This window comes from Maylandia zebra, linkage group LG23, assembly GCF_041146795.1.
Source record: "Maylandia zebra isolate NMK-2024a linkage group LG23, Mzebra_GT3a, whole genome shotgun sequence".
Lineage (NCBI taxonomy): Eukaryota > Metazoa > Chordata > Actinopteri > Cichliformes > Cichlidae > Maylandia > Maylandia zebra.
Genome location: NC_135188.1, coordinates 48038101 through 48140839, shown reverse-complemented (window position 1 = coordinate 48140839; position 102739 = coordinate 48038101). Strand labels below are relative to the sequence as shown.

The 102739-nt window shown below is 45.5% G+C and overlaps 8 protein-coding genes and 2 long non-coding RNA genes across 24 annotated transcripts; 6 read left to right on the top strand and 4 right to left on the bottom strand.

Annotated features, from left to right (window-relative positions):
• Positions 1–4610: 4610 nt before the first annotated feature.
• On the top strand, positions 4611–5208 carry LOC143414955 (uncharacterized). Its single transcript, XR_013095567.1, has 3 exons — positions 4611–4738; positions 4825–4935; positions 5134–5208. It is a non-coding gene; the product is annotated as an uncharacterized LOC143414955 (long non-coding RNA).
• A 15618-nt stretch (positions 5209–20826) lies between these two features.
• atp1b1b (ATPase Na+/K+ transporting subunit beta 1b) lies at positions 20827–27710 on the top strand. Its single transcript, XM_004564103.6, has 6 exons — positions 20827–21032; positions 22880–23008; positions 24365–24520; positions 25800–25984; positions 26124–26207; positions 26297–27710. Exons 1-6 carry the CDS (start codon positions 20939–20941, stop codon positions 26555–26557), a joined length of 909 nt encoding a protein of 302 aa, XP_004564160.1. The 5' UTR covers positions 20827–20938; the 3' UTR covers positions 26558–27710.
• A 2644-nt stretch (positions 27711–30354) lies between these two features.
• Positions 30355–40747, top strand: LOC101473073 (cyclic nucleotide-gated channel alpha-3). Of its 5 annotated transcripts, none has more exons than XM_076879910.1 (9): positions 30355–30559; positions 31315–31398; positions 31656–31895; positions 34717–34803; positions 35391–35447; positions 36251–36445; positions 37993–38094; positions 38174–38280; positions 38375–40747. In XM_076879910.1, the coding sequence occupies exons 4-9, from the start codon at positions 34730–34732 to the stop codon at positions 39727–39729; spliced, it is 1890 nt and encodes a 629-aa protein (XP_076736025.1). In that variant the 5' UTR covers positions 30355–30559; positions 31315–31398; positions 31656–31895; positions 34717–34729; the 3' UTR covers positions 39730–40747. The 5 variants fall into 5 exon arrangements, with proteins under 5 accessions (XP_076736025.1, XP_024654551.2, XP_076736024.1 ...); XM_024798783.2 differs by lacking the exon at positions 30355–30559 and adding an exon at positions 31008–31197 and having other exon boundaries at positions 34721–34803; XM_076879909.1 differs by lacking the exon at positions 30355–30559 and adding an exon at positions 31009–31127.
• Positions 40748–42265: 1518 nt separating this feature from the next.
• On the bottom strand, positions 42266–54541 carry LOC101472780 (ubiquitin-protein ligase E3A). Of its 2 annotated transcripts, none has more exons than XM_004564101.5 (11): positions 54234–54541; positions 53586–53630; positions 52568–52872; positions 51239–52488; positions 50944–51088; positions 50005–50210; positions 49679–49843; positions 48559–48714; positions 48404–48477; positions 45869–46012; positions 42266–45289 (listed from the first exon to the last, which is right to left on the bottom strand). In XM_004564101.5, the coding sequence occupies exons 1-11, from the start codon at positions 54308–54310 to the stop codon at positions 45169–45171; spliced, it is 2688 nt and encodes an 895-aa protein (XP_004564158.1). In that variant the 5' UTR covers positions 54311–54541; the 3' UTR covers positions 42266–45168. The 2 variants fall into 2 exon arrangements, with proteins under 2 accessions (XP_004564158.1, XP_076736017.1); XM_076879902.1 differs by having other exon boundaries at positions 54286–54541.
• A 5728-nt stretch (positions 54542–60269) lies between these two features.
• ddx4 (DEAD (Asp-Glu-Ala-Asp) box polypeptide 4) lies at positions 60270–68459 on the top strand. 5 transcript variants are annotated; one of them, XM_004564098.5, is made up of 23 exons: positions 60270–60396; positions 61014–61044; positions 61133–61184; positions 61301–61348; positions 61429–61482; positions 62629–62649; positions 62728–62787; positions 63042–63086; positions 63167–63196; positions 63279–63323; positions 63654–63689; positions 63765–63800; positions 63887–63928; positions 64012–64154; positions 65842–65994; positions 66070–66224; positions 66315–66444; positions 66524–66690; positions 66804–66949; positions 67051–67150; positions 67486–67756; positions 67851–67958; positions 68032–68459. In XM_004564098.5, the coding sequence occupies exons 2-23, from the start codon at positions 61024–61026 to the stop codon at positions 68116–68118; spliced, it is 1950 nt and encodes a 649-aa protein (XP_004564155.1). In that variant the 5' UTR covers positions 60270–60396; positions 61014–61023; the 3' UTR covers positions 68119–68459. The 5 variants fall into 5 exon arrangements, with proteins under 5 accessions (XP_004564155.1, XP_076736022.1, XP_076736018.1 ...); XM_076879903.1 differs by having other exon boundaries at positions 60271–60396; positions 62728–62793; positions 68032–68458; XM_076879905.1 differs by lacking the exon at positions 60270–60396 and adding an exon at positions 60466–60533 and having other exon boundaries at positions 62728–62793.
• Positions 68460–70951: 2492 nt separating this feature from the next.
• LOC143414916 (uncharacterized) lies at positions 70952–73135 on the bottom strand. The gene is made up of 3 exons (XR_013095521.1): positions 72992–73135; positions 71703–71726; positions 70952–71222 (listed from the first exon to the last, which is right to left on the bottom strand). It is a non-coding gene; the product is annotated as an uncharacterized LOC143414916 (long non-coding RNA).
• A 32-nt stretch (positions 73136–73167) lies between these two features.
• LOC101484281 (uncharacterized) lies at positions 73168–77254 on the top strand. Of its 3 annotated transcripts, none has more exons than XR_013095520.1 (11): positions 73168–73317; positions 73401–73444; positions 73530–73605; positions 73949–74021; positions 74199–74300; positions 75052–75549; positions 75787–75889; positions 75974–76041; positions 76235–76391; positions 76527–76629; positions 76732–76836. XR_013095520.1 is itself a non-coding variant. In XM_012922703.3 (11 exons), the coding sequence occupies exons 1-11, from the start codon at positions 73294–73296 to the stop codon at positions 76832–76834; spliced, it is 1332 nt and encodes a 443-aa protein (XP_012778157.3). In that variant the 5' UTR covers positions 73168–73293; the 3' UTR covers positions 76835–77254. The 3 variants fall into 3 exon arrangements, 2 of the variants coding, with proteins under 2 accessions (XP_012778157.3, XP_076736026.1); XM_012922703.3 differs by having other exon boundaries at positions 75974–76035; positions 76235–76378; positions 76732–77254; XM_076879911.1 differs by having other exon boundaries at positions 76235–76378; positions 76732–77254.
• A 547-nt stretch (positions 77255–77801) lies between these two features.
• On the bottom strand, positions 77802–89819 carry ankrd10a (ankyrin repeat domain 10a). 3 transcript variants are annotated; one of them, XM_012922712.5, is made up of 6 exons: positions 89361–89819; positions 85833–85985; positions 85166–85257; positions 78996–79222; positions 78860–78922; positions 77802–78762 (listed from the first exon to the last, which is right to left on the bottom strand). In XM_012922712.5, the coding sequence occupies exons 1-6, from the start codon at positions 89439–89441 to the stop codon at positions 78446–78448; spliced, it is 933 nt and encodes a 310-aa protein (XP_012778166.2). In that variant the 5' UTR covers positions 89442–89819; the 3' UTR covers positions 77802–78445. The 3 variants fall into 3 exon arrangements, with proteins under 3 accessions (XP_012778166.2, XP_076736038.1, XP_076736039.1); XM_076879923.1 differs by lacking the exon at positions 89361–89819 and adding an exon at positions 86832–87029; XM_076879924.1 differs by lacking the exon at positions 89361–89819 and adding an exon at positions 86127–86637.
• Positions 87115–100040, top strand: hsf2bp (heat shock transcription factor 2 binding protein). 2 transcript variants are annotated; one of them, XM_012922716.4, is made up of 10 exons: positions 87115–87248; positions 87404–87474; positions 88251–88386; positions 91205–91302; positions 91484–91633; positions 92272–92416; positions 92537–92654; positions 98956–99059; positions 99249–99448; positions 99859–100040. In XM_012922716.4, exons 2-10 carry the CDS (start codon positions 87430–87432, stop codon positions 99886–99888), a joined length of 1026 nt encoding a protein of 341 aa, XP_012778170.2. In that variant the 5' UTR covers positions 87115–87248; positions 87404–87429; the 3' UTR covers positions 99889–100040. The 2 variants fall into 2 exon arrangements, with proteins under 2 accessions (XP_012778170.2, XP_076736040.1); XM_076879925.1 differs by having other exon boundaries at positions 87120–87248; positions 87407–87474.
• A 282-nt stretch (positions 100041–100322) lies between these two features.
• On the bottom strand, positions 100323–102281 carry cryaa (crystallin, alpha A). The gene is made up of 3 exons (XM_024798552.2): positions 101945–102281; positions 101604–101726; positions 100323–101012 (listed from the first exon to the last, which is right to left on the bottom strand). The coding sequence occupies exons 1-3, from the start codon at positions 102140–102142 to the stop codon at positions 100803–100805; spliced, it is 531 nt and encodes a 176-aa protein (XP_024654320.2). The 5' UTR covers positions 102143–102281; the 3' UTR covers positions 100323–100802.
• Positions 102282–102739: the final 458 nt, after the last annotated feature.

Sequence of the window (102739 nt, the reverse complement as noted above, 5' to 3'; positions counted from 1 at the left end):
CTCACAAAGAGCACGCGCATTTTTAGCGGTCCGGAGCTGTAGGAGAAACACAAGTTAACTCAGAGACACAGACTGATGCGACACAACCAGTAAGTAGCTGTACAGCGCACACTGTAGTGTGTAGCACACAGGAGTATTGGCTTATTACGTACACGTTGGTAAGCTGTCTTGTTGCAGCTGACGAACTGAAACAAACGAGCGTGCTGTGTGTGCAACAGCGCGACAAACATTACCTGTCCTTTTATTAACTGCACAAGTAGTGCTGGTCACAGCTGCTGGCTACCTGGCTTTCAATTCAATTCACTTTTATTTATATAGCGCCAAATCACAACAAAAGTCGCCTCAAGGCGCTTCATTGGTACAGAGAAAAACCCAACAATCATATGAGCCCCTATGAGCAGCACTTTGGCGACAGTGGGAAGGAAAAACTCCCTTTTAACAGGAAGAAACCTCCGGCAGAACCAGGCTCAGGGAGGGGCGGGGCCATCTGCTGTGATTGGCAGGGCCGTGCAGAGAGGTTTAAAGGGGCGGGTGCTCAAAGTTAAAAAGGGGCACATTGAACCAGGCTGAATAACAACAACACACATTCATCAAGAATCTAATATGGGAAGGGCAGGGCTGTGCTGATCTGAGACTGTAGACATTAAAAAGTCCACAGGAGAGATGGTAGCTGATTAAACAAGTGTCATGAGATAATAACAAAATGCAAAGATTGGTGACAGCGCTTAGGCTCTGCCTGTGAATCACTCTTTGCTTCTCTTCTTCCTTCCTTCCATCATTTCATATATCACTCTCCACTTGCTATGTGAGAACAAGGCACAACTTGCTATTGCAATAAACTATAATCTAATTATCCACACCTAACAACTCTTGCACTTAATCTAAAATAAAATGATGACAGAAAAATGTTATAGCCCTGCCTTTAGTAGCCTCACACAGCTCCTGCTGTTTCCTCCTCATGTCCTTACCAGGCATGTCTGCACAATGTTATATCATGAGTAATATATTTTTTTAAAATCCATCTAAATAAAATACACACATGCACGCACACACAGTGACATGTTAGACCTTCTTCAGAATACTGTATATACTATGGGCATCATGGTGCTGATCCAGAATCCTTACATTATTATTTATTACTAGAGCTACAATAATAAAGCAATGAGGAGGGGGAAGTAATAAATATGAAATAATGTATTTATGATGATTCCATTTGTTTCACTATCCACTCTGTGCAGGGCAAAGCTTATTACATTTTTAAACTGTAGAGATACAATCATTTTACTGCTGTAAAATCCAACTTTTGTCTTATTTAAAATATAAATCTAATATAATCTGCTTCTTAATGTATGTTCTTTAAAATACAGCGTGTGTTTTTAATATATTATAATTATAATAATGCATAATTATGTGGACATGCATATTAGATCGTTTTTAGTGAAATATAATCCCTCCAGAAAGGCAGGAAAAGCCCGGAAACTTACTTTAAAACTAAATATGTTCCCTGAAACGGTGACAGAGCTACAGACCCATGACAACTATATGCTAAAGCATATAGTTAGGGCTGGAGCAGGTGACCCTGAATCCTCCCTTAGTTATGCTGCAATAGACGTAGGCTGCCGGGGGATTCCCATGATGCTCTGGGAGTTTCTACTTCACTCACTATGTGTTAACAGACCTCTCTGCATTGAATCATATCTGTTATTAACCTCTGTCTCTCTTCCACAGCATGTCTTTATCCTGTCTTCCTTCTCTCACCCCAACCAATCACCAGGCACGTGCAGAGAGGGGGGCTAGAGGGGCTTGAGCACCCGCCCCTTTCCTGATGGGTGCCCAAAGTGCCCTTTTGTTGAGGCAACTTTAAAAAAAAAAAAAATTATTTATTTTTTAATGTGTGTGTGCGGAGTCCTGTCTGTGCCCCTCAACAATAATATTTAACTATTAATCACAGTTTTGCTAAATAAAAGGATCTGGCTTGCATCAGTCACATGATCACATTTAACCAATGATCGCCCTTGACGGCAAAACGTGCTGGTTACGAGCCGAGAACGAGCTCACAAAGAGCACGCGCATTTTTAGCGGTCCGGAGCTGTAGGAGAAACACAAGTTAACTCAGAGACACAGACTGATGCGACACAACCAGTAAGTAGGTGTACAGCGCACACTGTAGTGTGTAGCACCCAGGAGTATTCGCTTATTACGTACACGTTGGTAAGCTGTCTTGTTGCAGCTGACGAACTGAAACAAACGAGCGTGCTGTGTGTGCAACAGCGCGACAAACATTACCTGTCCTTTTATTAACTGCACAAGTAGTGCTGGTCACAGCTGCTGGCTACCTGGCTTTCAATTCAATTCACTTTTATTTATATAGCGCCAAATCACAACAAAAGTCGCCTCAAGGCGCTTCATTGGTACAGAGAAAAACCCAACAATCATATGAGCCCCTATGAGCAGCACTTTGGCGACAGTGGGAAGGAAAAACTCCCTTTTAACAGGAAGAAACCTCCGGCAGAACCAGGCTCAGGGAGGGGCGGGGCCATCTGCTGTGATTGGTTGGGGTGAGAGAAGGAAGACAGGATAAAGACATGCTGTGGAAGAGAGACAGAGGTTAATAACAGATATGATTCAATGCAGAGAGGTCTGTTAACACATAGTGAGTGAAGTAGAAACTCCCAGAGCATCATGGGAATCCCCCGGCAGCCTACGTCTATTGCAGCATAACTAAGGGAGGATTCAGGGTCACCTGCTCCAGCCCTAACTATATGCTTTAGCATATAGTTGTCATGGGTCTGTAGCTCTGTCACCGTTTCAGGGAACATATTTAGTTTTAAAGTAAGTTTCCGGGCTTTTCCTGCCTTTCTGGAGGGATTATATTTCACTAAAAACGATCTAATATGCATGTCCACATAATTATGCATTATTATAATTATAATATATTAAAAACACACGCTGTATTTTAAAGAACATACATTAAGAAGCAGATTATATTAGATTTATATTTTAAATAAGACAAAAGTTGGATTTTACAGCAGTAAAATGATTGTATCTCTACAGTTTAAACATGTAATAAGCTTTGCCCTGCACAGAGTGGATAGTGAAACAAATGGAATCATCATAAATACATTATTTCATATTTATTACTTCCCCCTCCTCATTGCTTTATTATTGTAGCTCTAGTAATGAATAATAATGTAAGGATTCTGGATCAGCACCATGATGCCCATAGTATATACAGTATTCTGAAGAAGGTCTAACATGTCACTGTGTGTGCGTGCATGTGTGTATTTTATTTAGATGGATTTTAAAAAAATATATTACTCATGATATAACATTGTGCAGACATGCCTGGTAAGGACATGAGGAGGAAACAGCAGGAGCTGTGTGAGGCTACTAAAGGCAGGGCTATAACATTTTTCTGTCATCATTTTATTTTAGATTAAGTGCAAGAGTTGTTAGGTGTGGATAATTAGATTATAGTTTATTGCAATAGCAAGTTGTGCCTTGTTCTCAGATAGACAGCAAGTGGAGAGTGATATATGAAATGATGGAAGGAAGGAAGAAGAGAAGCAAAGAGTGATTCACAGGCAGAGCCTAAGCGCTGTCACCAATCTTTGCACTTTGTTATTATCTCATGACACTTGTTTAATCAGCTACCATCTCTCCTGTGGACTTTTTAATGTCTACAGTCTCAGATCAGCACAGCCCTGCCCTTCCCATATTAGATTCTTGATGAATGTGTGTTGTTGTTATTCAGCCTGGTTCAATGTGCCCCTTTTTAACTTTGAGCACCCGCCCCTTTAAACCTCTCTGCACGGCCCTGGTTAGTGTGTAGTTAGTGTGTAGTCAGTGTGTAGTCAGTGTGTAGTTAGTGTGTAGTCAGTGTGTAGTGAGTGTGTAGTTAGTGTGTAGTGTAGTCAGTAGTGTTGTGTGTGTCAGAACAATGAGGCGACTGCTGAGTGTTACAGGTGTTACAGCAGTGACACATCTGCTGCTGTCAGGCCTGCAGGTATCAGGCTGTTGTTCTCCTTCATCTCATAGTGGACACAAATTATTTTTGGAGCGACACAAATAATTTGTGTGGCATCAGATTAGATGCAGAACAGCTGATTGTTCTGTAAATAGTTTGAAATCTTTATTTAAAAACACCTTGGCTGCATTTTTAGGTAAACAGCTGCAAAACTTTGTTGTTTGCATAACTCAGTTACTTTTTTGAAGAAGTAACTATATAATTAATTACCCAACATTGGTCATTATTTACTGTATTTGCAGACAGAGTTACAGACTCTCTCCCAGACCACAGACTCATCATACAGTCAGAGCTTTATTAAAAAATAAAGAAAGTTGTGTTTTCAAAATTGGAGTTGAAGTTATTTTTCCTTCCAACAGTGTTAACATGCTGCAGGTCAGGAACAAGATTCTTTTAAATTTTCATTGTAAGTGGGATAAAGCAGTTAATTAGAAGTCGTCTAACATAAATGCTGTAATTTGATTATTTTAATAAACATGTGACTTGTGTGTGTTTTAGGGGTGAATGGTAAATAATTTCGATGAACAAACCTTTCTTGTTTAAACGTGTGTGGTCTCTGTTTACTTGTGACTTGTGTACTCAGTGCTTCTCTGATGAGAGGTGAAACGTCTTCAAGCAACTCAAAGAAGTCCAGACGCTTTTCTTTGCAAGCTCCTTTGACTACGATGACCTGGATGCCTGAGAACCTTCACAGACATACTCAGTGCTGAGGTGAGGGGACGGTCTCCTTGTGGCATCATCTCCTTGAAGCCCACCTCATGGCCTGTCTCTGACGTCCTCTGTTATATGTGTCACAGAACACCACACTGAAGTTGTCCTGTGGTACGTGCCCCAAGCATGTGTCAGACACATACTACACACTACTGACTGCTGCAGCAGGGTCCATGCTCACAGATGATGCTGATCAGGTACCTGACTGTCAGCACCTGGTGTCACAGGATACTGTTTCATGGTGTAATCAACCTGCCACTGATTGTCCACAAATAGCTCTTCTAATTTATATATTAATGCTTGAAAACGAAACTGCTATAAAATGTTTTGCTGCTAAAAAGCGTGTTTAGGAACCTGCATTTCTTCCTGATGCTCATCTTCCTGTCTACACACAGAGCTCAGAGACGAGGCCGATTCTGAAGACTTGATTGGTCAGTGGATGGTGAATCCATTCCTGCATTTGTTGATCTGTCACAGCAGAAGGTTAGCAAAAGTCACATGTTAGAAGACAGCCAATTAAAAAGCTGGGTGACTTGTGTGTTTATTCTTCAGTGCTTAGAGCAAAACTTCAAAAACTTCAATACTTCTCAGCCGGACTGAAATACACACACACACACACACACATTCATGCCTACATGATGTTTTAGAGTACAGTGAGGAAGCGTTTTACATACAAGCATGGGTGCAAAAACATAGGAAGTGCATTTTGGTTCTACACAAGCATTTATATGAAGCTCCTGGTACTGAAAACTGCGCTGTGGTCGGATTAAACCAGCCTGCAGCACCTCGGCAGCAGCTGTACAGGTGTAACATGCAGAGCCTGCTGATCACCACTAGGTGGCAGAAACACTGCGGACTAGATCACTTTGAAGGCACACATGCACGCACACATGCACACACACATGCACACAAGCAGCCCCTGCTTATCTGATGAACTGTCGGTAATAAAGTGCACCTGAAAGCATCATCATCTACTATTGGACTGGTTGCTCGAGTCACACCTGGAAACTGAGATTGTGGAAACATTGTGGCCTTTGATTGTGTTACACAATCAGTCCACAGGCTCTGTTGTAGACCTTGAAATGAAGAAGCCTTCAGCTTTTATGATGAGTGAAGGTTGCAGACGGAGGAGACTCGAGTGCTGATAGGTCTCTGTGAATCCCTCCCTGACAGCTGATACTGGACTGTGTCTCTAGTATTTGGTGCAGAGAGCTGTCACAATTCAATAAAGAAATATTTTACCCACTGTTATCAAGAAGCAGTCATACACTGCACTGATGAACAGTTGTGTAAATGGGAGGTTTCTGAGCCTCTGGATTCTTGACATTCCCCTGTGAGAGTTCAGCTCTATCTGATGGGACCAAAACCCTGGTTAACCAGCACAAACTGAGAGGTGTGGGTGCTGAGTATGGACTCTTCAGATGTTCACTTTAGACTGAACCAGTTTGACATGAGCAGTTTTGGTTCTTCTCCAGGGAAGCTCTGCTAAACAACCCTGACAATGTCACTGTGATGTTAGCAGCTCAGCTCTGCTTCAGACCACAACACACAGTCTGTGTGGACGTGACAACAGAAAGACTTGGCCGGTGTGAGCTGCATGATGAGAGCTGTAGCATCGTGGAGGATGTCTGAATCACAGTGCTTGCAGTTTAATTAAAGCGATGTCTCAGGAGAGACAAATGGTCCTGGTGCGTTTGATGAGACGGCGCCTCTGGCAGCCAGCGTGACTGAAGGAACAAGCCTGCAAACACAGCGCCGGGTACACAGCAGCTGAAACACTGTCAGCACTTTTTCCTCTGGGCAGAGAGAGCAGAGAACAGGAGAGCAGATAGCAAAGTGAAATGAGGACAGGTTCATCGTTTAATCCCTTCTCCCGCAGAAGGATGTGAGGCTCGGCCGGGCGCGACTCTACTTTTCCATCGCCGGTGACATCTGGAGGGCACATCCTCTTTCTTGAACGCCCACTGCAATGTGATATTGTGTCTCTTACCTGCCTTAGCACTGTGTGTGCTCCATCTGTACACGGAAATGTTTTGTTGCTACTAACAACACTGCTGATGCTGGTAAAAAATGGCCCGTGTGTGTCTTTACTACAGTGATTACACTGATAGTACACACTGTACTCAGACTTAATGCCACAGCAGATGATGAATTTCACTCCACTGCGTTGTGCTCTGTGCTCTCTCTCAGTTGTGCGTCTGCTCGCACACAAACAACACTGCGTTTGGCAGAGAATCGACCTATCAGACGCTCTCCTGTGATCTGCAAAGAATGTCGTGTCACAGAGCTGAGACGATCTAAAGTTGAAGGTGATGGAAGGACACTTGACTTGCTGCAGTCTTTATTTCCTGTTTCACTGCTCAGGTGATCTGAGGGGGCGGGGTTTACTGCAGCTCCACTTCTGGTAAGACCGGCAGGGAAAAGTGGCTCGTGGCTGATGTTCCACGGTACGTCTAACCTCCAGAGGTCAGTGCAACCTACATGGAAAGTGCTGAGCCAAGAGGAGTTGAGCCAGTCAGCAGACGGTGCAGGTGTAGCAGCTCTGTGTGTGCGTGATGTAACAAGGAGGTAGTAGTAAGAAGGGGCCGGACAGAGAGAGACAGGAAGAGGAAGACAGGAAGAGATGCAATGTCCTGCAGGCCCAAGGTGACTCCTGTGCAGCACGGGTTACTATGAGGAAACACCACCTCAGTCAGAGGGCGTGCTCACACTACGCTTTATTTAGCTGTGAGAAAACACTGCAGAGCACCAAATCAGATTAATCCCATGCTCACACAGTGGGAATGAGCGGAGTTACAGACAGGCCGGGAAGGTCAGAAATCCACCAAGGATGTCATTACCTTTGGATTCAAGGGCAAAGTTAGCACAGTTTAGCATAAAGACCAAGGAGACTGAGCGGGTCCAAAGTTCAAAAGTGAACCTAAAGAAGTTTGCTGATTAACACGCTGTGATTAAGTGTACGCGGAGCCTTTGTGGTGTTTCTGAATTCTGGACACACACAGAGCCCAGCAGCCTCGCACAGCTGGGCTAAGCAGACACTCACTGGCTTGATGCACATTCATGACTTCCACTTCTGACTGAGCAGACAGAAACAAATAATAGAAGAAGAAGAATCCTTTAATTGTCCCACAAGGGGAAATTTGGTTGTAACAGCAGCCAGAAAGACACATATACAACAAACAGGACACAGGACAGAAACATACACAACCTTTCTTACATATTTACATCAAGGACAGTGGCTACTATATACAGAGAGTACTGTACAGTTATTCAATTACATAGAAATAGCTACAGATAAGAGGCAAAGCAGGTTGTAGTGCGAATCGAATCGAATGGGACTATTTGCATTCACTCAAAAACACACTTTGCATTTCTCATGTCTCCCATGAATAACAGAGCTGTGGGCAGCTAAAGGAAAGAGTCCAGAGGCGCCGATGTGATGCTTTAGCACTGAACGGAGGATCGCCTGCTGTGATGTGGATGCAGCTGCGTGTCCTGTCACTGACAGGTGTTACAAACCGAAGCAACACAAGTTGCTCAGATAACACACAGCTGTGATGACACATTTGTGTAGGCCTGCAGTCTCACTTACTGTTAGCGCTGCAGAGAGCTGCTGAACCGCCTGCTGTAGTTTTCCTTTTAAATGCAATGGCACAGACTTATGCATGAGCAGGCGGCCACAGCTGGGGTCACTGACTCGCTAACCAGAGCAGTCTGCTGGAAAGCAGTAACACAACCTGCCAAACACAGTTCTCACTGCGAGGTGAAGCACGAGCAGTGAAAATGACAAATAAAAGCATCAATAAAAAGCTGAGCAGTAAAGGCTCTTTATGAGCTTCACTCAGTGGAAGCACAGACTAAACTTTAAACTCCTGCCTCTCCAACAGACCTCTGATATATATGCTCTGTGCATTTTGCTCATTTCAAGCTGGTAGGTCCAAACTTGGAGGCAGACAGTCCTGTGTCTGTTTCTGCTGTGTCGTATCACTCAGTGTCACGCTGCCTCTCGAGCACAGGCTCGAGGCTGAAGGTTGCTGCAGTGTGATGGAGAAATCTGCACACAGTATGAAGACTGTTATGTATGTGTGGTGCATGTGTAGACTAACGCAAACATCTCCGTCGGTCGCACTCTGCAAGGTTTTGCAGAGACGGCTGACCCTCTGATGTGTGTCAGTATTCTGCCGACTGCTGCAGCACATTGTTGTGTTGGCGTGCTGTAACTAACGGGTCGTCCAGCCTCATGTTGCGTATTTGTTTACAGCCTAGCAGTGTGCTGTGGACTGCACGTGTTCCACATGCTGATGGATGCTCTAACTGAAGACAGCATCCAGTTGCATTATGGGAGATGATAAATTCGTGCTTTTTGACCTCACGCCAGGTAACAGACGTTATGACATCGCAGCCTCTGCGACGTCTTTTATTGGTTTCTATTTAAATCCCTAAATAGCATCTTGTCCTCATGCAGCACAGCCTATTAAAGTCCCACAATCATTATCGGACCTGAACAGGACAGCATGTAAGTGGCTGCTGCTTCCTGCTCTAGTGCAAACGCAGCCAAGATGTCTGCACTGGAGCAAACTGCACCTGAACACTACAGAGCATTTAAGGCATTGATCAGTGCTCATGACAAACTGGATATTAACGATCAAGAAAGAGACCCCCCAGCCCAGTGTTCCTTCAGTGGGCTGGTGTCAGTCATGTTTATGAGGTTGGAAAGCTGCAGTCAGCTGAGGCTGAAGACGTCACCTGATGATGACGAAACGTTTCTCCCACTGAAAACGTCCTGATGAACAGAATCAGCCTTCTGGGATTTAAAGCCGACGTAGTAAATTATACTGATATCGATCCATCGTTTAGAGATGAACATTGAAGCAGGAGAGTGTTTGAACCCTTGTGCAGCAATGAGTGCAGCAGCGTTTCAGTCCTGCACCTTACAGGGAGGACGTCAGAGCATCCGCTGATGGGCGGAGCTCCGCTGGATCATTAACTTTACTGTTCTATCGAATTTTGCATTTTCCTCCTTTTGTTTGTGTAAAATAATTCTGAATTCGTTTCTCTGAAGGCTGCAGTAAAAAGACCGAACCACTGTGCCCGTCTAAGGCTTCTGAGCGTCCCGCGGGTGAAGGGCAGGCCGCAGCCAGATTGTCCACCTCTAAAAACACTCTTTGTTGACACTATGTGCGACTGAGTTGTGATCCGTGACAGTGAGTTTGTTGTCGTCACAATAGAAACTGATGACGTCTGCGTCGCCTCTGATTCATGTTGCAGTCCTCTGTTGGTCAAACAGATCCAGCGCATGCTACATTTCATCATCGCTGTTGGAGTTTATAAAGTGGATAAAAACCACGTCCCGTTCTTGGGACTTGACTTTGACAGGATCACACTGCTATGGAAGGAAATCCTCGCAACCTGTTCTTCCCTGAGCTAAATAGCAGTGAGTCGGTAAAATGAGTAAACTGGTGCCAGAGTGATTTACAGCATAATCTTCATTATCAAGCCGCCGGGCAGTCTGTTAATGGTTGTGTGTTTTATATGACTGCAGCTCGGAGCAGGGTGTGCTGTGTTAGTTCACCTTTCTCTTCAAGGGCATTATGGCTTCACTCGCTGCTTCCTTGTTTGGCCGGATATTCTGTGCCTTTCAGCAGGTGTTAATCTGAGGCCGCAGCGCTCACAGGTGGAGCCTTTACCTGTGTGCGAGGAAACGAGCAATGAGCTTAGGACACGTGAGCGCGCTCAGCCCTCTCGCTTCTTTATGCGTCGGCCCACACGTGCAGCTCTCGGTCCTCAGTCACACATTACCATTTATAGGCTGTTTGTCAGTTAGTTATGGCGGTGTGGCCACAGGAAGAAAGTTAGCAGAGTGGAGAGTTTAATAAGCTCTCTGATTCTGAACTTTAACGGAGATCTGAAAAGTCTGCACATTTTTTACTCTAATGCACTTTAAGAAGTTCTGTTTCGTTGAGAACAACTTATTTTTCAGCACGTCTCAGCCTGTCGAGGGAACAAACATTAGAAGGTGGAGATAAAACCTGACAAACACTATCAGGATGCTTCCTGCAGGAGCTCCTGTCTGTGCTAATCCACAGTTAGGGGACATTAGACCAGATCGCATGCATGCAGATTTTCCAAAATGCTGCAGCGTTCCTTGAAAACCAGCACTGAGCTGAGGTTAAGCATAACTTCTGTATGTGCCTGCTTAACGCTGAATTGTTCCCAGCTCAAAGAGCTACAGTCTAATTCTGGACATCAGGTTATCTATTCGGCTCAAATATTAACCAGCTCATGAATTATTGGAAGGAATGAGAGCTAAACTTTGTACTGGGGTAAGCAGCAACTAAATATTGTGAGACGTAGATTAATTTGTAACCAGTTCAAAGTTTCGCAAGAGTGTATGTTTCACCACGGCGTCTAAAGAGTGGTTGGGAAGGGACAGAGGGGAACGCAATCAAAGTTTAATGGAGAGGGTGTTTGTTACACAGCAGCTCCTTTATGGGCAGCACTAACTGACTTCTTGATGGCAGTGTTTGCATACGCAGTCGTTGCTCCACATCTCATTTGTTTCCAAGTATCCTTAAAATAGTGAACCGAAGGAACCAGTGAAACGTAAGCAGCCATATCCAATTCCCACCTCCGCTATGTCGTGACATCATTTCCTGGTTTGAAGGGATTGGGTATCAAAGTCGCACAAAGTAAAACATTGACTCGACTCCACTCAGAGAGCACAGTGCTGTTACTGAGAGGCTCACACGTTTGGAGCAGTCCAGTACTGCTTCATCAGTCCAGTCAAAATACTTTTTTACGCTGTTTTGATGGATAAGGCACAAACAGACCTGTTTTAATCACAACATGTGAGATAAACAGAACAATATCTGATGCAGTGTCCTTAACAAAGAGCCCAGTGCCTAAATAAAACGTGTGTTTGTAGGGAGGCATCGTCTGTGCTACAGTGTACATTGATGACATATTTCAGCCAAGGCTGCTTACAGCCTAACTGAAAGTCACATAAGTGTGTTTCTGAACAAACTGAGCATGTCGAAGCTCCAAACATGATCGACTTGCAGGGGTGGGATGAAAGTGAAGGTTAGTTTCTCAGCACTTGTGAAAAGCAGCCTCTTAAAAGTGACAGAGCAGCCTAAAACCCTGGTTTCCCCCGTGCTAACAGAGTCACAGGTGTCTCTATTCTAAGACCGCACAGCAGGTTGGCCCTGCTCCTGCTCCTGCTCCTGCTCCTGCTCCTGCTCCTGCCCCTGCTCCTGCTCCTGCTCCTGCTCCTGCCCCTGCTCCTGCTCCTGCTCCTGCTCCTGCCCCTGCCCCTGCTCCTGCTCCTGCTCCTGCTCCTGCTCCTGCCCCTGCCCCTGCTCCTGCCCCTGCTCCTGCTCCTGCTCCTGCCCCTGCTCCTGCTCCTGCTCCTGCTCCTGCTCCTGCCCCTGCTCCTGCTCCTGCTCCTGCCCCTGCCCCTGCTCCTGCTCCTGCTCCTGCTCCTGCTCCTGCCCCTGCCCCTGCTCCTGCTCCTGCTCCTGCTCCTGCCCCTGCCCCTGCCCCTGCTCCTGCTCCTGCTCCTGCCCCTGCTCCTGCCCCTGCCCCTGCTCCTGCTCCTGCTCCTGCTCCTGCTCCTGCTCCTGCCCCTGCTCCTGCTCCTGCTCCTGCTCCTGCCCCTGCTCCTGCCCCTGCCCCTGCTCCTGCTCCTGCTCCTGCCCCTGCTCCTGCTCCTGCTCCTGCTCCTGCCCCTGCCCCTGCTCCTGCCCCTGCTCCTGCCCCTGCTCCTGCTCCTGCTCCTGCTCCTGCCCCTGCCCCTGCTCCTGCTCCTGCTCCTGCCCCTGCTCCTGCCCCTGCCCCTGCTCCTGCTCCTGCTCCTGCTCCTGCCCCTGCTCCTGCCCCTGCCCCTGCCCCTGCCCCTGCCCCTGCTCCTGCCGGGCTCAGACTGGGTCCTATGACAAGCAGAAGCAGCAGCAGCTTCACCCCCAGCCTGAGGTGTCCTTCATGCGTCCTGTGAGCGTGTGCATGAATGTTAGACAAAGTCCTTAAGTAGAGAATCGTAGCAATCCAACATCGAGCCAAGAGAGATTTCTGATGTGCAGATTTCTGATGTGCAGATTTCTGATGTGCGTTCCAAACCAGACCTTGCAGATGGTTTAACAGAGACAGGACACTTCCAAACACAAACAGGTGTAAAGCACACGAGCGTGGGCATCTGGTTTCACCGTGGTTACTGATGTGTTTACCAACAGAAAAAATCAAATACTGCACACATTATGTTTTTATTTATTGTGTACTCTGTGTGCGACGAGCCAACATGCAGTATGACCACACGGGTGCTTGTTAACCTGCCACCAGGGATCGTTTCACCAGCAGCATCTCAGCTTCAGCCTCTCTCAGTGAAAAGCATCAGAGTTGCAGGTTTTACTGAACCTCACACACAAACGTGCCACATACACAGCAGTGCTTTGTAGTCCTACACTTTCATTATTCCCACCATCTCGTATCCCTTTCCTGTTATTCCAGTGTTATATAGCTTCGGCTAAACCAGCAGTTTCACATTCCCAGGAAGCAGCACTCGGTGCACTGACATTTGCATGGGAATGTTCTCAGAAGTGCAGAACTGGGTTTATGGATGGTGAGAGCATAGCTGCTGAGGATGAACAAGTGAGACCTAACTGCAGGTTCTTTTTACAACGCTCCACCACACATTAACCCAGAGGACGTTTAAACTTTCCACTATGATCCTCTGTCAATTATTGACCTCTGAACCATAACTGTGTGGCCTTGGGTGGTGACTAACAAAAGGACTTCAGACATGGCAAAGTTAAGGAGAAGCACAGCGAGGTTTACCATCACATCTCACCCCGCTGCACACGCAGCCAGTGACACTCACACATACACATCCAGATTACTTCCACTTCCTGTTACAGGGAAAAGCATCTAATGTGTAGATTTAGCATCAAATCACAGCAACAATCAGTGCTTTGTGTTGTAGGATACAGACCCTACAATGACACAGAGAAACCCATCAATCAGACGAGTCCCTCTGAGCATGCACTTGGCGACAGTGGAAAGGAAAAACCTCCAGCAGAGCCGGGCTGAGGGAGGGGCGGCCATCTGCGTAAAAGGATGCGAGAAACACCGTCCCTTTAAGTGGTTGGAAACTAAAAAGTAATCACACTGATATTGCAGCTGTAGGTCAGGAGGTAGAGCAGGTAGAACATCTGTTAATCAGAAGGTTGGTGGTTTGATCGCTCGCCGCTCCGATCTGTGTGCAAACGTGTCCGTAAGCAACAAACTAAACCCCAAGTTGTTCCACAAAAAGCACGTAGGCACAGAGAAAGTGCTTGTGTGAAAGAGGCATGTTGCACCAACCCTCCGATGCAGCGTGGTCACTGGAGCGGACGGCTGCTACAACGTACATATCTCTTTAAGAACCGTGAGGGAACTGTTGTTGTGATTTGGTGCTATGCTAATAAAAGCGCACTGAATAAAATGCTCAGTAGGACAGTAAGAACTAGCTTCCATCATATTTCATCAAGAATCTTTGCTACTGTGCTACACTTGCCTTTAACGTGAAATGCATTCAGTGATCGTGCTGCAGTATCTACCATATAAACTGACCGTCTTACTCAACTAAGCCAAAGAAGTTTAAATAAGTCACTGTGAGCTTTATAAAAACAAATTCTACGTTTGTGTGACATTCTGTTCAAAGGAGGACAAAAGCTATGAAAAGGAGTTGATACTGTTAGACTGAGAATGAGTCAACTCCAGGATATTAGACAGCGAAGAGAAAAACACAGGAGGGCTATTATCTGACTCCCTGCAGTCCATCAAGTCCTGTACTTAAACCTTTGTCATTTCAAACCCACATCAGCTTCATATGAAAATGCAAAACAATGATGTCCTTTTTCAGATATAATTTAGCCAAACCAGAACAGCTGCTCATCGACAGAACAATAGCCTTTGTTCTGTTCTGCTGTCTGAACACAATACCCTTTCAGCGGCAGGCTCTGGTGTAGTTATCGAAGGTGTGTGAGGTTGTGACACGACTTCTTTAAGCAAGTATAGATATTAGATTAAATCAGATTAACTGAGATACAAGGATTCTCAGATGAGTGTTGTACTGCAACTTACAAGGTAGAACACAATAGTGCAGCACTGTCAGGGACTTCCATGCTCCAGTTAACTGAAAACACTGTGAGTAAATCCAGTTCCATACGGTGAATGAAAGTAAAGAGAGAAAGGAACATTCCTGTCAGTGTTTGGCCTGTAAACAGCAGCATAGTGCGATCAAGGTCAGGAGCTCTGCCTATGGACAGTGATGGCCTGAAACACCGTTAGTGCGCTCGTTAGTATCTGCTCTGCATCAGCGTACGGCAGAAATGAAAGACCGAGGCGCCGGGAGACAGCTCAGCAGTTCAGTTTTACTTATACAGCGCCAAACAAGTCGCCGCAAGGCGAGGCGAGGCTGCCATATCGCGCCATCGGCCCCTCTGACCACCACCAGTAATGTGCTTGTATTTCCTGTCTTACTGATGAGGTGCATAGTAACTATACTTGCCTTATACACTCACAGATAATGTAGTCCTCCCACAAGCCCCCGAGGAGAGCCACACAAGAGAGGACAGAAAGGGCCCAGGCAAGGTTCAACTTTATATGTTGTTGCTGCGAGGCACCAGCGCTAACCCCTGCAGCACCACCCTGTCCTGAAACACGGTTACTTCCTGCCGTGTTCCTCAGAACAGGACACATTATGCCGATGAAGGTGCCACTGCAAACAGGGAACGCTGCCGCTGTGATTGACAGGGTCTGTGAGGAACATCGTCCTGAGCGCAGAGCGACGCTCTGTGTAGCAGCAAAGTGTTCACGTTGTGCTGCAGCTAATCTCCGTTGGCTGCAAGGAGGCCTTTGCTCCCTCGGGGAGCCTTGACCCTTGACCCTCACACCAGTTTGCCAGCTGTCCTGCATATTTTCAACCTCTGCTCTCATCCAAATATATTCATACCTTTAACAGGCGCCATGGTAACATGTGGTATTGATCTCATGTTGTGGGTATTTCTGTGTTGCCACAGCATAGATTTGGTTTTATTTTGGAGGTGGTTGGTGTGCTGTTGTCTGTGGTCTGGTCAGTCACACATCAGCACCCTTTGGTTCCGTGCTTGCAGTTTGGTTTGTTTGTGAAGTTACTGTGACCTCTGACCTTTTGGGACCAGAGCCTCACAGATGTTTTGTAAAATATTCTTTCTTATTTGGGGGTAAATAAAGCCCACACTGCCTGCAGCTCGGCCCCTCACAGAGACTAGAACAAACATATTCCCACTGCTTCTGAAGCTGACTAATTATTATTTTGTATCCTGGTGGTAAGATCCACTTTCAGACACAAATGAAGCTAAAACAAGAAGCTGTTGCTTTTAGAAGTATCTGTCTGCCCAGGACGTCTGCAGCTCCGGCAGCATTTAACTGCTAATTATTGAGAAGGAGACCGACTTCTGCCTCGTCACACTCTACCTCAGTCAGTCCCACTCCTTTCATTTGCTTATGAAACACGAAGAAGGCAGGAGTAGAAAACACAGACAGCAGTAATCCACAGCGCTGACTCAACGAGTCAGTAATGAACCTCTCTGAGCATGTCAGGCAAAGCAACAGGTCATATTTGGCCTCATATCCGACATTCACTGCCTTAATCTTCTCGTGTATGTAGGAAGCCTTCATGCGTCATTACTGTTTGGATGTGCTGAGCAGTCGCAGGTAACTACAACTACGTTATAAGCATGACAGACAGCAGACAGGATCATGTGTGAGGCTTTCAGGTGAATCCTACAAAATCACGCCTGACAACGACGGTGTCTGTTTGTCCTCCGTTAGGCTTCACGATGAACAACAATCACCAACACATTTTCTTGGTTTTTACTTTGTCATTTAAAACTTTAGCCTCAGCAAATAAGCTGAGGACATGCTCATAATTTGCTCGACAGTGATGCTCATTTCCTGTGTTTATGCGGTGGAGCTGGTGTGTGAGTGAGGCTGAAATCAGAGAAGCCGGGCTTGGCGGTTTTCTAATGATGGAGCGACCACGCCTAGATGTCAGCTTGTGTACACAGTAAACATGTGGTGTAGTAGTCGGAAGGGTGGAATCAAGGTGAAGCGAGTCTTTCTGACTCGAGCCCACACTGGTCCCGTTTCTGTGATATGTATGAAAGCACCATAAGACGTGAGGCACCTGCTACATGTCAAACCTACACATGTGAACTCGTTTCCATGATCAGACTAAGAGGTTCGGGTCAGGGTTCAGATGAAGCACGTAAAGCAGGATTCAGGAGGACCTGATGTCATGATAGCACGCTGCACAAATACCAGCTTCAAGCCCAACGACATTTCCACCTCCTCCTTTGTTTGGACTCTTGTGTTCGTTGCTGCTTTCTGTTAATCTGAGGGGATGTGGACGTGTCGGCTTTCTTTTAGATTGTTCTGACTTCTTCCTGCTTAGCTCTCAGCTGTCATAAAGACGTTCGCTGTGCTCACTCTTAAACAGCCAGCAACACGTCGCACCAAAGTCTCGACCGCAGTCATACTGAGACGAACCAGGTAACGTTTGTTTGGCTTCCGCCACCACTCAAGTCCACACATGAATGAATAGGCCTGCACGGGACGTGACTGGGTGTGTCTCTCGTGCACCTTGTGGTGCCCGGCTTACTGTGCCCAGTGTGAACATCACATGTGCCTTCAGCTCATGGTCACCCAAAATCACCAAAGGCTTTTACAGTGGTGCAAAAAGGTATAACCACAAAAAGCAGTTTAAATGATGATTTATTGATAAAGGGAGAAAAGCTCAGCAAATGATGAATGAACTGTTGGAAGGCTGATATCAGCAGATATTGACACTTGAGAGCCATAATTCACAAATGGGGAAAACTTGGAACAGTGGTGAACCTTCCCAGGATTGGCCGACCTACCAAAATGACTCCAAGAGCACATCAATCACTCACCCAGGAGGTCAAGAAAAAGCCCAGAACAGCATCTAAAGAAGTGCAGGTTCACATGTAAAGGTCAGAGGTCATGATTGAACAATAAGAAAGAGACTGGGCAAAAATAACCTCAAGGAGAAACCACTGCTGACCAAAGGGCTTTTCTCACATTCTAGATGATCCCCAAAACAAGAATATTCTGTGAGGTGACGACACAGAGGCTCATCAGCCTGACTCAGCCCCCACCTCCCTCCCCCACTGGCACCAGAGCCCCACAGGCTGCGTTCTCAGCCCCTACTTTACACCCTGAACACACATGACTGTACACCAACCCATGCAACCAACATCATCGCCAAGCCCATAGCTCCACCGTGGTCGGGCTCATCTGTGATGGAGATGAAACAGAGCAGAGGTGGAGAACTTGTCCCACTGGACCTGAAGTTGAACGTTCTTAAAACAAGAGACCTCATGACGGACTTCAGGAGGCACAGACAGCTCCACTCCCCTCTTTTTATAAGTGGAAAAGGCTGGAATCTGTCTCCACCTTCAGGTTTCTGGGCACCCAGATCTCCATCAATCTCACCTGGACCCACAACACCGTCCTGGGAAAGAGGGCACAGCAGTTACTGCACTTCCTCTGTGTCCTGAGGAAGAACAACCTTTACCGGCAGCAGCTGCTGGCTTTCTACCGCTCCTCAGTGGAGAGCGGCTCTCCTTCTGCCCGGGTGTTTGGTATGCAGGCGCCACTGCTGAGAACAGGAAGGCTGCACAGAGGGTAATTTGCCATCCCTGGAGGCCATCGCCAGATCCTCCATTCTCAGAAAAACCAGGACCATCCGAGCTGACCCCTTGATCCGCTGCCCTCTGGTTGCCCTCTCAGATCAGTTAGGTCCCACACCTCCAGACTCACTGACAGCTTCTTCCCCTGGACCATTCGGACTGCCAACAAACACTCCACAACCCCACCCACCTCACCAGTGTGAGCCACGGTCTGAGTAACCCTCATCACACAGACTCTGTACCCAGGCCAAGTCCTTTTGCACATGCAAGCTTTTAGTAGCTTTTCCCTTACAAATAGAACCTGGCTGGTGCAGCACATTGGTAACATCTCCTCCTGATGGCTCCCTGCACATCTGCTAAATGTTTCATACAATTATGACATACAAATCTGGGACCGAGATGTCCTCATAGCAGCATCAAAGATCTGTTGTTCTATAACGTTACAGTGTCCGTGCAGTCTGTGACTCCACATCAATCTGATAATCACTGCACAGAAAAAACGTCGAGCTTTAGACACACGAGACTGATTAAAAGCAAATATTTTTCTTCTTGTCTTGTGACAGGATGCACTGAAGCAACTCTTTCACTAGCTAGCATCATGCACTGTCACCAAGTGCACACTAATTGTTGGTGTTTCTCTGTATTATTGTAGAGTCTTTTATAAATACACAAGGTAATGACTGATAATTAAAATTGAAGTCCTACTTTTTAGGACTGGCTCATATTGTTTATACATATTTGTCAGCGAGCATCACCAGTTCCTGCCAGGTTACAGCTGATTGAGCAGATTTTAAAAACAAATCTAATATAAGGAGGAGTCCAGCAAGACTGTGGCTTTATCATCTCTTAAGGAAAATAGGCTAAATGATGAAAGAGTTAGATAGCAACGACTTCTTTCTCCACTCCTCTTAAGATAAATATCACGCTCAGCATTGGCAGGCATTCAGATTTCTTTGCTCCAGTGGACTCAGACCAAAGCTCTCCTCTTCCCATATTTCCTTGATCCATTGATCGTGGCTTTTTATTAGTTTGTATTATTGTTTCAGAGGTGGTTGAACTCTGAACTCTGATTACTTTGGGTTTTCTACATCAAAGTTTAGGCTTAAAGCCAGAGTTTGTTAAAGCCCTGATCATCTCTGTACGCGGTGGTTAGCATTGATTAACCATGAGGAGGTTTTGTTGTCCAAAGCAGGCTTACCTCCCCATCAGCCCTCCATAAACATCAGTGTGTGGGCAGGGTGATAGTGTCGGGACAAGGAGAAAGAGTAAGGGACCTGACTTTGAGCAAGAGGTCAGGCAGGTCTTTCCATCATGATAGTGTCACAGAGCCGGACAGTGTTGGTGGCTCAGTATGACTCATCTTGTCCTTGAGGTGATATTTAAAGGTCAAAACCAGCATGTGCACAATCCTGACCAATCATACCTACACACAAATGTTTATATTCAAACAAATGCACATAGCTGAAGAAAGCCAGAGGGCAGCACACTGCTGAGTGATTTCACACACACACAACATAAATGTGCAGAAGGCTGGTGAGCTGATGGTTTCAGGTTCCAACGGACTCGTGTTTTTATTGTTTCCTAACTGAATTCACATCCATGCTGTATTATTCTAAAAGGTCTGAAATGAATGCTTCATACTTTGATCTTAGGTAGAACATCAGCTTACTATGACCCTGGCTCTGAAACGCCCTTGAAGGCAGCCTCAGAGGAGGGACACGGGCTCTAGAAGGCAGGATATGGTATGTACTAAGTTACTAGAGCCTATTATCCCCGAGGTGTGTGTGAGAAGGGGTTCACTGCACACAGCAGCACAGGACACCCACCAAGTTAAAGTGGGAACAGGTCTGAGAGCGAGGCCCACAAGCTTCCCCTGAATGCGCTCTGTTTCACTGGTGAAGGGGATGAAATGACTGTATTGTTTGCACCATAATGACTGTTTAGAGGAGCCGGCGTGTTTGAGAATTGCAGGTTGCTGCACTGTAATCTCGCATTAAGGATGTGACTTGTTCCCATGCAGTGACTTCATGTGAACACGGTGAAATCCTCAGAACATCGCTGAAGTGTTGAGTGTGTGTGTGTGTGTGTGTGTGTGTGTGTGTGTGTGTGTGTGTGTGTGTGTGTGTGTGTGTGTGTGTGTGTGTGTGAGGGAGGGGCTAAGCAGGCTATGGTTTTTGTAGAGTATGTACAGAACTATATGTCCACTTTTTTTAACTTTGAGCCCACTTGCGCCGCTTTCTGTCGGTCTGTCTCACGTCAGAGTTACGCACGCTCGGTGTGCGGCCTTTAATTGGTCAGCGCTGCTCCTCCCTCCTCCTAGGTGAACTGCTGGAGTTTCGGGCGGAGTCAGGGGCGAACGCTTATATTGGGGAGCCTGAGGGAGGACTGCGCTGGGTGCCTCTCGGACAGGCTGGGAATTGGTTACAGCACGCGGAGTGTTCTTCCCCGGGACGACTAAAGGAACTATAGCAACATGCCCTCCGATAAGAAGGACGATGGCGGATGGAAGAAGTTCCTGTGGAATTCGGAGACAGGGGAGCTGCTCGGCCGTACCGGGGGCAGCTGGTGTGAGTATTGGGCAGACTGGGCAAACGCGCGTTCACGGCCGTCTGTGTTTCCAAGCACCTGTTTGAGCCGACTTTCTCTGGGTGTCTGTAACTAACACACGACACACAACTCCCGAGCTGCCGCTGAGCTCGTTCAGTGAAGCAGGCTCGTGATGTTTGTGCTCGTGCTGTCCGTGCAGGGAGCGCGTGCGCGCTGCAGTGCGAAGAGCCGGTGCTGCGCGCGCTGATTGGAGCTTAGAGTCGTCCGCGCTGGCTGATTGTTGTCGGGTAAAACGGTCAAGGTGTCTTTCGGCAGGTGCGAAGCGGGCAGGCAAAGGGTTAAAACTGCATCAGAGTCCAAGGTGAGCCAAGGTGAAGGAGCCAGGCTCAGGTGTCGCTGTAGTCCGAGGAACAATGCGGTCATTAAGTTGCTCGACCTTTCTTCTCCCGTTTCTCGGCAGTGCGCATGTCCTTGCCCCTCGTGTGAATGTCACCGCTTCATCTCTGTGGACTCCCGGTTCAGTCCGGCGTGTGCTCGGTTTGGACCCGAGCTGAGCGGGGACTACGGTTCGCCCTTCTCAGGTCATCGCAAAGTGCAGATGCGTTTCAGTGTGTCATGCGCAGTGCTGCGATAGCGGTACACGTGAGCGTGCACGTGAGCGTGCACGCTTTAATTAAGGAGTTTAAATCGCTAGAATCAGAGTTTTCCTGTGTGTGTGTGTGTGTGTGTGTGGTAACTGAAGTGTGTGTCCTACAGATGTCCTGGCACTGTGAGGGCCGTAGTGCCCGGGGGATGCTGGAGTTTAAGATGCCCTTGCCGGTAACGACTTCCGGTAAAATGTCACATAACTGGTTCAGGTGACCTTGTGACACCGTGAGGACAGGCGCGTGCACCTACACCCTGCAAGCAGCGAGGTGAATCGTGGCTGTGGGGTTTGGATGACTTTGAGCTGCTGGGAATAAACTTCACAGTAGCATAACCGGATTCATTCGGGGTTTGAGTTGCAGTGTGCTGATGAGAAGGCTGAAGTCCTGTGAGGACCGACTTTACAGGATCGTGTTTCTGTGTTACTGATACAGGGATGTAGTTGGGAGTCTTTTGTGAGCCTCATTCCGAGTTCACTCAAACTCCTTAAAAGTGTGTTTTCCACTGTTTCTATAGAAGTGTTGGCATGTCAGGTTTAAAGCACTCATGGCTGGGAAGTGTTTCCCCCTCAGAGTGACGCATGGCTCTGCAGTCATTTTGTCTGCTCTGTGCACACACAGCAGCTCCAGCCACTCATTAATCTAAATGAATCTGGAGACTCTATTATCAGCCGGCTCTGTCAGGTCAAAGGTGCGCTTGAAGCTGAGGTTCTGCTGTCACTCGGCTTAACTGAGTTTTTTATAACGGCTAATTTTCGTGAAGTCTTGTGAAAGTCTCCTTAGGAGACGGAGACAAAGTGTCTAACGCAGTAGCTCTGCTGTTACCACGTGACAGTGAGGCATTCGCGCGCTGTCTTACTGTGACCTACCTCACAGCACTCGTCTGTCCTGCAGGTTTGAGGCTGTTCTTGTTGTGTTGCTTATTCATTATGTGCAGCGTCTCATTCGTTCTACCAACCGTGGAAACCAGTCGCCTGTGCTGACTCAGCTTCTGACCTTTTCCTTTTTGGCGACCTTGTTTCTGTTTCCTCATTAGCGCTGTAGTTTCATTCTGAGTCACAGCTGTACGGTCCATATGATTAGTCTGAAGATCATGTAACATATCATCTGCACCACCTCTAAAATATTGATTCCAGTCAGCAGTAACTAACACCATTTCCTCCATGTTCTCAGCAGTTTTAACTTTCTCTGTGCTGACACACTCTTTCCTTTTCCCCCCACAGTCAAAATTACGCTGTTCTATGTTATATTCTACGGCTGCCTGGCTGGGATCTTCATTGGCACCATCCAAGCAATGCTGCTCACTCTGAGTGAATACAAGCCCACCTGGCAGGACAGAGTTGCACCCCCTGGTAAGAGATGGAAGTCTGCTGATCTTCTTCACAGGATGGCCAGTTAATCTTTATTAGGGGTCACATGATAAACTGGGACTGTTGTGGAGGCAGCAGCAATGAGCTGAACTCGCTGTCTTTATAAAGTGCTGCTGGTAAGAGGAGATGTTACAGTTTGCACAGTAAGAACGCCAACATTTTATCACGATTTAGTCAACATTCCCAAAAACCCTTTGACAAAATTCCCACTTATTATTCCAACATTTCAGGGTTTAACTTTGAATAGAGAGATTGTTATGTTGCTTGTAGTTTAATGACGTCATCTGAAGTTTTTCAGTTGTTTTCTTGATCAGCGAGCGATATCTAGGGCGTCTGAGGTGCAGACGTGAAGCACATTCACATACAGTAACCACAAAGCTGGGCATCACTTGTTTGACTGCTTGTGGCACACATAAAAAGACTTTTCCAAACCTGAAAGTAGCCTTTAAAGCACCTGTGCTCAGTCTGGCCTGCCTGACGTTGTTGTGGAGAAGAACTCGCCGTATAATGGCCCCGCTGCCTCTGCTGTGTACACACCACGGCTCTGTTTCCATGACAGAGGGCCGGCTGTGTGTGAGACTGACAGACTGAAGGCTGGGGGCAGTTGGCGTCTTTGCATCCTCATCTGTCTTCAGCTAAAGTCGTGTAGCGATCGTTAATGTTACACACGAAGCACACACTGCAGTGCGGCCCTGTTTATCTTTAAAGTCACTTATCAGCTTTCATATCCAGTCATCATCGCTTTCATCCGAGTCCCAGTTCAGACTGTATTCGGCCCATCTTAGCACAATGACTGAAAGCCGAGGGAAAAGTGTATCTGTCCCTCGGATGCTGCCGTGAGATCGATGTTGCACTGATTCTGCACGTTGGCAGCAGTGTGTGTTTTCACTGTAACTCTGAATGTCTGGTAGCTTTAAAGGTGGTGCTACTGCCAGGATGCCTGTGAGCTTCTGTGACAGGACTGTCTGTATAACAAGAGTTTATTGTGTTGGTAGATCTGGTGTTGATGATGAGCAGCACTGAAAGTGCCAAACTGCAGTTCCTTCAATGGCCACCTGAGGCTGTAAAAGCAAGTCAGTGCTATAAACATGTACAGTCTGTGCACACAGTCTCATACAGCAGTGGAGGCACCAGGCAGGGCAGCTTTGGCTTCAGTGCCATTAGTCCGGTTAGACAGCTCCACCTGTTGAGCCACTCGTCTCCGCACTCACCTGATCTAAGTATTATGCAAATATGGCGTCTGCCTCCAAAATGATTGGATTTGAAAACCGTACTGGGTGACATCACAATAGTTGTTAATGTTGGCGATAACAAAGGGCTGTGATTGTGCACCTGCAGGCCTCACACACACCCCACGGTCAGATAAAGCTGAGATGGCCTTCAACCCCCGAGCCGTGGAGACCTTCCTGCCTCACACGAAGGCTCTGAGGGAGTTCCTGGACAAGTACGATGAGAGTAAACAGAAAGACCAGATGAAGTTTGAAGACTGTGGAGGTAAGCATCACTTGAACTAGTTTCTACTGGAAAATAACAGAAATGTGATTGCAAACAGGAAGTGCTGTTGTCCGACACATCTGTGCATTACCGCTCCGCTCGGCTGAGCTTGTACGTGATGGTTTGGGATAGAGCTGGGCGATATATCGAGTTTTTAAAAAATATCGATATATTTTTATACGAGATATAAGATGTGACCATATCCTTTATATCGATATAGTCTATGTTACGTTATAATTATACTTGTGGAGCCGCAAGTTTGCCTTTCTTTCGTCCACTTTCGTCTTTACGTTACTCGGCCTCGCCTCTCCTTCACTGAACACAACTCCCCCTCCTCCCCCATCGCTTCACCTGCAGGAAGCGACAAGATGGACACGGCAAATCTCCGTTAACGAGTTACTGCGCATCGCCCCGTGCGTGGGGCTGGACGGCGTCAACGTGTTAGCTAGCTAACCACGCTAACGAGCTAACCACGCTAACGCCATGCAGCCCAGAGGCGCTGCACGGACTAAAATCCTTTCATTTTCTCAAAAGTTGACAGCGCACCTTATGTATGAATTCTGGTTGTGCTTGATGGCCGCGAACCGATTTTATGTGGAACACGGCGCTCAGCAATCTGTCAAAAAATGTTTGAGTACGACTTTGGTAAGCTACGGAGCTGCACCGCTTGATGGATTGTCGGAGGATTACGGCTGAGCCTCGCGGAGTGATACGTACTGTGCTTCAACGTAATAGTACCCTACTGTGTATAAGGACCATAAATGGCACCAAGAGACGTGGTTGCGAAGCGGATTTCAAACTCCAGGCTGTCAGTCACGCAGTAGAACTTGGGAACAGAGCAGCTGTGAAATCTGTCTTTGTTATTGTGCTCAGCGTCTTTTAGTTTACATTTTGACTGCACAATTGTGAGCTCTTTGTTTAGCACAAAAACAACCTTGTTTTCTTTTATTTATGGAGCATTATTATTTAATGAATGCTCATAATTTATTTTTGAGTAAATTTTATGTACATCTGCTCTATGTTAATAAAAGTGCCTGTGTGACATCTGGGACACAGCTTTGACTAAGAACTCTCTTTTTGTTCTTACTTTATGGCTTTAAAATATATATATCGAGATATATATCTTATATCGCCATCCAGCTAAAAAATATTGAGATATGAATTTTGGGTCATATTGCCCAGCCCTAGTTTGGGATCCTTTCCATCACTATGATAGATGCCATGTTGGACCTGGAAGAACCCAACTTTAGGAAACGTAACCCTTTACTTGTTCCTCTAGATCAACCTGCAGACTACAAGAACAGGGGTGACTTGGACAGTGATGTGGGTGTCCGAAAGGCCTGTCGCTTCTCCAGGGCCTTGCTGGGACCCTGCTCTGGCTTGGAGGACACTGAGTTTGGTTTCAAGGAGGGCAAACCCTGTCTGATTGTGAAGCTGAACAGAATTGTCAACTACCGCCCGCGGGTAACTTTAGCCTTCTTTTGTTTACTTGGAGACCAAAGCAGTGCAATGCTTGGTAGAAAATGAAAATGTCACCTTAGTTGTTAAAGCCCAGCAGCGGTCAGCGCTCATACGGTTTGGCTAACTCGTCTTCTTTCTTTAGCCTCCTACCTCTAATGAGAGTATTCCTGAGGAGGCTCAACCCAAGGTGCAGCCCAACGTGATCCCCATTTACTGCACCAGCAAGGTACGCACAGCCCGCACGCAGCATGTAGCATGGCCTCGCTCCCGCTGTCCTCTGACAACGAATTCATGTATGCACGTTCTCTCTTCCAGAAAGAGGAGGACGCTGATAAGATCGGAGAGATTAAGTACTACGGCATCGGTGAAGGGTTCCCCCTGCAGTATTACCCCTATTACGGCAAGAAGCTGCACCCGCAGTACCTGCAGCCGCTGGTGGCGCTGCAGTTCACCAACCTGACCCGGAACACTGACCTCCGCATCGAGTGCAAAGTGTTCGGAGATAACATCGACTACAGCGAGAAGGACCGCTACCAGGGACGCTTTGAGATCAAGATCCAGGTTGAAGAATCATGACCGCCATCAGGCCCATAGCACTCCCCCGCCCCACCCCCCTGTAGTATCAGTCAGTTGTATGAGATGAGAGGGGCAAGGCTGTAGCTATTAGCTCGTGTTGGCTGAGTGAAGGGGAAACGCTGTTAGGGACTGTTGTGTAATCTGCTTTCATCACTTGCTTCTGTATTTCTGTCTTAGCCTTAGAATCAAATTTAGGGGAACGTAGCAATAGGGCCAATGATAATATTTAGTGTGCTGTAAATGATACCTCTAAACAAGCCATGGGACACTTCCACGGAGTCTGTGTGCGCGGCATATATCGCTGCCTGTGTGGTTTTAGCAGCTAGTTCTTTGGAGTGTACAGATCGGGTCCTTCAACCTCATCTTACTGTATGAGCAAGCTTCAGCAGTGCCAGCCATGAGCCTCAGACATGTCCTTAATAATAACATTAATAATAAAATGGTTCCTCGCTGTGATCTATGTAAGGAAAACGCTGCACTCCAGGAAACCTCTCCTCTTTATTTCTTTTACAGCTGATCGTGGGAGACCTCCTTAAATCGTTCAATTGTGTGATTGGGTTTTATTTGTTTCATGCCTTTAACTTTTGATTCTGCCTTGAATGTAGACTCGTGTCCAGTGTGTTAGACCCTGGCCTGTTATAAGGGCGACGGTGCTAACTAAAGGGTTTGTTTTTGTTTTGTTGGCAACTCTCTGAATGTTTGCAACCATGAAACATGTTGGAAGACTTTTATATTTATGCAGTTGTACATTTTATTTCTTTGCAAAATATTGTAATGTATAATGCAATACCAAAGTGATGAGTGTAAGAGAGTCTTTATCAGAAGCAATGCAGTACGCCTTTGTAGGCTGTCAGCGTCTTGCCTTGCGACCTTTAACAGTTAACTCTGAGTTTATGTTCTGGCCGTGAATGTAGGCGAGTGTGTAACGAAGAGCTGACAGGCGGCTAACTTCCACAGGCCTGATGTCCATGCATTTGTCCAAAAACACGGAGTTCACGCAGAGCTCTGTGGCTTAGATGAATGACGATGTTGGCTTTAATATTCTGTAGGATCTCATGTTGATGTAAAACATTCGACCATAAATTTACCTCCAGTCAACTTTTCATCTGTTCATTTAATCAGATAGAAACCAATAAAGTCCGACTGGACCTTCCTCTGGTGTCGTGCTCTTTTTGTCTGTTCTCGTGTCGGCGTCACATTTGCATCATGTGTTTGCCCGCCATCCCCAACGAGGGGCTCAGTCCTTCCTGCCTGGAGTCCACATCCTGCAGCTCAGTATAAAACCCTTTATACTTCGTGTCATGCTCGTAATGCAGTAGAGCGTTTACATACTACAGGGGACAGACTGATAGTTAATGATTAAACAGAGTGAAGGAGAAACACCCAGTGCATCATGGGATGCAGAGCTATTGCAGCTAGCTAAGAGAGGATCCAGGGTCGCCTGGTCCAGCTCGAGCTATAGGCTCTATAAAACAGGAAACTCTGTTATTCACTTCAACTCTGCGTCTAAGTAGACATTCGGCACTGGTGAACTGGGAGCCATCCTGTTTTCAGAGTGCATGTGTGCAGGACCTTTCATGTGCAGTCACATGACAAAAAGACTACAAAGGAAGCTTTAAGCGTGCTTGTGTACATCCAGGCTGAACTTCATGTTTAACTCCTTTTCGAGCTCTTTCAGAGCTTCCAGATGCTCACACAGCTTCATCTCACGCTTCATGGAAACAGGTCTGAAGCTGCTTTCAGTGGAACAAAGTCTTTCTCAACACTGAAAGTAGAGTGTCTGCTAACTCTGTCGGCTCTCCTGTCTGTGTGACAGAGGACAGGGCCCTCCCCCTCTTCCTGTTTGGCCTCAGTGATGAATGAACTGTTGTTGGCTGAGGGCAGGGCACCGTGACTGGACGATTTCTGTTCCTGTTCAGTTATTGAGTGTCCAGTGTTGAGTTTCTGTAATTACAGGAGGAAGCTGCTGTGTGCAGCTAACACAGGGATGTTGTTTCAGGCGCCGGGGGGCAAAGCGCCCTTTACTTGAGGCTTTTTTTGTTTTAATGTGTGTGTGTAAAATTATTCATCACCACTTCTCCTTAATGAAACGATCTGGCTTTCATGCGTCACATGATGACCGTTAACCAGCGATCGCCCGTGACGCCACAGCGCGCTGGCTATGAGCAGGAACGAGCTCGCCAGGGGGACAAGCAGCTTTTGCACTAAAAGCATCACTAAAAGTGATCTGTTATGCATATCTGCATGAATATGGATTATTACAATATTAAAAAACCTCACTGTAATTTAAAGAAAATCTATTAAGAAACAGACTCTATTAGAGATTATTCCAAATATGATGAGATGATGTATATAAGAAAGGCTGATTATACAGCAGCAAAATGATTGTATCTACAGTGTGTGACTGGGTGTGTAAAGCACTGTGCACTGGCCCAAAGAAAATAAAGAAATGATTTTCTCTTTATGTAGAGGATGAGATGATTTTTAACAGGACATGTTTATAACAGCTGCTTCAAACTGAGGTCCTCTTGGCCCCTGGACACGTGTGTCCTGGTTTCACTGTTCATCTTTACATGTTCTCTGCCGCTTGGTTTTCCTTGTTAATCAGCTCACTTTCCTTCTGCATAAATCAACCTGCTCGCCTGTCACCGCATGCAGGTAGATACGATCTGTTTGCATCAGCACACCTGTGTGCCAAACAAAAAGAATCAATCCACAGCAACAAGCAAGGCCCACCAGCCAACACCAGTGAGCAGGTGTCTTACTACAGGAGGGGCATTGATGCATGTGTGGAAAACACCGAAGCACGTTTGGTAAATGCACCGTGCTTTTCTTCTCTATCCGAGCAGCCAAGGGTTCATACACGAGTCACACTCCAATAAAGACATCAGGAGAAACCCAGGGGTTCGTATCGTGCTCACAGTCTAAATAATAAGTAATAATGGTGGGCCTAATGCAGACCTTCCCAAAGTGTGGGGCCCGCCCCTACGGGGCCGCAGAGCCATGGCAGGGGGGGCACGGTATGAAAAGGAAAAAAACAAAGCTTGGACACGGCTAGCAGGGCGCCCACACAAACGCACAGCAGGAGATGAAGCATCGCTGAATATGTTTCCAAACCAACTTCATTCTAAGCCAAAGACTAGAAAGTATTGTGAAGCAAATCTGCCCTTTGGCTTCACCTGCACAGGTGCCGAGGTAGGTCTCCCTGCAGGGTTGGTTTTCCTTCGTCAGGAGCAGCGCTGGGCTCTTCAAATCACGGACTAACAGGATCCCACAGCTGTTTATGTTTTTGAACCCATTTTGCACAGAGAGGCATTTTTGAAAAATGTATTGACAGCATGCTTAGGCTGCTGCCCCCGCGACCGGGCCTCGGATAAAGCGGATGAAGATGGATGGATGGTATTGACAGCAATGTTGAGGAAAAAACAACTACATGTAAAATGACGCCTCTGCCTTTGTAAATGGAGGGACAGTAACTGCGTGTAAAGCTGCAGACAGTCATTTTTCTTGTAAAACAAAGGGGGGGGGGGGGGGGGCAGCAAACAGTTTGGGAACCACTGATGTATTGCTGATTATTTCTGAACACAAGAGGGCAGCAGCGCTCCGTGAGTCCGTGCCTGTGACGCGCTGGTACATAATCAGGAAGATTCACACATAAAAGCATCAACACAGATTCAGTCTGCGCCGACAAATAACTGATGTGTGCAAAGACTTCAGCAGCTACAGGAAACAGAAGACTCAGGACTCGATCAGTGGGATTTTTGTCTGTTAACGCTACAGGAGAACTTGGCTGATTATTTAAAGGAGTGCTCTGGGAACCAGGTTGAACCTGTGTTCTTGGCAGCACAGACTGTGTGTGTTCAGCTGTGCTGATTATTTAGACTATGTTTTCTTGTTTCTGTAAAGCTGGAAGGTCTCGTATGAAGGCACATGATGATGCTGCAGGATGCTCCTCTGGGGACGCAGGTAGAGCTGCCACTGAGGCTGTAATGAATTTAATTGGTGAGTGAGATGAGTGGCTGTCAGCAGCTTGTTAACACATCAGCAGGTCTGGGAATTAGCAGAGAGATGACAGTGAGCCCTGTCTGCTTGTACAAACCAGCTGTTGATAGTTGCACCAGGCCTCACACTTAGTTTCATTTGAGCTGCAGCGCTTTGTTTATTGGTACCCAGCACATCAGTGTGCATATGGCACAGACACGGCCTCTATAGCAGTGTGTCGTGGTGAGCTGTTGGTCGGCCATGAAGCGTTTTCTGCCTGAGCTTTTACAGATTTTGTTCCGCACTAGACACATGAACTCTGATCATCACTTCTTCTTCTTCGTCTGCCAGAAGGCATCAACAGCTTAACTCCAATCTCATTTACAGCTCCTAATCTGAGTGGCTGCAGCTAAGCACACACACACACACACACACGAGCACGTCTTTCAGTGACAGCTGCATCTCCTCATGTGAAGCCACAGACACAGCCACTACCTCACTGATGGAGACCTCAGTCAGATGATGACTGACTGTCCTGTGCAGCCGTCACATCCACTCTGCAGCTGCTCTCACTCGAGCAGCACAGACGGTGAGCGAGCTCGCGGTCCAGCTCAGATTAGAGCAGGCTGCAGGAGGTCCTGCTCCTCCGTCGGCTGCAGGTGGAGTCTGATGTTTTACTTTAGCCGTCCACACAGTAAGAGGATTTACTCAGACTGGAAGGGATAAAAATAAAGAGTAAGTCTTTATTTTGATATGCCTCTACTCTCTACCTGCAGGAAATGCTGTCAAAACATTTGAATGTATGAAGATTACACCAGCACAAGCTACAGTCACAGTGGGATTGGCTTCATAAGCAAACTGTAAGTACACACTGAAGCCTCCGCTGCACTAACACACACTGTTCATGTCACACTGCTGGAGTGACACCTGTTCAAGGCTTTCAGTAAAATGATCAGTGCGAGTTCTGTGAAGTCAGGACTCACAAAGTCCACAAAAACGATGGTTTGTCACAGACGGTGTCGCCAGCTCTTTGTCTGGTGATTCTTGTATGCAGGGAAAACGACTCCTTCATGTCTCCCCTCCCTCCGCCTCCTCCCCCTCCCTCCGTCTTCTGCAGGGAGGTGGTGCGGAGTGCACAAGAAGCAGAAAGTCTCCCACACCACAGGAAAAGCTCATCCACCATAAAGCATGACTCTGGTTTTCTGCAGTGACTTGCATTAGAAGTATGTGAGCAGGTGTCCTCGGCCCGGTTCTTGAAGGAGAAAACAAACCTGAGCGACGTGGGATTTATTCCACGCTCATCTTCAATTCCCTTCACAGGTGGAAGCTGCTCAGCATCATCATCTCTCACATTCAGGTAAGTTTACACAATAAGAAGTGGCTGTGATCGCACAAAGACAACTGCAGAACTGCCCAGAGTTAGAGCTTAAATGTCAGGTTGAAACTCTAATTTTAGCTGCTGTGATCTGGGAGTGAAGGGATTTGAGTCAACGGTGCTAAAGAAGAACCATGCAGAGCCAACGAGGCTAAATAAAGAGAGGAGCTCTTTATCTGCTGCTCCGTAAACTAAACGCAGACTCTGGTCACAACATTGTTGCTGAATCCTCTTCTGATTTCATGTGAATGCAACAGATTTTCTACAGAAAAAAGGATGAAATGAAATATGTAGAAGCCCAGGCTGCAAATGTTTCTGTTTATCAGACCTTTTTGTGTGTCATCAGCCACAGACTTCATCACCATGCTCTCTAATAACTGCAGGCACAGAGTAGCTTCTAGAGCTGAGGTCAGATGTGTTCGGACGTTTCTGCTTCTTAGGTTTGAAATGAAACAATGAAACTACGCCACAGTTTATAATTTCACATTTCAACATTTGGTTCAGTTTTATTTATATACCACTACTTACATAATCGTTATTATTAGTCTGTGAGTCTTTTCCACAGGCTGTCTTTATCTGTCCTGTAAATCACAGCACAGAGAAAACCCCAACAATCGGACAGCTTCCTTTTGAGCAAGCACTTGGTTACAGTGAGAAGAAAAAACATTTTTAACAGGAAATAACATCCAACCATTTGCTTTGACACATTTGGGGCGGTGGATACAGAATAGATAGAAAACATTATTTATAGTTTCCAGACAGAAACAAGTCACATAAAACAGAATATGCTGCTGAACATCCTTGGCAACAGGTACTGGCTATGGATGATTTGTATCACAGCATGCCTCATTTACCCATTCACACACATATCTTCCACTTATTCATCCTCAAACCTCTGTGGTGACTTTGGTGGTGTGATTGGGATCACTGCCCTGCTGTGGGAGTTGTGGTGCATTTATCTCTTTATGCAGTTTGTACTCATTTCTCCCAGAAGTTGATTCTGTTCATCTGGATGTTTTCAGTGGGAGAAACGTTTCGTCATCATCAGGTGACGTCTTCAGTCTCAGCTGACTGCTGAGACTTATAAACAGGACATTTGCATAATGACTGAAACCAGCCCACTGAAGCAACAATGGGCTGGGAGGTCAGCTCCTTCATCATAATTGCGCAAATTCTCATGACCATTGATCAACAATCACTGATCAATAACCATGAGTCCCTAATTTCCCTCGGGATGAATAAAGTATTCTGATTCTGATTCTGATTCACAGAGAGTTGGGGAATGGCTGCAATCACAGCATTGTAAGATGGTGACAGATGTACCCTTAGGCCCCTCCTCCATTCAGAGATGGTCTTTTCCTTTTCACGTAAATGGCCTCCTTGACTCCGCCCTCAAACCAGCGTTCCTCCCTGTCCAGGATGTTACATCAGCATCATTGAAAGAGTGTCCACTGGCCTGTAGGTGTAGATAGACTGCAGAGTCCAGGCCTGACGAGGTGGCTCTGCTGTGTTGGTCCATCCTCTCAGCCAGAGCTTGTTTGGTTTCCTCGATGTATAAATCCTGGCACTCCTCCTGCACTTAACAGCGTACACTATGTTACTCTGTTTGTGTCGGGGACCCGATCCTTGGGCTGGACCAGTTTTTGGCGCAGCGTGTTTTGGGGTTTAAAAGCCACAGAGACCCGGTGTTTAGAGAAAATGTGTCTCAGCTGCTCCGATATAATTTCTGTCTGTTTGACATGTTTAATACACAAGTCCACATTTGTTTTTACAACGCATGATTTAATGTTGAAAGAAGCACATTCAACTGAAGAGTATGAAATACACTTACTGCTAACTGTAACCGCTAACTACTAACTATGTGACTCTTAGAAAGACCCCAAAACCAAGCAATCTCTATGCAATCACCACCACGTCTGTGCTGCAGTCATATCAAACTGCATTTGAAAATCACATAAAATCACATCACACACCTAACTAAGGCCCCATCTTATCTTAATGACCTTGTAGTACCATATCACCCTATTAGAGCACTTGGCTCTCGCTCTGCAGGCCTACTTGTTGTTCCTAGAGTATTTAAAAGTAGAATGGGAGGCAGAGCCTTCAGTTTTCAGGCCCCTCTTCTGTGGAACCAGCTTCCAGTTTGGATTCAGGAGACAGACACTATCTCTACTTTCAAGATTAGGCTTCAAACTTTCCTTTTTGCTAAAGCATATAGTTAGGGCTGGACCAGGTGACCCTGAATCCTCCCTTAGTTATGCTGCAATAGGTGTAGGCTGCTGGGGATTCCCATGATGCACTGGGAGTTTCTTCTTCAGTCACTATGTGTTAATAGGTCTCTCTGCACTGAATCATTAGTTTTTATTGGTTCTGCTGGAGGTTTCTTCCTGTTAAAAGAGAGTTTTTCCTTCCCACTGTTGCCAAAGTGCTGCTCATAGGGGGTCACATGATTGTTGGGGTTTTCTGTGTGTGTGTTATTGTAGGGTCTACCTTACAATATAAAGCGCCTTGAGGTGACTGTTGTTGGGATTTGGCGCTGTGTGAATAAAATGAACTGAATTGAATTCAATCACACTACCAAGCCCAACGAGTGCTGTGAATGTGGGACTTTGGCTTCAAAAAGTACAAAGTTATTTACTTCTATTTAAAGTGCTCATTGTGCTCACACTTTAATTACGACAGCACATGAGCAAAGTGTCCTTTGACCTCAGAGCCTGTATGCAGCTTTGGACCCGGTGAAACAGGCTCAGTGCAGGTCGTGTTTTCCTGTAATCCAGTATGTCACTTGGATTTTTCATTCGAGGTAGTCTTCAAGGATGCACTTTGGAAGAAGCAGCGTCGGCCCTGCGGAGCCCGTCCTCAGCAGACGAGACGGCGCCGTGGGGAACAGGTGAGCTTTCAACCCGAAGCTGCAACAGAACATTATTATACTGAATGGACTCAACATCAATATGCTGTTTTCAAAAGTGATAAAAACACAACTAGCTTCAGTTGTTTGACAATTAGATTTCCACGTACTCAGTCAGACACAGCCAACACAGCAGAGGACGAAGGAATCTGATTCCAGGCTCTGACACAACAAAGCTGAATAAAACGAAGCAGCGTGGAGCAGAGTGTGAAGGAATTAGTGGAGCTGTCCCAGTGAAGAGCACATGCAATACAAAAGAGAAGAGAGCAGGGTGGCACTGCTACCGTCTTTATGTCAGGAAACACAAGTGAAGTGGTTTCCTGTGTTGTGCCACTCATGTACCCACTGTGGACACGCTGACACGTGTTGCATGTATTTACAGATGATCTTGTATTATTCACATGTGTTCAAACCCCAGTTACAGTCTCATAATTAACCTGTGTGTGTGTGCCTTTGTGTGTGATGTGTTTATCTTCTCATGGTTGGTTTCCTGCTGCCCGTTATGACCGCGCTTATTCTTAAATTGTTCCTTGGTCGCAAATCCATGCAATGATTTATCGATCTTGCAGCGATGTTCAACGGGTCCTCGCCGCAAAGAACACAAACAACTGCAACAACAATGACGGGTAAGATGACGTCCTCTCACACGTCTTTATTCTCATCTCACTGATGAGTCAGAGATTCTCCACGTCCGTGTACAGATTCTACAGCTGTCCACAAACCTTTCAGTTCAGGCAGCTGAATCAGTGCTGTGTCAAACCTGTGGTTCAGATGAGGGTCTGATTTGGGGCTGAGCAATCAGTGAGCAGAGGTCTCATCGCTAAACGTATCGTCGCCATCGAAGGCAGCGTAGGATGTTTGTGACAGAGATGTGTGTTATTCTTGAGTTAGACTAGAGGCCGCCCTCAGGTGGAGTGTAAGGGCTGAGTTTAGGACTTTATTTAGAGAGATCAAACAAACTAAATGTGGGACAAAAACTAGAAGTGTGTCAAGAAGCATTTAGCATGTCAATGTGACCTTCTCAGCTCCCTCGTTAATGACATTTACTCTCAATATACTGAGACTGTATTAAAGGAGCTCAGTTGAATTTAATGCTCTTTTATTCTCATGCATTGACTTTTTATACTAGTAGACTTTCAAACCGTTAACTGTCATTCAGGCGTCATTTTGTCTGGTGATCACTGGGGTTAAAGACAGGACGCATCCCTCGACAAGCACATCATTTCTGAGCTTCCGCCAGTTATTAGAAGCTTTTTGGGCTACTGTGTCAACAGTCACCCAAGTGCCACAACTGTTGTTGTGATTTGATGCTATATAAATAAGGTTGAAGAGGATGATTCTGACACAGGAGGAGATAGAAGATGATGAAAATGTCAGGAATACAGAGGATATTAAGAGTACATCCCCTACCTGTTTATGAACATTACAGAAAGAAGGATGACAAAAAGGATGAAAAGAAAGACGACAAAAAGGATGAAAAGAAAGACGACAAAAAGGACGACAAAAAGGACGAAAAGAAGGATGAAAAGAAAGACGACAAAAAGGATGAAAAGAAAGACGACAAAAAGGACGAAAAGAAGGACGAAAAGAAGGACGAAAAGAAGGATGATAAAAAGGAAGAACTGTAAGTACACCATACTTTTTGGGGATGTAACAAACAGGAATATTGTGAATTTCATAATATTACGCCTGAAATAATTAAATCTCTATTAGAGAAAAGGTTGCGTGGATATGAGCAAAGGTTATCCACGTAAGAGTTTGCAGAGTCCACCAATGGTTCAATATACAGTTTACAAAAAAAGAGACTACCGCTCATGATACCATTTTAATCATACTGCTCAAAACTTAATGTTATGTTAAAGGAACATCCAGACAATTTTATCTTTGCTTTTGGGTGTAATTTCAAATCTAGCATTCAAAAAGTTTATCTATTTATTTTATTTTATGTACAGATTTTGAAGAATGGTGCACAAAATGGAAACAGAGGCTGTTTGCCTTCAAAGTAAAGTTTTGTCTTTTAGACCCCATTCCTACAAAACTGCTCAAAGAAGTCCTGCCATTAATTAATGCTTCGATCTTAAATATGATCAACCTATCTCTAATAATCAGCTATGTACCACAGGCCTTCAAGCTGGCTGTAGTTAAACCTTTACTCAAAAAGCATCTCTAGACCCAGCAGTCTTAGCTAATTATAGGCCAATCTCCAACCTTCCTTTCATATCAAACATCCTTGAAAGAGTAGTTGTCAAACAGCTAACAGATCATCTGCAGAGGTTTATTTGAAGAGTTTCAGTCAGGTTTCAGAGCTCATCACAGCACAGAAACAGCTTTAGTGAAGGTTACAAATGATCTTCTTATGGCCTCTGACAGTGGACTCATCTCTGTGCTTGTCCTGCTAGACCTCAGTGCAGCGTTCGATACTGTCGACCATAATATCCTATTAGAGCGATTAGAACATGCTGTAGGTATTACAGGTACTGCGCTGCAGTGGTTTGTATCATATCTATCTAATAGACTCAAGTTTGTGCATGTAAATGGAGAGTCCTCTTCACACACTGAGGTTAATTATGGAGTTCCACAGGGTTCAGTGCTAGGACCAATTCTGTTTACATTATACATGCTTCCCTTAGGCAGCATCATTAGAAGACATAGCATACATTTACACTGCTATGCAGATGACACCCAGCTCTATCTGTCCATGAAGCCAGATAACACACACCAATGAGTTAAACTGCAGGAATGTCTTAAAGACATAAAGACCTGGATGGCTGCTAACTTTCTGCTTCTTAATTCAGATCAAACTGAGGTTATTGTACTCGGCCCTGAAAATCTTAGAAATATGGTCTCTAAGCAGATTCTTCCTCTGGATGGCATTACCTTGGCCTCCAGTAACACTGTGAGGAACCTTGGAGTCATTTTTGACCAGGACATGTCCTTCAACGCACATATTAAACAAATATGTAGGACTGCTTTTTTTGCATGTGCACATTACCTCCTTGAAACCTCCAGAAACTACTCTGCAATCAGTTAGGTAATATACACTTTATCCATGACCAGGCTGCAGATCGGCCGTGACTACTGCCAAAATTAAGCTCACATTGCATTTCTAACTTTTTTTAATTAAAAAAAAAAATACATACTTTTATTAAAAGGGAACTTCTTCTCATTTAGGAAGGAGGTGTGGATCATGGACCCAGCCACGGATATGTATTACTACTGGTTGCTCACAATAGCTGTCCCAGTGTTCTACAATATGATGTTCCTGGTGGCAAGGTTTGAATTCATGTATTTAGTATTTTCTCTTATCGTTGTTAGTGTTCATGGGTCTCAGTCATGGTTTGTTTCCATACAGAGCTTGTTTTAATGAGCTACAGTATCAAAATTCAACACTCTGGCTGGTTTTGGACTATGTGTCAGATGCCCTCTACTGCATGGACATCTTTGTGAGAGCCAGGACAGGTACTGATGGAAACCTAAGATTTTCAGTTTGTCATTATATAAAATCTTCAATACAGTATATGATAATGATTATCGTTTTCTTCTTTGTCAATAGGTTTTCTGGAGCAAGGACTTGTTGTAAAGGATGCAAAGATCCTGAAGGAAAAGTACATGAAGACACCCCAGTTCAAGTTAGACATGTTATCAGTGATTCCTACTGACATTGTTTTCTTCTATATTGGAATCAACAACCCAGAGTGGAGGTTCAACCGGCTGTTTAGGTTAGGCCGTCTCTTTGAGTTCTTCGACCGGACTGAAACGCGAACCAATTTTCCAAACATCTTCCGAATCGCTAATCTTGTACTTTACATCATCATCATCATCCACTGGAATGGGTGCCTGTACTTTGCCATCTCAAAAATACTTGGTTTTGGGTCAGACACATGGGTCTACCCCGGGCCGACAAACCCAGAGTTTTCTCAGCTGTCCAGACAGTACATTTATTCCTTTTACTGGTCCACTCTTACCTTGACCACTATTGGTGAGACACCACCGCCGGTCCGAGACGTTGAATACTTTTTTGTCGTGGTTGACTTTCTTACTGGGGTTTTGATCTTTGCAACAATTGTTGGAAATGTTGGAGCCATGATCTCCAACATGAATGCTGCACGTGTAGAGTTCCAGGCGAAGATTGACTCTATCAAGCAGTACATGCAATTTCGAAAGGTCACTAAAGACTTGGAGGCGAGGGTGGTGAAGTGGTTTGACTACCTGTGGACTGAGGGGAAAACCTGCGATGAAAAGCAAGTGTTAAAAAATCTGCCAGATAAGCTGAAGGCAGAGATAGCCATTAACGTACATCTGGAAACCCTAAGAAAAGTGCGCATCTTTCAAGACTGTGAAGCTGGTTTGCTTATTGAGTTGGTCCTGAAGCTTCAGCCTCAAGTTTTCAGTCCTGGGGATTACATCTGTAAGAAAGGGGATATTGGTAGGGAAATGTATATCATCAAAGAAGGAAAGCTCGCTGTAGTAGCAGATGATGGTGTTACCCAGTTTGTGGTCCTTAGTGATGGAGCTTATTTTGGAGAAATCAGCATCCTTGGGATCAAAGGTAGTAAGGCAGGTAACCGAAGAACAGCTAACATTCGAAGCGTGGGCTATTCTGATCTCTTTGCCCTGTCCAAAGATGATCTCATGGAGGCACTAACAGAGTATCCTGATGCTAAGAATGCTCTGGAGGAGAAAGGAAGGGCCATTCTGATGAAAGACAATCTCATAGATGAGTCGCTTGTCGCTGCTACCGATGCTAAAGACTTGGAGAACAAAGTCGATCAGATTGAAGCCAGTTTCGAAATCATGTCAGCAAAATTTCGAAAGCTGACAAATCAATACGATTCCTCTCAGCGTAAACTCAAGCAGCGCCTCAGTAATTTATCAAACCAGTTCAGAAGCCTCAGAGTAGATGAGTAGAGGTTGGCCATCAGTACTACATAGGGAGTGTCTTCTTTACAGGGACTAGTACACTGCATCCGCTCAGTACTTCCAAAGATGCAAAAATAATAAGACTGCCCTCAAACAATGTTTCCACACATAGACAACAACAACGGGTCGTACCACCATGTGGATCATTATGTCTTTTCTTGTGTTAGTGATAACAATAACAGGCTGCACGCGATGATCAGAAACATGTGGAGGGACAAACCTGGAATAAAAGCAAAGACAAAGCTGCCACCAATCAACAGCAGCAGTCAAGCAGGTTCTAAAGGAGCACTACTTTAGCATCGGTGTGAGCATCCAACCAATACTGGTGGGAAACGTTTTCTTTACTACTCTGCCCAGAATCCCAGAGCGGCTCGTTCAGCAACGACACCATGACCTGGGCTTTGCACATACAGGACCTTCTCCTTTTATTGTGATCAGAATAACTCTTCTGAAGGACGCAATTAGTCAAAAGAATTCTAAAAAGGACCTTTTATGAATATTTTCTACATTCATTTAGAAGAACAGGACCACACCGACAAGTTTCAGTTCTGGTCATTAAAGTGAGAGAGAGAGATTTGAAAGTGCAACCAGATCTGGAGATTTAACAGCTGCTCTTTGTTGCTGCTTCGCCTCTGCGTGTTCTGAGATGACTGACAGTTTTATGCCAGACGCAACCTTGAACGGATTCGTGTCTGCAGCTGGAATCAAACTAGTAACGGTTTTCTTGCTCTTAACTGACCGCCTCATCCTTCAGCACAGCTGCAAACTGCTGTGCTGATATTTTTGACAACAGTTTTTTTCTAAAGCTCAGGCAGTCTTTACCATGATGAACATAGATCAGGAGGTTCCACTGGAACATATCTGCTGAATGGGCCTCTGTACACCTACACAAATATTATAAAAGCATTTCAAAATATGTATCATCAAATTTTTATTTTAAATATAAAGAAATGTGCTTTCTGTAAATAAATTTAAAAATAATAAAGTGACAATAAACTCTTGAAAAGTGGTGTATCCTTTCCCCTGAAACATGCTCTAAAGCCTCAATCCGAGCAGAGACTTCAATTTCACCATGTTAGCAGAAGTAGGGCCATGCAGACTGCAGATGTTGGTACATCTGCCCTAACTTTAAGCCTCAACAACAAACAATAGACACCAAAACTGTTTTTTACAAGTCATTTTCACATCTGAAATTTGAGTCTGTGGGGAATGACTACAGGAACTGCAGTTGTTGGCACTTTCACGCAGGCTTCGGTTTGAAGTCCAGGGTTTATGATTTCCATTTCTGCTTTTACATTCAACATTTGATCAGTTAGGCTCCTGTGAACGATCTTCGTCAGCACGAAGGAACACGAATGTGCACGAGGCAGTGAAAGCTTAGATTCCAGAGCTCTGCAGGTGTCACTGAGGAAGCATCTACTGCAAGCATGAGCAATTTTAGTTTAGTAAGCAAAAAGAGTTTGCACGCTTTATTTCAAAGAAAATAAGTTGTGTTGTTCCAAAATATTAAAGTGCAAAACAAAGAATTATTTCTTTTAATGTCGTATGTATGATTAACAGTGTTGACATTAGTTGACATGGATGCCTCCTGGGTGAGGTGTTCGGGGCAGGAGGCGGCCCCGGGGCAGACCCAGGACACGCTGGAGAGATTATATCTCAGCTGGCCTGGGAACGCCTCGGTGTTCCCCCGGATAAGCTGGAGGAGGTGGCTGTGGAGAGGGAGGCCTGGGCTTCTCTGCTTAGGCTGCTGCCCCCACGACCCGGCCCCGGATAAGCAGAAGAAGATGGATGGATGGACATTAGTCATGTGAGATCTTTAGCTGTCTGCTGATGGATTTCCTCATTCTCTTGAGAATTGTATTCTTTTGTTTTTCCTACTATAAAAAAAATTAACTCATAATAAAGGAACTGAATATGATGAGCTTGCCACAGTTCTTCTGCTGGCTGTGTCATCATCTTCTGGCTCTTCATGTCATCCTGATTCTTCTCTGAACTTTTTGGAGTGAGGAATAAAGTCATACTTACACATGCAGTCTTTTAAATCGATGCCAGTCTATACAAACAACTACAGCTGGCATTTATTTGTAATAATTACAAGAATGTTACTGCTGTCTGCCTGCTTCTTGTTTCCAAACACAGTCCAGCACACAGCGCGAATAAGCTTTCAAAAGAATGCAACAAGCACATTTCTGTGTATAACCCATCATTAGAACCAACCAAAATGACCATTTCATTGACCCACCCAAATTTAAGAATGTCCACCCTTCAACGTCACCCAGAGAGCAGCTCAGGAGGTACAAATATCCTTGGACAAGATCCTTACCCCGAGTCTCCGATCCACGTGAGCAGGCGAACGAGGCATGTCGCATCGAGTGCCACAGGAAACATTACCTAACAGGATCCACGTCCTGCTCATCGAAAGTAAAAAAGATTTTATCCCACACACTTTGCCTTATTGCATCTCTGTGGCGTGATGTTTGGGCCTGCTCTGAAATCGGGACACCAAGAAACCTGTGGAGTCAAATCAGGCTTGTTGGAAAAAAGCAGTCGTCTTTATTTAGCATGTTTCACAACAATGAATACTTTGAGCCTTTCACCTGTTTCTATGTGGGAGAATTTAACTGTTGATTGAACCAATTGAGGAAATCTGCCTCCCGTTCCCAGACAGGTCCACCCCTTAACCTTGAGTCGGCTCACGTGTGCAGCAAGCAGCATCTTCAGCATTCAAACATGGAGGTACGGGTAAGGTTACACAGCTGAAACTACACCTGGCTGTACTGCTTAGCCTTCCACATGAGTGAGCACTACTGCAGTACGTAGAACAATGCACGCACACTGTGCACTGTAGTGACTTCCCAGCACAGTCCAGTGCTGTCCACATTTTTAGGCACTACTAGTACTGTGACTCAGACGAAGGCTAAACTAGTGTTAGGAGTAGCTGATGAGGGAGGAGAAAAAGAAGAGGAGATAAAGACTGGCTCAGGTTGGTGGATGGCAGTGCTGAGCACTGTGCTCTCAGTGGTATGTTGTGGGCATCGTGGCGCTCCACGCGCTCCTCTATAAGGTACGTCAGCCATGCAGCAACGACTTCAGCGTCTCAGGGACAAACCACTGACCCCCCACCTCCAGCCAACCGCCACAAACGTACACGTTTGCTCTGAACGGCTTTACCAGACTGCAGGTACAGTCACATGACACAAGGCAGGGTTATATGACGTTAAGAGCTCTCTGTTCAAAGATGGTTTCTGGCAATAGCCGTGATGCAGTCCACACACTCGGGTCCATGTTCTGTGACCTCTTCCATGCCATCATCTGTTCTCAGACCTTTAACCACAGCGACTGGAGGAGTGAGGTCACGTTACACGCCACAAACGGTCTCTGTACACAGAACGATACCACCCAGTACCTCATAAGGAAGTACGCACGTGGACACCTGAGCCTGCTGCGTGTAGGAGCTGTGAGGTCACACAAAGGAAAGCTTTCAATGACAGCAAGCTTCACGTGCATGTTTATGTCCAGTTTGTCCAAAGGATCACAACCACTCATTTGTAAGTAAGACATCCAGGTAGTTTGCAGGTTTAGCAACTCCTTCGCCCTCTCTCCATGTTCCTACAGACATGGATATAGATGCGGGGGAGCGTATCTCAGTGTCTTCCAACAGCCACAGGCTCGTGTTCCATTTTACAAATGCAACTCGATGACCATCAAGCATTTAAAACAACTGTCTGCTGATGGAGCAGCTATTTTACATGGTACCCTTATTACCATGGTTACATGAGCTGTTGCCAAAGTGGCGTTTTCACTTCCAAGTGAGTGATGTCAGCGATTTGGGCAAAGCGTTGCTGTAAGCCTGCCTCTGTGTGACGGCCGTGCTGCCTGACCCGAGGACGTCTGCCGACTGTGTCAGAGGATGGATATTGCAGACTACACAACAGCAGCGGGATGTTTAAAAAGACAACCGAACTTTGAAGCAGCGAGACGATTCTGTGTCCGAGAACATTACGCAGCCTATTGACCGATGAGGAGGAAAAGCATTCAAAACAGGACGCGTTGCCTGTTGTGAGGGGAAATGATTTCACAGTCCTTATTAGAGACAAAGCACTTTTTCAACAGTGGTTACACCTGTTTCACTGATCAGGTCACAGCGACGTGTCCACACAGTCACAGCAGACACACCTGTGTTATCTGTGCTGTAAACAGAGAGGTATGAAGGTCCACAGCAAGTCAGGCCAAGCTTACAAAACAAAGCGGCAGCAGGCGCACGGCGAGCACGGCCTCTTTCACCCTCAGAGACACAAACTGAGGAGAGCTCGCCTCACGGCTCCTGGATGCAAACGAGAAGACATATTAGGGAGATGTTTCATCAGCGGGAGATGACCAGATCAAAGTCCAGCTTTACACTCCAACGGCAAAGGAAACTACTCACGTCACCATGAACTAGGATGGTCTCGTTAGGTTCCAGGTGTAACCACAGCAACAGACAAAGCTTTATCAGGTCTGCAGACGGGGGGGGGGCTATGCAGCGTGAGCGGTTTCTACGAGACTGAACCCAAAGCAGACGACACAGAGTACGTGCTGGGCTTCTACCTGTCCGCTGTACAGGTTGGCACAAGGAGAGCATCTGAGACTCAGTCTACATGTGTACATCCTCCACAGCGTGGGTACGGTATGCACTGATATATAAACACTGATTTTATTTAGAATCCTCAACACAGGCAGACAAGGAAATAAAACGAACAATAATGGCAACCTGTGACCAAAGAACAAACATTCTGAAAATGTCTAAGTGCACTTACACATCTCTGCATGTCCCCCAAAGGAAGAAGGCCCGAAACTGAGAAGGAGAACAAGCTATGTGATGTGCCGTCCTGGACCCAATCTCTTTCCACGCGCTCACCTCAAAACAGACTGGGTGGAAACAACAAGCAATGACTACGCTAGAGTGGAATGGTCAGTGGGGAATACGATGCAGTAGCGAACACTAAACTAAATCTCTGTGGGAGCTGTGGGCAAGAGTTCAGGGGTACTTTGTCGCCGAGTTTATCGAGTTGGAAACGCATCGTCCCGTATTTGCATTATTTCTTTTACATTTATCACAACAGGCAGGCATGAAAAACGTGAACCTTCAAATAAATAACGAGGAAAATGATCCTTTCTGTACACAGAAAGCACATTCACATGTGTGGATGTGGGAGCGGGTACTCGAGGAGGTCTCTACGTTTACACTGACTGATGTGTGATGATGCAGGCACAGCAGCGGATCTATTAGAGAGATTTATTAGAACCACGTATCCACTTTCATTATTCACTTGCTTTTCCTCGAACATACTCTGGCCTGTCTGGTCACCTTTGAGATTGTGTCTGATACAGGAAGGGCAGGGCAGGGTTTATGGGCTTTCTGAGAAGGAGTCTGTTGGGAGCAGGGGTTCAGAGCATGCCAAACCCTTTGGCATAGGTGATGGCTTTCAGCAGTCTCTCCCTCAGCTTCTCCTTGCTGTTGTACTCGGGCAGCAGCAGCACGTTAAAGCAAGTGTGAGAAGTCGGTAACCTGTCGAGAAACCACACATCACACAGACAACACGTCAGGAACAAAGCAAATCGTCACACAGCAACACCGAGTGTATGCAGAGACAAAATACATGAAGTATACAGGCCGACAGCTCCACAAAGGGCTGTGATGCCTGCTGCTGTCACAATCGGTCTCCTTTATGTCCAACAAAAACAGACTGGCTTTAACTGGTTCATCCTTCCAGTGTTCACACTTCATAACAGTCATGCCAGTTTCTCGAGATACCTGCACTGGTGTGATGACTGATCAGTTTCCTCATCGTTTTTACAACATGTGATGAAGAAAAAGGATATTGTTGGATAAATAAGCTGAATTTAAAGACAACGCTACCACTCGTAATAAGCCACGTTCTCTCATGTCTACTTACTGATAAGCACGTACATTTTAAACACTGTGTACTGGACTCCTTAATGTTTGCTAAGAGCGTGCTGCTGAAACAAGGACACAGTCAGCTGTGCATAAAGACTTTCGAGCTTCAGTCACTAGCAGGAAGCAGAGCGCACGCAGCCCGTGCACCACAACAGAAGAGGGACAGGAAACGGAACGGCTGTGGCTCACCTGTCTGTGTCGGGGCCGTTCTTGGCGATAATCATCTTCAGCTTGCCCAGCCCACCCACAGGCGCTCTGTCGGTGCCGGTGGTGAACTGTAGGAAGAGGCATTTCTGCTCCTCGCCAAATGAGTGCAACGTCTCCCAAAACTCCCTACGACACAAACACGAGGAAACGCCTTCATCAAATATATATGAATTCAGTTTCAAAACATAGCCAGTGGATGCACAGACGTATGTGCTCCGTTTAAACATACAAGTTAACGGTGAGCGAGGTTTCAGTCTTTGCATATTTTTGGTCTTCCAAAGTAAACTCTCATGGTTTCTCAGGTGGAGTCTGTGCCTGGTGACGAGGCTGCAGCTGCACAGTGAGGAGGAGGCAGTGCTGATGTCAGGCGCTGAGGCCCAGTGAGTGTCAGGAACGTCACACACGGACCGCGCTCGCACCGCGCCCGCTGCACTCCTCCTCGTTTGGATATATTTCTCATGTTTGTCATTTCTTCCTGCATCTACTATTCATACTTTTTATAACTGCACAGTTGGTGTGGAGCACTCACATCATCGTTGCACATGTACAGTGACAATAAAGGCCTATTCTGGTCTGTTCGCAGTCTCGGGTGCAGGAGTGCATGCAGAGGAAATGCACCTGCAGACTGGGCCGAGCTGTGTAGCACTGACTGGAGCTGATAATGGGCCAACATGGCATACTGTTTCCTCCTCCTTCATCAACTTCACAATAATAACTGTCAATTAACACGTTCCCACTTGCCCAGTTGCATGCTGGGAATTGCTAGTTATGGTCTGTTAAAAGCTGAGAGGCTGTGTAGCTGCACTCTGTGCAGGAACAGAGACGAGCAGCGTGATGGAGACGAACTTTGAGCAAAGCAGGAAACATGTTGTGATCACATCAGCTCACGCTTCTGCCGTCTCACCTGCTCCAGGTGTTTGTTGGGGCTCTCCTGGGAGCTCCTCCACAGTCAGCCACAGATACACAGCCTCAGTGAACCCAGCTAACACTTTACTGAAGCTAACGTGTTACTGAAATATTGATTCTTATGTTCTACAATTGGTTCTCAGATTAAAGTATCGACATCTGTAGTCCATCATTAACAGGAACACAGTGGACTTTATCGTTAGGATCATATAAATGACTGGTAGGAACTACTTCTTCTTCCGCCTGTCACAGTGACATGCAAATTATGGCTGTAAAAATGCATCACGCCTCACGTGTGCTCGCTCGCTCAGTGGATGTTCGTAAGCAGAGTCATGTGTGGCGAGGCCACAAACCTTGTCAAACACAAAAGTCAATTATAACACAGAATAAGATGATGAGTTTATGATGAGGCGAACTGAAGGAGCAGCGGGACGGGTGTTGCTTCGGTGCTGCAGGTGTGGCGCTGGTGGCAACCTGCAGCACTGCTGCTGAATTTAGGACAGTGACTTACATTTAGGCTCAGCTGTTTGTGTTGATGTTTGAGAGGAATTCACAGCAGCCTTAAAACTACACAATCCCATTTATCGGATCGGCGAGGAAACAAGCGGCCTCACACGTCACTACTGGAAGAACCATTCCAAGCAGAGCTGGTTTTGAAGGTTTAAATCCACACACGCAGTGTGGGGAGCTTTTCCCCACACTGCAGTCCTGTGAAGTGGGGCTGGGTTTTGATTATCGATGAAAATAGATTCTGGCTTAGATAACGTGATATCGATTCATCAAAATCCTGAATCGATATTTAAATATAAATTTATTTTGGCTGAAATGTCAGAATCTCAGGTTAAACCTCACAAAATTTCTACAACCACCAAACAGCTGAAACAGTGAATGAGAGCAGGAACACGGACTCTGCACGGAGACGTAAACACAAAGCGCTGTTACGCACCAGTCTACCGTTGTTTGCAGCCTGTCGGACGCTGTTTTTCCTTTTACTTACTTCTGAAAAGAAAGCCTCATTTCTGCTGTTCAATACTGAACAAATTAAAACTTTTTAAAATTATGCAAAATTGAAAAACGCTGTTTCTAATCAAACCTCTGCAACTTTGCTCTGCTTCACTTCAGCAGCATCAGGTCATGTTCATGTGCTGATTAATGGTTTTCTTTCGTTTTTGATCTACTGCAGAATATTTGTATAAAATCCAGACCAGGAAAATCACCTTCATGTTTTTCTGTGTTTTATCTTCAGCTACTTTGACACAAAGGCCTCTGCTGTGATGCTCACACCTTTGATAAAGTCTCACAAGTGTCAGTTTTCTTTTTATAGATATAAAAATATGGATACATACTGATAAATGATAAGAATTATAATATTTCTGACTGCGGCAAAAGTTCCCCGATTCAAATGGAATCAGTGAGGATACCCAGCCCTACTGTGAAGCACTGAGTAACCGTCTGCTGGGGGGCCACATGGTGAGAACTGGTCTCCACTGCTTTTGATTGTGGGCCGTGACGTTATGATGATATAAAAATGCCTTTGATTAGTGTGGACTTTGAGCTGGGTTATAAAAATTAGACAGCGCGCTGAGCTTGGTTTTCAGGTCAGATTCTTACTTGATTATCCGAGAATCTCTGTTATAACCTCCGTCGTATTCTGTTGTTTCTTCAAGTGCTAGGAAGTCCAGGTTCTACAGTGGGAGACAAAACATGAATGAATGACTGAATGACATCACTAGCATATACAAACATCCATTAAAAAAAACTCTCACCCTGCTTCCACAAATCAGGAGCTCGATCTCCTCTGGTCTGAACAGGTACTTGAGCGGAGACTCGTTGGTGACCATGTGGAAGCCTCTCCTGAACGCCTTGAACTGCTTCTCCACGCTTTTGTTCAGAATGTACTCTGAATACTGTGCAACAAACTCCTATATGAACACACATCAATGAGAACATTTAACAAGCGCGAGCCCTGAGGGGCGGCCGGCCTTGAACACCATGTCATCCCTTATATTTGTGTTACTTTTAACATTTCCATTTTTATCAATAACAAACCACCAGCAGCTGGAAACAACAAGAAGTACAGTGTTGTAATCAATGAGAGCTGGATAGTGCACAGTCAATATTTTATAAGGACATGGCAACACCGTGCACCCCGAGTCCCCATCGCCTCGGCAACCTCCATTGTTGTGTTGCGTTTGTGCCGCATACAATGGGACTTTTAGCCGTGTTGCTGTAACTAGCCCATGCACGCTGAGGAGCTACTCAATTTGAATGGAAGACATCCAGATGGAGTCTAGCTGAGTGGGAACCAGTGAAAAGAGGCATCAAGCTTTACCAGAAAGCACCGATGACAGCTGTAAATAGTAAACATTAAACAGCATCAGTGCCATCAAATCTCTTCCAATCAGATTTTGAGAAGCTATGACGGTTTGTGACAGTGAGCTGAAAGTCAGCTTACCTTCGAGTGGTGGCAGCGCAGCAGCTTTCCTCAGGTTCTCTTCTAATATTGAAAATGTGGCCAAACTTCAGGTTTAGAAGGCTGAAAAAATGTCACTGCCATCTTTTTACAGGCTGACATAGACAGAAACTTCATTGATCCCAGGAGGAGTCCAGACGTAAACATGGTGCAGCCATGTCTGGGAGACTGCTCCTAACTGGGACTGTGCACTAACCAGCTCAATAACTTCCCATGGTAACAGTTTCAGGACCTGCACACAATGACCTGCCCAGGTGCTACCACAGGATCATGCAACCCTAAAGCTCCGCCCTCTTAATAAATCACAATCAGCAGAAAGGTTTGGGTCAGATAAGCTGAATGAAGTGGAAAAGCACACTTTGCCTGTGTGTATCGTAGGAGGACAAACGGCTCCACGGTTCTCTTCAGCTCACCTTTCTGTTTTCATTGGTGACGGGAATCTTGTCCCCATTTTCCCTTAAATCGTACATAAGTGCATTCCCAAACAGGTCCGTATGAGAAATCTGGAACGTGATCATCATGTCCTCCTCCACGCTGCCCTCATACTCCAGGAGCTCCTTCAGACTCTGGTATAAAACCTGTCCAGCGGTTCAGGACAATCAACACGTTATAATTAGCATAACATCAGCATTAGCATACATCATATGACAGACATGGCTGCTTTTCCTCCCAAACTAAATCAATTAGACAGAAAAAACAACAAAAACACAGCACAAACAGCTGCTTAGGTGATGCTTACCGGGTTGGCATCAGCCAAGTCCCTGAAAGTTCCTTTCTTGCCCATTAACTTCCTGTAGACCACCATGGGAAAGTGGACATCCAGGATACAGTTGTTATAGATGGCCAAACCGAGAACGATGCCAATCAGTGTGTACTGGCCCTCATTTTCAAACGACGACGGGTTGAACCAGAACAGTTTGGTGTGCTCATCATACGTGAACATGCCTGCAGCAAGAAAAACAGAGCACACGCCCGTGAATCCTGGGATACGAAGCAGCCACGCGAGAGACGCTCCATGTGCACACGGAAAAAGCAACACATCGGTTTTCCCTGCTCTCTATCACTGTGTTTGTCTGTTGTCAAGTTAGCTAAAAACTACTCAGCTCGTTTCCATTAGACCTCACTGGGAACATGAGAACCCTCTCAGGTCTGGAAGGACGTCTTTCAGACAACTTTGACCAGAGACAGTTCGATAACATGACAGCTGACACACTTTAGGTGGAAGAAAGCAGGACGCAAAACCCCCACAAACTTTACTTTCCAGTTTCCTAAAACTAGGCTTTGAAAAGCCAGTCAGAGATCCGGATTCAGTTAGCAGTGCAGCAGCGATATCTATGAAATCCTGAAAGGGGGGCTGACCGGAAACAATTCTAAGAAAGACCAGATCACTCCGACCAAGGATCTGAATGGATTCTGATGGGCCGACAGTGAACGCTCTCAAATCCAGCCCTGCATGCTGTGTTAGTGCCACGCTGCTGTGTATCGCCCACAGAGCTGGACCGTGACAGCAGCTGGACTGAACTGTGGTAAAGTCCAAACAGCAGACACGTACTGCCGCAGCTTCACACTCAGGTCCAAGTTCAAGGTGAATTATTAAGCCAGCATCAGCAGTTCAACGTGTATGTGCGACGCTTGTTTAAAGCCATCTGAAACTAAACTGCTCGCGATGCTTTCTTACCAATATCTGGGTTGAAGATCTCCTCCACCACCAGCTGAAAGAATTCTTTGGAAACACCTCCTTCATCGACACCTTGCTCTCCTTCAAACTCCACGTACAGCTGCTTCTTCAAGTCTGCAGGATTTTCCATTGCTATCATTTCCAGCTGCAGACACACACAGAAGAAACGTTCACAAACATTAGCGCCTTGAGGCGACTGTAGTTGTGATTTGGTGCTATATAAATAAAATTGAATTGAACCCATCCAAAACCCAACTAATCAAAGGGACACTGAAGTCGGTTTGAATGCACATACCCTGACCAGAGCATCGTCAATGATGTGGTCTCTGCGCACTTTGAGCCTCAGGTAAGGGTTGAGCTGCTGACCCTGCACCAAGCTGTAGAGCACCGTGATCCGCCGCTCGCTGTACATGCGGATGCGGTTGTCGTAGTACAGACCCAGGTTCTTGGTGACGGCGTTCAGGATGAACGGACAGGTCATGAAGGAGAATTTGTTTTCAGTTTCAACTTTAAAGAAAGTATAGTCCTTGTCCATCTCTAACACCTCGTTCAGAGGCTCGTTGACAAACTCCTCAAAGGGAATGAGCGGCCGCCGGCAATCGCTTGTACGGATTCCCAACTCTGTCTCCAGCGGGTCTACTCGAGGGCCCTTTTTGTTCCTGCGCTCTTCACCCAGGAGCTCCTGCAGGGTGAGGTCACTGGACTCTGGAATGGGCTCCTCGTCTTCTTCCTCGTTGTGCTCCATGTCAAGGTCGCCACCCAGCACATTTGCATAATAGACGATCTTCAAGCACTTAGTGGCCGCCACCACAGCGTCGTCGTCGTTGACCAGGTTGCGGCTGTTGAACTCGTTACTGATCACCTTGTAGGTAATGAGCTGCTGGAAGGTCTCCACCATGCGCCGGATCTGCTCAGCGCTGTAATGCGACCACAAACGCGCCAGCTTGGCCTGAGCTGCCAGCGGGAGTTTGCTCATGGCCTTACAGAACTGTGGGAGAGCGATCTCAAGGTACTCGGGGCTGTGGAGGTTGCTGTTTTCCATCACTATTACAAAAAGGTTCAGGTAGTTTGGGTCTCGTGAATACACGTTATGGTACGTCAGGTCACACTCCACATTAGGCGAGAGGTAGACCAGCGCATTCAAGAAGGCGGCTTCGATTTTATCATTGGACAGGAGGCGCTCGTAGACCCTTCGCACAGCTTCGATATCGACCGAAACCTCATCGGGAGCCAGCTTTTGGACGTCGTTTTCTCCCGACGAGCACTCGCCGAGCCTCGATGATGAGGAGGTGGGGGAATCCTCCTCCATAGCTGTAGTTGAACTCGCAGCTGCCTCCTTTTCATCTTCATCCTTGTCCTCGTCCTTACCTTGGAGAGACTTGAGCTCCTCCTTGGTGTGCGGTTTGGACCTCCGAAAGCTCTGCACCAGTCCCTCAGCACTGGAGAAAACTCGGCCTATCACTCGGATGAGAGGGGAGTAATCCTCCTTTTCACCACAGGTGTCCAGGATCTCATACACCTTCTCCTCTGTCAGGTAATTTACATCTACACACAGACACAAATGTTGTTACCAGAGAAAAACAAAAACACAAACTGCACGAGTGAAACAGCGCAATCTGCTCACCTTTAAAATTGTCTCGCACAGAGTGGATGTCCTTATGGTTCATCTTCTTGTTGCTGCACGCAGAGTTGCTGTGAGCGCTGCTCTCCTGGTAGGTGGAAGCGGTGCCTTTCTTTGAAGGGTGTGGGTCGCATAGCTTGGCATTGACTTTGTAGAGCTCCAGGGCTTTGACCGCTGCCTCGTTGTTATCCATGCGGCTGAAGCCAACTGATGAGGCACACCACGAGTTGGAGCAAGACTCATTCCCACAGCCCTCCGTTAACTGGTGGTAATAGCGCTCTATTAGATGCTTGGCAGCTGCTCGCTTCCTGTGATCAGAGGTAAAACACAAGGCGGTAAAAGCACTGCGCGAATCCACTGTGATCCTCATAAAGCACTGAGTGCAATGTGAAATAATGGGAGACGCGAGATTGACTGCAATGCTTTTCCCACTTGAGAATCACTAAGAGTTTCTGTCAACAGACAACACAAGAGCTGAGCTTGGTCTCAGGCTGGATGCTGAGCTCGGGCTTATGGAGCTTTGGACGTGTTGCATTTCCAGCCACTTTCAGGTCAAGTGTCACGACAGATTTATTATCAGTGTTTAGAATAAATTCAAACTTGACAAAAACCTTCTGATTCTGCTAACTACACCACTGTCCAGAAGACAGCAGCATTCCAGCTGCAGTCGTATTGGTAAACACTGAAGCAATACTAATAGAACAGCAGTATTATTCATTCACAGGTACAGATACAACTGATAATGTAAACTCAAAGCTCCATAAATTCCATGCATAATTAAAGCACTTTAACCTGAAGTACTTTAATTATGTTTTATTTAAGCCAACGGTCCTTCAAATGTTCACATCATGAGCAAACAGTGTGACAGCTGCTGAGATGAACTGGGTGTGTATCACACTAACAATACAGCTGACAACATTTAGTCAAGGCACAAGATGAAGACAAGAAAGAAAGAAGCGAGGACAGACCCTAACACCAAGCTCCTGAACTGCACACATGGAAGGTAATGAGTTTGACTTACATTCGGCTTGCTTCTGGGTTTTCTATTTCAGGCTCCTCGTGTTCTCTAAATGAACAACAAACAAGGATAAGAACCACGGCACAGGTCATGATGACTACACTGACATTTCAGAGTACTGCTGGCTCTGCTGTGGGGTAACAAAGTCAGAGTCCTGCTCAGGAAATTGGTCGAGCTGTGTAGAAGAGGACAACAGTCTAACCAGCAAACCCACATTCGCTCTTTTTAAAGCTAAGCACTGGCTTCCACTTAGTGACCGGGGTCGCAGCAAATGTAATCATCTATGTAGATAATTCATTTTATCTCTTTTGTAAAATGTAGCATTAACCTAAACCCTGTAGTCCAGTCTGGACGGGCTGGTAAAGCCCAAAAATGTTGCCACTGGGACAATCTGTCGCTCACTTTAGCAAGCTAACACAGCAAATGCTAGTTAGCCTACTTTGTTACTCATACAAAAGTAATGTCTTCAAAGTGACCCGCGGGCAGATTTCTTTCGTTTTCATTTAACCAGTGCTTGCTATAAACTTTGCCCCAATATGTTGCCTGAAACAAAGGAGCACTGACGTCCACACAGCCTCCAACAACAGCTAACTAGCCCCCGCTCTGATTGATCGTCCTAGCATCCCGAGCCTTTCCTCTGAGCATCCCCACCTATCGGCTCCTCCGGCGGAGCTCGTCTCGGCCTGTGGTGGCGCACACTCACAGTCCTCCTTCTCGTCGGAATTCATACGAGACTTTATGCCAGCAGTTTGTTATCCTGTTGCTGTTTGTGGGTGTTGTAGGTCCTGCGCGGCTTCTCTCCAACGTAAACAGCACACTGCTTTAAGTCCGATCGGACACCGACGAAGGATTTTCTATAGAAAACTTCATTCACGGCCTTCCTACTACAGGCTCTCTCCTCTGCCTGAGCTTCGCAGCCATCTTGACTTCACCATCATACTACGTCCCACAATGCACTGCGTTCTAGCTCCAAGAGCTACTGGAATGGATCACAAGGAACTGGACTGCATCATTATTATATTATATACAAGTGTTGTTGTTTTTATAAAGTAATAATAAGTAAAAAGAGTAAACACCTAGAAGCACTTGTAGAAAGGTAAAGGGAGGGCAGAGAGGAAAAACAGGAGTTCCCTCATCAACTCTCAGCCTCCATCCACAGTTACAGCTTCAGCTTTCATGAAAATGGACAGTTTGAAGCTTCATTTTAAAAGGTCAAGGCAGTACGCCTAAAACAAAACCCACCGGAGAGCTGATTTTCCAGGAGAGCACTCTGACAGCTAAAGGCTTTACCGCCCATTCTACTTTTGAAAAACCGCCTGCAGCCTGACAGCAAAGCCCTCTATTTAATTCATTTTGTAATTAAGGTATTTATGAAGGTTGGTTTTGAGGTTTCTGCATGTAAGGCAAAGCTTTTGAAATCTTGGTTTGGCTTTAACAAGAAACCAGAGAAGAAATGCTAATAAGAGAAACATGACTCTTCCCAGTCCCCATCAGTGTACTCTCTGCAGTATTTTGAATCAGCTGGAGGCTTTTCAGACACCTATGGGGACATTCTAATAAGTAATTACAGTTGTCTGTGCTGGAAGTGAGGCCACCTATGGCCACGAGCTGTGGGTAGTGACCGAAAGAACGAGATCGCGGATACAAGCGGCAGAAATGAGCTTCCTCCGAAGGGTGGCTGGCCTCTCCCTTAGAGACAGGGTGAGAAGTTCGGCCATCCGGGAGGGGCTCAGAGTAGAGCAGCTGCTGCTCCACATCGAAAGGAGCCAGCTGAGGTGGTTCGGGCATCTGACAAGGATGCCCCCTGGGCGCCTCCTGGGTGAGGTGTTCCAGGCATGTCCCACCGGGAGGAGGCCCCGGGGCAGAGCCAGGACACGCTGGAGAGATTATATCTCTCGGCTGGCCTGGGAACGCCTTGGTATTCCCCCGGATAAGCTGGAGGAGGTGGCTGGGGAGAGGGAGGTCTGGGCCTCTTTGCTTAGGCTGCTGCCCCCGCGACCCGGCCCCGGACAAAGCGGATGAAGATGGATGGATGGATGTGCTGGAAGTAACAAAGACAAGGATTTTCAGGTCAACCTGACTTCAAAGTACAGGGTGGACCATTTATATGGATACACCGTAACAACATGGGAATGGTTGGTGATATTAAAGTCCTGTTTGTGGCACATTAGTATATGTGAGGGGGCAAACTCCTCAAGATGGGTGGTGACCATGGTGGCCATTTAGGAGTCGGCCATCTTGGATACAACTTTTGTTTTTCCAATAGGAAGAAGACCATGTGACACATCAAACTTATTGGTAATGTCACAAGAAAAACAATGGTGTGCTTGGTTTCAACGTAACTTTATTCTTTCATGAGTTATTTACAAGTTTCTGACCACTTATAAAATGTGTGCAATGTGCTGCCCATTGTGTTGGATTGTCAATGCAACCCTCTTCTCCCACTCTTCACACACTGATAGCAACACCGCAGGAGAAATGCCAGCACAGGCATCCAGTATCCGTAGTTTCAGGTGCTGCACATCTCGTATCTTCACACCAGAGACAATTGCCTTCAGATGACCCCAAAGATAAAAGTCTAAGGTGGTCAGATCGGGAGACCTTGGGGGGCCATTCAACTGGCCCACGACGACCAATCTACTTTCCAGGAAACTGTTCATCTAGGAATGCTTGGACCTGGCACCCATAATGTGGTGGTGCACCATCTTGCAGGAAACACTCAGGGAACGTGCCAGCTTCAGTGCATAAAGAGGAAACACATCATCATGTAGCAATTTCAAATATCCAGTGGCCTTGAGGTTTCCATTGATGAAGAATGGACCCACTATCGTTGTTCCCCATATACCACACCAAACCATCACTGTTTCATCTGGGTTGGATAATAAAGAGCGTCAGCTGCAGTGGAAATTTACGCTTCTAACAGTTCTGGATACGATCACTGGTCATTTTCTAAATCTTGACCAAAAACACAAACATTCAAAATATAGTCGTGCACATACAGTCACATAAAGGTTTCACAAGAGTCTTGATGCTCTGGTCACTCAAAATTTGGAGTCTGTTTAGTGTTTATTAACTGAACGTCAGCCACTTGGTATATTGTCTAGATTCTTTCTGTATTTAGTTATTGTGATTGCAATTTTTACCTTTTATTGTATTTGATTTAGATTGAGCTTTTATTTTATTATTGTATGTTTTTTCTGTTTAATGGTCCTCCTTTCCTTTCTTATTTATAGAACAATGCATTTATTTGGCTTTATTGAACATAACCCTAACCCTCGTTCCTGGTAGGTGTTGGACTCCATCAGGGCTGCCCTTTATCACCGATTGTGTTCATAATTTGTATGCACGAGGGCTTCTACTTGGGTGGTCCAGAATCTCATCTTTGCTTTTCACAGATCATCATCATCATCATCATCATCGTTTATTTGTATAGCACTTTAAGAACACACCAGGCAGACCAAAGTGCTGAACAACACAGATCAAAACAACAACCAAATTAAAAATACCATAAAATCATTACACACAATAAAATAAATAAGAAGGTGTCAGTTTCCTACAGAGTTAAAAGCCAGGGAATAAAAATAAGTTTTCAATCTGGACTTAAAGACCTGCACTGATGACGCTTGTCTAATTTGGAGGGGAAGGTTATTCCAGAGCATCGGAGCCGCAATTGAAAAGGCACGGTCTCCTCTGCATTTCAGCCGCGACTTAGGGACCGACAGCAGCAGCTGCTCAGCTGAACGGAGCGAGCGAGGAGGAACATGTGGCTTCAGCAAGTCAGATAAGATGATGTGGATTTGTTGGCTTCATCTTATGGTGGACTCCAGTTCATACTGGAGTGGTTTGCAGCCGAGTGTGAAGTGGTGGGAATGACAGTCAGCACCTCCAAGTCTGAGGCCATGGTCCTCAGCTGGAAAAGGGGTGGAGTGCCCACTCTGGGTTTAAGTATGTCAGGGTCTTTTTCATGAGTGATGGGAGAGGCGAGCAGAAGATTGACAGATGGTACTGTGGCTGCAGTGATGAGGATGCTGTACCAGTCTAAAAGCGAAGCTCTCCATTTACTGGTCAGGACATCCCCGCCCTCACTTATGTTTACAAGCTCAAGGTGTCCAAAAGAATGACATCATAGCAGTGGACAGAAGCTCTCTTGGAAGGGTGGCTGGCCTCTTTCAGGAAGCCCTCCTGGGCATTTCCTGGGAGAGGCATCCTTGTCAGATACCCAAACCACCCCAGCTGGCTCCTTTCAATGTGGTGGAGTAGCTGCTCTACTCTGAGCCCCTCATCCTATCTCTAAGGGCATGTCCCACTGGGACGAGGCGCTGGGGGAGACCCGCGACACACTGGAGAGATTATATCTCTCGGCTGGCCTGGGAACAAGCTAGACGTGATGCCTATGGAGAGGGAAGTCTGGGCTTAGGCTGTTGCTCCTGCAACTCGGCCCTGGATGAGCGGACAAAATGGATTAATGGATGGATAACCCATTTTGTTATTGCTTGTGTCAAACAATTTGGAAAAAAGATATATTATATTATAAATATAGATTATATCATTTTATCTTATTGCTTAAGTACATGGATCAAGGAGTTTAAGTTGAAAGATCTTAGCATATATAAAGAATATATAAGTGTTAAGGACAAGGCATAGCATATAAAAGATGGCTTACATAAACTGCTTCAGCTAGCTCACACAGATGACAAGTATAAGTGTACATTAGTCTATAGATCTGTTTATAGTCACGCAGTTCTGATGTATTTGATGTGACATCTGGAGCTAACTAATTGAGTCTCCCTCCTCAGTGAAGCATTTTCCTTTTTGCCAGTCTTTGTACTCCCATCTCTCCTTGACTGTTTCAACCTCTTCCTTTAAATACTTTCCTTTACGCTGTCATTTCACCAACAAGTGTCCTTGTCCTCTTTCCTTAGTCCAGAGGATACACCAAACACCTTCCTGACAGGTTCCTCACTAATTCAGCTGTAGTTTCCCAGCTGGTAACTCTTCCCTAGCATCTCAACTCCCTCTTGAACTCTGTGCGACGTTCCTCCTTCTTCAGCTCCCATCATTTAATCCTTGGCTCTGCCTTCACTTGATTACTCTTCTTGATGTCCAAAGCCATCCTACAGACTACCATCTGATGCTCCCTACCTACATCCTCCCCTGCCACCACCTTACAGTCTCCTACCACTTTCATGTTGCATTTTCAGCACGAGTCCACCTGTGTTCGCTTTCTTCAATTCTGACGTCCTCCTATCTGCCTCCCCCTTCTTAAAGTTCATGTTCACCACAGCCATTTCCATTCATTTCAGAAAATCTACACCATCTGACGCTCTGCATTTCTCTCCTTAACACCATGCCTCCTAAACACCTCCCCATCGCCTCTGCAGCCTTCACCTACATCCCCCTCACAATGCTCTCCACCCTGGGGAGACCCTCCTCCACTTCATCTAGCTCTCTTCTAGCTAACATCCGCCCATTGGACATACACGCTGACAACATTGCACATCACTCCTTTGATTTGCAGCTTCAAACTCAACCCTGTCTGACCCTCTCTTCACCTGCACAACACTATTCCCATACTCTTCCTGTCCACTACTCTATTTTTCCTTCTCCATGGTAGAATAGTTTGAATCCACCTCCAGTGCTCCTGGCTTTGCTTCCCTTCCACCTGGTCTCCTGTACACACACAAACACACTATATCTGCCTTCCTTCTCTACATACCATCTGCCATCTCCCTTTATCAGTCATAGTCCCACCTCTCACCTCCACACTCCTGCTTTTTTGTCACCCTCACTGCCTCCTAACACACCTTCCCCCCTTCCCCTTGTCTTGTCAGCAGGCTGTAGCTCAGGTAGACCAGCTCATCTGCTAGTTGGAGGGTTGGCAGTTCAGCCGCTGGCTGCTTCAGCTAAAATAGTGAACAATGAGCTGCTCTCCAATACAATCATCAGAGAGTCAGTGTTTGATAAGTGTTGTTAACTTGGGTCCCAACTGATATGGAAATCTCATTCCTAATAATCTGCATTTTTGATCTGGCACTGATTTTACACTGTTCTGTCCTCAGCATTTGTCTTGGGGAGCTTGGGAACAATAATAGGAATACACAGCAATTATTATTTGCTCTATTTTTTATTTTTGCCTCGTCAAAGTTATATCAATACAAGTATGAGCGTGTGCAATGTTACAATCACATTTAGCAGTGAACGTGCAATTGTATAGTTTTCCAGCAGATGGCAGTGCAGACTCTATGCGCAACGAGATTGAGCAGGTGAATGGTTTCTAATTTATTGTGAATGGTATTATTTGGAGATAGAAAATCGGTAAACACTATCAGATTTATTTTATTGCACTGAAAATAATAGCCAATAGGTTGAATTTAGAGTAAAGGATTTAGTGGTAGTTTAATAAAGCTTTTATATATCACATCCACAGTAAAGGGTTACTTTTTACACAGCTTTTTAAACTTTTCGAACCAACAACTTTTTAAAAAGTTTTTAATATTCTTTTATTATTATAAAAGAATATTAAAAACTGAAAGAAAGCAGAATGACATTTTCCAGTAGTTGTGCAACAGCCTTCAAGTTCTACAATTTTGCCAACAGAACTATATTTAAAAATGTTCTATTAGAAGCTATTTACAGGGGGAAAGTTTATAATTCTTCGTATTTATTTCTTGTATTTTCAAAAATCCAGTTGGGCGGGAAAATGGCGGAAGTTGCAAGTTTGCGGGTTGTGCGCTGTGCATGCGCGCGCCCCATTCTGTGAGCGCACGAGCAGGCTGCACCTCGAGGAAGAATCTCACCTGTGAAGACACTCAAAGTACGGTTATTCTACCTGGGCTAGTTTTACTACATTACTGTCACTTGTGAAACCAATTTTCGAAGACAAGATGTAGTTATTATCAGTTTTATTAATCCCGTCGTGCTGTTTTTAGTTAGCGCTTCCAATGCTAACAGGTATCGCCTTTGACGTCCACTTGTAGTTTTTTTTGGTTTTGAGTGTATTCTCGAAACAGCGCTTTAAAAATGACTAATTTTAACTGTGCAAACACATGACTTAAAGCGTTATTTCGTGTTTGCGTCTAAATTGAGGGCGGAAGTTAGCCGCCGCCCTGCTCCCGCGTGCTCGATGTGTCTTGATTAGCTAGAAGAAGCGCGAAGTCATTTTCTGTACTTCAGAGTGAGCATTTAGAGCCACATTTGCTTTGCAACAGTCGACGTTTTGATTAAAGACACTTGCGCATTGTAAGTGTTTGTTAAAACAATTGTATTGTTTTAAGTGCATTTCACTTCTCGCGTGGTAGTCGTCACGTGCCAGATTCTCAGGAAAAGTTTAGCTTTTAATGTCGGAATGAAAGCGACAAAAAAGGGGGGGGGGGGGGTGTCTTTGTTATCGTACGTGATTTACAAAATTTCTTGTGGTACTTTTTTCCTCAGGTGAGCAAGAATGGACGAGTGGGAAGAACAGGTAAGCTAGTGTAATATCCGAAGGCCACGCGTACGCACTTCGCTGAGCCAGTCAGGCAGCGTCCGACTGAAATTGCCCATGTTTACAGGAAACCGCTACCTCTGGTACTTGTGCACTCACCAGCCACACCTCAAATGCAGGTATGTTCCACTTCAGATTGTCTGCTTTAATTCTTTCTTCCAAGGGTTAAAATAAAGATTGGAGGCAGGTTAAGATTTATTTTGGTTTTATTCTGTATTTTAAAACATGTTTTTAGGTACACAAGGAGATTTCTGGAGCTCTGATCGTGGTGAATTTCAAAGAGGTGAGTGTAGAAAGACGATGGAGCCCTTACAGGAAGCGTCTTGCGTGACACTGAGGAGTGATTTAAATGTGTTCTTCCAGGTCGTGGTGGACGGGGCAGAGGAAGAGGAGGATTTAAAAACTCATCCTTCTCAGGTGCGCATTTAACACTCTGTTTAAGAAGTAGTATAATTGTCCTTTGAGCAAGTAAACGTATGAAAATTAGCATTATGTATGAGCTGTGAGGTGAAAAGCCAGTAGGCGTGTGTGTGTGTATGCCCGTCATTTGGCAAGCAATCATAGCTTTAAATAAAAAATATCCACCAACCTCTGGAGTTTCACCTGCAGCAATTAAGTTTCTTTTTTTGGTGACTGGTGAAGACCCATGTGAGCAAGGGAAACTGGATATGACATGCAAGGGCTGCATCTAAACACTGAAACTGACACTGTTTGGCATTTTAGTGGTGAAATTGTCCTGGATAATCCTCATTTCTGGATGACAAATTAGAGTAGATTTGATGTGGAAGAATGCTTTTTGGGATTGCATACAGCAGGGGTGTCTAATTTCAGGCCTCTAGTGCCTGTGCCCTGCAGGTTTTAGATCTCACCTTGGGTCAACACACCTGAATCAAAAGATTAGTTCCTTAGCAGGCTTCTGGAGGACATGTTCAGGATGTAATTTATCCATTCAAATCAGCTGTGCTGGATCATGGACACATCTAAGACCTGCAGGACACCGGCCCATACAGTGTAAAAGATGAAAAGTGGAGGCAGTGTAATAGTGCATTAAACCTGTTTATCAGCCTCCATGGGGTTAAAGCTGTTGTTGCACAGACAGTCCTGAGCTCAGAAAATACTTTTCCTGATGAACTTTTGGAGGTTTTCCTGATGACTTCATGGCCCTAATGTCTCAATTTGGCTCACTACTGAATAAAACGTGTCCGTTCTTGTTCATTTTGATCATTCTGTGTCAGATTTATGCACTGTGCTCAAGACATTACTCCATCAGTGTGTGCTTTCAGTCAGACCCAGCTCTTATTTCAAAATGACAATGTTTGCAGCTAGAACAGTTGCCCCCCGCTGCTCGTTTAAAGAATGTTGCGTTATGGCACTTGGCTCTAGTTTTCACACCACAAGGTTTGCTTGATACTGTCACACACAGTACTTATCACGGAGGTGCCAATGGAGGAGCATGCAGGTGGTGGGAGAAATGGTTATCACGTTGTAGTAGGTGCATTTAGACGATTGTCGAAGGTATCTAATTTTAGTTATCTGATTTTTTTTTTGATTTTTTTTTTTAAGGTGCTGAGGACAGTGCAAACGGTAAGCATGAAGAGTATTACATGAGCTGTTGTAGTTTTCCTCATTGTGTTTCCTGAGCGTTGCGTTTCTTCCTTTCAGATGGTGACAGCCAGAATAATACAGCAGAAAGGAGTAGCTTCAGCCGAAGAGGAGGCCGTGGTGTGTGTGTGTGGGGGGGGGGATATATACTGTTGGTCATCTCAGTGGAATGTTAGGCATTTGTAATACAGTTTCACAGATTATGAAAACTCTTCAAATTACAAATGCTGAAAGAAAAACCCTCAACTAGCAGTGTGAAAGAGGATTAACAAGCTTGTTCAGTCAGTAAAGCAGTGGTAATGCTGTGCCAGTATGCATGTTTATGCTGTAGTGAATAGAGCTGTTGATGGATGTAATATAAGTTGTGTTATCAGGGCGTGGCAGAGGATTCGGCAGAACGGATCACGGTGATTTTGACGGTAATAACTGGAATATTGACGTGTACGTCTGTTTGGCTTTGAGCTGGAACGCGTCTGACTTGATGTTCTTATTTTTACAGCCAATGAAGAGAATGGTGACCATACAAATGGTAGTGTTAATATTCCCATTAAGACACACAAGTAGACTGAAAGAAATGCTTGTTTACAGTGTGAGCATTTTCTGCTTTTCAGTGTCGAGAGGAAGAAGAGGGGGCAGAGGAGGAAGCTATAGGCAAGGTACGAGTCTGATTCCACTCGTGGTGGGTTTTTTCCACTGCATGCAAATGCCACATTGACTCGTACTTGTTAGTGCTTTTTTACTACAAGCCTTAATCACACATTCACATGCATTCATACATGTATTGTTTTTCCTATGGCCTAAGCACTGTGTAAACTAAATGTTCACACACTCGCACTCCAGTGGGTGCACGTCGGGCTTCACCTGGGTTGGAAAAGCTGAGGGTCGATTAGTAGACTGCTGTGGCTCTGCAGACCTCCTGATAAATTTGATTGCAGTCAGTGTGGATTTTGAGTAAGAATAGCAGTTAATTGACTTGTGTTTTAAAGGTGGTGAGCAGGGTGGCAGAGGCGGCTTTGGAGGAGGTGAGTGAACGAGCAGTTCTGATCATGTGCAAATCTGTCAGAGGTGTCAGAAGTGTAATTTGTGTTGTGCTGCAGGCTACCGTGGGAAAGATGAAGAGGTCTTTGCTCAAGGTTGTTTTTCATTATTGACCTCAATGATTCAGTGCACATAGGTTTGAAAGATTTACTGATGTGGCTGGAATCTGTGTGTAACACAGGGAACCAGGATACACCTGCAGAGAAGACAGATGAGAGTGATAGTAAGTTAAACTTCCTGTTCACAGATCTGCAGCATGCCAGCTTTATCTTCCATTATGTGCAGCATTTCTGTTTCTCACTGCAGGACCCAGGGTTACCTACGTTCCCCCACCACCCTCTGAAGATGAGGAGTCCATTTTTTCCCATTATGAGTCCGGTGTCAACTTTGACAAGTACGATGAGATCTTGGTGGATGTCAGTGGAACCAACCCACCACCAGCTATAATGGTAAGAAATGTTAGGGGGCAATCCAGTAGGTACACAAATCTGTTATCAGCAGTTCTTTGCTGGCTTGGTACAAAACTGGTTACATCAGTGTCACACACTGATGTATGCACAGTGAACATTTTCATGCCTGTCTGAGGAAAGTGTGTAGTGAGGGGTTTTACAGCATTAAAACATCTATAATAATTGTAAAAGAAATAAAGTTGGGTACTTCGGATTTCACCTATCGCAGGTTATTTTTAGAACGTAACTACCGCGATAAACGAGGGATCGCTGTATACCATAAGGAAATGGAGCTGGCGTGTAATTTCTTTTCAAGTGGTCAGATCAGCTGTTCATGAAAGATTTTGTGTAACTAGTTCAGTCTACTGGAAAAAACCTGTTAAGATCTTATTTTTAAAGCCAAAGGAGCACACGTTGTGATTGCGATTCCATCACTTATTTCTCCTTGGCTCCGCTTTGAAAGTAAGCAGCTTATCAAAGACGTTATGTTTGTGTGAATGTAATTGCCTGCTGTGGCATGTTAGAGCCTGCATTTACTCAAGAAAAATAACGTATTATTTTTAATGTTAAACCAAGATGGCTGCCAAGTGGTGAGACTGTCTTGTAGAATTGAGTTTTATTATTTGAAGTTGATGTTTGTATGCATTTCAGGGACAGCTGTGAGCCATTTAACGATGCAAACGTTGAGTTGACAGAAAGGCGAGACTTTCTGCAGCCTGTAAGATGGCTGTTAACTTGTAGGACGGCACACAGGAGCAAGTTAATACACAAGACTTGCAACACTTGCGTTAGTTTCTAGTAGGGCTGTGCGATTTGACAAAAATCTCATATCAGATAGAAGACATTTATCGTCCTGACAACGATATAAATCACAAAAATGTAACATTTTCTGTAAATTCTGTGAATCTCGGGCAGCTCGACTTGCGTTTAGTGTTTCCAGCTGCGCGTCCTTTACCTGAATTCAAGTATTTTAACCGATGCATGAAACGATACATTTTTAGACATAAGCTGTAACGGCCGCCGTTTTCTCTCAAACTTTGAGTCTAAGCTTTATTTTTTAGCACCTGACGGCTCTTTTTTTGCTTCTCATCCGTAAACTCTGCATACTCTTTGATGTGATTCAGTTTATTTTGAAAAGTCTCAACAGGATCTTGAGCTTTATTGTGAAAGGTTTACGTGGAAAACAAACAAGCGGACAGCAGAGCCACGCGATGATTTTACCGTTGCTAACAAAAACATATAAAAACAGGCGCTATTCGTCTGTAGTGTGGTTACATTAAATATAAGAGAAAGAGAGAACTGTAAGAAATTAATACAACCACTACAGTGACCATCAAAACCATGAAAAAATATTGCTGTAAACAGTTTATTTTACGACACCACGAAACAAACGACAGCATAATAGGAAACGACAGACGGTTTTATATCGTCATCTGATATATGTGGTTATAGTGAACAGCCCTAGTTTCTAGTATAACCGTGCAGATGGACACCATTCTGGTCAGATTTCTGGTGACTTCCCGCACTGGTTGAAGGAGCCGGCTCTGTTATAGTTGGAGCTGTTTGGAAGCAGCTCTAAGGCTGAGTTCAAACAGCTGCGTGAAACCTGAAGTAATTTAAAGCATGGTGTCACAGCAATATTGACTTGCCCTCCATGCTGGTGTACATTTCTTCTGCTTTCTCTCAGACATTTGATGAAGCAGCGCTGTGCGAGTCCCTAAAGAGAAACGTCAGCAAGTCTGGTTATGTGAAGCCCACCCCTGTGCAGAAGCACGGCATCCCCATCGTTTCTGCTGGCAGGGATCTCATGGCCTGCGCCCAGACTGGCTCTGGTAAAACGGTACGGTTTGGGAGAGTTGAACCTGGGTGTAGACCTGCTTGTGGACAGAGGTTAAATGTGGTCTCCCTCCACCAGGCTGCCTTCCTGCTACCAATCCTTCAACAGCTGATGGCAGATGGCGCGGCGGCCAGTTGCTTCAGTGAGACGCAGGAGCCTGAAGCCATCATTGTGGCGCCAACTAGGGAGCTCATCAACCAGATTTACCTGGAGGCCAGGAAGTTTGCCTATGGGTGTGTTTCTTTGTCAAAGCCAAAGAATAAGTGAACTCCACCAACATGTAGATAGAAGGTAAATTCAAGATGTTTGTCTCCACTCTGCAGCACATGTGTGCGACCTGTTGTAGTGTATGGTGGGGTCAGCACTGGACACCAAATAAGAGACCTCTCCAGGGGCTGCAATGTGTTGTGTGGAACACCAGGACGACTGCTGGACATGATTGGAAGAGGAAAGGTAAGGCCGTTTAAAGGTACCATCGATTGGATGACAAAATTGTGCAGCGCTTTCAGATGCTAATAAATGTGTGTTCCAGGTTGGCTTGACCAAAGTGCGTTACTTGGTGCTGGATGAGGCTGACCGCATGTTGGATATGGGCTTTGAGCCTGACATGCGCCGCCTGGTGGGCTCTCCTGGGATGCCATCGAAAGAGAACCGTCAGACTCTGATGTTCAGTGCTACTTTCCCCGAGGACATCCAGAGGTCTGCTGCCAGTTTGTACTCCTGACATACAACCAGGTCTGAATGCCTGCCAGCTCATCTCAGTGTGTGTGTGTGTGTGTGTGTGTGTGTGTGTGTGTGTGTGTGTGATATAGGCTGGCAGCTGACTTTCTAAAGACTGACTATTTGTTCTTGGCCGTGGGAATTGTGGGTGGAGCCTGCAGTGATGTGGAGCAGACATTTGTGCAGGTCACCAAGTTCGCTAAGAGGGATCAGCTTTTAGACCTCCTGAAATCAACAGGTATTTCAAGCTTCTGGGTTTCCAGTGTTGAGAAGAACTAAAGGTCAAAACAAACGATAGCTCAGTGTAACCGAACTGTGTGTTGTGGGTTTGTGCTGCAGGATCGGCGCGCACCATGGTGTTTGTAGAGACCAAGAGACAGGCTGATTTTATTGCCGTAATCTTGTGTCAGGAGAAGTTTCCAACTACCAGCATTCACGGGCAAGTGGTGTTTGTGTGTTTACTGTGGCTTTCATGGAGATGGTTGTCCTTTGTGTGACGTACTCACACATGCACTGATAACACAGTTCCACCCCCACACTTGCCTCTGTAAACTACCACTGTGCTATACTTAATTTTGTGCAATAACCCAAACTGTAAATAAATTGTGTGTATATATGTATATACATAGTTTTCTTTGTTCTAGATACTGTTCATATGTATATAGTGCTGCAGAAACTGTGCACCTCACCTTTCTTCCCCCACATGTCTGGAGATGCTCTAGATCTCACTGTACATCTATTCTATTCTATGTGCTGTGCTGTGCTGGCTGCCAGTGACCGTGAGCAGTGGCAGCGAGAGCAGGCCCTTGGAGACTTCCGCTCTGGCAAATGTCCTGTCCTGGTGGCAACCTCTGTAGGTGCCCGTGGACTCGATATTCCAGATGTGCAGCTCGTGGTGAACTTTGACCTACCAAACAATATCGACGAGTATGTCCATCGTATCGGTAGAACCGGCCGCTGTGGCAACACCGGGAGGGCAGTGTCCTTCTATGATCCAGAAGCTAACAGTGAGTTGGCTCAATCACTGGTCACAATCCTGTCCAAGGTGAGAACGCTGCACTACAACTACACAATGTGCATCACCACAAGTGCGTAAGGTGAGACCTGAGTGCTTTAAGCGAGATGTTTGGGATTGGCAGGCCCAGCAGGAGGTTCCCTCGTGGTTAGAGGCGGCTGCGTTCAGCGGCCATGGCCCCTCTGGCTTTAACCCACCCAGGAAACATTTTGCCTCCACAGACTTGAGGAAGGTAACTGGTTCAAGTTGTTTTGCACTGAATTCTCTGAGATGTTGTAGTGTTTCACATTGTGGTCCTTCTTCAGGGTCCACAGGGAGGCCTTTTCCAGGACAGCAGTGTAACGAGCCAGCTGGCAGCACAGACGGCTGCTGACGATGAAGAATGGGAGTGAGAGCAGCGCAGTCGCACAGCAATGATCCCAATTTTCTAAATTGTTGAGCTTGTTGGTGTTTTTAGTTTTGTTGGAAGAATAGTTTGTCACAGGCCAGAGAGTTAAAATGTTAGTACAGATAAAGTACTGTCATCAATATGTTGTAAAGTCTGTTTGTTTTGGGGTTTTCTTAGTTTTTTTTTTTTAGTTTTTTTTTTTTAGTTTTTTTTTTAGTATTATTACTTTTTTGGAGTTAAACAGTTTTTGTGTAAACAGCGTGTCTTACTCAAAGCCAATCTCATTGTAGTTCTGTTTCTTATCTGAATAAATGTTTAAAGCAACACTTTCATTTATTACAGCCAGCTCAGTAGGTCCTTCAGGAATGATTCAAACACACCTGGAAAACCCAGCTGCTGCCTGGAAATCGATTAAATTCATTCATTCACATTCAATCCATTTCCAGACAGGTGCCGAGTCCCAGTGCGCAGTGGTCTGCTTCCAGTCCCAGAGATGGTTGATGTGGATCAGGAGGACCCAGCACCTCTCACGATGTATTCAATCACTGAGCACTGGGACCCAGAAGGGGCGTTTCCATGGAGGTTGCTGGGCTGAAGGCCTTTAATATCCACAGTATTCCTGAGTTCGTGCAATTACACCTGATTGAAAGCGGAAGATTAATTTTTTTTTTTTCCTGCTTGCACTGTTGATGCTTGCAGGGTTACACCTTCAGTGTTCATAAGTTTCTCTCACTGCAGTTTCTTTCACTTGGCTGAAATAGCAACACGTTGTGGATACACTAGGTATGTTTTAATAAGTGGTGAGGACAATACATTAGCAGTGCCTCACCCATCACCTCCCACGGACTGATGATGTAAAACTATGGCCCAGTGTTCTCTAGGTCAACATCAAGAGCACCAAGGTGTACAACTACCTGCAACAAAATTGATCAAGTACTGCTCTTTATTTTTCTTAACGCAGCCATAGAGGGCGCTGTTTGTAAACTGAAACATGCTGAAATTAATGGCAACATTTTTCTACATTTAGCTCCAAACCTGATAGAAGTAACTTTTAAGTTTAAACTGCAGATGTCTATTATTAAAAGATACCTCCGTTATAAAGCTTTCAAATGTATTAAAATGTTCATATATTTTTGTATCACATGCCATTACATCCTGTCACACACACACACGCTAATAAGTAAGCTTGAAAAACAGGAAATGCTATGCAACTGTCTCTTGGTATAAATAAATCTGACTGCAATGCCTCGGGTGTGAGTATCACTCGATCACTCACCCGTGCACGTAGCTCTATGAAACTCCTTATGACTGTCTTGTATTCCTTCATCGTATTTAAAAATGTCACACACCACTGACAAAACCTTATAAAAAAACATGTTTGGGTTTTGTTTGTTTTTTTTTTAGTCACTTTTTCCAACATTTACATTTGTTACAGGAAGCTAAATATTTAGCACATTTATTCTACTGGTCAATGGAAATACTGAAATAAAAGCCCTGCTCTAAAGTAGCTGTAGTGGTCAGGTTGTGACTGCTCTGCCTTGATGGTCACTTCTCACCAGGATGTCCAGCAATTTAGCTGAAAACATGGGCAGAGCCATTTTGGTTCAGCAGCAGTGCCCTTCAGCAGCTGTTCTGTACATTACTAGAACAAATTAAAAATGAAAAGACTCGAATGAAGGTGAAGGGCAGACTTTCATCTTTAATTCAGTGGGTTGGACAAAAAGACTGCATAAAGATGTGAGGAACTAAAGCTCCTTTTCAACAGAATCCCTTCATTTCAGAGACTCATTAGTATTTGGACAAATGAACTTTAAGTGGAATGTTCATTTCTATTACTTTATTCAAACGCTGCCCAATCACTGTGACTACATTTAGCTGGATGTGGGCTGACTGTCTCTAAACACCTCAGTTCATCCAGCTGCTTCTGTCCTGTGTCACGTCATCAATAAACACTAGTGTCCCAGTGGCAGCTGAGCCCGCCCAAACCATCACACTGCCTCCGCAGTGTTTTACAGATGATGTGAGTTGTTCCACACCTCCAAATTTTTTTTCTTTTCCATCATTCTGGTAGAGGTTTCATGTGTCCAAAGCACGTTTGTCCAAAACTGTGCCGGCTTTTTTACATGTTTTTTTTTTTTAACGAAGTCCAACCTTCATATAGTCTTCTCTTTATGGTAGACTTTGAAATTGATACGCCTGCCTGCTGGAGAGTGTTGTTCACTTGGTTCACTGTTGTCATGGGGTTTCTCTTCACCATGGAAATGATTCATGTAGCAATTTCTCTGATTGGTTGTTCTGTTCAGTTCTGTTGGACCACATGTTGCCTGTTCACAGTAAAATTTCCAAATGCGAACACTACACCTTAAATCATCTCCAGGCCATTTATCCGCTTAATTGATAACAACATAACGAAGGAATTGTCCATACCTGCCTATGAGCCTTCGAGTCCCTTGTCCAATTACCTTTGTTGCCTTCAAAAAGAGGGTAAGACGAAGAAACTCCTAAATGCTTCATCCAATTCCAACATGGATAATCAAAGCTGAGTCTGCACATCATGTCCATGATATAACTATAAGCGGAATATGTTTCAGTAAACGAAACTCGTCAGTGTCCAAATATACACGGACCTAGCTGCAGGCCTTTTCTACTCTGAGTGCTCAGAGCACTTTGTACGACACATCTCAGTTACACATTCACAGCAAACACATTAGTGCTTTTTCTGTCCAACATTCACACACAGTCACAGTCAGATAAACCCACTGGGAGCTGTAGAGCACCCGCAGATCAAATCGCCAACTTAGTAGACAAACCCGCTCTAGCCACGCCCACGCCACACGTTTTGTGGTGTAATGTCTCCTTTAATTATCAGTATTTAAGACATCAACATTTTGATTTGACACACATGAGTGAAGTGCTAATCTACACGATAAAAATGGTTCAGTGCTCTGTGTAATGGGTAGACCATAGTATCATAGTCTGAGTCTACACGTTCCATGAAAGGGTAACAGAAGCCTTAGGGATGTATCTGTGTTTGCATTTCAGGTTCCTCTTCCATCAGTTCCTCAAGCTCGTGCTCCACACTCATGTTTTGTGTAGGAAAAACAAGACCTGCAAACACAATACAAAAGATGTTGTGTGCTCGCCCTTGTCTTCAGCATCAACGTTACGCATACCGAGAGGAGATTTAAGAGCAAAACCAGCACAAGATGCCTTATTGGGAAGATCTCACTGGTCTGAAGCACAACAATCTTCAGAAAGCTGCACAGGAAAACATTTGATATTGCAGTGCAGAGATATTTACTTTCTGATTCATACAAGGTACATCTGAAAAATGGAAGCGGTGAACATGCTGAATGGAAACGTATTGAAACTGTAAGCTCGATGACCAGTTTGATTTTGTGACTGCAGTGAGTATGAACAGAATTCCTGTGGTGTTTGTTTGATTCACAAGGACATCATTAATGTGTCTGATTTTAATGTTTACAGATCATCACAGCCAAGCAGGGACATGTGCCCAACTTTCACTACTTTATTTGAGTGGAATTTAAAGATCATTATGGTGATTTTGATTTCAGTCCATTTTCTTACCAAGACATCGCCATGAAACGAGTGCTGGGAACAGAAAAAGGGAAGAACACGAATAACTGAACATTTCTAGGCTGAAGCTTTTGCCCTACAGCACATTCTGGATGACAACACGTTTTAATAATATTTCACCAAAACAATGTTTCATGAACAAAGATGATTATACTTTTATTTCATGAATGAAGAGTTATGGAGGAAATGATGGTTGTAAATTTCTCCAGTGTGTGGAAAGTAAGCAGAAACTCACATGTCCGTGAGTCAATCCAGGACTACGTGACACACAGATGTATGAAAGCTTACAACTGACGAGCAAAGCACAGACAGAACCTCTGTGTTTTTATAAATACATTAGTCGTCATATAGCTCTATTTTCGAGCCACCAGGTTAACGGTGGTTTTCCTTTGATTTGAGATAAGGAGCTGACAGACACACTTGGAGAAAGGATGAAGAGGCATTTGTGAAGGCTTTTGCTACTAGGAGCAGCAAAGTTGCAGCCATAGGTTTACAAGCAGCTCCTAAAATAACATTCATTCATGATGAAAGCAAACATCTGCCCATTGCGCACACATGTGCAAATGAGCTTCTGTGTTTTGTAAGTGAAACAACAATGGCTGATGATGATGCAGCACTCACCACTCACACTTGGAAAACAGTAAATGTCTCGTAAGCTGCAATAACATTTGGTTATTCTGGTAATCTGATGCCTTATGAACCCTTCAGCTCCAAATTTAATTTAGATATCAAGGAACAATATTAAAGTTATTAAAGCAAATCCAGAACCTGTTGTGTCCACCTCTTAAAATCTGCATCATAACTATAGGAGTCCAAGGTTTCCTGAACTTCTGCTTAATGGACTTTCTGTTAATGATAGAAAGTTGTCCAATAAGAACATTATTTATCCGAGAGCTGCGTTCATTCTTAGCTAACAGATCAGCTCCTCACCTCCAATCTAGACAAGTTGTGAATGAACTGATTGATAGTGTTTAACCATCAAGACCCTGCTGGCTGCTCTTTCTGTAACGAAGATGCAGCTACACTGTTGTTTGGCTTCATCTAAAGACACTGTATTGATTGGTTGTTTCACAGCAAAACCAGAATATCGACCTTTAAATTAAATGTTAGAATAATCTGTGGTCAATTTTTTATACACAAATGCCGTTATTTAAAAACTCGCCCTTGAAATTCATAAAATGTCCAAAAATGTTAAGCCAACCGCACATTTCATCTCATTTTGTTTTGTAATTTACTTTTTTGAATTATTATTTCAATATATGTAATTTGATTCTTGTCACCATGTACTGCTGGTCCTTTTCTTTCTGCTCGTGTCTGTTTGTAGCGCTGCTGAGTCTGAAGGATTTGCTGCGCCAAGTTTTTGTTAAAACAAAAAACGGCAGCCCCGCAGCCGCCTTCATCCGGGACCTACGGGGCGGGGCAGTTGAGCCTGTCGTTTGTGAAGGGAGCAATTTGATTGGACGGTTTTAATGTTTTCCCTTTCAAACGCGCTCTGAACCGGAAGCTCTAAACGAGCCGAGAACTTGCAGCGCGCAGTGCTTGAATCCGAGTAACGGCGGCAGCGCTCAGGCTGGCGGAGACCATGAGAGGAAGAGCTCAGCGCAAGGTAGGACTGAATGAACACGCAGTCAGAGCTTCCACTGTCAGAGACAGGTGTGAGGCTTCACGCGTGGTTTCTGTGACCGGCAGGTGGTGACGTCAGGAAGGCTGACGGGAGCAGCCAGAGGGGGTCTGTGAGTACACCCGCCTTCATGTAGCGTTTTCTGTGTCTGCATGTGTACGTGTGCCTGTTAGCGCTCTCCTCACTGTTGTTTTCAGAGCCAGCTTAAATCCAGGAACAGCTGCCTGCCCTGAGCCCGCCTACTCCCTGTACTCCACCGACTCCGAGGGCCAGGTGATGAGACTGTTCACGCCCCGCCCACATTATGTATACGCAGACCACGGGTGGCGACATGTGAAGCTAACACTTTTATTATGAGTTCTCAGGATTTATTCACCTGGTTGTGTAGCAGTACTAAATATTAACAGTGTCATCTAGGACGGGTATCACATCCAGGCATGACCGAGTCTTTGCCACAACACACACCTCAGGGTAGTAAACATGGGGAGGTGAACAGAGGAAATCTAGCACTTCCACAAAGTCAGAAGGCTTGACAGACAAACCACTAACCCACACTACCGCATCATCGGCTCGGTGTCTGAACACATGTCAATAAACCGGACGTGTCTGCCCCCAGGTCATCAGTCTGCACAAGGGCCTGGACCGCTGTGCTGCCCTGCTCAGTGGGATCCTTCAGGCTGATAAGGCAGGTCAGAGGAGCTTCCTAATGCTGTAGATCAGCTCAGTTTGTTACAAGTCACAGTACAAAAGCTTAAAGTATCAACCTGTTCCTGTGTGGTTACACTGAGGATTTTCTGTATAAGTTAGATCTGTCCAACACTTACTGGTTGAATGCAACATAATAGTACTCTGTGTGTGTGTGTAAGTGTCTCCGAGGCTTCACAGAACAGTAAGCAGTGCAGCAGCCAAACCAAGGCTTTCCACATCAACGGGGAAAAAGAGCTTGAAGAAAGGGCCTCCAAAGGCAGGTGGGCGTGTTCGAGGTTTGCTTTACTGCACACTCTTACAAGACAGTCGCTGAGAACTAAATGACATAAAGGTCTCGTGTTAATTCCACTGTGGGACTATAAACTGCAGAGGACAGGATTACATTGATGGTGTCCAAAAGCTTTTAGGATTTTCGTTCATTTGTTCTGGAAAATGGATTCAAGGCTTATAACTTAGCAACAGTTGCTTAGAGCCGCCTCTAGGAGCCCCTCAAAAGTAGAGCTGAACCATCCATGTCCTGTTGGTCACATGGGGCAGAGACTAAGAACGGACCCCCGACGTCCCTCCCCAGCCACCTCCTGCAGCTCATTTGGGGGAACACTAAGACATTTCCAGGCCAGCTTAGAGATATCGTCTTTCCAGTGTGTGATGTGCCAGGGCCGCCTTCTCGTGGGACATGCCCAAACACCCAGGAGGCATCATAATGAGCCACCTCAGGTTCCTCCCTTTGATGTGGAACTGCAGCAGTTCCACTGCGAGTCCCTCCTGAACGACTGAAATTCTACTCTCACACTAGAGGAGAGCCCGGCCACCCTTTGGAGGAAGCTCAATTATTTAATCAATTAATTTAATCAATCACTAACAATCAATCACTAACAATCAATCAGGACATGAGCACCAACAAACTGATTGGCTGATGCACACATCAGGCAGGATTGCAGATGCAGCTTTATAAATATGTGAGAAAACACGTGTAGAAAGTCTAATGTTAATCATTCCTCCACCTTCCAGGCCAGAAGAGCGCGTCAGGCTGGCATGGATCGGACAGCAGAACTCCACGAGGACACCCGTCTGCCCGTCCTGCACCACATTCAGGAGTGAAGCTACATCCACCTCAGAAACCATGTCCCACCCAGCTGCAGTCTCACTTACTTTCACCTCGGCTTCTTCCTCGCACCGTCAGTCCGCCCCGGCACGAGGCGTCTGTCCTTCTGTCTGTGCGTCAGTCCTCCTCTCTCTCGAGCCATCGGACTGCCTGCCGGCCTGACTCTGAGACGCCTCGCACTGCGTGTGATGAAGCACCAGAGTTTGTTCCTGTGAGAGACACGCACACCCAGAGCCCCAGCACACACACTCTCACACATGCACACGGAGACAGCTGCAGTATGAAGATGGCACACTTCCAGCTGGAGCCTGGACAGGCTGAGGAGAGCAACACTGAGGCGCAAACAAAAGCTCACAAGCTTCAGCATCTGTTCGCACAACTCAAGCCTCTGATTGCTGGACAAGGTAAAGTGACTGTGTGCATCTCACCCCTGGACCCCGCCAGACATCACTCACACAAACACAACCTCTGTGATACCTGAATGCATCGAACACTAAGCTACATGTCACTGATGTGGGAGCTCAGCAAAGTTCTGCTGACGTGGACTTCTGCTGTAGTCACACACAGGACGTGAGCCTCTGTGTCACACGTGCTGACGATGTCACACTGTGTGTGTGTGTGTGTGTGTGTGTGTGTGTCAGGCAGTGTAGCAGAGAGCCTACTCAGTCATCTGGAGCAGATGGTGTCCACAGCACAGATGAATAATAGTGCTTCAAACATCCAGAGTGTGTCAGACCTGCACAGGTGAGACACACAACGTCCTTCACTTCACTGGACTCTGACGTTTTTGGTATAACGTACGTGTGTGTGTGTGTGTGTGTGTCCTAGGTGTGTGAGGAACCTGGACCAGCAGCCAGAGATGGAGAGACATCAGAACCAGGCGATGCTCTGTAACTGTAAATTGTGTGACAGTCATAAATAGTTGTGTATTTATTTCATTTGTATTAAAATAACACAGTCAGCTCGAGCTGCGTCACACTAAGGTAAACCCAACAACAGACACACTGTGATTTTACTGTTGGGTTCAGTTTGGTCAGTCAGGGTAAAAAGCTTTAACTGACTGGGGAGTAATTGAAAAGGTCTCCACAGGGCAGAGACTTCAGGAAGAGCTCACTGCTGCTCAGTCCAGGCTGCAGGAACTCCAAGATGACCTGACGGACCTACGGCAAACCCTGCAGGACACACAGAGCCAGCTGAGAGACCGAGAGGCTGAAACTGCACTCGTTAAGATGGGTACGCACTCGCAGTGAGTCCTGCTGATGATCTGAGCTGTGGGCTCTTTGTGATGAAATCACCTCCATTATCAAAGTGAAAGACACTGCCATGAACAACATCGTGTGTGTGTGTGTGTGTGTGTGTGTGTGTGTGTGTGTGTGTGCAGAGCTGGAGGCCAGTAAGAGTAGGTTACTGGACAGTGAGCGGGAGAGGAGTAAGCTGGCCTCGCTGGCACAACAAAGGCTGAAGGAGATGGAGCACCTCCACAGGTGGGCCTGTGTGGGTGGGCGTCACCCCCCAGAATGAGCCCTACAGCTGAAAGTGTGACACGATTCAGAACTGTTCCTCACTCATGTCGTCTTCTGCTTCAGTCTCCTCTCAGCAGATCATGCTGTTGACAGCTCTGTGTCAGAGACGAGCCAACACCAGCACAGACGGATGCCAGCGCCCCCTACTGACCTCTTAGCCAGATAGCGCCTGTGCAGTGTGTGGATGCAGAGAGAGATTCAGACTCGGCACATCTAGACGTCACAGCTCAGAGGAGAGAAGATCGTGCAGGGACTCGGCCCGAGTCTGATCGTGAGCGGTCCGCTGGTCCAGGTGAAGCCCTGCGGCCAGAGGACGCTCGCAGGCAGCTGTTTAACTCCACGCTGTCCCAGAGTGAAACGGAGTCTGTGTGGTCTGATTTGACCTTTGACACCAGAGACGAAGCAGCGTTCAGAGACGGCCTGGCAGCTTTGGACGCTAGCATAGCCAGTCTGCAGAAGACTATTAAGCTGGACCTGAGGCGGTGACCGTGCTGGTCTTTGTATTCATCCATGTTTGGGCCGTGCTGATGAACTGTTCTGTAAAGTGTTGTTTAAGATTGGGAATAAAGCTGTTTTTATGAATGTCTTCATGGACAGACACTGCTTTGTTCTGCTGCTCGTGGAGGTTTACAACTTTCTAACAAGTCATAACATACAGACAGAACATACACCAAAAATGATCCTTCATTCTGGCGGCCGGGACACTCAAACTCCTCAGGTTAGTGAATTTGCACAAGAAAGCAGAAAATGATCAGCATGAACCCAAAGTGCCGTCTGAGAGAAGAAACCTGGACTGCAGGGAAAGTATTGAGATGATCCCAGAGGCAGTGCAGGTGCATTATCTCTGGGGTCAATATAAATGTAGACGGGCAAAATAAATCCAGCAGCCACAAGTTTGAGTGCACTGTGTCGTCCACGAATGTGGAGCACAGCTCTTTATACACAGCTAGAGCGCAGGCTGGTGTCACAGCGGCGCTGTCCCACGTAGTGACGTCATCTCTGAGTCCAGGCAGTCTTTGGGTTTCTCTTCAGGCGGCCTGATGGCACCTTGTAGAAAACCGTCTGACATTTAACTCAAACATGTTTAAACTACGTTAATGTATTTGTGTGATAAAAATCAAAACATGCACAAATACTGTTTATATGTAAAACAGGTTTTATTGAGTACAAATGCAGGTCAGTGTAAGGTCGTGTGTCACACACAGTGGAAAATCGGCGCCTCTACAACCGTCGTACAAAACAAATGGTTTAAGCCTCATGAAATTACAGTGAGATCTAAAACAGTTTTCAGCCTCCGTGCAGTTCAGCGACACTCCTGAGGTAACACGGTGAGCAGGAGGTCACTCCTGAGCCCAGAGCAGTAAACACCTGGGTTAATGAAGGCCCCAGCAGACGGGACGAGTTCCACACCCACACAGCACCGTGCTACTGCTACTGCTCTGAACCAGCTTAGCACAAAGACGAGTGAAGTATTCCCACCAGCTGTCCGTGGTTGAAAGGCCACTGTGAGGACAGGGCTGCAGAGACGCTGCTGATTAAACCAAGAGAACCAAGTTAACTCGAGTTATGAGAATAGTGTTGCCCTACAGTGTGATGTCACAGAAATCCATCCCTGAAGATTATTTTTGGAAGCAGCTTTTTCACCACCCAGCTGAGTCAGTGTGAGCCTGACTCGTCCTGGCTGTGGGCTGTAGGCACAGGAGGATTACTTCTGATCGCCAGGGTAATCCTTTAAAGTTTAGTGGAAGCACATCTGCCTGCAGACGAAGCCTCCGGTTTATGAGCCGTGGTATAGGTGGATGCTGCCATCCACAGCCTGCTTGGATGGATGCTCCGCCCGGATGCAGCTGCTGTCACTCAGCTCCTCGGCCGTGTCGCCAAAGCCATGGTAGTGTCCATAATGCAAGAAATCCCCACAGTCCACCCCGGTTGGCCCCAGGCACGCGGGCCAGTTGGAGACGCAGCCGCCCGGGCTGCTGCTCAGGTGCAGCGAGCCGCACATCTCGGCTGAAGCCCGCCGACAACGTGGCGGAGAGTGAGAGTTTGGAGAGAACGGAGGAGGAGGCGCAGCGTGGAGATGCCCGTTGTTGAAATCTGCTTTTAAACACAGCAGCAGAGAAAATGGGATCAGAGGTAGATCATGTGATATTGTTGTAGCCATTTGCTGCTTTGCCACGCAGAGCAAACCCACCTGCGCTGAGCTCCAGGCTCATGGCTTCCAGCTCCTCGAGCGCGCTGCTCTGCACCAGCATACCTGCAGCACAGCACGATGAGAAGAGCAAACAAGCAAGCACCGCGCACACGCCTGACACGTAAACATTTCTTACCATCAGCCCTTTTGGCTTTTTTCAGGTGGCCCGCGTCCAGGGCGGCTAGCTGCCTCTTTCTGCTGAGCGCGCCCAGACCACAGGGGGCGCCGCCTCCATTCTGCACTATGTTCCCCTCGTTACGCTGCTGCAGGTGCTTCTGGGCGTTGGAGATGAAGCAGAAACAGTCGTGGAAGCCTTGAGCGTGGGCCAGGTCTGCTGCCGTCTGCCCGCTTGCATTCTCTAAACTAAACAATAAGAATGAAGTCAGACAAAGTGCATCCTGGGTAACAGCACCTCAAACCATCAGAGCTCTAATGTTGCAAGAAGAAACCATCACGATCGAAGAAAACCAGTCCGAGTCTTGATGGTCTCACCCTGCAACACGTGCTGTGACTAACCTGCCCACTCACACACAGCAGGACCGCGATCACCGCCACGTTTCAGCTAAAGACGACAGGCCGTGTTTCAAACTGTTTATTTTCCTGTCTATCACACAGATGTGAAAGCCGTGTGCATGCCTCCCAAAACTGGATATAATACAATCTGGATATTATCAATAATGTTCTTTTTGTATTGTTAATATTCTACATTCATTTCATGCAAAATGAAACATTTCAACCTGTTTGTTTTCATTCTGAAAATTTGCACTCCAGCATCTCAGATTATTAGAATATTTCATGTCGAGTTTGAGGAAGTTACGGTTCAGACAGTCTCGAGGACGTACACCGTCTGACTGCTGACGTCACGTTTGAGAAGGATCCATGAGCAGCCACAGAAGGCTGCTCACAGCCGTACTGGAGCATCTCCATGGAAGTGGACCGGAAGGGAAAAGCACGGCAGGAAAAGGTGCAGCAGACATGACCTCAGCCTCGAAATCAGTGTCAAGAAAAGTCATCTCAAGAACCTGGGAGAGCCTGACAGGAGTGGGCTGAGGTCAGATCAAGCCTGAACCAGAGATAACAGAGCAGCGCATCTCAGGAGGAGGAGGAGAAGGTCCAGAGTCTTCTTTTCAAACTGAAATGAGCTGTGGGCCACTGCCATCTCACGCTAGTGTTCAAGTAGCACAGAACAACAACAACAAACATTTCCAATGCCAAGTTGCATTATATTTCTTCACGTCAATAGTTTGAGATCCCTGCTCACATGTCACCTCCTGGTGCTGCTCCAAAGTCAACACAGACATCTACCAGCAGACGTTGGAGCTCTTCATGCTTCTCTCATTAGCTTTGTGAAGACACTCATTTATCGACATCATGTTTCGGTATTTCAGGAGTGGGACCACGCCTCCAAACACGCTCGTTCTAGTTGTCATCTACAGAGGTTCCCCCAGTTCTGCAAACTGCTCATTCTCCTTTACGTGCCCTCCCTCCTTCCTTGTTCTCAATTCCTTAACTTCTTCACTTCTATTTAGTACACGGGGATCTGCCAGGCCCGGGAGCCGTCACCAGTCCCCTTCGAGGCCTTCCCCAAACTGCAGCTCAGTTCATGTCCAAGCATCACCTTTACCTGCTAAAATGCTGTCAAACCTAAAATGAGGACGTGGGCCCAGCTAGTGATGTGCAGCCGACTCACCTGACCTGAGCTATAGAGATTATGTGAAGAGGAAAACAAGAACCAGCCGACCCAAAAACCCAGAAAGGCCATCAGAGCAACCTGGAGAGCAGTAACACCTCCCCTCCACACTCGTGAAGTCTCAGCCACGTATAAATGAAGCTGGACTTTTCTGACTGATCTTCCGCTGCACTTTTTCACTTTGATGGGTGATGCTGAGCAGCGTCTGCACCGCTGTGAACATTCGGCTCGGCTGAGAATGGATACAAGGAGTGTAGAAGATATGAAAGTTTAGGTTTTTGAATGAAATGATGAAGAACAGAGGCGGTTTCCCCTAATATTCTAACCGTCTGAGATGTGGTCTATGCATGGTCCTAAATGAAAAAGAACAACATCAGGTTGAAACTGGAGGACCAATCAGGACACAGGAATCGCCAACATTTTGCTCCGATATCCTACACAGTACATCTGTGCTGTCATGAAAACGATCATGCTTTTGTGATTTCTAAGCTTCGATTATGTTCTAAAGTAAGCTCACAGCGCTGAAGCTTTTGTTCTGTAATGCTGGGGTGGTTTGGGTTTGAAAGCCCTGAACAGAAGGAGAAGTGAGTCATCGTTAGGAAATGAGCTGTGCTTTGTAGAAAACCACAGATCAAGTTCTGATTATCCACAGATGTTTCCACATAACCTCTCAAACATGCTGAGATCAAGTCTAAGCTTTTCTTTCCTCTGGAGTACCTAATAAAGTGGCCAGTGAGTGCAGATGTAATTTGGTTAAAAACCTACAAAAATAGACATTTCATTTTACAGGTATGTTTACCTGCTGCAAATTCTGACATAAATCTATTTTTTTCTGTCCAATTTGCTCCGTTGTCTTTGTAACATACAGCACAGCGCTGCACAGCACAGCGCTGCACAGCACAGCACTGCACTCTGACGTACTCCTGAGACTAAGCTTCCAATCATTAGTGAGGCTGAGGCGTGTCCCATTAGCACACAGTATGTAAACAGTGAGGTGAGAGCTAAGCATGCATGCCTAAACATGACAGTCATCGTGAGTGCTTTGTTAGCATTGAAACCAATCACTGCAGGAAATACCTCGCCAGTTTGCCAGCTGCAGAAACTGTGGGAAGCGATAGTGAGCACTCAGTGGCACAACTGCAAGCTGCTCGCAGATGCACGTGTGGCAGATTCTGCAGTGCCTATTTGGATTGCTCCATCTTTCTGGGACAACTTCAGAAAATCAAGTTCAAACTCAAAGGCTGAAAAACATCACAACGTGCAGGGTGTTTGTTTCTGCCAGCACAATTTGACAATCAAGATCACAGCTGTTTGTTTTTTTAACATAATATATAACATTTTGCAAAAACACATCTTTATATTGATTTCAAAACAGTTAAAATGTCCTTCAACGAGTGTGCAAATGCCTTGAGCAGAAAAGCTCATGTGAGTACTCACGTTTGAGTCTCAAAGCTCTGATTTCTCTTGGGAAAAGTTACAAAGACATTCAAGTGAGTATTAAATACATTAATAATACTGTGTTCAGTGGTTATTTGGTAGGTTAGTGGACGCATGAATCAGTTTACAGTTGCTAATAACAGCAGAAACATTTCAATCTGTATCAGTTTTGTCAAGGATTCTGTAAAGTAGTCGTATTATTTCTACAGGACATTCAAGTCATTAGACAGTTAATGGTTTCCCTGGAAACTGGCCTAATAAAATTCATTTAAACCATCAGAAAAACTCTTTGCATGAGAATGAAATCAGTCACTACTCGTCAGTCGTCCTCAGCCGCGCTCCATCTCTCTCACCGGCTGGTAAGGCAGATATAGAGAAGAGGTTGAGGAAGTGGGGTCAAGCACGCTACGGCGTTAGACCAAATCCAGAAAGTGAGAGTAACACACAGAGAGCAGCTGCGTCAGGTTGTAACCACCATAACGTGAGTGCAGAGGCTGCTGTTGCTCTCATTTTCAGTTTTATTTAGAGGAGCAGGATTTTGAATTCTGGGTTTAACAGGAAGCCAATACAGGAGAAATCTGCTCTCTCCTTCTAGTCCCTGTCAGGACTCTTGCTGCAGCATTTTGGATCAGCTGAAGGCTTTTCAGGGAGTTTGTAGGACTTCCTGGAATACAGTCGTCCAGCCTGGAAGCTCAGTGTCATCTAGTGGGAGCTGAGAAGGAAAAGCAGCCGAGCTGACAGGATCACGCACTGCAGAGCTCAGTGAGTGAGATCAGAAACTCTGCTGGTACTGACAGGTACAGCTCCTCTCTCCATTTAAAACATTCACAGCAGCCAGACTTCAACACAGAACGCTACAGCGCCCCCTGTAGGCGCTCTGTGTTGGTCAAGAATCACGTCCCATCAGTGGGTCATCAGAAAAGAGATCAAAAGGAAAAACTCAATAAAAGCAGAACATTTCTGAGACTAAATATTTAATAAAAATAATTTAAAAAATGGTCTACAGGTATTGACACCGATGGACTAAACAGTCTCTCAATATTTTTGCTCAGTAAATGGAGAGCCATGTTTCCTTGCTTTACTGCCCCAGCTACTTTATCATTTTTATTAAATATTTTATAATTTTATTAACGGTCTCTTGAGAACTTTCTGCTTTCATTACAACAGTAGGTTAAGGTAAAAGCCTAAATGATAAATGAGTGTAGTTTTCAGGAGAAAGCAAAGACAAAGGCCACAGTCTGATCACTGTTCTTGTGTTTTCCTCTTATTATGGAGTCTCAGGTGGTGTAACTGTCTCCATTTATATTACAGCACAGCATATTTACATGTTCAACTGCTGTTGCTGTGCCACATGCAGGCATAAAAACATGAGCTTTTCTGCTTTTACACTCACTACTTTTCTCCGCTGTGCATCATGACAAACATGCCAGAGGATTTTTACCTGAGCCGCTGCTGAACAAAACACAACACACACAACATTACTATCACTCTTTAAAGCAAATGGCACTCAAATGAGCTGACTGGAGGGAACGGCCACTGAAACACGTTTTAATAGTGGGACACTTTGTACGACGCAGAACGTCGTAAACTCTGATTCACAGAAAACATTTTTTAAACTAAAATGAACCGTCTGAAAAACAGTAAGGTCATTATGAATGTGCTGGCAGCAACAAAGGGGGACAGGGCCACGTTCATCACTGTGCAGCTTCCTGCCTTCTTTTAACTACAGTCTGTAAACACGTGTGAGCTGAGGAGAGCGGCTGCTGCACGTTTGGGAGAGGACCAGTGTCCCGCTCTGGTCAGTCCTGGCTCTGCTTTCATGACACACTAGATGTTCTCAGTTGGTGAACAGTTTGGGCTGCAGGCAGGCCAGCTCTGCAGACGGACTCCTCTACAATGAGCCATGATGCTGGAGTAGATGCCGTCTGCTTCCCTGAAACACGTGGATGGAACACCTCTACAGCTCTAAAACCTGTATGTACTTTCACACACTGATGGAGCCTTTCCAGATGTGCCAGCTGCATATCTGGAAAGGCTGTCCACAGGCACTGATGCAACCCCACTCCACATCTGGCTTCTTCTCTGCATAATGGAGCTTTATCCTGCATGTGTGGATGACACGCAGAGCTGTGAATCAGCTCCATCATTACTGTCCGTGATGACATGTTCACAGTGAGGAACATTATTCTGAACCTGCAGTTTTCTGCAGACTGATGGACTCTGTCCACCTTTACTTCTGAGGAACTCGCCTCTTTGAACGTGTCCCTCTCTGTTACCAGCTGATTAACTGTAAATTCTTCCTCCAGCTGTTTCTGCTTTGAACCTCTGATCACTCCAATCCAACATCCCAACTCTTTGTGAAGTGTTGCTGCCGTCACACCCAAAATCAGCTCGTATTTTTCTTAAAGTGATAGATTATCTCAGTTCAAAGATTTGTAAAACATATGGCTTTATGAGTTGGATTTGTCCAATAAAGCAAGCTTTGGCACAGATTTTAACTGGTCTTTATCATTATGTTCTCACTAAGTTAAGTATTAATAGAACCTGAGGCCATTATTTTTCTGCTGTAACTTCCTTATGGACAGTTAAGGACAATTACTTTATTTTTTTTTTGAATCAAGGATCTTGAGACTATTTCATGTCACCTGTTTGTACCAGAACTTCACTACATCTTCATCTTGGTGATGACAGATGGAAAATGATTGCGAGGATGTTAACAGTAGACCACTGTGGCTTGTTCCCTCCCAACAGCTGATGAGACACTAAGAATAAGATTTCAGGACAACAGAAAACATGGCAGAACCACAGCAGCTGATCTTTGTTAGCATGAGGAAACACGCAGCACTAAAGAACGCCAAACGCAGCCTGTTAATCAGGAAAACAAAAACAAGTCAGCAGAAATTATGCTGGCTGATGCCACATCCTCCTCCTCCTCTGGGTTTACCTCAGGCGGGATATCTGAAGCACAGCACTGAGCTGCAGGATTTCCCACTAAAGTAAATTTCACAGTAAAAATAAAAGCTGTAGTTATTCTGACCAGACCTGCTGAGCATGTGTGGCCTACATGACTCAAATCTAAGACGTGTAGCAGCTGCTGTGGTTCACACTCTGTGTGCCAGAGCTTCTGTGGTGCTTTACACTGGATATTACTACTAAGCCGAAGACTGCAGGATACTTACTGCGGTTTAGCGCCTGCTATCAAAAGGACCTGGATACACTCCAAGCTACCTGACCGAGCTGCCTTATGAATGGGAGCCTCACCAACAAAGTCCTGAAAACACAACGTAAACTGTAAGGTTTGAGATATGAATGAAGCTGTTAGAATAGCACAAGCCAACTGTGTTATAGACATGCAAAAATGACACTAATATTACTGACCAATCGAACTCTAGGAGACAATATCATAATATGAAAATGTTCACAGTCACAGGACTGCAGCTGTGGTGACACTGCTCAGATTATTGTGCACTGCTCTTTTGAAATAAAAGGTGACCAGCAGCAGTGAAAGCTCCTGCCCTGTCGACCCACGCCTGGGCCACTAATGGAAGAGCTCAGGTTCATGAGTACTGCTGGCACTGTGAACTCTGCATCCATTTCTAATTATCTTTTCAGCTTTGCTGAAAGTACAAGTTCAGTCCCAAAACCTTACCATGACTACAAGTACATATTTAGTGTGAACAACGCTGGAGACACTGTCAATAAAATGAACTTCATCTAACTTATGAACAGCAGATGCATAAACCAGAGGTCCCTAAATTCAAATATTCAGTGATAACACTCATAGATGCAAACAGCACCACATTAAGCATTAAATACTACACAATAGGTGAGTTTCCACACACTGACCTGCTTGTTGACGTCAGCCCCAGCCTGAGTGAGCCACACCACGCAGTGAGGATGTCCTCCGAATGCTGCAGTGTGTGTTGGAGTCTGATTGAATCGGCTGGTCACCCTGTTCACCTCGCAGCCCATCTCCACCAGGTGCATCACGCACTCCAGCTGTGCCACATGCCAGTAACAAATACAAGAATCACAGTGACACACTGCTCATGTATGTCACTGCTGCAGATCTCAGAGGAGACCTCTGCACTGACGCACTTTCATTGTAAGAAATCTCCAACAGTTCTCCTTGTATATCACCTGAGTATTGTACAGCGTGCTGTTCTCAAAGCAGGCTTCAGCTGACTTTGGTTGTTAGACATATTTAAAAATCCCACTTAAGGTCCGCTTACAGGGACGTATAAGCAAAAAGTTTAAGTACATCCAGACACTGCTTAAAACATGTGCCCAGTAAGTGTTTGGAGATATTTCAAGGTGGCTGAAGAGACGCTTCTAGCAGAGCTTTGGTAAAGACAGTGATATAAAATGAAGAAGATCAGAATCGTACGAGAAGTAATTAATCATCTAATAAAATAAAATAAAAAAAAACAGAGCAAGTTTTTATATTTCTAGAGAACAGAGGCTGTTGCGGCGTCGCAGGCTTCGTGTTTGTTTTGAGCCGATTTTGGCGCCTAAAAAGCGATTGGCTCCTACTGAACCAATGAAAACCTCCAAACACGTCAAGTTTTTTTTTTTTTGTCTTTAAAAAACCTTTGTTGTACGCCGGTACTCAGACATAACTGTTTGGGCCAATCAAACACAGTAAAGGAGCGCGGCGAAATATTAAAGAGGAAAAAATCTTTTAGCTTGATTATGAGCGCTGTCCGCCGCCATGTTGGAGTTTAAACATATAATACACACAGTGTGGTTACAGTTCACAGCAGCAGGCAAAAGTGCACACCTATTTTAACCCTCTTTCGTGTTTCATGGACACCACTATTGAATACCCAGTGATTGCATGCTAACCTGTCCATAGTGAGCAGCCCAGTGAATGGGAGTCCATCCATAGAAGGAGTCCTCGGCAGTTAGATGGATGTGGTTTGACAGCTGCTGTAACAGAAGGACCAGAGCCCCAACATCTCCATCCCGGCAGGCACGGTGCACTGGGAAGCGGCTCACAAACACGTCATCCCCGGAGAAGCGGGCTTCTAGTCCCCCAGACATGAGTGAGCTGAGAGAGGGCAAACGGAAGCGCTTGTCTCCACCGCACCGGTCCCACGGAGCACACTGAAGAAGTTCAAACACAAAGGAAGAGCCCAGCTCTCTCGCAGGCCGTAAAACCCGGACTGGAGCCCGCCTCACAGCTACGTCCCGTGTGTTTGGGGCGGTCTGCGCTAAAAAGCGGCCAGGAACAGGTCCTCAGTCCTTTGACTCACACCACTGGTGAGCATCTTTATGTGTCCAATATATTCAAAAACATTGGTGATGTGGCACTAAACAACTCAAACCTCTGTCTGTGGATTCAGAAACATTTCTTAGCTAACGTGCTAGCTCTGCTAGCTGTGTAATAAACTGAGTGCTGGTCTCTGTGACCCCAGAAGCAGACTCACCAACCAGCAGTAACATGGCAGCCTTATCAGGCGGGAAAAAGACGAGCCAAAAGGCAAAGGTAAGACACCCAGCCAGCCCCGGACGAACCTGCCTGCTGTTCCTGCTAATCAGGAGAACAAAGACGGCATCTTTAGCTTTGTCCTCGTCAGACCGGCTGGAGTCCAAAGACTGGGCCTCTCAGTGTTCGATGAATCTGTGATAGTGGTTACTACAAGTACAGAGTTAAAACGCGTACCTGGCTAATAAAAGTGGGACTTTTTCAAGCCAGCAGCTAAACCTTTAACCTTGTTATAATTCAAATACAACTATCTGAGTGACAGAGCCATCTTTAGGCAGTGTGCTCAAACCCTGAGATGACACTGTAGACTTACATTACATTATAAAACTAAAAATGTGGGCTGTGCATAATTTCAATGAAGAAACTACAGGAAGTGTCTCTGTTCTGGAGACACTGTAAAGTCTGTCTGAACTTAATTAAGTTAAACCAGTAACTCAGCAGAGACCTCTTAAATGATGGTGATGATTTAAAACTCAGAGAATCAGTGCACTGAAGCTGATATTGCAGAACATGGTCGGCCAACACATACCTAAGACTTTCCTTCTGTGTTTTCTATTCATTTGTCCCCATTGCTTATTTCTAGGCCATCCTACAGACATGCTTCATTGTGATAGCAGTTTACACTGAGCCCTTATCACACTCTGCCTGGTCTCGAGTGCATATTTAATAGTTTCCTTGTCTGTCTATGGATTACTTAGAATCTAAAAAAGCACAATTAAATGAGCGCATCTGTGGCAAAGAAGGATGCAGTCTTTTTCTATCTTTTTTTCTTCCAGGGTGGCTTTATCCGAGTGAGGAAGAGAGATTTAGAGAAGTTGACCACAGAAGTCATGCAGCTTAGAGAGTTCCTGCCCAGAGTTGTGAATGGGGATCTGATGGAGATGCTGCATAAAGCCCAAGCAGCTCAGACAAGTATGCTGAACTCCACTCTGATCCTGCTGTAAACACGAGGGTGTTGTGTGTATCACAGAGCAGAACATATACAGTTAATGTATAAACCTGAAGGCTTGTTGAAGACATCCAGCTACAGAGAGACAGAGTTGTCTAATGTCAGTGGAGCCAGGTCTGTTTAACAGCCCTCACAGGTGATAAGGAAAGCCAGGTGCACCTGCTTTCTCATTAGCGTCATTTTATCTTCTACTCTGACCCGGGCCTGACCCAGTAAATATACAGCACTGTTGATCTAAGAAGCTTGGAAAGAAAAGCATCTGGACTTTAAGTTTCTTGAAGACATTTCACCTCTCATCCGAGAAGCTTCTTCGGTTCTAAGAGAGTCCCCGGTGGGACCCTAGTGGGAGTTGACCCACTGCTGATCATGTGTCTCACCACATGAGTCAAGGTGTGAAAAAGGGTGTGGGTCATTATCAGCAGAGGTTTCGGGTGAGACCATCGTGAGACCTTGCTTCACCAATTCACCTGACCTGTTGAGGTCAACTGGCAAGATGTGAGTGGTTGTTAAGGTGCCTGGGAAGGGATCTCCAAACTGGATTGTAGGTGGCAGACAACTGGTATTGTGAGCCACCTGGGACTCTCCACCAGTTTCTTCAAACATCTTCAAGAACCTTAAAGAAGTCCAGTTGCTTTTCTATCCAAGCTCCTTAGGTTACCATGACCTGCACAGGCATTTAGCACTGCTATTCACGAAGGATGTTGTCTCACCACAGTATGTTGTGGTAATATAAGAAGAATTGGGTCGTGTCTTTTTTTGGAAGACATTGCACACCACGCCGAGCTATGCCAGGTTCCCAGCTTTCAGCAGTTTGGGGTGGGGGTACAAAAATAGTATTTCCTGCCTGTCAAACTAGTGAATATGTGGTATTTCCACAAATTCTCCTAAAGACATGGAGACAGTATCTTGGGTGCTGTTAGGTGCCTGGTGTCCTCACCTGCTGCTGTGTCCGGCTGTTTGTCACCCCCGCTGCTTTCCACTGGACCATTCTTCTGAGAGCAGCCCGATCTGCCAGCATCCTGGCCTCCGCCTGCCACGGCCTGGCTTTAGGGTGGTGCTCCCCGTCTCTCTGGCTCTGGCACAGAGGCTAACTTGCTAACTAGCTGCTTGTGCTCCGACATGGCGACCATGAAATATGTCCCGTCGGCTCTGCTGGATCTCTGCCATCACCTCGCTCCTGGATGATGATGATGTCATCAAATCTCTCGTGACACTGAGCATGCTCCTTGATGTCCTCTGACAGGCGCAGACGTCATCGCGACAAAGCTGAGAAGCGCTCTTTACGAACCCCGCCGTACTCTAACCAGCCGCCTGCTGTTTCCATGCAACCTTTGAAAAACACGAACAAAAAGCCAGCTCAGCAAAACATCACGTGTGATTTAAAAGTCTAAAACGAATCAGTCATCACATGTAAGGTTTTTCCGTTTCCTCTCTTTGTGACATCTTCCTCCATCTGTCACACGCGTTTTTTTCCCGTCGCTCCTCCTCGATAGCGCTGCAGAGATGCTGAAATATCAGCACCACCGTGAATGCATCACGGGGATGATAAAGGTTGTGCTGAGGCTGAAAACCCCCGAGATGTCATTTATTTTTCTCACTGACCTGCCTGCATGATAGACGCTGCACTTAAGGTTTTTCACCCATTTATCTGGGTAAAAACCGTCATTGACATTAAAAATGTCCTTTTCAGGAGGGCTCTAGCACTGCGCCAAATATAACGTGACAGCTCTATAAAGGTATTTGAAGTGACCCAAAGGACTGGTCTGATTATCTGTGTAGGTGCTCAGTCATCCAGCTCATGGTGGTCTAAGGAGCCTGGAAGAAGGCGCCTGAACTTCTTTAAATTTCCTTTAATATCTTTGTCTAAGCAAAGATATTAGACATAAAAAAAAAACGCAGGGAAAAATCAGAAATCACTTTTTGGCACGACAGCATTTCGGATTCTTCTGCCCACTCGACCCTGTTTACCACCCCCAGAAGCCCCAGCTTGTCCTCCTCCACACGCCTCCTTACCCATACTGACTCTCACAGCTGCCCCTTTACTGCAGAATGTATGCCACTGTTAGACTGCTCCAGCAGCACGCAGCATATCATCTAAGAGGTCCCACACTGGACCTGAGATGTGCCCTGTATTGACCTGTCCATCTCTGAGCACTATGCTATCCTTTTTCCTCTTCCTTTACAGGAACATCAAGTCTGTTACTACATGAAACCTAGTTCACATCTGTGGGAGATGCACACACAGACCACACAGTGTGCTGTGTGTAAGACGCGGACTTTTAAGTTGCATACTGCCATTCACTGCTTAGACTCCATGGCCCCTAATATCATGTCCTCCCCCTGGTTCACCTGTGTGCTACACTCCATGAAGGGCTCAGGCCTCAGTGTCCCCCACTAAAGAAAGTTTGTTAACTATTAACTGGTTGTTTTGTCCCTGTGAAAATGAAAAGAATTACAAACCCATAGAAGGTCCAGAAACCCAGGACCACCGCAGTGAAACCCTGTCTCTGCTTTCTCATGGTAAACACTCACCGCCACCATGGAGACCGTGTCATAAATCACGATTCTCAGCCACTTATTCAGTTTAGGGTCTCAGGGGTTGGAATTAGAGGCGGTTATACTCCGGAGAGGTTGCCGGCCTCTTACAGGACTGGGAGATTATGACATAATCAAAATGGGACCAAAACTCTACCTTAAAGCTGACAAAGTTTCATGTTGTGGAAAACTAGTGTTAGAAACATTACATAAGAATATCTGCTCTCAAACTGTGTGTGTGTTTAGTGAAGGAGCAGATTGTGAAGGAGCAGATGAGGCAGGAGTGTCTGCACCTGCAGTCTCGACTGGATGCTGTGCAAACTGAGAGTCAAAAAGAGAAAGAGGTGAGAGCGACAGTCAGACCTGAAAATGGACTCATAACAATAACATGAAAATATTTCTGGTATCCCACTGAGGAAACTGGACTTGCTTGATGAATTTGGGCTTGTCTTGCTTTAAGCCATGCTGTCATTTATTACTTGTTGTATGTGACACTGCACTGAATCCACGTGAATGGATGTTCAGGAAAAGCTGCTGTTACGTGAGCAACTGTGGCAGAGCAGAGTGGAGCTGCAGCAGCAGGCAGACTTCTGCTCTGGTCTGGGATCTGCTGCCTGCAGTCTGCTGTGGAGCTGCTCTGCCAAGGAGGACACCGTCTCACTTTGGCTGGCTGATGTGAGTCATGTTCAGTCTTTTCTGTCTCTGTGTGTGGACTTGGACTTGTTTCCCTGTAACAAAAACCCCAAATATGGCTACAGGGATACATGTTAGTGGTCAGTAGCGTTTGTATAAAGTGCAGCCACAGCTGAAAGTGAAACAGTATTCAATACATGAACATCAGATCCCAGTTTAATCCCAGTAGGAGGAGACACAAGTGTTTTGGGAATGGGCTGCAGCCGGAACAAATATCTGCCTTTAAAAAATCAAAAATCATTTCCACAGTAACAAACTTGTCCCAGCATGCACAATAATTAGTTTGACTTGCTTGATCAAACCAACACAGTATAATTACAAAATGACCTTCTGACCACTGTGTTGTACATCTTTAGCTGAAACAATAAAATATGTTGTTTAAAGTGTTTGATGCAAAAGAAACATGGCTCCATATATTTTGGTCGTTCCACATAATAATTTTATGCAGTGCAAACAAAAGAGCATCCTCTCTGCTCCTTCTCTTCTCTCTCCAAATTAAATTGGCTCCATGTTTTGTCGGTCACTGAGACATGATCTAACAGTATTTGTAACAGCAGATGTTAATGCTGCTGGATTGTGTGTGTGTGTGTGTGTGTTGCGTGTGCGTGCGCACACTTCAGGGGAAGCTGCAGGCCTTCCTTGCTGTAGCTGCTCAGACTCTCGAGAGCTTTGTCACGTCTTTGGATGAAGAGGAGAAAAGTCAAACTGAGGACTACAACTCCCACGAGCACCAGTTTGTGCTGGCAGTGGCTGGGACCATTACTAGTGAGTCTGAAGCTTCTAGCAGTCAGAAAGGATGTGTCGAAGCACATTTTCTTAGAACCTCCATCAACACGAATAACTGCTCGATTGTCAGCTGACTTTTCTTTGTTTCTTATCAATCAGATGTAGCAGCAGTAACGCAGGGGCGGGACTTCCTGTCAAGCTCAGCGCATGTCTTGCTGGACACTTTGATGAAACTTCTCAAGTTGATGAAGCCTGGTGTCTTCCCCAGACTGAAAGTGTATGTGGATCAACCTCTTTGTCATTAATATGTATCAGGATTGAATAGAGTTAACAAGAACGTGACACAATGTTTGATCCATGAATCATAACAGGATCAAACCTACTTTTACTTTCCTCTAAAGCAGTCATTTGCAAAGTAAAATTCCTACATTTTTCATTCAGTAATATAGATTTTAATTTGAAACCATCATTGAGCCTCAGTGTTGGTCAGCTGTACTGACTTTATTCACAACATAGTTTTCAAAAAGTCTGCACACTGTGTGAAATGTAAGTGAAAACGGATCAGAATCAGGTCCACACCATTGAAACACTTTATTAGAATGAAACAGTAACAGGAGAACATCCGGGTCTTTTTAAGAATAGGCTTGTGCAGACTTTGATGGCAGCCACACATTTTTAGTTAGCCTGTGACAGGGTGTGTTTCCACTATGCTGCACTCCTTTGTAAGCATCACTGGGAGCACTTCAGCGGTTCAGGTTAAATTGAATTAAATTTTCAATTCAGTTTTGTTTATACAGTGCTAAATAACAACAACGGCTGCCTCAAGGTGCTTTATATATTTATATTATATAATCTAATATTATTATATATTATACCCTACTATAATACATGCAGAGAAAACCCCAATGAGCAGCACGTTGGCGACAGTGGGAAGGAAAAACTCCCTTTTAACAGGAAGAAACGTCCGGCAGAACCAGGCTCAGGGAGGGGCGGGGCCATCTGCTGTGATTGGTTGGGGTGAGAGAAGGAAAACAAGATAAAGACATGCTGTGGAAGAGAGACAGAGGTTAATAACAAGCATGATTCAATTCAGAGAGGTCTGTTAACACATAGTGAGTGAAGAAGAAACACCCAGTGCATCATGGTAATCCCCACCAGCCTCAGGGATTCAGTGTCACCTGATTGAGCCTGAATCCAAACTGGAAGCTGGTTCCACAGAAGAGGGGCCTGAAAACTGAAGGCTCTGCCTCCCATTCTACTTTTAAATACTCTAGGAACAACAAGTAGGCCTGCAGAGTGAGAGCGAAGTGCTCTAATAGGGTGATATGGTACTACAAGGTCATTAAGATAAGATGGGGCCTGATTATTTAAGAGCTTGTATGTGAGGAGCAGGATTTTGAATTCAATTCTGGATTTAACAGGAAGCCAATGAAGGGAAGCCAAAACAGGAGAAATATGCTCTCTCTTTCTCTCGGGGTGGCTGTAGCTCAGGAGGTAGAGCAGGTCACCTACTGATTGGAACGTTGATGGTTCGATCCCTGGCTCCTCCAGTCTGCATGCCAAGTATCCTTGGGCAAGATACTAACCCCAAGTTGCTCTCCGATGCATCCATCGGAGTGTGAGTTTTGTTATAAAAGCGCTCAGTTTAGAGTCAGTGTGGGCAGTTGGGAGATTGAGTGAATGAGGCATGTTGTATACAGCACTTTGAGCACTCCGGGAGAGTAGAAAAGCACTATATAAGAATCAGTCCATTTACCATCTTTCTAGTCCCTGTCAGGACTCTTGCTGCAGCATTTTGGATCAGCTGAAGGCTTTTCAGTGAGTTTTTAGGACATCCTGATAATAATGAATTACAGTCGTCCAGCCTGGAAGTAATAAATGCATGAACTAGTTTTTCAGCGTCACTCTGAGACAGGATATTTCTAACTTTAGAGATGTTGCACAAATGGAAGAAAGCAGTCTTACATATTTGTTTAATATGTGCGTTGAAGGACATGTCCTGGTCAAAAATGACTCCAAGGTTCCTCACAGTGTTACTGGAGGCCAAGGTAATGCCATCCAGAGTAAGAATCTGCTTAGATACCATATTTCTAAGCTTTTCAGGGCCGAGTACAATAACCTCAGTTTGATCTGAATTAAGAAGCAGAAAGTTAGCGGCCATCCAGGTCTTTATGTCTTTAAGACATTCCTGCAGTTTAACTCATTGGTGTGTGTTATCTGGCTTCATGGATGACGCAGACTGGGACATGTTTCGGCGCAGCTCTGATGACATCAACATGTTTACGGAAGCGGTTGTGGGATTTATCGGGAAACTAGCGGACGACACAGCAGAAAGAACTATCATCCGAACGTTTCCCAACCAGAAGCCGTGGGTGGATAAAAACATCCGCAACGCTCTGAGATCACGCACCGCTGCCTACAATGAAGGGCTTGTCTCCGGTAATATGGACCTATACAAGGCTGCGTCCTACAACGTGCGCAGCGCGGTCCGAAAGGCAAAGCGGAGCTACGGGGAAAAACTAGAGTCACAGCTACGACAGTGCGACTCTAGGAGCCTGTGGAAAGGACTGCGGACTATAACGGACTATAAACGACCAGCTTCTTCAATGAGGAATGCCGATGCTTCACTGGCTGATGAGCTGAACACGTTTTATGCTCGCTTCGACGCCGCAGCAATTAATACAATAAACGGCTGCGCGCGCTCGGAGTGCACCAGTGAAGAAAATGCATTCGTCATCACAGAGCATGCCGTGAGGAACACCTTCAGGAGGGTGAACACCAGGAAGGCAGCAGGACCAGATGCAATCCCTGGCCGGGTCCTTAGAGCCTGCGCTGATCAACTAGCACCGGTGTTCACGGAGATCTTCAACCTCTCCCTGGCCCAAGCTGTGGTTCCCACGTGCTTCAAACAGTCCATTATTGTCCCTGTTCCAAAGAAACAACAGCCCGCTTGCCACAATGACTACCGTCCAGTAGCACTGACTTCAATTGTGATGAAGTGTTTTGAAAGACTGATGAGAGATCACATCACTTCTTCACTTCCTCCCACCATCGACTCACTTCAGTTTGCTTACCGGACTAATCGTTCCACAGACGATGCCATATCTCACCTGCTCCACACATCCCTGAGTCACCTGGACACTGGCAGAGGGAATTATGTTAGGATGCTGTTCGTGGACTACAGTTCAGCATTCAACACAATAATTCCCTCTAAGCTTTTCACCAAGTTGACGGATCTAGGACTCAGCTCATCACTGTGTCAGTGGATCCTCAACTTCCTCACAGACAGACCCCAATCAGTGAGGGTGGGAAAACAAGTCTCCCCCTCCATCTCACTCAGCACTGGAGTGCCTCAGGGCTGTGTTTTAAGCCCCCTGCTGTACTCACTGTACACTTATGACTGTGTAGCCACATCCGACACCACCTCCATTGTCAAGTTTGCTGACGACACTGCTGTTGTGGGCCTGATCTCCGACAACATCGAGACGGCCTACCTGGAGGAGATTAGGAACCTGGAGACCTGGTGCCAGGAGAATAACCTCCTCCTAAACGTCAGCAAGACTAAGGAGCTGATCGTGGACTTCACTACAAAGCAGGCGAGGAATTACAAACCCCTCATCATCAGTGGCACGCCAGTGGAGAGAGTGGACAGTTTCCGATACCTGGGTGTCCACATCACTCAGGACCTGTCATGGTCCTGTCACATCAACACCCTGGTTAAGAAAGCCCGTCAGCGTCTCTTCTTCCTCAGAAGACTTAGAGACTTCCATCTGCCACTGAAGGTGCTCAAGAACTTCTACTCCTGCACCATCGAGAGCGTCCTGACGTCAAACATCTGCACCTGGTTTGGGAACAGCACCAAGCAGGACAGACGAGATCTGCAAAGGGTGGTGCGCTCGGCAGAACGCATCATTCAATCAGAGCTCCCTGACCTGCTGTCCATCTACACCAGGGGTGCTCACACTTTTTCCGCATGTGAGCTACTTATAAAATGACCAAGTCAAAATGATCTACCCACTACAAAAATCCAAAACATATACTTATTTATAAATATATTGAGGATTCTTTATATCTACAATGTATATACATGCATAACCGCAATATCCAATATTTCACAACACAATTAACTATGTAAATTTTTTGTCATTACCTGAGTTTACTCTGATGACTTGCACTGAATTGAATCAGCCAGGGATGCATAGTCCGGACAGTAGCTGCTGACGGCTAGGTTTAAGAGAAAAAACCGAGAGCTAAAAATTGGAGTTAACTCGCTGACTAGCTTGTCAGTTTTACTACGCTTCGCGCCGCTGTTTGCGCATGCGCAGCGACCTAAGCGTCAGAAAAAATCTGATGTCATCTGACTGGCTTCCCTGTATCAATCAAGTGACGGGATGGATGATAGGCTGGCATCTATTTTTTTAATGCCATGCGATCTACCAATACTACCTTTGCGATCGATTATAAATTATAATTCCTATAATTTATAATCCTTATCTTTATAATCTCTTCTGCTATTTGCACATTCTTTACTGTAAATTCCTAAGTTAATTTGTAAATTTTTGTAGTAAATTGTAAATATTGTAAAACTTTTCTTCTGTCATTTAATGGTCGGGCATTGTACAGCTACAAGCATTTCACCCCCATGTCATACTGTGTATGGTTGTGTGTGTGTGACAAATAAAATTTGAATTTGAATTTGAGATAGAGCTGGGTGTCATCTGCATAGCAGTGTAAATGTATGCTATGTCTTCTAATGATGCTGCCTAAGGGAAGCATGTATAATGTAAACAGAATTGGTCCTAGCACTGAACCCTGTGGAACTCCATAATTAACCTCAGTGTGTGAAGAGGACTCTCCATTTAAAGAGTGTTCACAGAGGTTTGGACTTTATTTGAGTTAGATTTTGTAGTGTGACAGTTAACGGTAATGCTATGAGCTAAACGTACTCGCTCCATTTTAAGATCTTCTCTGGTATAAACATCAGTATAGTATAATTATATACTCATCAGTTCATCAGTCTAAGTCTGCCAAGATGAATGATCCCATTTATAACCAGTAAGGTCAACAATGTTTATTAAAAAGCTGATAACAGCTGGAATCTGGTTTCCAGAGGGTTGTAGGTCCAGGTTTCCATGCAGTTCCAGCTGCTGTAATTGTGAGTGACTATTGGCTTCTCATTCTGTACAATATAAAATCCATGTAACAGTTTGTAGAAGAGTTTGGGCTGCAGGTTTTGTGCCTCCTTTGTCATCATTCTTATCCCTCAGCTATAAAAGGCTGAGTATTGTTGTCGCCCTGCTGGGCAACGTGGACACTTTGACGTAACATAAGCTTTTCAAACTGATACAAAGGCGTGTCTAAAAACTTGATCTGTGTTCTGATGTCTCTCCTTGTTTCCTGAGCTTCCTTCTAGCATTGAAGTTCTAACATTTTATTAAGACAAACAACATAAGTAGTTCCAACACGGATTAAAGCTGCTGCTTCTCCACGAGGATTGGAGCCATTTGATACGGTGCAGCCACCTCACTGGTACCCTTCATATGTGAGATATTTCAGAGATGTCCAGCTGGGATGTCTCTCAATTGGGAATGCCTCGGTGTCCTATGATAAGAGCTGAAGGATGTTCAGTGGGAGATGGAGGTTTGGGCATGTCTGCTCACACTGTTGCCCATGCTGGCTGCACCCTGATCATCAGCAGCACATGGATAGAAAGATGCAGATTCTGTTTTCATTGACATATTAGTAGAAAGTTAAAGTGATCATAGCCAGAATCAGACAGGTTATGTCAAGCGACACTGCAGAGGTTCTTGTCCATGTATTTGTGTCTTCACGTATTGATTATTGTAACGCTCTCCTTTCTGGGCTTCCAAAGAAAAGTTTCAGAGGTCTACAGATGGTGCAAAATGCAGCTGCTCGCATTTTAACAAGAACTGGGAAATTTGAGCACATTACCCTGTTCTGAGATCTCTGGCTACCTCGTCAGGTTCGAGCAGATTTTAAGGTCCTGCTGCTCACCTACAAGGCTTTAAACGGACTGGCACCTTTTACACCTTTATGTTCCACCCCGTGCTCCATGTGTTGAACACACATTTGTGTACAGGTCTTAATTCTGTGGCTTTTAGTTTTTAAATTCTTACTGTTTTTAACTTGTATTGTGTTTTACTTGTACTGCTATTCATCGCTTTTATTTATTCATCTTTTTAGTTTCAAATTGCTGCACAGCACTTTGTTTGAAAGCACTTTATAAATAGAGTTATTATTATTATTATTATTATAGCGACCAAGAGTTTGTAATGTTTGTGTGTGGTATGTGTTAGTAAAAAGGGACCTACTAAAGTAAATACCTGTAATTGCAACAGTGTGCAGAGCTCATACGACCACAATGAAACCCACAAACTTGACGAACATCATAGTTTCACAGTGCTGACCAACCACCACTCACTCACTGGAATTTTATTAAACTTCTTTTTTAAAAGCTCTTAAAAGGGATCTGAATGTGTTGATATGTTGTGGCCACTAGATGTCAGTGTTTCTCTGCAGTGTGGACTGCTGTTCACTACGGTGACGCTTTGCTGCAGGTTGATGCTGATGGCGCTCTATAACGTGAGCATCAGTCTCAAAGGACTGAAGTACCTGAGTGAGAACCAAGGAATCCTCCCTCTCATCTGGAGCCTGCTTGATGGTAAGCTGCTGCATGCTCCAACAACAACAGTGTCTGCCCATCACTCACAGACACTGTGCAGACACTGTGCTCTAGCTCTGGCCTACAACCCGTCTCAAGTCTAACCTTCAATGACACTGATATAGTTAATTGAATAAACTGTCAGTGTCACAGACTGTGTATTCCAGGATCTAATTTGTGTGTCTGTAGACGGACACTGGGAGGTGTGTCTCCACTCCCTGCGTCTCCTGCAGTCCATGTTGTTAGAGGACGATGTGTTGCTCCTGTTGGGCTCCTCGCTCCTGGATCCAGACCTGTGTGCTCGCGTCAGCAGGCTCGCTGCCAGCACGCAGCCAAGCCTGAGACTGACTGCTCTGCAGACCTTGGAGGACCTCCAGGCCCTCCAACAGGTACCACAGTATGATGAACCCTGCTTCCCTGCTCTTGCAGTCATTGTGTTTACCACACTAACTCTGTCAGGACAGAAATGAGGACTTGGTATGTGTTCAGGTTAACTTCACCTGTTTTGCTTCTTTTGTTAGCATCTGAGTCTTTCACTGCTACTTTTCTTCACACCTGGTAATTTATCACATAACAGTTAGTGAAAGCACTAGTTAGTGTGTTTTAGGTTCGGCTGTTAGTCTCTGTTTTGCTGAATAGAGAAGCAACTGCACTGATGTCTCACACGGGCAGATCTAAAGTCTAAAGCTGGTGTGATTGTGCACTGCATGCAAATGTAGACACTTGTCCCTTCCTCACATCACCGTGACATCCATCCCTGACCTTTCTGAGCACAGACTGTGACATGGTGTGTTTCCAGGGCCGGGCCTGCAAACAGAGCCGTGTGTGACGAGGGAGGACTTGAAGTGAAAGAAGAGCCTTTCTCACTGCATTGTTCACCGTTCAGCTTCTATGTATGTTCACACTGCTGTGCATTGTTAGTGCTTAAAGTGCATGTAGATCTGCATTGTTAAACCTGTCCTAGTAAAGATGTTTGCAGTGTGTCTGTGTCGTGTCAGTACAGCAGAAGCACAGGACTGAACTGCTCTGAAGGTCTTCTGCACTGATCTGTTCTCTGTGCAGTCACCCCCACGCTGCACACACTGAGCTGTATCCATGGACTAAAGGCACGAGCAGACGTCACTCACCCTCTGTATACTCTGCTAAAATCGCTTCACTGAAATCATTGTTATCTTATAGAAACTCTCTCTGTTCTTCCTGATTCATCAAAACAAAGTCTGAGCTGATAAGAAGAAGGGCAAAAGGAGTAAGACCACACAGGGGTTGCATTTTGTTAATTGTACAGCTTTATTGCTTCTTTAGTATGGACTTGAATAGTGAGCAGATATCCACTGAACAAAGCTTAGACTTCAGTACAGGATATATGTGAGACAAAGGCTTCAGAGGAAGAACATGAATGGGAGAAACCAGGGCTGGTACAGAACATGTTTGTTTCAAGCTCAAAGCCTGTCAGAGGACTGCTCTGAAACATGCTGGGCCATGTGAGTGTCTCCAGATGACTTCTCTCTTTAAAAACTCCAGCGCCTCTTACTCGACTGCCTTGGCGGGCCGATTTTTGTTATACTTTAAACAGTGATACTAATGAGTTAAGAAGTAACTATAGAAAGAGAAGCAGGGAAGACACAGATATCCTCTAAGGAAAGGGGGAAAGAAGAATTCTGGAGTCGTCCATCCCAGTTGATGCTGGTTATTCACGGGGCTGAGCTCCTTCAGTGCCCCGGGTCACCCACCAGCACTTGGCCTCTAGGAGGAGGCGGCAGCGTTGGGCTTATCGTCACGAGTCACGGGGATGCTGCGCTCGCTGCGGCCAGACTCGCTCCCCCCGCTGACCTTTGGTCCGGTCAGAGTCAGCAGACCGTCAGCTGACAAGGTGCAGTTGATGGATGATTGGTCAACGCTAGAGGGGAGGCGGTAACGGCGATGAAACTCACGGGAGATGTAACCGTGGTCGTCCTGAAAAACAGCAGTATTGATGCCATGAAGCCGTTGTCAGTCCAGGGAAAGCTTCACTCAGCTCACTCTCACGAGAGAGCGAGCACACACTGCTTCCTGCTAACTGCTGAGGGTTTCAGCCTTCAAAGTAAGAGACCAACCCAGGTCTATTAAGACGGGTGACAAACTGAGTGGAGTTGTTGTGAGCCAGGATAAGTTAGTATTGTGTGTTAAATGTATATTTAGTCTTTTCAGTCCAACATGACTTGTTTTTCCTCTTTTCATTTCCACTAATAACACAAAATGAAATGATAATGTCCAGGCTAGAGGACACCTAGCTACACACCTATTACACCCCATAACAACACAGAAGGCATCTTCATGTGATCAAATACATCCTTTTACCTTTCCTACATATTACAGGGAACTTTCTCACAGTCTAACATAAACAGGTTTGTATGTCTAAGCACCGTGGTTACGTACGTACGTGTGGTTTGTTGCTACATCTCTGATCAGTGATCTGACTCGTGTTGGAAAATCCCTCAGGAAGCCTTTACGTCCTATGAGTCTAACTCACTCACTCGTGGTGTGTGCATCCGAGAGGAGGACTACCTGTCTTTCTCCATGCTTGCCCTGGATCTCCACATAGTCGTCAGCGACCTTCACACTGAGCTCATCGGGAGAGAAGTGCTTGACGTCCAAGTAGACTGTGAACTTATCCCTGTCAGATCTCACCTGAGGGAGACAGACACAGAGAACATCTCTTGACCTTAACTTCTGAAACTTTAGGTCAACAACTTCATTTCTTGACTCTACGTTGTATGGAGCACAGTAGATGTTAGCTTTCAGTCTAACTAAACTCAAGACAAAATACAAGTATGTATTAAACAAAAGATGTACGCCGTCTATCCTCTAATAACCACGGAATATGAGACTAAATCCATATTTTTTACCTCTGAGATCCCAGAGTTGGAAAAATCCAAAACGTTGCGGAAGAGTGACTGTCTGTAATAGGGGCTGATGGTGGAGGCGGCGTAAGGGAAGAGGTCGTAATCAAACATGCCCTCTCCAAAAAACTGGTCAAAGAGTCTGGCAGGGTAGACAGAGCCCAGGGCACGTCTGAACCAGGGGTGCTGGATGGCAATATCCATGGCAACTGAAGACAGTCTGGTCTACTTTGGCTTGGTGGGGAATCCAGCAGAGGAAAAATGGAGATGAGGTAAGAATGGGAGAACGGTGGCAGTAAAGCAGTGGCTGAAGAAGGCTTTCAGAGTGCTTTGCTCCCCTCTCTACAGCTGCCTCCTCTTTATATACCTGAGAGCCAGAAAGAGAGGCTTTAGCCACGATCCCTCTGGAATGGCATTATCTCAGCATGGTGGGTTGGGCCCTGTCAGCAGAATCAGGGTTGAGGATGGGGGGGCACCACTAGGTCCAGTCCCTGCTGGGACGCAGCGGTAGTCACATCAGACACCCGGGGCTGCCAAAACAAACTGTGCTAGACGGAGAGGAGGAGGGGAGAGACAATGAGCTCAGGAAGCCAACTAAAGACACACAGGGATTTCACCTGTGTGACAAAGCATCACACACATACACGTAGATCTGTTCTGTCAGTCAGTCGGTGACATAATGCTGTGGTATTGTTCTGCCTGTGTGTTTGGATGACGGGCAGATTTAGTAACAATGCAGTCCAGAGTCAATGGAACAACAGCTGACAGAGAAATGTGAGAAAGGAAGTGTGCCCTTCAATT

What these genes read in the sequence shown, in the direction of transcription:
- LOC101472780 (XM_004564101.5), bottom strand. Translation starts at nt 54,310, where the DNA reads ATGAATTCCGACGAGAAGGAGGACTGTGAGTGTGCGCCACCACAGGCC. An exon ending in TCCGCCGGAGGAGCCGATAG is followed by an intron (nt 53,631 to 54,233) that starts GTGGGGATGCTC and finishes TTGTTCATTTAG; the next exon opens with AGAACACGAGGAGCCTGAAA. An exon ending in TCCTGATTTGTGGAAGCAGG is followed by an intron (nt 48,478 to 48,558) that starts GTGAGAGTTTTT and finishes CTCCCACTGTAG; the next exon opens with AACCTGGACTTCCTAGCACT.
- ddx4 (XM_076879905.1), top strand. Translation starts at nt 61,024, where the DNA reads ATGGACGAGTGGGAAGAACAG. An exon ending in TGGACGAGTGGGAAGAACAG is followed by an intron (nt 61,045 to 61,132) that starts GTAAGCTAGTGT and finishes CCATGTTTACAG; the next exon opens with GAAACCGCTACCTCTGGTAC. An exon ending in TTCCCCGAGGACATCCAGAG is followed by an intron (nt 66,691 to 66,803) that starts GTCTGCTGCCAG and finishes TGTGTGATATAG; the next exon opens with GCTGGCAGCTGACTTTCTAA.
- ankrd10a (XM_076879923.1), bottom strand. Translation starts at nt 87,029, where the DNA reads ATGTCTGGGGGACTAGAAGCCCGCTTCTCCGGGGATGACGTGTTTGTG. An exon ending in ATAGCAGGCGCTAAACCGCA is followed by an intron (nt 79,223 to 85,165) that starts GTAAGTATCCTG and finishes CTTATTGTTTAG; the next exon opens with TTTAGAGAATGCAAGCGGGC. An exon ending in AAAAGCCAAAAGGGCTGATG is followed by an intron (nt 78,923 to 78,995) that starts GTAAGAAATGTT and finishes GCTGTGCTGCAG; the next exon opens with GTATGCTGGTGCAGAGCAGC.
- atp1b1b (XM_004564103.6), top strand. Translation starts at nt 20,939, where the DNA reads ATGCCCTCCGATAAGAAGGACGATGGCGGATGGAAGAAGTTCCTGTGG. An exon ending in GGACAGAGTTGCACCCCCTG is followed by an intron (nt 23,009 to 24,364) that starts GTAAGAGATGGA and finishes GTGCACCTGCAG; the next exon opens with GCCTCACACACACCCCACGG. An exon ending in CCATTTACTGCACCAGCAAG is followed by an intron (nt 26,208 to 26,296) that starts GTACGCACAGCC and finishes TCTCTCTTCCAG; the next exon opens with AAAGAGGAGGACGCTGATAA.
- cryaa (XM_024798552.2), bottom strand. Translation starts at nt 102,142, where the DNA reads ATGGATATTGCCATCCAGCACCCCTGGTTCAGACGTGCCCTGGGCTCT. An exon ending in CCAACTCTGGGATCTCAGAG is followed by an intron (nt 101,727 to 101,944) that starts GTAAAAAATATG and finishes TGTCTCCCTCAG; the next exon opens with GTGAGATCTGACAGGGATAA. An exon ending in GCAAGCATGGAGAAAGACAG is followed by an intron (nt 101,013 to 101,603) that starts GTAGTCCTCCTC and finishes GCTGTTTTTCAG; the next exon opens with GACGACCACGGTTACATCTC.
- LOC101484281 (XM_076879911.1), top strand. Translation starts at nt 73,294, where the DNA reads ATGAGAGGAAGAGCTCAGCGCAAG. An exon ending in GAAAGGGCCTCCAAAGGCAG is followed by an intron (nt 74,301 to 75,051) that starts GTGGGCGTGTTC and finishes TCCACCTTCCAG; the next exon opens with GCCAGAAGAGCGCGTCAGGC. An exon ending in CCAGGCGATGCTCTGTAACT is followed by an intron (nt 76,042 to 76,234) that starts GTAAATTGTGTG and finishes AGGTCTCCACAG; the next exon opens with GGCAGAGACTTCAGGAAGAG.
- LOC101473073 (XM_076879910.1), top strand. Translation starts at nt 34,730, where the DNA reads ATGCACTTTGGAAGAAGCAGCGTCGGCCCTGCGGAGCCCGTCCTCAGC. An exon ending in GACGGCGCCGTGGGGAACAG is followed by an intron (nt 34,804 to 35,390) that starts GTGAGCTTTCAA and finishes TCGATCTTGCAG; the next exon opens with CGATGTTCAACGGGTCCTCG. An exon ending in ATGATGTTCCTGGTGGCAAG is followed by an intron (nt 38,095 to 38,173) that starts GTTTGAATTCAT and finishes GTTTCCATACAG; the next exon opens with AGCTTGTTTTAATGAGCTAC.
- hsf2bp (XM_012922716.4), top strand. Translation starts at nt 87,430, where the DNA reads ATGGCAGCCTTATCAGGCGGGAAAAAGACGAGCCAAAAGGCAAAG. An exon ending in AGACGAGCCAAAAGGCAAAG is followed by an intron (nt 87,475 to 88,250) that starts GTAAGACACCCA and finishes TTTTTCTTCCAG; the next exon opens with GGTGGCTTTATCCGAGTGAG. An exon ending in AGCCCAAGCAGCTCAGACAA is followed by an intron (nt 88,387 to 91,204) that starts GTATGCTGAACT and finishes GTGTGTGTTTAG; the next exon opens with TGAAGGAGCAGATTGTGAAG.